This window comes from Camarhynchus parvulus, chromosome 15 (assembly GCF_901933205.1).
Source record: "Camarhynchus parvulus chromosome 15, STF_HiC, whole genome shotgun sequence".
In the NCBI taxonomy this organism is placed as follows: domain Eukaryota; kingdom Metazoa; phylum Chordata; class Aves; order Passeriformes; family Thraupidae; genus Camarhynchus; species Camarhynchus parvulus.
In genome coordinates, this window is record NC_044585.1 from 2,484,498 (window position 1) to 2,587,742 (window position 103,245).

A 103,245-nucleotide genomic window follows, 5' to 3' on the forward strand; every position below is an offset into this window, starting at 1 on the left:
CAGGATTTGAGGATGTGCAGCATTGAAACAAAGGTCAGACTTTGCCACGGTACATGTACATAATGCCCTGTGAGCCTCCTCTCTGATGGCACCCTGGCCAGTAGTGATTTGTACCTGCTGTGCATGACACACATGTGGATGTGAGCAACTCACTTAAAAAAAATCTGGCTGGGGAAACAAAATGTGGAGCAGGCCTTTGTTAATGCCAAAATATCATGATTTCCTGCTGTCTAAATGCCAGCTGTGTTAAGGCAGGTCAGCTGTAAAAGGCTGTCTCTGGCCATTAGTAGTTAATTTTGCTACTGTCCTTCACATCTTGGAAATGAGAGGAGCAGAATGGCCGGGGAGGTGAGTGAGTGCCTTGAGCACCATGTGCAGGGACCCGAGGGGGTACTTTGTGCATGGGATCGCTGCCAGCAGCATGCCCACAAGAGAAAGAGAGAGAGAGACTGCATCCCCCACAGGCTACCTGGTTGGATCTGTTTCTTTATCTTTGTAGCTGGGATGTGTTTCCTTGTCACAGAGCGCTAATGAGGATGAAAAGCTGCAGTGAGCATGAGTAACTGAGGACAGCTGGGCAGTACTGGGGAATTCCTGTGAAAATACGAGTGCAATGCCGTTTTTTTCAAACCTTTGCAGTAGCAGTGCAGGTGCTGCTGCCCCCTGGGCCTGTCGGTAGTGCTGGTTTGGCAGACTGCTCTGCGCTGGGGTAAAAGACTCGGCTTTGTGCCTAGGACGAGCCATCAATTACTCATCAGCCTTCTGTTGCAACAGGACTGCTCGCCCTTCTCCAGTGAATCATCCGGCGTGCAGAAGTACCTATCCTTTCTCTCTGATTAGAGACTGCGCTCGGCTTGTTCGGGAAGCCTTGGGAGATTTTGCCTGTAGGTGTGCTCTGGACTCTGCTCCCGCCCCCTCCCTCTGCAGCTCCCACTGCCTTGTTTTCTTCAGCTGTGGCATTTCAAGCCTGTATGAGCTCGATTGAAATGCTGGTTTTGCACGCGTGTGAGATAATGTAATGCCTCTGACAGCTTCAATAAAAGGAAATGAGACATGTGGAAGTCAGGCCATTAAGACTAATAAAATAAACTCAAAAGTGTAGGTTTCGTGCATCCTTCTCAAGCACAACGTGCTGTGCTTTAGTCATGTTACCTGGGGCCAGTTTGTACATGCATGACACGCTGTTGATTTCAGCATTCATTGTTCTCCACAGTGTGTTCAGCAAGCCTCAGGTTATCTGCTCACACTGCTAGATGTGACTCAGGCTCTTGCACCAATTCTTTGCAGCAAATTGTTTATTTTCTCTGTGTTTTTTGCTCCACTCCTGCAGAGAAGTTACATAAGGAGGAGGGCAAATGGACTATAAATGGGATCTAGGTAAATTTCCTATGGGAAAATCAAGATCTTGATTTATTTTGGTTTCTCCTACTGGTTTTTGCAGCCCTAAGCCTTGTCTGACACTGCTTCAATGCAGATGGGAATGGCAGAAAAATGCTTTCTTGCCGATGCTGCGGTTCTTGCCCAGGCAGCTGCAGGCTCGGCAGTTTCCCTGCGGCACAGCGAGCTCCCAGCTCTGCCCACAGCCCTGTGGGGACACGGCGAGCCCGCCCGGCCCGCAGGCTGTGCCCTCTGCGCTTGGACCTGCGCTGGCTCTGCAGAAACAACTTCCAGCTGCTTTCACTGAGAGCTTTTCTAATGTCCAGCTGCTGCAGGGACAAGGGTGTGCGGGCTTAGTGCGAACCAAGCCCTGGGACTGTGCCACTGCCCGAGCTCCGCCCCGGAGCGGGGCCAAGCCCTCACGCGTGTGGGGCAGGGCAGGGCCTGCCCGGCCCGCGGGGCTCCGAGCGGGCCAAGGAGGCTCCCGGTCTGCGGAGAGACCTGAGGAGATCCTGGGGAGCAGCGTTTCCATGCAGGGCTGGGGCTCTTTGAACACCTGGTGCTGGGCAGCCAGGCCGGGCAGGACTCCTGCTTGCTTTGGGCTGACCCCACTGCCGAGATGGGCTGTCTGTCGTGGCGCTCCTTGAGCCTCCCAGGAGACTGCGACCACATTTCCTTGGGCAGCCCAAGTACCGGCTCACTTTAAGGCGATCCAGGCAAGCAGCACAAACACCCACCCACCCCCCCCAGGAATAACAACATTCTTTCAAGTCAAATGGGTTTTTATTGCAGAGCTTAAAATCCACTTAATTCCCAAGCCCTAGGGTGGGATCCATGCGGAGCCTCTTAGCAGGGGGGAGCAGCATTTGGCTGGAGCAACAAGCAGTGCTGGGCACCTGCTGTGGGCGGCTGGGGCGGCTCCGGGCCTCGTCCCTGCTCCCAGAGCTGCCCACCATGCAGCTTCATGTTCCTGCCTGCCCTTGGCCTCCAGGTACTCACTGAGTGCCAAGAGCAAAGAGAGGGATAAAACTGTGCAGGGCAGGCTGGGGAATGAAGGCACCTCTCTGGATCCTGGTGGGGATGGGCTGCTCTGTGTCCCTCAGCTGCTCTGGGCACAGCTGCTCTCAGAGCCACGGCCTTGCTGCAGTGCAGTGGTTGTGAGGGAGGCCTGTCCTGCCTCCGGGCTCTATTCCCAGCCCTCTGCTGCTGGCCTGGCCCCCTGCTCCTCCAGGTAAGCTGCTTTTTACTGTCCTGCCTTGCAGAGTTGTAGTGAGCGAGAGCTAAATGTGCTTTCTGGACGTTATAACAGGAGGAACACAGGGACAGGTTTACAGGACGCAGAGAAGGGAGTAGGAAAGGTGTTTCTCCCCCACAGCACAAAACACGCACGTCCCAGGAAAAAAAAAAAAAACCAAAAAACCTGTGCCTGAGCAGAAGTGTCAGACAAAATTTTAACCAAGGGTGAAGCAAACCTTTGATGCAGGGTTGAGAAGAGGTGCTGCAGCTGTGCCAAGCAGTGTTGCTGTTCATCTTAGTTTAGTGTTATTCCTTTTTTGTTTTTCCAAGTTGTGTGAGTTTGTTTTATGACCTGAAGCACTTTGCTGTGGGGTGCTGGATTGCCTCTGACAATTCTCTAATATTCAATTTCTTTTCTTTGAACATGCAGGTGTACAACTACAGTGTTCCTGCCCAGACAGCATCCTGCTTGGTGAGTGTAATGGATAGATTTAATTTTAATCTCCCACAGTTCTTTGGGGACATGCTGAGATTTTTATTTCCTCCTCCTCTATTTTTACTGAAGAGGGTAAATTATGTGCCTCCATAAAGCAGAGCGGGCAGCCAGTGATACAGGATGGGCACTCCCGTCAGTCATGCACCAGCCATAAAGCACTGCTCACTTTCAGTATCTCTGCCTCTCGTTGTACAAGTATGACTGTACATGTAAAAACAGCAGCTGTTCACAGGAGAGACTTCCTGTGTGCTGGCACTGTCACTCCAGCTCCCATCTGTGGGGTCGCAAAGCTGGGGCGCCTGTGGTCTCTGTAACTGTAGGTGCTTGCCGGGAGATGGGGCATTAAGGGTGATCTGCGGGGAGTGCTGGTGCGGGGTAGCCAGGGATGAGTCAGGCGTGATTCCTGTCACACTGCGGGGTCTGTCCCCGTGCTGAACAGCCAGCCCTCTGCTCCCCCACAATCTGCTTTGGGCCCTGCTTCGCCATCTAGAAGGAGCTCAGTGGAGACAGAGCTCTCCAGAGCATCTCAGGCTCTGCCCAGCAGCATTCGGTGAGGGGGAAATGGGAATTGTTTCAGTAAGCTAAAGTCAGCCCTCCAGGGATAAAGGCAGTGAACTGGAGCAGTGGAGGGGATGTGATCAAACCCGCTCTTCACCCAAAGGATGTGCTGAGCATTGCGCTGACATAGGCTGAATGACACTGATGTGCTCCCTGTAGAGCCCCTGGGGACACGAGGGCATTTTGTAAATCCTGGATGAGAAAGCTCGGCCAGGAGAGCGGCGTTCTGCCCCCCCGGCTGGGTTGGAGCTGCCGCATGTTCCCTGTCCTGCCCGTATGGCTGTTAATGGCCTTGTCCTGCCTCCATCCTCAGGGAATAATTGCCTCACACTTGAGCAAATGTGCTCGGTGTTTGAAAGGAGTCTATCGATTTGTGCGTATTCCTGAAAGCCTCACAGGGCCCCGTTCCCTTTGAAGTGTAAAAGCATCTGTCTGTCTCTGCTTCTCGAGATTCTCCTGCTCCATTTGCATCTCCTCTCGGGCTGCCCAGGAATCCATCCCTGGCCCCATGCCGCGCTCCGGTTTTGGCTGCTGAGAGGGCTCCCTGCCACGGGAAGGTGGGACTTGGAGACAAAGGTGCAAAGCTTCAGTCTGGGGAGGGGGTTGAGCTCAGCTTGCAGCTGGGGGTGCTCAGCATGGAGCTGTTCCTGGAGGCCAGTTCCAGTAGACAGACTGGGAGTGTTCTTGTTGGGTACTTATCTGTGGTGGGTGTGTTAATTAGGAAGGAGAGGAAATAGCCTCTGGCTTCTCCCAGCCTTAGCACTTCACTTCCCGTGCCAGACAGCACTGGTTGGTAAGGAAGAGGTCAGAGCTGGACTGCCTTGGTTAATCCATCATGTGGGAGCTGAATTACACAGGAATGACCAGAACCCTTGATGGTTCTCTGATGTGCATCTGAGCAAATACCACTGAAATGTTGCCAGTCCCTGGTCTGTGTGTGGGAATTCAGCCTGTGATTGTCCCCATCCCACCTCCCCTGGACAATGGGACTGGCCCTGGATGAGCTGCTTGTCCCTCCCAGGGCATTTTCCTGTCGGCACAGCCTTACAGGGGTAACTGCATTCCTGGAGCAAGGACTCAGAGCTCTGGCACTCCTTCGTCATCGTCATCGCTGGGGTGGTGGTGGGAGCACAGAGCAGATAACTCCAGGCTGGAATTGCAGGGGCTGCTGTATCCACTGCCATCCAGCACCTCCCAGATGGTGCTCTGGGTTTCCTATTTCAAGGGGGCCCCAGCGGAGCAGCCGTGGCACCTCGCTGCTGGAGGCAGTAAATGGGCTCCCATCTGGTTTTAATGATCAGTAGCACTTTGGTGCTTGTTTATTCCCGTGTTTTATGCTTCAGCAATAAAATACTGCTTCAGTTTGTTCAATCCATCCTGGTGCTGGATGCAGATGAGTTCACAGGCTCTGACAAAGAGGTCCCAGCGGTATACAGGATGTTGTCTGTTTTGTTTTTTTTTTTTAGGCAACTGGGCAGAATCAGATGATGTAGTGGCTTTTGAAATACAAACATCAGTGGACAGAATAGAAGGCAGGGCACACAGCTCATCATGTCTAGCAAAGAAATCATGTCCTTAGATTGAAGAAGACTTGGTCCTGGAGCTGGAACTGTCTGCCCTTCTATCCTCCACAGGGCAGCACAGAGCTCTGGTGTGGAGACTGAATGAAGTTAGTCCCAACTTTAAACCAGATATTCAAGGAAATTTTAGTCCCAAAGTCTGCCTGTGTCAGTCACTGGGCTGCAGCATTGTGCTTTAGCCATCAGTGGCAGTGGAAGTAGCAGAAGCTCTGGCAGGGCCACATCCTGCCATGGGCACACACCAGCTCTGTGACAGGTTCCTGGTGCCACCATGCTCGGGGAGCTACGGTGGGCTGGGAGCTGTACAGAATTCTCTGGGGTCAATGCAGTCATCTATTACATTAATCTAAGAGGCAACTGTCTGTAAGGGGCTGTGGGGCTTACTTCCTGTGCCCAGCACACTCATGTGCCAGCAGCTCTGGTGCTGAGGGCATTGCCCTCTGAAGGGGCAGGCAGTAACCCCTGGCACATCTCTGGCACTCAGGATCTGGGATCCTGAATCAGTTCTGCAAAAGCCAGTTAAAGCTTTTCAGCATCTCTTGCCGGGGACACTAAGGCAAAGAGATTGAAGACAGTAAACCGCAGGGGAAGAAATGGGCTCTTTGTCTCTCTTCTGACTTTTATGGTGACCTGGAAACATTTCACTTTGCTATCTAACATTCATCTTCTACCCTAATGGTGGAGAAACATTCTTTATTTCCCAACTGTATGCTCCTTGGAGGATATTTAACTTACCTCTAAAGAGCATTGATTTTCTGCAGAGACCCTTTTTCCCAACTGTTTGTCAAGGCTTGGAGCTTTAGGTGGCAACTAAAGGGAAAAGGATTTTAACAAACTAATTAACCTCCCTCCAAGTCATTCAGGGTCTGTTCCCTTGGTGCCACTGGTGTTGCATTTGTGCTAATTTCCCCTGGAAGGTCTAATGTAGGGGGAGCGATTAAAGGAGGCTTTTCTCGGGCAGTTTTTACACAGCAGGAAGAGGGAAGGTGGCAGTGGCTGCTCTGTTTGGTTATTGCCGTCCCCAGGGTCATCCAGCCAGCCCCTGCTGGAGCCAGCCCCAGCTCCCTTCTCTAGGATTGAGACTGGCCAGGTCCCAGCAAGGCAAAGCTGTCCCTCAAACCTCACCGGGTACCCTCTGAAAAGGGGGTCTGGGTCACACCAAATGTGTCACCCCAGTTTCCCAAACAAGCATGGGCTGTCAGTCAGTGTAGAGGGAAGGATCTTCTGCAGAGCTGAGCTGGTTTTGCCATCACAGTGTCAGAAGGGCTCTCTGCTCCTCTGGCTTTCAACTGCAAATGAAGCAAATGGCAAAGCGCTGACAAAGGACCTCCCTGGCCTCTGCCCTGGCCCAGTGCTGGGTCCAGCGTCACGATCCTGGACACTGCTGATGGTGTCAGATCTCCTGGAGTCAGGGCAGGACTGTGTCATGGTGCCCTGGAAAAAGGAAACTGATTCTTATGGATGTTCCTAAGAGCCTTGTGCTGCTGGAATGAAGTGAGGCTCTGGGTGGCAGGAGACAAGCAGGTGTGGGGGCACCATGCTCATCCTCATCCTCCCAGGCTGAAAGTGGGGATGATGGGGAGAAATAAGGCTGGGATTCCTGGGATGTAGGGCTGGGACAGCTGTGAGCTGTGGCACGAACTCCTCCATGCAGACTATAAAGTACTTCACAGGCCTGTCCCAATTGCCTGGCCTATTAGTTTTATGGAGGGGCCTATTGTAAGGGTGCAGTTGGTCTCCTTTTGCCACAGTAATGAAAACATAACCACGGTGGGGAGAGAGAGACCCTGGCAGGGAGGCAGCGGGAAGCCTGGGAGTTGGGGTCACAACTCTGTGAGCTCCTGGGGTCCCCGGGTATCTGTCGGTGCCACCGTGGGTGCACTTCGGCAAGGAGAGAGAGCCTTTCCCCTTGGGCCAGCCGCGGGTTCCTCCGGGCACCCCCGAGCACAGGAGGCTGGAGCCGGGCATGCACAGGCAGGGGCACAGTGCCACCCAGTGACTGCGTGTGACCTGCGAGGGGACAGCTGGGGCAGCCTGCAGGGGGGCTGCTGCAAAGGTGCTGAGGCTTGGAAGCTGCAGCAAGGGTATCCCAGGGCAGTGTGGAGAACGGAAAGCCAAGAAACCATCTATGCTCTTGCTTTGTGGTTACAGAGCACAAAGGGTAAAGCTCTGGGGCTGTTGTGCTGTGTCTGGAGCCAGGGTTTTGCAGGATTTGCTCAGGTGCTGACAGGAGCCTGTGCTGGGCAAGTTGGGGCTGAAGCAGCTCACGTTTTAGGAGGGACCTGGCAGCAAAAACAGGGGAGGAGACAGTGGTTACCTGGGACGAGCTGCTCTCCATGGGGAGGATGTGTCTCTGCTTGAGAAGTGCAGGTGGCTCTGGAGCAGTTTGTCTGGTCCCAGAGAGACAAGGCTGTCCCAGGGGCTGCCTTGGAGCCCCTCTCCTCTGCCAGGAAGGGACCCCTTGTGTCTTGAACAGTAGGTGACAGCCACATGTGGTGGATTTGTGAGGTTCATGCAGGACCTTTCCTCCCTTCTGCCCAAACCCTGCCTATCTTCCTTGCTAGGTCAAGCCCTGTGTTTTGTGTTCCCAGGCTGTAACAATTATCAACAGGCAGCTTGAATGCTGGGGGAGAGGGAAAGGAGCCAGGTACAGCAGGGCATGGTGCTGGCATCTGCTGAGGTGGCTCCTGCAGGAAATCACTGCCCCAAGCAATGTCCTGATATATTTCCAGCAGGGACTGTCTCCTGGAGGAGGCACAGACTGTGCCTCTATTTTGGGTGATGACTGCAGAGCCCACAGAGCATTTGGCAGCAGGGAGGGGTGTTAAATCAGCCTGTCCTTCTCCAGGTACATCATCTCCACCCCCCTCCATTTTCCACAGCTGTTCAATGCAGTGCTGCCATGGGCTGCAGCATGGGCTGAAATCAGGGCACTGCAGTGAGGGAGGTGAGCCGTGCATGGCTGATGGATGCAAGTCCCACATCTTTACTGCCCTGTTAGGGACAGTGCACACTTTCTGTTCCTAGGCTGCTCTCCAATGTGTCTTTATTTTGTCTGTTTAAGTTTGCTGGTGTTGATCTCACAAACACCCTGTGGAGGTCTGGGGGCTTCTGCTGCTGTAAAAGCACAAAGCCTTGCTAGAAATCCAGCACCATGAGAGAGCTGTTCCCATCCCATCACCCACCTCTGCCTCGATCAGATGGTCACTAGTGATGGTGAGGGTGGGTGACCGAGCCTCATACAGGCAGGAGCTGCTACTGAGTGCTTTTAGTAACTTTTTGTCACTGCTGGGGTACATCCTGAAGTTAGGGATGGTTTTGGCCAGAGATTTCCAGTGGCGCTGCTTATCCTGCATGTGGTGGTCACACCTGTGTTAGTGCATTCAGCAGAATCCCAGACCTGAGTTAATTTTAGCCTTTCTGTTTCAGACTCCTGCTGATGTGTCTCGTGTCCAGGCCAAGGTGCTATTTCTTGCAAGGAAATGATCTTTGTTAATTTTAGATCTGGTTCTCCAAAGTGCCGAGTAGGCACAGCTATTCCAGGTAGTCGGGCACAGCAGGGGTGATTGATCTTTGTGGGATATGGCTCTTCTTCACACAACGGAGGCCAAGCCTGATGAATTACATTTCCTTTGTGCCCTGCAGAGCATGAGGCTGGTGCTCAGCAGGATTCCAGCCCAGAGCTGTGTATCCATCCTCACTGCAGAATCAGAGCCAGAGCATCAGCTGCAATACCTGGAAAGAGAAAAGCTCTTTCTCTTCAAGGTCAGTGGATTAATTGTATCACTGGTCACAAGAAGAGAGGGAAAGAAGAGATGGTCTAACATAACAGAAGTGGATTCAGCAGGTAGAAGTCCTCATGAGAGCCCCTGAACCACATAATCCAGATCAAAGTAGTAAAGTAACAGAATAAATTAAAACTGTGGAAATCGAGTCTAGAAATACAGGGGGTCATCACTTCCCAGTAATGAAAAATTGCCAAGTTTGATTTTTGTATTTTTTATGACAAGGATAGCAAGAGTGCCCTCTGAGGCCTGGCTGGGTTTGTCACTTCTGTCAGGAGCATCCCTGGGGGTCTCCAGCTTGGCTGCTGACTGCTGGTGGGCTGAACAGGAGTCGAATGCCAAGAGTTTCAAACCAGCTCCTGTTGTTCACTTATGTCAGTCCCTTCTGTCTGTTCAAAACAGCATCCTCTCCTTGGATTTGCCACTCCCCCCAAAATCAGTTGGATTTTGGGCATAGGGGCAGCCGGGGGAAGGCAAAGCAGCATGTCCAGCACTGCCCTTCTACCCCTGCTGCCCTCTGACAGCCCAGCGAGAGCTGCTCCTGCCTGAGGGTCTGGAGAGGATTCACTGGATGGCACAGACTGGGAATCAGTGCAGTGAAGGGGGATTAACCGTCCCTTGGATCCACACTTTCACTTCAGCTTTAGTGATACATTTCTAGACCAAATGCTGGTAATAGATTTCTCAGCACTGACTTTCAGCTGCCCTTGTTGGACCAGCCAGGACGTACAAAGCAGGAGCCAGTTCCCTGTGGATGGCCCAGATTTAGCTCTGATCCCAATTGTCTGGTGTGCCAGCAGCGGGTTAGGCTAATAACGCGTGCTGGGAGGGTTCTGGTTACAAAATGCCTGGAATGAAGCAAGCAGGTGCTGGGAAGGTTAACTGAGGGGAGCACTGCGTTAATTCCCCATCGCCTCTGGCTGCCCCGCCTGCCTCGGGAGCAGCGGGATGGATCTGCCGCAGGTGAGGCTGCACCGAGGGGCTGCCATCCCTTCGGTCACACCGCAGAGCAGGGGCAGCTCAGCTTTGGGCTCCCGAGGTTGTGGCAGTCTGGAGCAGGAGCCCCGTGAAGCAGACGGGGCTGAGTCACGGCGCTGGGCGCTGCGTTCCCGGGCTGGAACCTCCCGGGGAGGGCGGCACCTGGAGCGGTGCGTGGACAGCTTGACTCAGGGTGGGCACAGGGCACTCGGTGTCAGTGAGGCACAACAATCGGTGCCGCTGTGGCTCTCGGCAAGCTCTCAGGGCTTGCATTTCAGAGCAGGAGGCTCACTCGGGGGCAGCTGTGATGGTTTCTAGCCCTGCTGTCCCCCCTGGACACGCAGCCCTGCTGCAGCGGGGCTCAGCTGTTCTCACAGCCACCGCCGGTTTGCAGCTCGGGGGATGGAGAGCTCCTGAAATCAGAACTGCTTTACCTATCCCTGCTGAGCTGTGACTGGTGGTTCAACAGCTGCTACAGGAGCAGCTGACCTGTTCTCTAGAAAACAAGGCAGAGGGGATGATATGGGGGACCAAAATCAGTACAAATGCTCCAAGGTGAGTGTGGACCTCAGGAGCTTTTCATCTGTGCACACTCCACACTCTGGAGAAACATGTAGAAATGGAACTGTGTTCTGCTGTGGCTGCAGTTTATTTGGTGTATTTAGGTGTATTTCCTACTGGTGTAAGCTCCAACAGACACCTCTGGGTATGTCTAAAAGGGTGTTTGACATCACACCAGTTTAGAAATAAAACCTTTTAAATAAATCAGTGACAAACTGATGAACCCAGCTGATCCCAGCTTGCACTGAAAAATGGAGGCTTGTGCTGCCTGTTGTTGGATTGAAGTAACTGAACTAGTTCAGATTTGCACCTGTGGAAGCCTGAATGCAAGTAAGACAAATAAAGCCACCTTGAGTTACTGCTTGCTTCCTGTTCCTTCCTTTTACTTTTTGCCTTTTAGCCTGAAACAGGATTACCAAGCCCACTGAATGGATCTGACCTGTTCTTATCTTTAAAACACAACTGATTTTCTCCAAAACATAACTTACCAAATGTGACTATTTGATGATAAGACACTATGCAGAGTTGGCTATGAATGTTTATTAACATCACATGGAAATCTGTACTCCAGAGAAGACAAACACGAGGCTGTCACCATACCTACAGAGTCCAGGGAACCAATACAAGCTTTGTAGGCTTCTCCTTCGCAGCAGTTGCATGGTTGATGTTCTTCTTAAGTTTTCCTCCTCTACAGGATCAGCTCAAGTATCAACATCTTGTTAATGATTTAACTGAAAAAACCCTTTAAGTTTAGTTAAGTTACTATTGATCTGGACTGAAAAGGCAGAAGATGACCAGGATGTGGGTTCTGACTTCCAAACACAGATGGTTCTGATGTTCTGCACCAGCACCTCATGGCAGGGGCCAGAGCTGCAGTCCCTGCTCTCCAGCGCCTGCACAGGTTACACCTTAGTTACTCAACCAATAATAAGCGAAATTCAAACCATTGCATAAACCAGTCATTCTTACAAGCACAGTCCAGGGCATCACAGTAAACAAAGGTTATGGTTTCCAGAGACCCTTAAATGCCTGGGCCAAAGAGCACAATAAATACAGAGGTGGAGGAGCAGGAAGAGCACGGACGTGTCGGGCGCCGGGGTAGAGGAGGCAGTGGAAATCTGAATCACCAGAGATGCAGCTTTTTCATCTGAGCCTCCAGAGCCCAGCAGTACTGTCTGAGAAGAGGCACGAGGATGGAACAGGAGAGTTTCATTCAGCCTGGCAACAGCATTTTCTCCTGCTTAATTCTTCCTTTGATTCTGGAAAACTTCAGTTGGCAGGCTCTGTTCACCCACAGAACAGGCATTGCAAGGACAGAGTAAGGGCTTCGACACTCTGCTGCTATTGTCGAGGGTTTCAGACTAAAGACGACAAATAATACTGTAAGTTGAGGCAAGTTTTATTTAGACTGTACAAACAGGGCCTTGGGGAAAGAACACAGTGGCTTGATGTTGGGACCAGTTCTATGAATTAAGTGGAGTAAGAAATTAAAAAGGCACTAATCTTAAGAAAAGACACTCCGTATATTCTAAGAATATAATTCATTTAATACTGTTAATCTTATAGCACAAAAAATAAAACAAGCTATGATCCCCAAAATAAAATTTAAAAGCTTACACTTAATATTATTGCCTGAAGATCATGGTCTTTAAATTACATATTGTGTTTAAAAGTTTACACAGTGAAGACTGTCTCAAATACAAGGCCACCTTTCCCACTGCAATAATTGTATCCTTGTCCCAAAATACACTTTAACACAAATAAACAGAAAATGACAACTATACAGGAACGCTTTCACTGGTCCCAAAAGGCAGTCTTTTAGGCAGGTCTCACTTTCAAATGCAGGTATTGAGGAAAATGCTTGAAAACTGGACTAAAAAACAAAGGCAGCCCACTCATTCCCAGGATGTTAATACAATATAAAAAATTACTTTACAGGCACATGAAATGGCACAAAGAATGCTGTTTTTCCCTTTACAAAAATAATGCTCAGGCTCTTCAGAGCCTCAACCCAAACAGGATATTCCCTTTTGTTTATTCTTTCCCAATTTGTAAACAATCATGAATTAAATAAGCGCTTATCCAGTGATGGACACTGATTAAAACAGTTTTCATTTAAACTTTCAGACTGGTCAGAGGCTTCAATGTCTATATACACATGTACACAGCAGGAGGAAGCCAAGCCTTTCGTGATAGTTGACTACTGTGGCACCAGGTCATTACACCAGCTCCCAGTTCCAAAGCAAGGACAACTTTAATGGTGCATAGATTGAAGCCATCACTTGTAGGCTCACATGCTTCATATCAAGGTTACCTTACACGCCCAAGAACATTTACACTGATAAGATTATCACTCAGATTTAAGAGGTTTCATAAAACGACAGCACATGTGTAAGCAAGCGACAAGCAATTGAGATTGCAGAGTCCTTCAAAGAGAAACACACACTGATCCAATGCAGTCTTTATATGAAAATACTTGTCTCATAGTAAAATAGCCAAGACACATTTTGAAGCGAGGTTACAATCAGCTTAGGCTGGTCAGTATGCTACATTGAAACCACATTTTACATACCTGAACCACACCGCTGCTACTTGGAGAAACACTGTTCATTCATGACCTAAAACCAGGTTCACAGAAATTCAAGAATTCTTGTCTTTGCATCAGATACCACTACACACAAATTTTGCATAGTTTTGAAGGTAAAGTACTTTGCTTTTCTGCAGTATTGGAACATAATTAAACCTAAAACAATGTTTGTGTTCAAAGCGTGCACCTTACTCAATGAGGGGATGAGTCAAGATGTTTATTTCAGTGAAAAAAAATCAGGTTAAAAGTTCTGTTCAAGATCTCAAATCTCACAGTATTTATTTACCACGCAAAGGAAGAATTCTACAATCAGTCTTCTGAAGAGCTGCCTGTAACTAGGTCAGGCCTGAAATAAGATTTCTCTGCAGCAGACTGAGTTTAGTGCAGTTTGTATTCAGAAGATGACTTTCAGTAGTACAATCTGTGTAGTAAACAAGCAGGTATTGTTGGGGCACAGGACAAACATGACCTTCTTTAGTTAAGAGAACTGCATAGCTTTTCTTTGCAAGACAAAATGTCAATGCCTATTGTCAAGAATTACAGCACCAAACACTTCAGTCAATGCTACTCTACTTCACAGTTAATTTGGTAGTAAAATGCTCTACAAGAACTTCCAGACTGTCAGCCACTTGATCAATACTACAGAAAACAGTTAATAGATGAATGGAGAGACATTTTAAAACCTGGCATTTTGAATGTCTGCTTGTGAATGCCATTTCTGCAGTTCTTCAGTGCCTTCCAACGGAGGATCTCATGGCACTCCCACATGAACTACCAACAACATGCTTTTATTAGGATCAAGCAACACAAATCAACAAGAAAACATGCTGGAACTTAAGACAATGTTTATATCATTAGACATTTGTAAGATCTGATGACATTCTGCAGGTGTTTGAAGCTTCTCATTTTGCTACAAACAACAGCCTACCAAAGCTGAAAAATGGGAGCTGCTGTTTTCCTGCCAGCTTCCACACTGGACATCTGCCTTAACCAGGCTGTCTGAAAAGGGAGGTTTAGTAGCTGTATCTTTGCAGACATGTATTCTGTTAATTCAGTGTTCCATCATTTTGAAAAGAGCATTCCAGTTCACCTACAACACACATTTGAGGAAGGTGGCACAGGATTCCCCTGTGCCTACGCTTTCATATCCTGCACCAGGCTCAGGCCGAGCACCCAGCTGCAGAACAATCACAGCAGGAGAGCTTAGGAGGGAAAAAGCTACACAAAGAGGGAAGGAGCTACACTAGTAACAGACACCTCCTGACCTCCTCCAGCCCGAGCATTATCCCATAGGAACTCAGGCAGCTGACTCCAGTTGACCATTTTCTAGAGGATGCTGGGAGGGGAGGGACCTGGGTCATATATAAAACAGAGCCAATGACTTAGGAAGGGTAAAAGAAAGATGTCAGCATGCAGAGGAGTTGGGATATGAGCAAGGAAGAAAAAAGGAAGGGAAAAAGAAGATGAAAGCAGCTCTGGAAGAGAAGCACAGCAACACAGACACCCTGGTAAAAAGGTACTGTGTTTGAAAAGGAGCTTTTGATGAGCTGGGGCTGGTACAGCTAGGAAACTTTGGAGAGAGCAGGGAGTCTGCAGAGAAATGGATATAAAATGTCTTTAAATGTTTAAATAAGAGGATTTTATCAGTATTTACCAAGTTCTTCTGTCCCACTCCTAACTCTCCTCATGGCAATCTGATCTACCAAGTAACAGCTTGATGACAAGCACTTCTGTACTAGTAAAACTACACTTTCAACACTGCAGAAGAGCTGTTTGTAGACCAGGCCAACGTGTTTCCCCTTAAAGCTCACTTTCTACAGTTAGCGCTTGCAAAAATCAACAGAAACGCATTAAATATGTCAAAACCAAGTTACAAGTACAACCTCCTCCTGGGTTTCCTTATAAATAAATGCCTCAGCTTCAATGCAGCTGAATCAATGGTAATTTGCATGTAACACACACTGTTTCAGGAAGGTCAACAACAAGCTTAAGGGTTAACAGAAAAGAGCAGTGTCTAATACAACTGCTTAGAACACATAAGCTCCAATTATTGTCCTTTAAAGAAACCATCATTTTAAGTGTACTACCTTAGGACAGGTAATTCCAAAACTAAATCTTCTTCAGTTCTAAAATTGCATTTTTGTTGTTGCTTTTTGTTGGACAGTAATGCACAAAATTGCTTGTTTGATCTAAGATTAGGGCTCTTCCTACTGAGCAAACCAGAAAAAAGTCCATGGAAGTCTCAACAGGAAAGATTTTTTTTCCCATACTCTCTGCTGTATTCCGGTTCAGTCTTGTCCAGCTTAAGGCCCAAAAAAGTTTTAAAAGTGAAACAAAATTCTGGATGACGTAACTATGATCTGAAGGTCAGGCAGTGACTTCAGTTGTGTGTATTCCAAATGTACATTAAAAGAACTGTCAAACTGCAGCAAGCTGGAAAATGGGCAATGCTAGCAATGTGCCATTAAGTCATCATCCCACCTCAAAGAATGCTAATGGTAGCCAGGAGAATGAAGCAGCAGTGAGTGGGGCAGGGGAGTCACTCGTTCTCCTCGGGGTTCTGGGGGTCGAAGAGCTGCACGTGCGTGAACGGGAAGAGCCCTTTCCTCCCGTTGACTTCTCCTTCCCACTGCCCGTTTATGTTCATCCTCGTCACCTTCACAATATCTCCAACCTGCAGAGACAAAAACACCCTGATCATACATCCCTTCTCACCTCTGATACAAATCAAATGAAGACCACAAACAAGTCCATCACAGGAAAGAAATCTTGTCCTCTTCTTGGCAGAAGGATCAATTGAAAAGTTACTTTTACTGAATTACAATACCAGCACTTTGTTGCTAAACATAATAATGTTGTCTGTGCTCTTTCTGAGACTCTTAATTACATGTATATCTATAAAGATTACTGAACTACACCTCTTTTTATAGGAGAGCTTACAGCTTCATGCAACAGTATCTTTAGCTTAGATATAAATTCACATCAGTAAAGCTACCATCAGTGATGAGTCACAGCATCCTTTCAAAAGAGCACAGTACTGGGACTGGTTTTAGCAGCAGCTGACTTAAAAGAAATGTAGTTTTTCAAAGAAAGATTCCTAAGGCAAAAAAGCCATTACTTGAAGCTCTGATGATCACCATCTAAGAACCTTCTGTAATTTCTAAAATAATGGTACACTTCAAAAGTGGGGAAAAGCAATCTCAATTTTTATTATTTTTAGTAGAAGTAGGTGTAGATTCTAACTTTATTTGTGGTTTTCACATCTACTTCCTGTCAAAGCATTTGAAGCAGGAATGATGACATGTCAAGACTTTCCTACCATTACTATTCTCTTCCTATCTGGCAGTGGAAAATGAGAGAAGTCTAAGCTATGATCAAGCATGAAACAACAGCCCAAATGATGATAAATTATACTCTTACTGTTCAACAGCTGTATTTAATCTGGATCAGGACACTTTACAAAGTGAAATACCCAAACTGACAAGAAGCATTTAAGACAAGCTAAATACTCACTCTTCGGAGATGCTTCTGGAGAGCTGAGCACGTGGTCTGTTACAGCAGCTCTCTGACTTTCCCCCTCCCTTCCTGTTTACTTATTTGACTCTATGTGGTAACTACAGTAAATATTAGAAAAGTTGACATTAGCAGCTAGAAGCTAATTTCACAAAAAGCAGAACCAGCCAATGACTAATGCCCAACAGTTCCTAAGTTTCTTTCCCAAACTATGTCCAAACTCTTTGTAACTGAGCCTCAGTTTTCAAACTACTGCTGTGAAATTCAAAGGAAACAAACTTTAATCTTATTTAAGGAAAACACAGACATTGATACAGTATGTAAAGCAATTTGTCTACATTTTCTAAATAGTATTGAAATTCAGACCAGATGCAGAGAGGCCCTTGGCAACATCCTTAAACTTTTCAGGTGAGACCTGTATATTTTATGTTAAAGAAAAAGCCCTGAGTTTACAAAACAGTGTGCATGTCACTAGATGATCTGAAGCCCATTTAACCCAATTACCATAACAGGTATTTTGGAAGATCACACAGAAGTGAGAACCCTTAAGTGAAATTTAAGATACTTAATAAACTCATTGGCAGTCAGTCACTCAGTGTTATGTCTCTTAAAATAAAATTCGTTGAACTTTGAAACTATTCTCAGAGATTTAGGCCTTATGTGTTGCTCTGCCTTCCCTACTTTTTCTCCACTACTTTGGTTGTCTGTGTCCTGTCTGCTCCCCATATCTGAGACTGTCTCACTTGGAACAACTGTAATCTTGTGCTTTTGAGAGAGGAGAAAACTCTTTGAACTCCCTTAAGTTCTTAGGATATAACTGTGGCCATATTATTTCTGAAATGGACATTTTTATATATGCTGCCCCTAACCTCAAACATGAAGCCAGCGTACAGAATTGGGCAGTTAAACACTGCATGTACACACAGAATTCAGAATTTACCCAACTGCCTTTCATCTCTCAGGGCCTGCTGCAGCATGCTCTGATTGTACATTTGCTAAAAAGCACAATTTGTCAGACTCCTCACTCAAGAAGGCTTTAAATAGTAACAAGATGACCTAAACAGGAACCTAGCAAATGTTTCTTTAGGAAAATGCTGATAAGATCTATAAATACTCAGTGTTACATTTGCTACATTTAAATAACCCTTGAAGACAGATTCCAAATTCTAGACCCAACCTGAGGAAGATGCAGCCAATATCACAACAGTTTAAAGCTAATGAGTTGTGTTTCACTACACCATAAACCAAACCTACTCTCAAACCCTTAAATCTTAAAAATAATCTTTTGAATCAAAAATGTGGACCTGCATTTTCTGAGAGTCTGACAATGTCAATCTGTTCATGTCCTGTAGAGATCAATCCATTATTCATTCTGAAGCTCCAGAACAGATATTCTTCTGCTTGGTTCTGAAAGACTCACAGTGTGAATAGGTTTAGAAATCTTTGCTTCAGCTGAGTGAAAAGAATATTTAAAATATGTCTCCTATTGCATGGCAACAAACTGCCCTGTAGATTAAAGATGTAAAATGTGCTTTATGCTGCTGGGTGGGCAAAGCTGCTGCACACCAGCATCTGCCACTAAAGAGAGCTGGCTGACAAAAGCTGCTCAAAACATACTCCCATGTGCTGAGAGCCACTGGAATAGTAAATTAATTTGCAATAACTTTCTACTATTTTTGAGAGGGCTTTTTTTTAAATGAAAGCTGCTGAATATCCTCTTGTGCTATATTATTTTAAAAATGTAGTTTCCCTGAGAAGACTAAATTAAACAGCATGTTGAAATAAGATTTTTGGTGCAGGAACCTTGATTTCATGCTAGACTTACTAATGGATCTTACCTTATAGACCTTAATTTCAAAAATGTCTAGAAAAATCTAGTCAACTAGTCCCTCTATGTATTTTTCCCCCAAGTAAAAGCATTATTTCATAAATATTAAAAGCATTATTTCATAAATTTTAAAGCATGTTAATGCCATTAACATGGTCAGCTGAGGTGCAATCTTCCACTAGAATTATTTAACACATTATTTATTTTCAGAGAATGTTTTAAGCCAGTCAGAAGAATTGTCTTATGATTAGGCACAGGACAGAGTCAGGAGACCTGGTTCTATTCTCATCTCTGCCACAAACTTCCTGTATGACTCTGGACAGCTAATAGCCCTTATCTGCAGATGAGGAGAACACTTCCTTGGACTCAGCATCTCCCAGATCAGCTAATTCAGTTGGGAAGCACACCAGCATCACTGGAATGAAGTATCACTGCTGAAATGAGTAATACTTCTGAAATGCAGCCATTTGGTTACACCCAAGTGATAAAAATCAAAATGTCTTTTAGATAGCATCTTTCATTATGTCCTTGTTAGAGCATGAATTCAAAGCCCTGGGGAAACACAAGCTGTGGAACATGCCAGTCAGAAAGGTTACTTCATTACTCTAGACTCTTCCATACCTGCCTTCCATTTGATTCACACTCTGCAAAAGGTTTCCTGCAAGCCATTTTAGTCAACCAATTCAATGAGTTTTACAGATATTCCAACAATTCTGTGTTAATAATTCTATGGCTGATAAACTTCTGTAATCTAAGTTTAAGGTGATAAAAATGCATTAAAATTCTAAATCATCATTTTAGTCCACTGGGTCAGTGCTATAGAAAACACTGCTCTCTGGAATCTACAGGGTGTTAAACCTCAGTCATTATCCTAATTAGTGTCACAGCTCACCCTCTCTGGTAACACTAACATTCATACCAAAACAGTTCTTCAGGCCAGCTGCCTGTCTGGAGGAGAACAGACAAGGTCCAACCCAGAAAATACCTGATACTCACTGTCCCCAAAGGGGACACGAGAGGCAGAGTTCAGCCACTCTGCACACAGGACAAAAGGACACTGAAGGAAAGCACCAGGCTAAGAGCACAGCTTAATTACTTAATTATCCTTCACTTCTGATGTTCTGGGCCAGAACACAGTTGATGCCCACACTGGAGAATCAAACAGTTCAGAGGAAAAGCTTCATCCATTCTTGAGGCATGAAAGGAGCTTCAAGGGCAACACAGGAATGTGGAAGTGCTAGATGCAATTCATCTGGCCTCACCTAGGAACAGATTAAAACAAAGGAACTTTCCATTTCACTAAGAGCCTGGAAAACTGTCAGAGTAGGGGCTGCAGCATCAAAAAAGTGCTGCTTTTCATGACAGGTGGTAGCCTGTCTCCTTACAGTCACTGTCCTGACTGTACAGAATTTGGAGAGTTCACTTTCAGTTCAACCGTTATAGCAACTAAAGGTCCCTGCTCAAAAATTTACCCAAATATAGGATCAATACTTTGCTTAAAATCCAGACTTTGTGGGTTAGATGCATTTTAATGTGTAACACAGCTAGGCTAAGTTTCCTTGGCTTAAGAAAAACACAATGCTTGTTGTCTACTGAAAGAAGTAGCCTAATTTCCTAATTAAGAAAGTTCTACTGCTAGCACATTTTGGCCTACTTGTCTCAGCTCTCCTTTGAAGAGGGAAAAAGTTAACTGTAACCTAATTGTAACAAGCTCCAGAGAAATACTGTAAGTCAGTTATATAATTATGGTGGATGGATATTTATTTCACCGAAACATTGCAGGTTAACTCTGTACTAGCAAACACACACATGTGTGATTGCTACATCACAAAAAGGTAAACTACTTAACACTATAATCCTGGCACAAGGCTATAAAAAGCCAACACTAGTATAAAAACTTTTAAAAATACAGTGCAACTCTTGTTTAAAAAAAATACAAATCTTTGATTCAGTAACACTGTTAAGTCTAGAGATGAACTCTAGAACCACTGCTGCCTTCAAAATTAACTATGACACTGAATAGAGCATTTAAGAATCATTTTTTAAGCAAACCAGGTATAAATCTGGTGGCTGCTGTTGGTCTCCCATTGTCTGGCTCCCTACCCTATTTAATTCCATTTTATAAGTGAATATAGAATTTGTTGTTCATGTCCTGCTTGGAGCTTGTCAGTTTGAAACAAGGCTTCATGAGCACCCTATTTCTAATAGGCTGGCTATAGAATTACTACAAGTTTTTAAAGGCTGGGAAACTTTCAGGTAGACTTTGCTATTCTGGATCACAGTAATGGTGCCAAAGAGACAAATCCATCACCTTCTTAAAGTGTAAATCCTTTGAACATGGGATTGCCCTCCTGGTTTTCCCACAGTAACCAGCAGGATGGAAGAACAGCAGTGCATAACCCTGTGGTGCTGAGTTTTGGTCCCAAAAAGCACAGGACACTGTAACCCTGTCCTGCATACCCCTTCCTCTGCAGCACCAGAAAGGAAGGAAATCGTTTCTTGGCTAGAAATACACAAGTAAAGAAACAGACCTGGCTTCTCGGCTGTTGAGCTTTTCGGTTTGGGCTTGGGTTTGGTGGTTTCTATTTTTATTTTGCAGCTTGCTTGTTTAGTGGTTTGGGTGTTTTTAATGCAGAATTCATAATATCCTACCCATATTAGTAATGAAGTTAGTTGTAGTGAGAAGCTGCAAACTTCAATCTGTAGAATTTAATGTTCATTAAAAACATTAAATCTGAACTGCCAAAGTAACTTAACAGACGAGCATATGTAAATCTTAGAAATACATGTAATTTATTGTAGGCTTTACTAACTGTTCCCTGGTGCAGGGAGATGCCCAAAATTCCATGTACCACCAGCTGCAAGCTTTGAGGTAATGTCTATACTTACAATTACCATTTTAGCCTATAAACAGATTAATTTTTAATTTTAGAGAGTAACAGTGGAGTATATAACACAATAGGATCAAGTCAACACTTACACATTAGTAACTTCAACAACACCAATATTGTTACCCAGAGAGGCTGTGACAACAACATCCCTGGAAATGTCCAAGCCCACACTGGATGGGGCTTGGATCCACCTGGGATAGTGGGAGGTGTCCCTGCCCATGGCAGGGGTGAGATGAAATGAGCTCTAAGGTCCCATCCAACCCAAACCACTCTGTGATTCTATATAATGTTAAATAAACTTAGCCCAGCAAAAATAAATGCCCTATCAACTATCCTAGAGAAATAAAACTGTAGTTGCTCTTAAATTGTCACACTTTTAAATTCAGCAGTTGAATTCATCTTTATCCAACTATCAGATCTCATTTCAGATTTTCTGTAGAATAATCATTTGGTCACTTACATTTTCCATGTAAGAAATTAAAAAAAAAACCAAAAACAAAAATCAGCTTGCTTACAAACAAACTTCTCTGTAACAGGCTATAAATTCTTACCTTTTCTTAAAGAAAAATTCTGCCAGCTTTGTAAACAATCATGGTGTACAATGGAAATACTGCACTTGCAGGCAGGGAGCTTGTCCCATTTTCAAGCTGGACCAAGAAGAATGACACTGCTCCACTTAAAAGGAAGCTGAGCAGATTACTGTGCCATGGCTTTATTTACTCCAGATGCTGTTCTCTTCCTTTTTAGTCCTGTCTGTGTGCTGACCACACAAGGCTACAGCCAGCAAACAGATATTTTGCTTTCACGTTGCTTTATCAGTTGAAATGAGGTTGCACAATCAGTGATTACACTCACAAGGTGTTCTACCTGTAGCAGCTGAACAGCCACTTGGGGTACACCTATTCTGAGGGGGAGAACTGTCAAATAATATTTTTATCAAAGAACACCATTAACTTTCTTCCCCAAAACAGTCCCATAACCTGTTTTTTGTCTAACACTACTTTCAGTGGTCTTACAAAACAGAAGTTTCAAATGGTTCAGTTTATTTGGTAATGTGTAGAGCCCTCACAAGGCTGGGATTAAATATTTTATCAGGGCCCTGCAGGGGTTTGGCAAACTAAAGGAAAATAATGAAAAGAAGCTGAATTATTTTTTTCTTTAAGAATAGCCTATGTGACAAAAAAAAAATACTGCTATAATGAACCTATGCATGGATTGATATGGAGAAAGTGCAATCACTGATTTCAATGAAAATGTAGAGCAGTTCCCAGAATTCTGCTTCTGAAAGCCACAGTGTGCATGAGGTACACTAGCAAAGAAAACAGACTGCATGGGAACACAAAATATGCCAGTGCTGGGAGACCCAAAAACGTGAGGCACTGATTAGAGGATGAGAAGAATCTCTCAAACAAAACTTGAGTAATTTGAAGGTTCAAACCAAGTCAAGCCTTTTTGTTGGCCAGAGAATTAATCCTACTGGTGTCCTAGAGGAGCTAAACTGATGGGGTTAACTAGGTCACTTAAGGGGCAAGTCAGAAAAGTCTACATGTAAGGACCAACCTTCCAAATGGCTCTGCTCCCTGCAGCAGTGCAAGTTCCCTGAAGTAATTCCATGACACATTGACAGCATAACAAAATCAATCTCTTGCCTTGCTTTGCTTGCAGAAGCATGAGTAGTTTTGGCAGGAATTTTCTGTACAGTGCAGTTGGCAGTGAATTTACACTTTGTTCTATGATAATTTTCACACACTGTTCACAAATAACAAGCTGCTAGATTTCACAAGACAAAGAAATTCCAGTGATTCATATTTAACTTTTAACCCCACAAGAGTAACCTTAGAAGTCTTACAAATACAGGAGTAAAGCAATTAGGGTGAGCACTCTGAATAATGGGAAGTCACAAACACAACCTTCCAAATTACAGTCAAAAGTAGCAGCCATAGGTTACAGCTTTAACTTGCAAAGTAACTGAGCAAAAACAACAGGAAAAGTTCTAAAGTATTTTAAAAACCATTATTATTTTACTTGCTAAAATGTTGCTGCTTCCTATGCTTGTTTGCTTGCATTTGTGCCTGGAAGTATTGCAGCATGCTCAAATTTCACTTTTTCCAGGTGAGACATTTTTTTGAATTACAGGTTAATTAGCCTTCAGTATCATCTAAATGTAAAAGTATCAGTATTCTGGATGTAGCTTTGAAAAACAACTTCCAATCAATCATTTATTCCAGTTAAACTAGAAGTATGATATGAATTCTTTACTATTTACAGAATAGCACTCTAAAGTTTTACAAGATATCTCTAATAAAAATAAAATTTAAAATGCAATAGCAAGCACAAAAACTTGCAGCATTTTAGAGGTTACACTACACTCCTCACCCCCAGTTTAAGGTTCCTTAAATTCCACTTTTGAAAACCAAAGCAAAAGGGACTGGAATATGTCTGATATATTCTGCCCAGGTTTCAGCTCTGCACAAGATCTTCAAGTGCATCTCAGAGCTGAGGATCAGAAACACCAAGTGCATCAGCCAGCAACCTTTACCTTTCTCTGAGGGATGCCACTGTCAGTTCTTAGCCTGGAACTCTACAATGATGAAGGAAACATCTCTTTCCTTCCCCAGGATTAGGTGGAGAAGCAAAGCCATCCTCTCACTAGCACTTCTTCAGCATGGGTACACTCTTCAGCATGTTACCCTTGTAACATCTGCACAGTTGAACAAGCAAGCAGGGAGGCAAAACACGGGTCCTAAAGTTATTTACTAAGTTACTTTTCTCAAAGGAAGTGGTATAGATGAAGCAATCCTTGTGGATGTTTCTTCAGAATGTAACCTAACTTCTCAGTCCCTCGACATAAATAAGCAGACTCCACATGAAGTCATCATACCAATTTTTAGTTTCTTCTTTCACAAGGCAATTGAAAACTCTGAGACTGGAGGAAAAACTTACCTCTAATGCCAGCGCAGTCTTGTCATAAGCACAGGGAACTCTCTTTTGGACAGCTTTGGCATAGACTGGTCCATTCTGTGTGGATGGCAGAGGATTGATCACTGCTCCAGGTGTGCTGGATACTGAGGGCAGGGGAGTTGCGGTCTGAGGCTGAGCGTAAGCGTGGGCAGGTTCTGGGATCCCGTAACTGTTGGAATTCCTGTTCCCATGCTTCCCAACAGAAGGTCTGCCCAGCTTTTCTACATAAGGAACAGGAATCATCCCTATCCGACCCTCCTTGTTTCTGGCACTCCACCACTGTTCCTCTGGCTTCTCCACAATTGCCAGCAGCTCTCCCTTTTTAAATGGAAGATCCTCGGCGTCGTTGCCGTGGAAGTCATAGAGAGTCCGAACGTACTCCAGGTTTTCCTCTGCAGTGGACATGGCAGGGGCAGATCCAGATCCCATTGGGGGGCTTGGATACCTGAGGGTTTGGTAAAAGGAACAGCTATTGGTTTGTATTGCCAGTAACAAAGCTAAGTGCCAGGTCTGCAGTAGGAACATCAATAGAGAAGAGTTACTTGGATCTGTAACAAAATCATTGCCTTGGTAGCACTCTGAGGTATTTAATAACTCACACTTCTCAAATAATGACTTAAATACCCAAAGTAGCTTCCCCAGAAGCCAAATATAATCTATCATGGGATGCAGAGAACTGCGAGAAATAATGCAAAATCTTCATCCACCTGTTCTGGATTGTTGTGAAGATCTTAGAGTCAAATTAATTCTATAGCTTAAGTTATGAGAGTAATGATACAGAAAACCAAATTAAGACTGTTTGGGTGATTGAGGTGGAAAGGCAACACATAAAAGTGTAGCTGTGAATCTCTCCAAGAGTCCCCTGCCACCTCCAAAGTCATCCAAATAATTTTAATTTCAGCATCCACTCTAAAGAATTCAGTAAGTAAATGCTAGACTTGAAGCAGTGTAGGGGAAAAAGGGAACAAAAGTAAGATGGTATGACATCTTCATAAAGACTGTAAGAAATACTTGCATCCACTGATAAGAAGGAACTAAGGAAAAAAAAAAGCAACCCTTCTATAAATATTCCTTTGCCTATTAACCATATTATCTATAATTTATTTACATAATTGTTTATTACTATGTCCATCATTTGTCAAATACAGTCACTTTGTTGTCTGTGTTAATATATAAGATTGTCCATCAAATGAGAATGCTTTCACTATTTTCATCATAAATGTTATATATTTTATTCAGAGCAGCTGTCAAAAAGCCTCAGTGGATATAGGCCACAGCAGATACTTATTATCTAAGCTATGAGAGCAAGAATGCATGTCATTAGCCTACTTCAATTCTCTTCTGCTACTTGCAAAAGACGATGGAAGTCAAATCCCTGTGATTTTTGCAAGATATGCCAGAAGCCCTGAAGATAAAGATATTCCATCTTTCAGACACCCTGCTGCAGCCAGAGCAGGGAATCAGGAGCAATTGCTCTGCAGAAGGAAGGCTTCAGGAACATCAGCAAGGATGGTCAGAGCTCACTACCAGAGATGCAAAACAAACAGAAAGTTTAAAATGGTCCATTTAGAACTGTTTTAAAAGTTTAAGATGTCATCCCCAAGATCTAGAAGTACTGAAGAGCTCAATATAGAAACCACCTTTCAGACTGTACTTTGTGAAATTAAAAGAATGAACAGCTTTCAAAAGCACAAGCATCTGTGCCCAGGAAAATGCCAGAGAAATAAGAATTAGCATAACAGTTCTGAAGCACATACCCCTGTTCTAAATCCGGTCCATTAAAAATAAAAACCCCAAAAATCTGGGAATGCTACCTTACATCCTCCCCCTTGCAGCAGGAAGTCTCCTTTGCACAGCATTTAAAATCATCAACCACATAACTGATTTTTCCAAGAGTTTTAACAAAGTCATGCTAAGTAAAAACACCCAGTTGGATGCCATTTGTAGCTCTATAAAAAAGCTTAAAAAGTCAATTCACTGCAGGTTAGGTCCCATTTGTCTCTGTGCTGAGAGAACAATATGCAACCAAAACCTTGAAAATAAGATGGTACTAAAATGCTCACAGAACATATCACACAGGACTCCTCACAAATACCAAGTGTGCAAGTGCAATCAGCTCTAAGTTCTCAAGTGTTTTGAGAAAGCCAAGCCAATCATGGCCATAAATGATTAAGAACAAATTACTGCATCCAGAAGGGTTCAAGAGTACCCAGGCTGGAGAACAGAGGTAAGCATGAAGATTGCTTCAGCCTAGGACTTTTTTGCTTCCCAACTCCCCACAAGTTTAAGCATGCATGCAACACTGGGCAGCTCCATTCCTGCAATGGTGAAAAAGATTTTTTTTTCATCTACCCATCTCTGTAGCCACAATCAGTACCAAAAGGCTGCCAGCAGCTTGAAGGGTTGCTGAAGGTTGTGCTTTCTGTCACATCCTGCCCATCACTTGACAGCTTTCAGAATGACTTTTGAACACTTGAGTTTTTCAACTTGACAAGCTATTGTCAATATTTGACAAGTGACTGTCATTAAGCACTGGCCCATGCCAAGGTTCAATTGTGATTATAAACCTCAAAGTTATTCCTCCCTCTTATGAGCTTGCAAATCTGCAAAACATAATAAAATATTAAAATGCAGAATTCAGAAGTGAACCAATTTGGATTTATTTTTTTAATATGTCACTGGTTTTCTCTTATTTATTTTAATTTCATTCTATCCAGGAAGCCCAAAAGTTTTGACAAAAGATACTGAGAAAGGTTTTATTAATTAAAAGTAAGGAATATATTCTAGGGTTCTTCATAAGCAGTTCACTGATGCATGTTGCAGGTATGTCCCATGCTGGGACCAGGACAAAGAAGGAGCTCATAGCCAAGTCACATTTTCCCATTCTCCTAGAACAGCATTTGTCAGTGAAGTGTATGGTATATGCAGATATAGATGAACAGTGCCATAAGCAAACTGTGAGAAATAAGTGAAATAAGTGTTTTACTTTTTTTTGACACAGAAATGCCACTCTAGAAGTCTGGGAAATGCTGCCCTAGAATGTATTAATGCTGACTTAACAGGGTGAAGCAGTCTAATCACATAAAAGCCAGCTCTATTGTAATCAGTGTGGGTGCAGGGGTAGACAGCAAACTAAGCTCAGAGGCTGTACTTCCATCAGGGAGAGGACTGGTGAACCAGCTTCTCAACCATCCTTGGAACGGAGACAATGCTAGAAGAAAAGGGTAACACAAAAAGGGTGACGTGCGACCACACCCTCTCTCAAAGCAATTACAGCCCGTGCAGAGGTCCATGGTACCTTCACACACAAGGTCATCACAGGCACCGTGGATTATTTGACTGGAAGAGCAACACTTTTAATTGTCGGCGAGGTCCAGAGAGTTAAGAAGGCCCAGTGTTAGAAACGAATTTATTAGTATTTATTCATAGCATCTACATCCAGTGCCAGGCTCCCGGAGCTACTGGGCTGGACTGTGACACCTCTCCAGGTCGCACCTCCTGGCGCCACTCGGGCAGAGGTGGCGGAGGGTGTGGCGGGGGCGGGGGACACTCACCTGGGCGCGGGCTCGATGAGGGTGGTGGTGTCCAGGTAGTGGATCTTATAGAACTCCAGCAGGGCGGGCAGGTGCTCGAACTCCTGGTCGCCGATCTTAAAGCGGCGGTTGGGCAGGGAGTTGATGATGTAGTGGGAAACGCGGGAGTTCTCGGACACCGAGAGCACGTAGTCCCCCGGGCAGGTGGACGAGTCCCGCACCAGGAACATGCCGTGCCGCTGCCCCTGCAGCCGCGTCTGCGCCTCCGCCCGGGACACCGGGCCCACGTACCAGCTGGAGCGGTCCGACGAATCGAAGCGAGCGGCGGAGGACATGGCTCCGGGCGGGGAAGGGGAAGGAAACGGAGGAAGGAAGGTGAGGAGCCCGAAGGCCCAGGCGGAGGAAGAGACCCGGCGGAGGCCTGGGCAGAGAGGCCTGGGAGGTGGAGCGGGCTGGGGGCGAGGGGGAAGCGGCTCGTGCCTAGTCCGGGAGAAAGGAAACCCAGGGAAGGGGGGATCAGGGAGAAGGAAGCTCCGCGCCGCTGGAGGCGAAGGGCCGAGGAGCGGCTGGGGTGGGGCTGGCCAGACGCGGCGCGCAGGGCCCCCGAGTCTCCCTCAGCGGCGCGGTGTGCAGGGCATCCTTCCCGCCTCTCTCAGGCCTGCGGCGGGCCCGGCCAGGCGGGTGACGAAGAGCAGCGGCAGCTGACACGGCCAGGCGGCCCGAGAAGGCGGCGAGCGGAGCCGGCTCGGCTCGGGGCGGGACGGGGAGGCAGAAGCGCCGGGCGCCGCGTCCTCCCGCGGGTTCCTCCCCTCGCGAGCCGAGCTCCAAAATGGCGGCTGCGCCGGGCCGCGCGACCGCTCCGAGACACCGCCCCGCGCACGCGCCATGGCGGCGGCGGCAGCGCGGGGCCGCGCCCGCCTCAGGGGCCGGGCGGAGGCAGGCGGCGGGGCTGGGCCGGGGGTTCGTGCCCCGGTGCCCCTCCCGGGAGCCCGGGGGAGCGGGAGAGCCGCCCCTTCCCGTTTCTCCGCGCGAGTCACTCCGGCCGTCCCTGGCGCACCCCCGGTCGGTGCGGTGAGTGAGGCGGGGGTGACCGCGCGCCTGTAGCATTGAGGGAGCCCTGCCCTGTGAGGGGATGCGGCAGGCGCGCTCTGACACGGGTCACCCCCAGAAAATCCCCAGCCCTTGGCCTTAAGGTATCTGAGGGGGACCCTCCATCTTCTCCCCATCCCTCCTCGGTGCCGCCCAGCCCCGGGCTTTGCTCCCCGGTGCTGCCTCGGGCCGCTCTCACTGCTCCTGGATCTGAGGGGTGCCAGCACCCTGACCCCAGGCGGTTTGCAGACAGACACCACCTCCCCTGAGGTTTTGCTGGTTTTTACTAGTTAATTAATTTTCTTTTAAGGAACAAAACGGCCCGCTGTGATAATCATCTCTGATCTCGAGATAATTTCCTACGTGCTCTAAGGGGCCGTTTCCTGCCTCTTCATAGCCTTGTTCGCAGATAACGGGGTTAAAGCGCAGCGTGGCCCAGGCGGGAGGGAAGATGGTGTCGCAGCCGCTGGAGAGGAAGGAAGCCCCGGAAAGGACTCAGCAGGGCTCGGGGGCAGCGCTTGGCACACGGTGCGGATGAGCTGTTTGAATCTGAGAGGGAGGTTGGCGCCGGGAGCCCAGACAGGCACCGAGCTCTGACTCAGTGCCCGGGGCCTGTCCAGCCGCAGTGGGCAAGGGCGCAACACAATAACTGCACTGCTCCCCGGAGGTGTAGAAACCTCTGCAAATGGTGTGATTTTAGCTCAGTCTTGTGACTTCATTTAATTTGTGCTTTTGGTATTCGTTTTGCTTCAGGGCTGGCAACGTGAAATGAAGCAGCGCTTGAAAGAAAGAAAAAAAAAGCCAGTTCAAATGAGAAATAGATTTAAGATGTCTGTCTTGAAGCTCTTAACTGGACTGTTGTGCAGTGTTATTGCAGCTTTGCTGTCTCTCTTTCATGCTCTGCCTTTTCCAAAAGTTCAGTCATTACACAGTCATTTTTTTCCTCTTTGTTCCTCATCCTGCGTTGGCAGCCAGTGCCAGCTGAGGTGTCTGGATTGGAACATATGGGCTGTGTCTCTGCAGACATTTAGCAGAGTTCAAATCATCTAAAATGGAAGACTTCTCCAGTGTCATGTTGTAGACAAAACCATCCAGGAAAAGTCTCATCATTAAGATGAAAGGATCTTAAAGCAGCCCCTGAATCCATGTGCAGGTATCATTTTACCAGCCGCTGACATCCAGCCATCTCCTGGGTGGAAAACAACAGCTGTTAGTCATGTACAGCAGAACAGTGACCTAGAGATGAATAATTGCATCTGAAAAGTCACATCTATGCAAAAAAAATTTCATCCATTACTAGGAAATCTTACTTGTAGCTATACCTCTGATCCATTCCTCCTGGTTTAAGTGCTTGTATCTGCCAGTAAGAGTCAGTTTTAAACACCTGTAGACAGGCTACAATAGAAAATGAAGGTTATGATGTTTTCTTGTGTCATTTGAACAGATCTGGCTTGCTTTCTGTTTGACCATGGCCAAAATAAATATTAAAAGATAGCAATTGGACTTGCAATAATATGCTGAATAATGTTTAAAAATAATTACAAAAGCTGTAAGTTAGCAGCAGATTTACTAACTCATAGTATATAAAAAGGAAATAAAAATTCCTGCTGCTTCATTTGATTGAATTACAATTTTTGTTAAAATAAAAAACAATAATACATAGTGATTTTGCCTTCATTTTGTACAGATAATACTAGAATCTCAAAATAGTTGTAAGAAGTAAGTAGTATTAATTATAAACCAGTTTTTGTGCAGTACTGCATGGGGCTGGACTGCTGCTGAAGAACCAACACTTCCACCTTCCCATGCAGAGAGGATTCTAAGGCATGGAGAGGTTTTCAGTTTGAATGAACTTTCAAATTAGATGTTCTGAACTTGGATGTATGCAGGCTGTGTGCATCCTTCAAGTAATTCCCTCCTCAGTTCTAGCAACTGTGGTTAAACTGAACCAGATATTCTCGGTAAAAGATCCCACATTCTACATCTATATGAGAAAAAGGTGACTTGTTCATCATTAATGTTTTCTGCTAAGACTGGGCTCCAACTCCCTAGACTGCAGCCAATCATCTCAGGTGTATTACATCCCTACAAATGCATTTGGTTTAGGAAGAATGGATGCATGTCTGGTACCACTTTACCATTTTAGTACATATAAATACCTCTATGCTCTTTGACTTTACCTGTTGGCAGCTGAGCATGGCCAGTTTCAATGCAGTGGAGGAGGTGGGGAGCTGAAAAGTGCATCAGCTGCCCATGAAATAAACCTCAGTTGGCAGAATATTCCCTTGAGAAGGCCCTGCACCTCTTTCCCTGTGCCCAGCTGTTCCTTCTTCCTTTCACCAGAAGCTTTTGATCCCATCAGTTGGGCTGAGTGCCAAATAAATTGTACATGTGGCTCATCCCTAAGTAAGGAGAAGTAAATTTCTGTCAAGGGTACAGAATAAAAATCCTTATTTTGTTTCAAATCAAGTACTGGGTATGCTTCCAATGCAAAATTAACGACCCCAATTTAAACTAGGAGGAAAATGGGAAAGGCTATGTTGGATTTGGAAGTAGACAGCTGGAGAAGAAATACAGTAGTGAAAGCAGTTATGAAACAAAACTGAAGCAATCACAATCACTTCTGCAAATGTGGAAGCCTGAAATACTTCAGGATACAAGTCCACTAATTACAAATCTGGCAAATATGCCTGTACAGCTTTACCTCTGTGCTGGCAGGAAATAGGAAAATAGATCATCAAGGAAGCTAATTACTATTCTTCTGGACTTCCTAAAGTATCAGCAGTTTAAGTGTTGGTATTTTGATCACTCGGTTCGGGAAGAGCTGTTTGATTGTCCTCTCACAGACCAGAAATAACTTAAAGCTTTCTTAGTTCATTGTCCATCTGTCCACAATGTCTTGTTTTACACTGGCTCAGAGAGCTTACTGTAAAAAAAAAAAAGCCTTTTACTGTCAGATACAAGATTGACATATTTAGGACACCAGAGAATTTATAAAATAAAAAGAAATACAGAATCAGCTGGAAATCCCTATGAGTAAATGTTTTTCTTGAGGTAACAGAAAGCTTAAGTGGGCTCATGAAAGTTCAGTTCCTGAAAGGAAAACCAATCAATAATAATTACAGCTCTGTGTATCAACCTGTAATTTTTCCTGCAGAAAGCTGAAAAATCCTCCTGTCAAACCTGAAATCTTTCCTATTTTGTTTATATAGGTAATGGCAGTAAACAAGAAGTGCTTTATGTCTGCTGAGTAAGAGAAAATTGACATTTTTAAAGCAAAGCAATTTTATTATTATTTAGCCTGTGTGTGAGTTCGAAAAAAGGACATGCTGGCCTAAAATGAGCTACTGTTAAAAAATTATTAGGATGCTTTGAGCTAATCTCTGTGGTTTTTTACCTAAATGAAATATATGCAAGTACAATAATGCATACTTAACTTTCAGAAGTCACATTATGCTCAGATGTAAAGAAATTTTGGGGCTGAAAGCAAGAAGTTATATTTTTATCAAATATTACCTGCCCTTAGGGTTAGTTCATGTAACTTAGGGTTATTATACCAGTAAGTAAAAACAAGAGAAAAACAATGTAGTGCTAAGGTAGGTGATCATCTGCTATAATTTCCTTGCAATTGCATTCTGAGCCTTATATTCATTAGCTTTGCAGAGCATCCAACTGCAACATTTAGTGAATAATGCAATCACAAAATAGCACATGCTGATAAATGGAATAATGGATGGGCTCTCTAGAAATCAGTATTCACACACAGAAGGAGTGACAGGGTAGAAGGTGGAAACCCCTCTATCCTAAAGTTTTCTCAAGAAGTTGATTTGGCTCATTAATTAGTCATTAATGTCTTCTATTCTCCTCTGTAATCTAAGAATTAGCCTCTCAGGTTGGTTATTTGTAACAGTGAGTAATACCCTCTAGTGGTACACATAGGAAAAGGAGCTAGACAAAGAATTATTAATTCTTTTTTCATTGTTTTAGAGGCTAAGTAAGGTTTCATCTAAATAACAAAAGTAACCCTGTATCTTTGTATAACACAGGGCATCACTTGTCTGTCTAGAGGTGCTGGTTAAAATGGAAAATGGAAACCAATCACTTTAATAATTTGTTTGCAGAGGAAACAAATTGCCACCTGCAGTCTGGAAGGAATGGTTCTAGTGATACCCAGGTCAGAGAGGGATGTCCTTACATCTGCAGGCTACATTTAATTCCTACACATCACAAGTAACTCTGTAGGCAAAAAAGGAATATTTATCAGTCTCTAATATTGCAGTGTAACAAAGTCTGTATTTCCAGACCCTGTGTGCAGACCAGAGTTCACTATCAAAAAAGTATTTTCTGAAAAAGCTCCTAATCAGGGTTTCCTGCAGTTACCAGGTCTTTTATTTGCTAATTGGCAAAGGTTCAGAGATGGAGGTAAAAATTGACAGTGCTGAAGTCCAACAAATGTCCCTCTTACCAAGAAAAAGCTATTGAACTTATTTAAACAAATGTGCAAATACTCTTTGAGTCTTTTTCCAGCAGCCCAGTCTACTAAAGCAGAGTAATTGAGGTGTGTTTTGAAATCATCTTTGCTTCCATAACCAATCCCCCCAAGTAGGGGGAATGTGCAGGAACTTCCTGCATTTCTCTGAAGTGGCACATCCATGTGCAGTATTTGTCACAAGTGATGACACTTGCCTGGTCCCACGTCATCCTGATTGTCACTGGTTTTGCCTTTCTGCAAGCCTGTTATTGCTATAAGATTTAAAAGCTTTTGGGAGTTTTTCAGGATTTTCTGATGCACTGATTACCCCTCCTAGAGGAAGGATCTCATCGTGTTCAGTATGACACTGGTTCAGACTTTAAATCAGCTTCTAACCTAATGGTAAGCAAGATGGGAGTCAGGAACCAATTATTTTAAGGTCCCATGAAGGAAGGATTTACTGTGCCTTATCTTTCTCAGCTGTAGTTCCTGCATTAGTTCAGCTACTGCAGGGTCTTGGACCAGTGTAATCTTCCATACTTCTTGTTATCTCATTATTTTTTTCTTTTGCTATGGCAAACCAATCTCTGTTCTCTTTATTTTCTTGTAAAGCCTATAATAAAAGAATGAAAAATTTGCCCATCTCTCAGGCTGGAGTAACTTTGCCAATGCTGCTGTAGGATATAATGAAACTTTCAGCCACCACATCACTGTTAATAAAACGGAGACAGCAGTTAAAAAAGTTCTGACAAGAATTTATTAATTTATGGTTGAGAACAGTGAAATGTGTCTGACCATGAAATGATGAGATTGCCATATTCTGTACAGAGAGATTTTTCTAGAAATCTTCTTTCCACTGTGTTGACAGAACTTGCAGTATAGAAGTTCAGGAGTGGGTGTCAGTTCACAGACTCTCAGCCAGATACAAGGATGGCTGCATGCCCAGATGAGATGAAGGTTCAGACTTGCTACTCTTCCTGTTTCTGTATGTTCACTCTTGCTGAAAACCTAATCAAGCTGTCTGACACCTGGCACAGGAGGGCAGCACTAGGTGTTACCTTCCTGTATTAAGCTGGCTAGGAAGTTTTATTACCCAAAAGAAAAGGAAAAAAAAATCTCAAGAAGCTATTTTGAGCTAAAAGCTGGAAGGAAAGAAGCTAGCCAAGCTGAGCCTTCTGTGCTTTTTTTCTGTCCATGCTGAAGGCTGAGAAAAGCCTCCTTCAAAGTGCAAGAACCTCTATACAACTGGGGGGAAATGGCAGTTGTGTGGTTACTGTAAAAACGCTGCTTTCTGGCAGGTGGGCAGTACTGACTGGAAGTGCATTTTGTGCAGGACACTTGCAGATGGGTAGATACTGACTGTGAATGGCATTTTGTGCGAAACACTTATTTTTAAAACCTTTAAATACTTTTATGATATAAGAAAGACATATAAAATCTCTCAAGTACTTTCCCCAAGCCTTCATTTCTTTGTCCACTGGCAAAAAAAAAGGAAAAAAAAAATTAAAGTTTTCTAATCTTCACTTGAGTTGTCAAATTCCTCCCAGTCTGATACACTCATAACTTCTGGTGGAAAGTCAAGATGATGCTTCATTCGGTCTGCGTGCCATTCTGAGAGCCACTTCTCTGTTTCCATTAAAATAGCCCTGGGCAATGTGAGGACACAGGCAGCCATGCCAGAAATGTCATCCTCCAGCTGGGGTCCTTCCTCCCAACAGTCTCTCTCTGCATCATAAATGTGCACATAGTCCATGCGGATTCCCCTGTTGTGGGATCTGCCTCCCAAGACATAAATCCTGTTGTCTAAGACTGCAATGCCTGGCTCTCCATGTCCTGCAGGAAGTGGACAGACGTTTGTCCACTGATCAGTGCTTGGCTTATAGCAGGCAACCTGTAAAACAAAAAAAGAGAGAAGGCAAAACTGGACTTGTATCCTTGGCCATATTTTTATGCTTGGCCAATTCATCCTTGGCCATAAACTTGTAGTATGGCCATAAGGTAAACTATTTAGGAAGGAATATCATCAGTCTTTTGACAGTGTGTTGATAATGGAGACAGCATGTGACTATCTAATACAAGTACAGTGCTCAGCAGAAAATAGTGCACAGTTGCCACATAGCTTTGAAATCACAAGTTCTGACCCTGCTGCTGGAGTAACAGCTATATGTCATTCCAAAAATGTGTACAAAAGTGAAAGGGATGGGAGCACGTGCTAATATAAGCCCAGACATAATTCACCTGTTTGCATTAGAGAAAAAATGCTGGAACATACAAATATGACAAATCTGCTAAGCTGCCTCTGTGCCATATGTCAGGGAGTTTCAGATTTCATTGGGTACCTACTTGGCTAACTGCTTTCATTTGTAGGCACCTTCTTATCATTCAGACACACTCTTCAGCTAGATTTAATTCTGCCATCTCCACTGGCTCTACAAAAACAGTTACTTTTTGTGTCTTCCTTTCAAGTCTCTAGCAGTTCTAGAAGCTGGAATAAGGTTTTCTCCAGATGTCTTTTGCCATACTGTACATTTTAATTGCATTAGACAACTGCCATCCAACACACCCCCAGGTAGGGGGAATATGCAGGAACTTACATCCTTAACAGCTCTGCCCTGCAATTACACATTGGTAATTCAAAAGTTCTCCACTTATAAATAATGAATGTAAAGACAGCATAAAGCAAATTTAACTGATGTTTTGATATGCATGCCAATGAAGTTATCCATCAGAGATGTTTTAAAATTGGTAAGAATTCCAAGTGCTAGAGCTTTAGTGCTTTGTGGGTGAGACAAAGTGTTCAAGATGGACAACAGTAAATAAATCATTGCCGGTTCTGCAGGTGAGTGAGGGAGAGCTCATCTAGCTGAGCAGGCAGTTTCATTTGCATACTTAGTAAGAGAAAGACATTACATCTAAGTGCCATCATCCACAAGAAGCCAAGAAAAGACCCAGGTGCTGTTGTATTGCACTAACAGTTTATGTTATGTCACGTGGATTGTTATTCCCTTCTCCTATCACATGGTCTCTCCCTCGTCCACCCCTGTGCCCTGCACCCCGTGGTGGTCTGGCCCCTGGTTACCCCTCCTCAGTGGTATCCCATTGGCTGTGGTCCTCTTCCCCTGCCCCCATTCCCTCGGGTATAAAAGTGCCCTGCAAGAAGGGAACCCTCTCTTTTCTACCTGGGAGGTCACCAGAGTCTGAGATGTCCCTTCCCAAGCCAATAAACAGGACACTCGTCCCCACGTGGAGAAGAGCATTTCTGGTCTTTTGCTTTGTCCATGTAAGACCGTGTGGACCAGTGTGGGAACCCAGAACATCCCTCTGGCTGTCCAGGACGGCCAGGACCCCTGCCAGGGGGCTCAGAGACCCTGGCACAGAGCCCAAAACACCTGTGGGTTTGATTATGACCCGTGGAGCAAATTACCAACCTTAGATGAAGATCAGCAAGCCACAACAGTTAAAGTAGAATATTAGTGAAGTTATCACGGGGTGGAAAACTAGATTTTAGGGTTTTTGATATGGGGGTTCAGGAGGCAAGATGGAGGGAACTGGGTGTGTCCAGCCTTTCTCCTTCTTCTTCTTGGCCTCCATCTTCTGCTGTGATGCTGGCACTCACAGATTGGTTTAGAGTAGAAGCTCACTGTCTAACATAGGTGATTGGTACTGGGAAGTAATTGTAAACATTGTACTCGTAGTTTTTAGTTTAAAGACATAACACCGCCCTGGGAGCAGGCAGAGTGCCTGGAACTGTCCTGCTGGACCTCGGCAGGGAGGAGAAAATTTTTTATAGATAAGAAACAATAAACAACCTTGAGACTGAGAAATGAAGAGCTCCGATTCACTCTTCAAGCTCCGGGCTGGAAAAAGAGACTTTGAAAAATCTCGGGGTCGCAGCGACCCAGAAAGGCCCCGAGAGGCCGGGGTCCATAGCCAGCCAGAGTGGACTCAAACAACAGCCCAGAGACGTGGATCTTACGAGGTGTCAGCTGCTCTCACCTGGTGCACGTCCCTCCTGTAGCCGGAGTCGTTGTTGCTGCCCCCGATGACGTAGAGCTTGCCCAGCAGCGCGGCCATGCCGTGCCACGCGCGCCGCACGGGGCCGTCTGCCAGCACGTCCCAGCGGTCAGTCCTGGGGTCATAGCACTGCAGCTCCTTCAGGTAATCCTCTCCTCTCCTGCCACACGTGATGTACATCTTCCCATCCAGCGCCGCTCCCGCGTGGGCGTACACCTGCACAGCACAACCATGGCAAAGCAACAGCTTCAGGTCTGCATTTGTGTGTTTATCCCGGTTTGGAAGCAGGGAATAGACATGAAGGCAGTGATATTGGTCATGAGTTATGCAGGGATCAAAAGCAGAAAGGATTTTCTTATGGACAGTTCTTTTTAAGATATTATAATTGTGAATTTCTAAATGAAACACATTAGAATTTCTAAAAGTTCCAGAACTGCAGCATTCTCTGTCTTTATTGTTCCTTCATACTATAACTTTACTCCCTAATCTACTTGGAAGCCTTTTTATTGTCGATTTTTCTTATACAAGCAGTGTTATCAGGAATGCAAGTTATTCTATTTAGTAGCACTCAATTCAGGCTTTTTATATTTTCAGCAGTGACACACATTTATTACTTGTTTTATTAACAGTTTTAAGAATTAACACAATAAAGGTGCAGGCAAAATCAACAAGAAACAGGAAAAATAAGCATTTAACTGGGAAATGTAATTTACATATGCTATTACTTCATTTTCTTGTCATCCATTTATTGCATATACAGAGTTTACTGCTTCCCATCTGAATATCAGCAAATTAAAAGTTACACCTCAGAAAAACATCTAGCAAGCTTAAATCAGGAATAGGGGGACTGTGGTAGTGTGTGTGGCTAATGCACTCCTTACCTCCTTCTTCAGAGGTGTCACATATTCCCAAGTGTTGGTTTTAGGGTCATACCTCTCCACTTCCCTCAGGTCTTCATGGTAATCTCGGCCTGCGACGGCATAAATATAGTTGTCCACGACACAAACACTGAGGTCAGCGTGCTCTTGCTGCAGGGACTGGATCTGGAACCATCTGTTGTGTCGTGGGTCATACCTTGTAAAAGAATGGGATCAAAGAAAGTTATTCCTGCAGCTGCAGAATCACTGCAGGAATAGCAGACAGCTCTGTGGATGTGGGTTACTGCACTGGCTTCAGCTGAGATTGAGCTCATCTCTAAGTGATGTGAAATTTGGCCTTGTCAGCATTTTATTATTAGCAAAGTTGTTTTGTTCTATTTATAGAAGATGTAGTTTGGCTGACATAATCATGCTATCAAAGCCTAGATTTTCCATTATCTTGTACACTGCTGTCAGGTTACATATCACAATCTCTGTTTGCACAAAGCCATCCTACAAGGTAACACAGTCTAAAAATAGCACAAAGACTCAATCTAGATCTTCAAAAATACAAGAATGGCATAAATATGTGGTGGGTTCTTTGATTCTTTTCCCCAAATATCTGCTGCTCAAAGTGAGTCTCATGATTCACTTTCATGTCAAACTATCTCTCTCATCTGGAAATTTTAGTTACAGAGAAAACTGGCTGAGAATTGAAACTATTCATGCCATAAAATAAGAGCAACTCAGCTAATACTTGTAAAACTGAGCACAATATAAAGACAGAAGGGTTTATATCTGTTTTTGCTGTAATGTAATGGGCATGAAGGTCTAAACCTGCTCCTCTCTCCTGCTCTTCCCTGTCACACAGTAATATAAAAGGACTCTGGAATGCTGCTCTTGTGCACACAGATTTTTGAAAATCTGTTGGTAATAGCATTTTATTTAAAATCCTTTTGTATTGGGACAAAAACTGCACATAGAAGACTTCCAGACAATGCTAGTTAGAGAATATCTAGACAGCCTAGAGCTGAGACTCATTACTGCTTCCCACACCTTTAATACTTCCCTCCTCCAACAAGGCAGAAAGAAGCACAAGTAGTACTCTTGAGTGAGTAGCTGTTTCTACACTGTCAGGCTCAGCTCTGTCTCATAAGCACTGCTGGGAGCTTCCTGTTACTATGAAGCTCATTTCTTGTGTTTTCTTCCAGTGAGGCTCCTGCTCAGTTCCTGATCTTTTGGCTGGCAAATGTACTGACTGTCTATTGGCTTACTGACTCAGAAATGGGCAACAGGGTGGCAATAAAATTAATAGCAGGATTATCCTTATCTTACCTCCAACACCTTGACTCTGCTCGAAAACCACTTACATTGTTGTCTCCACCAATTAAATATACAAAATTATTGAGAACAGCAATCCCTTGGTTGGACATTCTGGGGGCCAGTGCAGCTGTAAAGTGCCTCCACTCCCCCAACAAGGGGTTCAGATACTTGGCTTGATCACTGAGGACAATGGATGGAGTAGAATGCATCCCTCCAAATCCCACTACACACTGGAACTCTGATCTCAGCTGTGTCTGGGAGCTCTGAAGCATTGGCTGAAGACATTCATTCTTGTGGTACATTAATGCATCTGCAACTGTATCTTTTAAAGGACATGGACTTAATTTGTCATGAAGTCTTTGCAGGATCTGGGGTTCCATCAGAGGAAAACGAACTGTCTCAAGTAGCTTAAGGGGCTCCATCAGGGAGACCTGATCTGTCTCCAGTTCCTCTGGAGAATAATGATAAAAAAGTGCTCCATCATAAACTTCAAACTCATAGTTAACCTCCAAACGGTTGCTGCTGAGAAGGGAGTAGACCTTCTGCAGGGGCAGCTGTCGGTACACCTGTGTCCTTGAGAAAGCTGTGAAGTTCTTCAGAATGTAGGAGTCCAGCTGCTCACTCAAATGCTTTAAGTCATAGTGGTCAGCTAGTCTGTACACATCAAGGATGTTCTCTTCATCTACCCAGGACATGAGGAAATCACAACAGAACTTAATGACTTCTGGAATCTGCAAGAGAGAGAGGTTTTCATTTCAGACACCACTTGCCCTACACTTGAGAGACAGGGGACTGAAGCCTGGGATGACTGTAAGGAAATTGTCCATGAAATGGCTGCTCTCCTCACAGTCTGAGCACCATGGTCACTTGTGCCTTATTCACCTTTCCCCAGAGAAACAGAACTCAGCATGGGTATGTGGATGAATATAACACAGCTCTCTTAGCCACGCTCTGCTGCAAGGGTAAGTGTGGCTTCAGAAGCAGCAGCAATGTGCCTTCCATTGGGACCCTGGGCACTGCCTGCTCTGCAGTCTGCCTGGGAACAGCCAGGCAAACAGACACAGGACATGGTGATTACAGTCACTCTGTGCTTGTTTTCCCAGAGCACTACAGACATGCTATATCAAAGATTGTATCTGTAACAAATATTTCATTCAAGAGCATAGGAAGCCATTGGAAAGGAAAATGAATATTTAGTATTGTCTTCTGAAAACAATTTGAAGTTGTATCTGGCAGGAGGAACAAAGAACTAATTGCTGTCCAGGAGCCCCTCTGCTAACAAAGTGTGTAAAACCAACCAAAGCAAGCACTCACAAAGTTTAGGATTTAGTACCAAAGCCTTGTGCAGCAGTTAGCTGCAGGGGAAATTAGAGAAAAAACCTTGTCTTAAAAGCACATGAAGCCTGCACTTAGTGCAAACCATGGTGGCAGGATTTCCTGTAGTGGTGGGGTCAGGAGAGGTCATGTGCCTGTGGACTCACCTTGAGCAGCACAATTTCTGAGCAGCAAACCCTATTCCTTACCGTAGGCCAGGGATATTCTATTTCAGGGAAGCTTTCACATACAGATCAGTGAAAATGAATGCTATATAAAATACTCCTCTATATGAAATGAGTAATGTTTTAATGAATTAAACCATTGGCACAAATGAGATGTGTAAGGACCCATTCATTGCTCCTATCCTTCCACAGTTAGTTCCAGTGGATACAGCATCCCAGAAATCCTTCTTATCATGCCCATGCTCCTGCTCATCTCTTAACCCTCTCTCTAACCAGATATCCATGTTTTCTGTCTCTTTCATTGTTGCTTTTTGTTTCTTGTTTCTTTTTTGTCGCATCTCCCAGTACCTCACCTGAAGCTGGCAGGCTGCAGCTAAGGTTTCCTGAACACTGTTCACACTGAGTTCCAGCTCAGAAGTGTAAATGAAGTTCAAGATTTTACACATTGCATTGTAGGAGATGCCATGAATATGAACTTCTTCTTGTTCCATCTCTCTCAATCCTCCTGCAAACATTCCTCTGCAAAACAGACAATGGCACATGCTATGGCAGATTTACATTAAAGCTATTTCCAGTTTGCTCATCTTATGTTGTCCTGGGAACACAAAAATATTTGGAAATACAAAAACAGAGCTAGACACTCTAATGTGATTACCTTTTCTCTAAGTTAAGAGTACAGGCCTTTAGGACCTAAGAAAGTAACACTTCATTGTGCAGGAAAACAGTAGGGGCAACCTAGAAGGTACAGTTCAGGTGAAGAACTTAAATACACACCCAGTACCTATGGGTAGTCAATGGTCAAAGGCAGATACTCTGGGTGTGGGGGAAGAGGAAACACAGAGGAACTCGGGACAGTGGGATTTTTTCCCAAGGTAGAGCAGTTCTTCCTTCAGTTAGAAATTTGTCTGGATTGACTTGGGTGTTTGCTGTATGAAAACAAAGGAACTGCTCATCAAATTGCCTGGGGACTGCCTGGTTTAATGGCCAGTGAGTCACCCTACAGGCACACAGCAGTGATCCAGCTCCAGTGAGTTTTTTTGTGTATTATAAAATGATCACCACCACAGGCAAAGTCTTACAATGCTAAGGATATGTTAAAAGCCACTTAGAGTGCACTTAAGCAGAAGACACCAGTTCAGATAGTCTCTCCTCTTTATAAACCTCCAAGTACCACAGTGAATTTAGTGGAGGTAAGCTCAGTGTGCAGGAACAAGAGCTTTATTTCTGCAGAGAAATAACAGAGAGGTGAATAAAGCCATAGTTAGTATTTTGAAACAGCCTGTCACTCTTGTGCTGAGAATGACACAGGAACAGGCGAGAGGCAGCATTGCAGAAAGAGCAAAGGAAGGCTAAATAATTACTTTATTACACTGTATTACATTATGTTACATTACATCTAAACTGAACCTGCCAAGCACTCAAATGCACAGAACCAGTCCTGACACACACACACACCTGGCCCTGATAGGCCAAGGAAAAAAACCACCATCACTGTGGGCAAACAATCTCCATATTGCATTCTACTATTGCACAACACAGGCACAGCAAATGAGATAAGAATTGTTTTGATCATTCTCTGATGTTCAGAGAAGGTGAATCCCAGAAATGTTCTTGGGAAGATTGCCTTGCTTTTCTCTGTGAGGAGAAACGTGGCTACAACAGCCTCAGCTCCATCTTAGAGGTCTGATTTTCCATTCAGAAGGAGTCTGCCCAGCCAGAAGCTATGGATGTCACAGCTGTGACTAACAGCCAGCTACGTGCCTGTTACTGTGATATTTTATGAAAAAGTCCTTCACCAGTATTTTTTCTCCTGAGAAGCTTCAACTTTTCCATGTTTTGCTACTTTGGAATGTGATTTGGAGAATTGTTTACCCAGCATGTGAATTGTTTTTACTTAATAACCAATCCCAGTCCAGCTGTGTCAAGACTCTCTAGTCAGTCACGAGTTTTTATTATTCATTATTTTCTAGCTGTCTCATGTCTCCTTTCTCTTTCTTTACTATAGTTTTAATATATCATTTTCTTTTAATATAATATCATAAAATAATAAATCAGCCTTCTGAGAACTTGGAGTCAATTCTCATCTCTCACCTCATCCTAAGACCCAGAACAACACCACAACATGTGCCTGTTGCGTGTCCCTCTAGGACACGAAATAAATCGACGCAGACTGTCACGGACATATTTAATGAAAAATCCTTTTGCTAGGATTTTTCTCCTGAGAAGCTGAGAGGCCTCAGAAACAAAATGTAAACAATAATTATCTGCTGCTGTGGAATGCAACAGGTGCATCTTTGATTGGTCTCATGTAGTTGTTTCTAATTAATGGCCAATCACAGCTGGCACGGACTGTCTGAGTCACGAGCTTTTGTTATCATTCCTTTCCTTTCCTTGCTAAACTTCTGATGAAATCCTTTCTTCTATTCTTTTAATAAGTTTTAATATATCATTTTCTTTTAATATAATATATATAATAAAATAATAAATCAACCTTCTGAAACATGAGTCAACATTCTGATCTCTTCCCTTGTCCTAAGGGAGATCAGCGCTGTGGCACTGCAAACACCACCACAGCGGACACTGGACTTTCTAAGGTAAAAAAGAGGGCATTTAATTTCTGACTCCAACATTTATTGATTTCCAAAAGTTTCTTGATTTCCAAAAGTGGATTGGAGGACAACAGTGCCACCTCTCCAATGACCCTGGACAAACCAAGTCTATCAAATTTCTCTTCCTCCATAAAAGAATGCAAACCAATAAGTTATTTACAGGAAGTGCGTGAGAAAGTTCGTTACAAGAATGTAAACATCAGAAAAACTTTAAGAATCGGGGCGACAGCAGTGTACCTGAAGTAGTCACAGGAGGCAGCCAGGAGGATGCGATGAGCCTCAATGGGTTTGTCCTCCACCACCAGCACCACATCGAAGAGGATGCTGCTGTCCCTGAGCGACACCAGCCCGCTGAGCAGCGCCTGCGAGTGCTCCGCGCTGCGGTACGTGCTGCTGCTGCGCTGCTGCACCGGGGGCTCCAGGGCACCTCTGTGGGCCTGAGTCAGCTCCTGCTCCTCAGCCATCCCAGGCACAAATGCTCAGCCACCAGCTGCAGCAGAATGAAATCTGTGAGGCAACAGAATCGGCAAAGGTTTGTGCTTTTTGCTTTACAAACTGTGCTCTGACCCTTGCCCGTCACAGAAAATAAAGCAACTCTTCAGGCAATGGAGAGACAGTTCTGTCCTGGACAAATTATTCCAAATTATACTGCAAGCACAGATGGACATCAGCACATCAAAGTGGTAGAATACAGTTTTCCAAAAACAGTATTCTGACTCCTGGGTTTTCAAACCAACATCAGAGTATATATCAGACAAGTACGTTTTTTATTAGCAAGAATTTCACTTCCAAATCCATGACCAAACCCTCTTGTTTCTTTTGTATTTTTGCATCATCTGCAACAAAAAATGGACCAAAATTTTGTCAAATTCCAAATGGTAATTTTGCCAAATTTCAAACTGGAATATTGCCAAATTCCAATTGCCTGGTATTCTCAAGTAGCTTTCCTGCAATATAAACTGCACCTTCCATCTTTCTCTTAATATTTTACCACAGAATCTCCTCTCTCCTCTCTCTCCCTGTGTTTGCTTTTTGCATTTTCTGTAGCTAAGCAGATTTCCAACCTTAATTGTGCAAAATACTGTACGAAACTGTAGGCTTCAAAGTGAGTTCCTTTATTTTGGCAATTTCAAGCTAGCATGCACAGCTACTTTCCACTTCCCTGTGACTCCCTGCAGAGAGGAGGTATTTCCTCCAGAATGGGCACTGTCCAAGGCTATCCTGTACCTTTTTCTGGGCTGCCACTGACACACTGGGAAGGTCCCCTATGGCACATTGGGAAACACCTGTAAAAAGCTGTCTGCAAGTGATTGTGTTTCATGTCTGTGGTTAAGCAATCAAAATCTCATGAGTCCTCTTCTACCATCCTGTAATTTACCCTGTCCATTGTCTTTGAAGAATGTCAGAAGTTGTAGCAGTCAGGGCTTATAGACTCTATCCAGTTGTCAGCACACATTAAAAAAACATCCCCCATTAGCAAAAGGAAGTAAGTGAGCTGATGTGGCTGCTCACACATTCAGAAGATCCTCTCTTCAGCAGCCTGGGAAATAGCTTAGTGCCACAAGGGATAATCACACGGGGTTAGCAGCAGTCAGGGAAGCAGAAGAGAACAAACCCAGCAAATCCAAAGAGTGAAGAAATGGAACCATTGTTCATTGTGCCAGCCATAGACAGTGAGGGCAGCACTGGAGATCTCAAAACACTGCAGGTATTCTGGTATGGCAGCGAGGAAGGAGCTGCCCAGATGACACCAAGAAATATGAGAATGTTTATTGTTCTGCCTGAGGAAGTTACCCTACACTGCCCAAAACAAAAGGTGAATGGGATGGAAAATACCCTGAGAAGGTGTATTAATGTTTATCTGCTCTTTGCCAGCAAAACCAAGACAGCAGCTCAGAAGAGCAGCTCTGACAAAACAGCCTTCTGGGGAGCACTCAGGTCGATTAGAGAGGGAAAACTATCCATCATCAGCTGCAGAGATGAGTAATGGCTTATTTTTCATGACAGGTTGATGCTTTTCCTAGAAATCAAATGAAAGCAGACAAAACATTAGTGCATCATTGCATTTGCTCCTGGGGAATACTAAGAGTGATGGGTTGAGGCAAGGGAAATAATGGAGTAAGAAAGGCAAGTGAAACAGGGAGTGTTACATGATGTTGATCAGAAATTTCCCATTTCACTACAAGGAAATAAATGCAGCAAAACCAAAGTAGGGTGACATATGGTCCAAATGAGGAACTGATTAAGATTAACTCTGTTAATGTGGTTTAATGTGGTTAAAGCTCCAAAACAGGTTACATCTTTTCCTCTCTTAAGAGAGCTGTATCAAAAGAAGTCTCTATGGAAGTAAAATCACTGTATCAAAAAGCAGAAGTAAAAGCAACAAATTAACTATGTTCTGAATCCAAGGACATTTCAGGATTAGGGGAAACACCATGAACTTTGATAGAATTTTATAATCTATTCTACACTGCAGTCATTGGTGGGAGAGAGGCCAAGGCAAGGTACGTGAGAGATAAAACTACACAGACCACTGAAGCCCTGTAATAAGTGTTAGAAAATAAATGTATTGTAGGAGAAACAGGTTACAGACAGAGATACATGCAGGGTAGAGTGGGAAACCCATATAATAATGCAAGCCTTTATTTATTTAATTTTATTTAACATGACTGTTGATAGTTACTGTTCAGAATATATTCTCTACCTGAATAATCTGAAAAAGTAACAGAAAGAGGATGAAGCTTTCAGCAAGTAAAGCCCCAGAAGAGATCTGATCTTACAAATGTGGTAACTGGAACCAGGAAGATTAAATGGTATTATGAAAGAGAGAAAATAGAAATACATTAAAAGGATAAATTATTTAGTGATTCTGTAGCCAGTATGAGCATTAGTATCTGAATAGCTCTCAGTGACAAGTGGGGACTGTCTTGCAGATCTGCAGGGAGTTTATCTCACACTTCGTTGGAGTAGATACAGACTCCAATTATGCCACAACCATCATCAAGAGCTGAACAAACCAGCTCTGCTGTGACCACCCAGTGTGGTCAAGAAGAGATGCTGGGAGTGCAGCTGAACCATCCTCCACAGCTGATTTTTGGCTGGTTAACAGCTGAACATACAGATTTTTTGCTGTGCTCTCCTTTCTGAATTCTGGCAGTCCTGACCTCCTGTTCCCAACTCCTGTCTCTGGGCTGTACCCAGCTGTCACTGGTGAGCTGGACTGTCCCTCAGGGTGCTCCCTCATGCTTGTACATCATCCTAAGGAACTGCTCCCAGCCTAAAAAATTAAAGGTGAACATTTGGAGTATTAATCTATAAAGTCTGACTGAGAGATGTGGTTAAGTCTTCCTTGAGCCAAAAGCCTCTTAACTCCTGCCCAGGTAGTTTCAGGAGCTGTTAGAAAAGAGGTGTGAGCCCAAGGAGGGCAGAGGACCAGGGGGTGGCTGTGGGGATGTGGCCAGCAGGATTCCCCCAGCTGAGTGTGCTCAGCTCTGCAACAGCTGCCCCAGGAGCAGCTGGGGTAGGCAGGAAGGTGCAAGAGCAGCTGCTGAGGCAGGGTTAGTGGGGTTGTCTTGTGGGCTTCTTTGAAAGAGAATTGGCATTTGGGTTTTCTGGATGAAATGCAGTGTGCTCGCTGAGTTGATTGATCGCTTTGTGTATTTCTTTGGGTATTGTTCTAAATGCTGATTACAAAATTGCTGAGGAGGGATGTTGCTGTTAGCACAGCACCCTGCCTCTCAAACTATGTGGTTTGACCAATGTGCTTTGTGCCTTTGTTGCTGTCTAAAAATCTATTTTGTCTAATCTTTATTTTAAAAAACCCAAAAACAACCCAAAGCTGCCTAAATGTAATGTAAGCAGGACAGTTCTGGACAGAGAGACAGAACAGGTTTGTTCCTCCATCCTGAGCTTCTCTACTCTCAGCTTCTTGCTCTGCTCTCTGATTTCTGTTATTGTGAAAACAGCTCTCTGACTGAGACAAGCTCTTAGAAATTTGAGTAATATGTTGTTTTCTTTCCCGTCCCTTCTTGAGAAAATTTCTCAGTGGTCAGCTGTTAGCAGGGGGCTTTAGTGGCTGAGTACTGCAGAATTAACCCTGCAGGTGGGAAATATGAGGAATTCTGTTCGAGTTCACTGGCTTCTTTAACAGTAGCAAAGATAAGAAGTATTGTCTCATGTGCTGTGGGATGTTGTCTGTAGAAACAGGGAAGTCCTTGTTCTGACCACTTTGAAATTGCAGAGAAAATCAGGCTAGACATTTTCTTTGCTGGCTGCACAATGTATATGAGCCTGCAGTTTTGTTAGTTTGTATTTGTATTTTAGAGGATGTGGGTTGATGTATTGATTAATTTTAAGGTATTACAACTGAGTTTCCAGCACATAAAGAAGAAAGCATATGGGATCAGTAAATGCATGTGTATGTCTGCAGGCAAGTGTAGAAAGATGCTGACTGTTTGGTCACTTTGAATCAAGGAGTTAAAAAAACTACAACATGCAAAAAAATCCCCCGTAAATGGAAAAACCCTCAGGGGTACCTAGAAACACAAGACTGCTCTTTTTCAGTGGACTGAAATCTTCTACATTCTGTGTCTGGATTCCATCTGGGAACCAAGAGAAGGCAGCCATGCCTGCAATGGAGGGGAGCATGAAAGAACTTCAGTACTTTCTTCTCTTTCCTGTATTATACACAAAGTTCACTGTATCACCAGTGGTCCCTGGTAACAAGCTATGGACACAGTGAAAGCTAAATGTCTCAGTGACCTGCAGATAGCTCTGTGGTTGTTTTGTATTCAAATTCTACAACATGCTTCTGCAGATTACTGGCATAGGAAAAGTAGAGGTCAGGCTTCTGATTATTCAACTGCAACAATTAATTAACTACCCATGAAAACCCTGTCATGGTAATTCTAAAAAATAAAATCCCCTCTCTGATCAACAACAGAATACTTGCTTTCATAATACAGGTATGTGGCTTATGACTGAGGAACTTGGCACTGGGACAGGAGGAATTTAGGGAATGCACTGTAGTTCGATCAATGGCAAAATGGTGAGAAACTGGTATGCTGGTTTGTTCTTGTGCTCACAAAAAATCCTTATCCTTTCAAGAACACCAGGTCTAGGAATGGAATAACTCAACTACAAGCAGAGGGGAAGGGAAAAGTTAAAGGGAAGGCAAGATAGATAAGGTGGAGAAGAATGCATTGTCACACATGGTGTTCCTGTGCTGCCATTCCAGCGAACTCAGCCTCTCCTGGTGAGGGATGCTGTGCTCTAACATGGTGTAGATCATTTGCAGTGCTGAAGCTGTTGGTGTGTGTGGTGTGATACACACCTAGCCAGGTATTCACCCCTTGTATGAGCAGCATCCAGCTCACAGAGATGCCCCTAATGTCAGCTGCACGTGTGGCTTTGGGGGTGTCTTTTTGTAAAGTTGTGCTGACAGCCTTGATTCTCTCCTGTAGAGAAATGAAGGATGCAGGAAGGATTAACCAAGTTAGTTTCTATGGAAACTCAAGACATTTTTGTATTCAGGAGCTCATGGCTGTCAGTTACATCACTACAAAGAGGTGTTTTACGCACATAGTGATATTTTCTTGTGCATCAGCTGTGCCCAAAATAAACTCAGGCTTGCTGGTGTCGGGTATCCAAATCTGTTTAGCTCACTGCCATATGGACAGGTGGCTCCAGCTTGGTGGGGGTCCCTTGCTTTCTTAGAAGTGTGGAATCATTTAGACTGAAAAAGAAACTTGGGAGGTCTCTTGTCCAATCTGCTCAAAGCAGGGAAACCTTCAAAATCAGGTCAGGATGTGGAGAGCCTTGTCTAGTCAAGTGCAAAATCTCCATCCTTGTCAGTAGTCAGAAAACTGATTGTTTAACCACCAGGTTTATTTTCTTCTTTAGCTGTGTAAATTTTTGTCTGCAATTTCTGACACTTGCCTCTCATCTCTGGCATGCACAAAGGAGAGTTTGGCTCTACACTGTCCTGTGCCCATTAGGTAGCTTAAAAAATGTCAAGTGGCTCTGCCCTGTAGCTCTTTTTGCCCTGTACTGAACAAAATCCAGTGTTCTTGCCTTGCAGGTTTTGTAAGTGCTCCTGCCCTGTATGGCTCCTCCACTGAATCTTCAGCTTTTCTTTCAGTGGAGCCCTCAAAACTGGGCACAGTATTCCAATTTTTTTGGGATTATGAGTGCTTAACAGAGTGGGAAATAATAATTCACATGACCTACTGGCTGTATTCTTGCTGACCCAGCCCAGAATGAAGCTGGACCCCACTGGAGAAATCACATTCATCTAGCTGCTCATGAGGACCCCCAGGGTCTCTCCTTCCAAAGCTGCCTTGCAGCCAGGCTTGTCTCCTGCCTGCTGTGATATCTGGAGTTCCTCTCACCCAGCATGACTTTGCTTTTGCTGTTAAAAGTGATGTAGTTCCTCTTGGTCCCTCCTTGCAGCCCATATTTATCAGAGCTTTTCCCTGGTACAGAACAGCCAGTCTGGTGTGCTGGTTGGGATCCAAACACATTAGGCACTTAAAAATTTTAATGCATTGGAAGAATTTGAAAATCTGTGCCCTAAGGCTGCCCACACCTTCATCTCTCCCTAGGGAGTAGCAAGGATTAGGATTTAAAGCAGGTTTCAAGCCTGACAAGACAAGCTGCAGGAGCAAAGTGCTGAGCCTAGGGGATCTGCAGGCAGGACCTGGCTGTGGAGCAGAGCTTTGACAGGGCAGAGAACACACAAACACACATCAGCACACTCAGGGAGTGAGCAGCAAGGGAGGCAGCTGGGTGCCTGCCAAAGTAGTTGGGAAAACAAATGTGATGCCACAAACAATGTAAAATGAAAAGCAAAACTATTGTTCATTCTGACCGGAGTGCAAATAGCAGAATAATTCACCGACTGTGTGATAATGTGTAATGGGCACTTGCTACAGAGAAGCCAACTGAGTTCATGTTATGTGTAGATAAAAAGCCAGTTTCAGGGTTTTTCAAGGAAAAGGGAAGGCAGAAGCTTTAATCAGTAATTCTTTCAGAATCCCTCTATGCATTCACAACTGTGCAAAAATAAATATTCTAAAAGACTCTACTTCAGGAACCTTCTACAAATACAAGGAACAACCCAGACACCTCCTTTTGACCAGGTCCCCAGAAAAAGAAAGAAAGGAGGATATCTGGTATTGTATTCTATTATATCTCAGCATTATTTTTGAGCACTCAAATGATGACATGCCTTTGCCTGGTCTGTACACACAGTCCTCCCTTACATCACTAATGGAAATAAGCAGAACACACTCTGAATTGACTTTCTGAGCCATTTTCAGTTTCTAGCATTAGTAGTATACTTGAAGAGTGGGAGGAAGCCAAAGGTGTGGCTTGGGAAACAGCTTTTGCAAATGATGCTGCCTCACAAATGCTGGCATTCATTCCTTTCAGCAAACACCTGGGGGGGTTTGCTTTTTTTTCCCCCCCAAACCCATTACAAGTTATTTCTAAGACATATCCACAATAAAGCACCTCACTTAAAATGTATATGACAACACCACCATGGAGTATATCTATATTTAAATAAATGGATATTTAAAAATATTTTTTCCTCCAGTGAATAATTTTTTTAAATTGAAATATTTTTTCCTCCCTGAAGATACAGATAAGGTAAAACACTCAAATTAGAAAGCCCATGTTCTTTAGGTTGTACTAACATAAAACACAAATTAGAAAGCTCATGTTAGGTTGTACTGACAACCTAAAGAACATGAGCTCTCTAATTTGAGGGTTTTATCTTATCTGTATCTTCAGTGTTGCAACTTACCCACATTCACAGAACTGTAATGTTTTCTGTTGTGCAATTTATATATTAGGCAATCTGCTCAAAGAATTTTGAGAAACTCAGGTAGCTGCCAAGATGGGAACCTGATTTACTGAATTACTTAGATCACATCATGACTTTTTAAGTATTCTAAAAAACAAGGAGGAAAAAAGTTAGAAAGTAATTATTTCTATGCCAAACACAACACTTAAGCGACCTGGAAGAGAGCAAGGGCCTCTTCCAGCATTTCCAGCTCCAGTTTCTCATGAACATGATTTTTTTCATATTATTCACCCCATGAATTTTGTCCTGGCAGGCGTCTGTGGGGTTCTGACCCATGGCTTAGGCATTTCTCAGCAGTGCCAGAGACCAAGCAGCGTTCCCTGCGGGGGAAGGTGACCTGGCACTGCTCACCCCTCCCTGAGGCAGCTGGCCCCGGCCCAGCCCTGAGGAGGAGGAGGAGGAGGAGGTCAAAGCCAGGTCGAGCCCAGTCACGGTTTTACTTTCTCCTACCGGGCTGCTATTGCCCTTGCCGGCTCTGACAGCCGCCGTGGCCGCCCCTCGGTGCGGGCAGCACTGCCGGTACCGGGGCCGGCCTCCCCCTGCTGGGGCTGGGGCTGCCGGGCCCGGGCGGGTCGCGCCGCCGGCTGCAGCCCCCGCCCCGGCAGCGGCTCCGGCCGTGGGGCTCCCTGCCGTGCCCCGGTGCCCGCGGAGAGCAGCCCTGAGGCGGGGGCCGCGGCCTCGGCCGGGGTCGGGCCGGGACACGCTCCCACCGCGGCCCCCGGGAGCGGCAGCGCCGGTGCCGCCGGCAGGGGAGCGGCCCGGCCGGGGCCCGCGCTCCCCCCGCCCCCGCCGCAGCACCTACCGAGAGCGGCGGCGGCGCCTCCGCCTTCATGTGCGACCCGGAACCCACCGGGCGAGGGAGGGGCGGCGGCGGCCGGAACCGGGGCGGGCGGCGTGGGCGGCCCCAGCACCGCCCGGGCAGGTGCCGCTGCTGTGCCCGGTGAGCGCCGGGCCGGTCACGGCCGCGGGGAACGCGGGGCTGCCGCGGCCGCCACCCTCGGGGCCAGCGCGGGGCGCGCCCGGGCCACCACCGCCGTGTAGTGCTCCTGCGCCGGACTACATTTCCCAGCGAGCCTCACACTGAGCAGGCAGATCCCGCGAGAGTTGGCGGGGCTCGCTCCGGGACTCCATTTCCCGCGATCCCTCGCGCGGCGGAAGCGGCGGCGCGGCAGTTCCGCGGCGGAGGCGCAGGGCAGCGGCGGAGGCGGCGGGACGCGCGCCCGGTGGCCGCCATGGACGTGACCGGGCCCGAGACTGACTGGCGCAGCACCAACTTCCGCCAGAAGCTCGTCAGCCAGATGTGAGTGAGAGCCGCGGGCTCGGTGATGCGTAGGCCGCGCTCGGCCCTCAGCTGCTGCCGCCCGCGGGGCCGGGTCCCGGTTCCGCCCGTGTCTCGCCCGTGCCCGCTGCTCTGCGGGGCTTTCCGGGCCTGCCCCGGCTGCCTGGGTTCGTGCCCGCTCCCCGGTGTTTCCTGTCCCAAGCCTGGCCCTCTCCTGAGGGGCCTCGTTGCCAGGATTTGCCCAGGGCCTGTGCGGGGTAACCGGGGCCGGTCTGTGACTTGATTTTCCCCATCCTCCTTCTCTTCCACTTTCCCCTTCCCCAGCAATACCGATTTCCTACCCCGCCTGCCACCGTCCGGTGTAGGGCTGTGATTTTGCCAGTTGAGAAATTTGGCATATTCAGCCCTATGGAAATCCCTGTTATGGGCTTGTGTCGGACGTGTGGGGGCAAATATGAAATAAAAATGCTGGTGGTTTAATGTGAAGTTCAACTTGTTGCCTTTTCAGTTTTCCTTGGTGCTCTGCAGGCTTTATCTGTATTTAAATGTTCTTCTACCCCATGCAAGGTGATGAGCACAGAAGTGCAAGCACAGTTCATTCTTTCTGAAGTAATGCTGGAGTGCTGATTCATATGTTTTGGAAAGCTTGATATTCCCTTGTTGATTTTAGCAATCAACACCTAAAACTGGGCTGGTTTTTTGTGACATAAGAGTAGTGTGAGTGTTTGTGGGTTTCCTACAGTTAGGGTGCTGTTCCAGAATTAAACTGTGGCAGTATTCATTGGAGGAGTGGGATGGTGTTTGTCTGTCAGAACCAGACAGACTTCCTTGGTGCTCACAGCGGATGTTTCACTTTCTAAACTTTCTGTAAAGTCATTCATCTTGTTAGATTCATCCCTTACTTCCTCTCTGTTCTGCTGCTTTGTCGAAACAAGCAAACAGAAGTGCCCTGAATGCTGTGCTTTGAGGAAATAAACGTGAGTAAGCACATGCAAACCCAACACAATCAAACTTGGATTTGTGTTTGCCCTGCCAACTGCAATGTGGTTTCTCTAAGCAGCAAACAGTGCTCAAAAATGTTTCAGTGGAAGTGCACAACAGGGGATTAAAAAATTACTGCTACTGACCAAAAACTCTCTAAGTTTAATACCAAATGAAGGGATGACAGTAATCCTAAACATTTAATACATGCCCTCTGTTTATTCTCTTTTACCCAAGTGCACAGATGTCCCTGTATGATTCATGTGCTTTTTATTAGATGTAGTGACAGCCTTTTTTTGTCACTTCCAGTTTTACAGGGTGGATCAGATATTTGCATTCATGGCCTTGTTTAAAAAGCAAGCAAAACTGTTACTGGGATCACTGGGATGAGTTGTTACAGTGACTGCAGCAGACTTTTTAAAGCAGATATTGTGTGTTAGATATCCAAAACAGCCTGGCCTGCCTCTGTGGGGCCCTTGGGATAAGAAGAATGAGAAATAAAATCAATGCACTTGCTAAAAACTGGAGCTCTCTATGCAACAAATTCCTGTTTCTTCCCAGCAGCTCCCAGCTTTGTCATTAGAGGCTGATGTAGGAGGTGGAAGAGGGAGGTAATTAAACATCTGGTGAATCACCTGAAAGTTTTTATGATCTGTGGGAAGGTTGTTCTGAGCAGTTTGGGAAATGCAGTCTTGCATGTGTGCACATCTTCCAGCTCATCCTGCCAGCAAGAGGTGACACTTGTCAAGATAAATGTTAACACTTGGTCTTGAACATTGAAAGCATGAAACAATCACATAGTTCATTTTGAATTACCTGAATAGTTTTTGAGTTTTGAGGCAGGCTCTTTAGAGCTGCTGGCTCTGGGTGTCTCCACTTGTTGCAATTCCACACGTGGGTTTTCATTCCAACACTGAATTGAAGTTTTCTGGGTTTTGGCTTTGTCTGTCAGGAGTGGTGTTGTGAGTGACCATTTCAGTGTGGGCAGTGAGTATCCTGAGGAATGTCTCAGTGCTCCAGGTGCATGATTTGGTTGTGGACATTTGGGAGAATGGTGCTTTGGATGTCCTGAGTCCAGTGCTGGGTGCTGTGGCACTGCAGGGCTGAGCAGAACTTCCATACTGGAGCACAACTGGGAAAGCCTGAGCTCCCGTGGCTGAGGCTGAGGAGCAGCTCTGGCTTCTCCCAGGGTGTTCCAGGAGTCAGCAGTGCTGTGGGAGTGTGGATAAATACTTCTGCTTGCAGGGCACCACTTTATTCTGGCCCTTACAAAGCTCCAGTACATTCTCCCTTCTAAAGGCCTTTCCTTCAAATGCCTTTAGGTGTTGGTATTGCCTGAAGGACAGGTCTGATCTGGGCTGTAAACTCAGACTCTGGTTGTCCCTGGTTCCTGCCCTGGGCTGCTTGGAGGCTGTGTGAGCAGGGAATTGTTCTCTAATGGTCCCTGGGATGGTTTGGGAGGTGCTGGCCCTGCATCTCCTTGTCCTGGTGTTCCACTGCAGCAGCTGATTCACACAGTCCTGCTGTGCTCTGCCCAGGGAGGGAGCTGGGGCGCTTCTGAAGGAAAACATGTTCTGCAAGATTTTTCTGTTAGACCAGCTAGCCTGAGTGAGAGCTTGCACATATTTGGGCTGGAAAGAAGCTTTGTCAGAGTGGAGGGGGAATTCCTGAAGCTGGTGTTGGTGCTGAATACTGCATCCTGTGAAACCACAGCTCTGAGTGTTCTGCATGAAATCAGATTTTTAGTGCACATCTGCACAATTACTAAGTGCTTACAAAGCAGATGGAGGTTGCATTGGTTGGTACCATCTCATTCCCAGAGTTTTGTACAGTTGGGAGTTCTGCAAGGAATGTGCTCTGTGCTAAAGCTATGACTCTTTTTTAGCTGACTTCCCATGTCTTTTAATGTAACTGTTTTTATGGTGATTGCAGTTAAATATGTGAACAAGGAACAAGTTGTGTGGTTTTGTTTCTTCCCAGTCTAAACCTTTATTGGAATGCTAACAGACAGCACATTTTCAGTAATGCAGATGTAGCCACAATAATACATTTTCCATGTTCTATAATGTCAGGAGGAAATGGTTCATATAAAAGCAGATCATTTCTTTTTTTCAGGTTCCTGATACCATATTGATCACTGTCTCTATCACATCCCCTAAGTGCTACTTACATGTTACTTTCTTTGCTTACCTCTGTGCAATCTTTGTCTTCTCTTTTTGTCTGCTCCATTTTCAGTGCTCTCAACATGAAAGGCATTCTCATTGTACCAGGACTGGAAAGTTGAGGAGGATTCAGGGTAGTGTGGATTTAGAGACAGCCTTCCCAAAAAAGAAAGTGTGAAAAAAAGGAGAATTGGGTACAGCTTCTTCCTCCACAGCAGAGCTCCTTTGCGAGCAGTTCATTTCAAGGCTTGTTTGCCCATGGAGGAATAGTTACTCTGCACTATGTTCAGATGCTGCTGCAGTTTAAGAAAGCTTCATACACAAACAGGATTGTTTTGGTGGCTGCCAGACCCCACAAACAGGTTCCCTTGCAATGTTCCACTGAGTTCTGTGGTAAAGGCTGCAGCAGTGCAGCTGAGGGTTTGCAGGTAAGGGTGTGAGTTGTGGCAGCCTAAGCTCCTGCATTTTAAGGCTGTAGCATCTGCTCTTCTCTTCTGAGACTGTCCAAAGTTTAATAAGATTTTCTTTTTTTTTTGTAAACCCATTTGATTTAATCTTCTTGCAATCTAAGTCTAATTTTCAAAGTTTGCTTTTGCCAAGGCATCCTGTTAGCAAATCTCTTATGTTAACCAGGTCCAAAGTCCATCACCTGTCTTGTGTCCCCCAACATTCCAGCAGTCATTGAGTTGATTCAGAAAGCTGAACCCGTTTACTTCTTGTGCAAGCACCATTCCTGCTGCATGGGAAGTCACAGAAATTCAGGGGAAATAAATCAGTAGTGGCTGAAACTTCCAGGGGTCACTGCCCTGACCTGCATTTAATGTAAGGTAGCTGCTGGTGCAAGGCAGTCACCAAGAAATAACTTTCTGATATGTTAATTATGAAGTGAAAGTATTTCCTGATCACTTGTTTGTGGAATTGAGACTGTAACTGCCAGGCTGCTTTAGGAAAGAACAGGTTTTGCAGGGAAGTTTCTGAGAATGACAGTGCCTAGGGGATTGAACAGGGCTTCTCCTGGCTCTAGTCCTTGTTTTGAGATGTCTTTCTTTGCATATTCCATAGTGGTTGCTGCTCTTTAATGTGCTGAGAATGTCCCTTCTTTTCATGTCCCCTCCCACCCTGCCCATGCTGCAGCTCTGTCCCCAACCCATGCTGCCCCTCGTTGTCCTCACTCACTGGTTAAGCCTCTGTACCTTTAAACAGCCTTTTTTTGTTTTATTCCTCCACCTTATGTTTAGAGAATTCTTTTGGAAAATCCTGATGTTGGGAAGCTCAGTCTCGTTGTTTGCCAAACATGGATTGCATTAATCCTGTCATTCAGTTTTTCTCAAATAAACAAGTGCTGGTATTTTGTCAAAATAATACATCAGGCAGTAAAATAATGATTTGTTTAGCAGTTGGTCTTGAATTTCTGCAAAGAATATTTGTGTTGCCTTTTAGAAATTAGTTGCCTTTTTTCCTCCATTATTTATTTGAAGAAACTTTATAGGGAGGCAGTTTTAAATAATATGTGGTGGTGATTTGGTTTGATTTGGGTTTTTTTTGTGGTGATATTCAAGTTTTGGTTTGTTTTTAATCTATAAAGGAGAGAGGGGTAAAAAGCTGTTTCACAGACCTTTCTAACTACAGGAAGTATTTGTAACACCCTCAATTAAAATCCAGCCTTGATTTTTTCCTTTTTTTTTTTTCAGTGATGAAGCCATGAGGAAAGCTGGTGTTGCCCATAACAAATCTAGCAAAGATATGGAGAGCCATGTGTTTATGAAGGCCAAAACAAGGGTAAAGCTCTATTTGCTTCCAGAAGTTATTGGGTGTCAAAAGAAGTTTGTAATGAATTACAGAAATAGAAAGCCAGTGCACTTAGGAATACAGATTTATGTGAAATTTTGATTTGTATGTGCTGCTGCTTTTACCTTGAGGGGAAGTGAGGAGTTCTGCATCCAACAGATGCATCAGGCTGGCCTCAGTGCCAGGAAGCTTTGCTGATGCTGCAGTGTTCATGCACATGTGGAACCACACTGTTCTTACCTGAATGTCTGTGTGTAGTGAATTACACAGAATTTCCTTTATCTGCAGTGTAGCACCATTCCAGTTTGGTGGTCAGAAAAAAATATCAATGAAAAGGCTCTGTCAAGAGTAACCCCAAGGCAAGAGCTGTGGTCTCTGTGAAAGCCTGGCTGTAATGTACAGTTCTGCACTCTTACCAAATCATCAACTTCTTCCCTGGAGCTGTGTTATGAGAAATTGGGTAGTGTTTTTGTCTCCAAACAAGTTCTGTGTTTGAAATAGAACTTTTCTTGGGGAAAATGTTACAATGCTGATGCCACAAATCTGCACCCACTGTTGGCATCCTCCTGAGGAGTTGTTTCATGGGCAGGAAGGTTTGTCTCAGCCTCTGCAACTTCCTACCAATTATGAAGTACACTAAGAAAATATTTCAGAGAATATTTGTCTTTTCACTTCTGACACTTCTGTCATGTTAGTTTTCCAAGTTATTAATTTACTTGTATTTGTAATATGAATTTAGCTTTAAAAAGAGTTACTGTAGTACAAATGTGACATAATTCAAGGAATTCAATAATTCAGTGTGCAAAGTAAGCAGGTTCTGTCCTTACAAAAATGGAATTATAGTGGATAAGAAGTGGAGAATGTATGTTGGTTTATAAGATTTGCATATTGTGGTGCTGTTAGTGTGGCTGTCAGGGAGGTTCTTTCCTGTGAATTTTGTGGTTTCTTGGTCTTCTTTTACCATCAACCACAATGACGTGTCAGTGAAAATATTCCTGGTTCATAAACAGACTGTTCTTGGAAGTGAACTGCTCTGCAAAGCCCACACACATTGTGGAGTAAAACCCAGTATGTTGAGGAAGAATACTGAAGAACCACAAAGTAATGGTTATTCTGTTTTCATTTCTTATGCTGAAATACTCATTTTTCACCTTTAGGAGGAGTATCTTTCTCTTGTGGCCAGGCTCATTATCCATTTCCGAGATATTCGTAAGTAATTTTTTACTTTTGGTTTTACTTTCTTCTCAGTTGTGGTTTCTCATTGAATCGTTATAAGAGAAAAGTAAATTTTAGGGCTTCTGTGTGTGATTTTGCATGTGATTCTTAAAAAGTTGCTTTAAAAATCTTCCTGTAGTATGCATGCCTAATTTATAAATCCTATTTCTTTTACACATCATCTATAATTGAAAAGTATTTGAGAAATTATTTAAACTTGCTACTTTTCCTCCTTCCTAATTTTTTCTGTATCTTTGCTTTCCTTCCATTTTTTATATAGCATTCTGATTACCAAATTGGTTTAGGTTAATGTATTTTATTAGAGCTACAGTAGATAGTGGGTTTTTAAAATTTATTTTAAAAATTATGTAGAAAGTATATCCAGAAGGTCAATGTGACAATATTAACAAAGATGATTCATCATTTTTTCTTTGCAGACAATAAGAAATCTCAAGCCTCAGTCAGTGGTAAGAGTTCCCTTTTTGTTGTTGTTTTCTTCCTTCCCATACTCTCAATTTCTAAATAGAACAGCTTAGACATCAGGCCTGTGGTTACTAAGAATAAAGCACCTGTGTATTGCCTCGCTGGGATATTAATGTATTAAATGCTGCTGGAGTAAAGGAAGGGGAGCAGGACAGGGTTGGGGTTGTTCAGTGCTGGGGGTGAGAGGCTTGGCCAGTGCTTTGGATGTAACACTGCAGGCTTGTTTGTGCCCCTGTGTGCACTTCTGTTAGCTCACAGCAGTAAGGGTCAGGAAAGCACCAGAGTGATAAATAATCTTGCTGAGCAGCCCAGGTTCCTGCCTGTTGGCTGCTGTGGCTCCTCAGGTGTTGCACCAGAGGTAGAAATATTTGTGGTGCCATTTGGTGAGCTTAGATCTGATCCTGGCTTCTGCCTGTGTGCTCATTCTCACTGCAGTGGATGTTAGGGACATCGTGTGGTGCTGTGCTTTTATCCCTCTGTAGGGCAAATGTGCAGTCTGGGGTTGATGAACATGCAGTCTGGCCTGCTGGAAATGATTTTATAAGTATTCTTAAGAAAGAGGTGGTGTGTGTTCTGTACCCAGTTCATATTGCTTCTGCACCCCGTGTTGTGTTTTGGCCTCTTGAATTGTCCTTCTCTCTTTAACTTCACTTTTCTGTGTGCCCAGGATTCAGATGATGCAAACTGTCTTGAAAGGCACTGAATTTATTCCATGCATAATAACAGTGATGTTAGAGGGAGAACTGTATAGCAAAGTCCATCCTCTGAGCATTGCTTCTTTGACTTGAGGAGGAAGATCCACAGTGGGACTCTCTTGGTTTTTGAAATTAAAAGCTTTATATCCTTATGGAGTTTTGTTGGCAGCTTGGTTTGACTTGTGTATCAAGTTGGAGATGGCTAATAAGTTCTTTTCTCTGAGGTATTTAAAATCTGTGTGGAACTTTACCACACTGGAGCAGTGTGGTGAAGTTAAAATCATCTCTCTGTCTTTACAGAGAGGCAGAGATGTGCCAGAAGCCTCACAGGCAGGGCAGTGAATCTCAGTTTGTCAGGATATTGGGTCTAGTCATGGTCTGAAGTTGTCAGATCAGAGAGTGGATGATGGAGAGCAGGGGATTGTGGAAAATTGCATGGCTGGCTGCATATCAGTGTGTTTCCTTTGCAGATCCAATGAATGCCCTGCAGAATCTAACTGGGGGTCCTGCAGCAGGGGCACCTGGCATGGGCATGGCTTCCCGAGCTCAGGGGGCACCAATGAGTGGCATGACAGGCCTTGGTCCAATGGCACAGCAGATGAGTCTCCCAGGGCAGCAGCAGCCTCCTGGCACCTCAGCAATGGCCCCTCATGGCATGCCTGGTGTCTCCACAGCTACTCAGCAGAGTAAGTGTTCACTGTGCTTCAGCCACTGCAGTTGTTGGATCAGCTTTGCAGTAATAAGGCTTTTCCCCAGGGAAAAGGTGCTGAGGAGATGTCATACTAAATGTCATACTAGATGTCATACTTCTGGCTAAATCAGCCAAGTGAACTCAGAAATAATTGATTTCAGATACTGCTACCTAATTGCATAAATGTCTTAGTATAGCCAATACAGCATAGTTGTTGTATGAGCAAATTCTTTCATCATGTCAGCTTCAGAACATTGTTTTCTTTCATCATGTCAGCTTCAGAACAATGTTTTTTTCAGAACATTGTTTTTGCCTGTGCAAACATGTACCCATGTTTTCCATGGTAAGATGCTTCCTGCTCATGACCTCAGTGCACATTTCTTCCTGCATATTTTTACTCTTTACTTACTATCAATGGAGGGAGAGTGAATTACAAGTTGGTAGTACAAAGTGTAATTAATCCTGCTGTAAATCCGTTTGAGGAAGAAAAGTGTATACTGCTAAGGAAGGACATTAACAAATCTCACATTATTTGGGTATCATATTTTAAGTACTGCCTATCTTCTCTTCAGCCCAGCTTCAGCTTCAGCAGATAGCCCAGCAGCAGCAGCAGCAGCAGCAGTTCCAGCAGCAGCAGGTGGCCCTGCAGCAGCAGCAGTTCCAGGCCCAGCAGTCAGCCATGCAGCAGCAGTTCCAGGTGCAGCAGCAGCAGGCAGCGGCGGCTGCGGTGGCGCAGCAGCAACAGCAGCAGCAGCAGCAGTTGCAGGCTGTGCAGCAGCAGCAGCAGCACATGCTGAAACTGCAGATGCAGCAGCAGCAAAACCAACAGCAGGTGATGACAAACAGCTCTGATGGCAAATGTGGTGATGGGTTTGCTGGTTTGAGAGGGAACCAATAGGAGATCCCAAGTCAGAGCTACAATTTAATGGGGAAATGAAAATAAAATGCAATAGTACAAAACCACTGACAGAGTCAGAAATGACCTGACACCCTTTTGTTCAGGGTGGTGGCACAGCCCCATCCCATGGGGGCTCAGCCCTCCTGCAGTGCCAGCTGTGCTGCTGCTGGAGCAGGGATCCTGCACAACGGGGGAGTTTTCCTCTGCAGCTCCAGGGCTGCTGCAGATGGGCCTGGGCTCCCTCTGGCAATGCAGGGCAGCAGAAAGCTGCTCCTCTGGCAATGCAGTGGGCAAAGGCTGCTGTGCTGCTCCAGGCTCAGATTGGATCCAGGTAGGAATGCTTGGCTCCTCCCCTGGGCGCAGCATCTCCCCATGGGATGCTGGAATTGGATCAGCCCTGCAGGGACACTCAGTGGCCATGGACAGAAGATATCCCCCTGGAAAGAGGGTGGGTCATGGAAGAGATAAAGAGCACTGCCCTACCTGGTTTTAACAGATGGTAATAGAATACAAACATTTGGTTACATCTTGCATTGTAACCTAAGACAATCAGTTACTTGTCAGGTGAGGTTTGGCTTGTGTAGCAGTATCAGCTCTGCCTGTTAGTAACACATTTCCACTTCAGGGTAGGGCTTCAGGTTAGATTGGCAAGTTAATTGACAGCAGTATGTTACATACTAGAGGAAAGGGTTTACCGATGTTTTGTTGCTTTCTTTTGTCATAGAAATAGGGAATTAAAATCTTTGTCTCTTTTTTTTATAATTGTCAGGATAGTCTTTCATTCTGACCGAGAGTGGGAAAGTGCAGCACTTAAATTACTCTAGCAATAGTGGCTATTCTGTCACTGTGTGAATGATGTGTTGCCACTTTAAAAAATATGTGTATATATACACATGTATATATATACATGTATATATCAATCATCCTTAAGTAAAAAAGCAGAGGAGGAAACTTCAGCACTCATATTCTTGTGCAGGTTTTGGTAAGGGGTGATTGCATTTGAAAAACTGTATCTGAGCCCATTTGTACAGGAGAAGCTGATGGACTTCACCTTTGCTTTTAAAAGTTACAGGAAAGCTTGTCATGTGGAAATATGGAAATACAGGCTATTTAACCATTGAGGGTTGAGATACACAAGGGATGAGTGGATAAAAAGGTTAGGCTTTTCTTTGGGCTTAAAACATCAATCTGATGTATTAGGATTCTGTTTACTTTGGTTTATGCTATAAAAGTAAGTCTGCTGTTGCATTGCTGGAAGCTTTAACATGCTGGCTTTTCCTGCTTTTCAGATGCAGCAGCAACAGCAGCAGCAGCAGCTGCAGAGGATTGCTCAAATGCAGCAGCTGCAGGCAGCACAGGTCATGCAGGCACAGCAGCAGCAGCAACAGCAGCAGCAGCTACCACAACAACAGATACAGCAGCAGCCACCTCAGCAAGTCATGCAACAGCAGATGCAACAGATGCAGCAGCAACAACAGCAGCAACAGCAGCAGCAGCAACAGCAGCAACAACAACAGGTTGCTCAGGCACAGCAGTCTCAGCTTCCACCACAGTCCCAGCCTCAGCCCCAGCCCATGGTGTCTCAGCCTCAGGCAATCTCAGGACAAATCCCCGGGCAGGTTATGCCTGTCACTCTCACACCACAGCAGTTAAAAGCCATGCAGGTAAGGGCTAGACCAGCTGATTGTTGATTTGTTATGTCCATCTAAAGAAATAAAACATATATCTGACTTTTGCTAATAATGAAGTAGGAAAACCATAACTTGTTTTGAGTACAGGGCGTTTAAAGGTTTGTATCTGGGCCTACCAGTAGAGAACAGTTTTATACCTAAGAGTAAGAGTTATGGAAATCTGTGAAAACCGTTCATGCAGCTGATATTTAAAAAATAATTTCTTGTCTCACTCTGGAATGGACAAGTGAAAAAACAAAAAAGAAACATACTCTGGTTAAAGAAAAATGACCTCCATGCAGTTTGCTTTTCCAGAACATGAGCAAGTACTTTGGAGTGTTCTAGACTGCAGCCAGTGTTTGCTCTCTGCCATGCTGGCTTTGGTTCTGCTGCCATGTTGGGAGATTTGGTCACAGTTCAATGTGCTGGTTGTTCCTGCCTTGAAGAGAAGGTGGGAAAGACAGTAGTTCTGCTCTGTTGAATCTTGCTGGGTCATCCTCTTAATGGTGCAGCTTTTTGAAGTGTTAGAGTCATTTTTATCTGGGCTGCATAGGTTACTGGTGAGCCACAGCTCAGACCTGTTTTTCTTTGGGCCTCACTGGGGAGGAATGGAGTGTCAGCCACACTTCAGAAATGGATGAGTTGATGTCTCAACTTTGTGCTCCTGCCAGCTGAGCTAGGAGTAGTTAAATGTCATCATTGTCACAGTGACAAATGTAATGAATTTATAAACATTTGCAATGCTGGTCATTGGTAGGCTTGCCAAAAATTTAAGTGCCTATTATTTTTATTTATAAGACCTGATAGTAGAAGTCAGAAGTGCAAGAAGTTGTTGAACTGGATGTGCAGTCTGTGGGAAAACTATTCTAAATGTTTTAAACATGGAAACTTCTTTTCAGAAAAAAAAATCAAAACCTTTGGTTGGTGAGGCTGGTGTTGTCTCCATACCCCTTTTAATGAGCATAGCCAATGCAGTTGAAACAGAAGTGTCATTCCCTGCTCAGGTATGTATGTTTACTTTGGGTTTTGTTCTCATCCCCCAGGTAAGAGCCCAGCTGGTGCAGCAGCAGCAGCAGCAGCAGGCAGCAGCAGCAGCAGTGCAGGCAGCTCAGGCCCAAGCTGCTCAGATGGGAGCCTCAGGGCAGGTAAGGGCCCAGGGCCACAGCTCCCAGCCTGTGCCAGGTGCATGCTAGAGATGAGCATGGAGTGGGGTTCCTGGTGGTTCCTGGTGAGGGGTCTGACATTGCTCATCCCCTCTGTGAAGGGGATGTGGTTCTTCTCTGCTGTTTCTCCTTTGCCTGGAGTCAGAGGCAGGATTTCATTGCCCACCTCTCTGTGCATGCTCTCTGTCCCCAGTAGGTTCGAGTGTTGCCTGTACTGACACAGGAATGCACATGAGTAAGGTGGTCTCCTGTGGGCACACTACAAGTCTGACTGTTGGTACCTGGAGTGTATCACCTCTTCTTTCATTAGACTCTCCTAGGTGACTGCTTTGTTGTGTAAACTGATTTCTGTACTGTGAATCTTTGCCTGCTATCTTTAATCACATGTGATTTACCTTCCATCTTCATGTATTGACTAGAAAAAAATAGTATAGATGATGAAATCTCTCTGCACTCCCCTTTTAGTCCTTTCATCTTTCATTTTCTTCTGAGTGAGATGGGCAGTAGATCTAGATGCTCTTGTTCTGGATGTGAATTGTGAAGAACAAATGGTGTGTGCCACAAGTGCAGAGTTACATGAAAAAAGGAAAAGTGCTGGGTGAAAGCTTGTTGTCTAACATGGTTTTTCTATCCTGCAATACACCTGCAGCCCCAGTGGTTGTTTCTTGATGTGTGTCTGGTATGAAGGAGACATGGGGAAAAAATGGGGAATGGCTTGAGCTGAACCTCTTATCCCATTTTCCACAAGAATATGGAAGTCTTTTGTGGCTTACCTGTGTAGTGTTTCATATTGAGGCATTTTACAGACAAGGGTAAGTACAAATATCACCACTCTGTAGATGAAGAGAGAGGCAGACAGATGAAATGAGGCTGGCTAGGACTAATGGCAGAATTCTTTTTGTATACCCAGCCATTCCATGTTTTTCAAGCACCATTTTCCATTCAGTGCACAAGTCATTTTATAGATTCAGTAAGAAGTTTTTTATGTGGACTGTGATTCTCCAGTGAACATCTCCCAGGCTTGTATCAGGGACAGTGTCTTGTCCCATGGTAACTCTCAGCTGGCCACATCCTTGTTGGTGTGGCCAAGTTCTGTTTCTGAGTTGCTCCTTTGGCTTGTGTCAGTGCAACACAGGATGTAAAAGCTGGGCAGTGGTAAGTACAGTTGGGACAGTGCTGGCAGCAATGCAGAATTCTCTTCCTACAGCTGAAATGTGAATTAAAACTTGTTTGTTTCTTAAACAATTTCCAGGTGGGAGCTGCAGGGACTTAGGTTGACTGGAAGGAGACACTGGCTTGTTTTTCTTGTTACTAACTTTAGTGGTGCTCTTTTCAGCTCTGAACAGATGGATTGTGTTTATGTAGAGTCAACTGAATTTTTGCCCCTTTAGTGACTTCTTGTGCCAGTGGCTTAACAGCACAGTGCATTTGAAAAGCTTTGGGTGATGACATGGTTGACAGCCAGTTTTGTATTGCAGCTTTATCCAGTCCTGTGTGGGGATTGCTCTTTATCTAGCACATGTGGAGTTTGGAATATTCCACACACAGGCTTTACTCCACTGATGTTCATGCCAGTGCAAGATGAGTCTGCTAAAATTCACCTACCACTATGAAGTCCAGTGACTAAATGGGTTTCTTGTACTTGTCTAAATATTTTCTGTATGTAATAGGTTTAAGATTGTGGCTGTATATAATATTACAATGCAGCTTCAGTGTTGAGAGTGTGTAAGGATTTCCTTTATTTTATAAGAAGTCTCTTTTTAAGGCTAGATTTTTGATTTCTATTTAGTACATTTTTCAGTAGCATCAGCATTCTGAATAAATCTGCCTTGATTTCTTTATTTGGTTCAGGGAAGCTTTTTTTAGAAACAAACCCTATCCTAATCTTTGCTTGTTACATTTAAACTTAGTCTTTAATGGCTTTCAAACTGGGAATTTTGCTTGCTATGGCTGCATTTTTCCTTTTCCATAAAGTTTCTGTAAATCCTTTTTACACAAAAGTAAAAGCAGTCCCAGGTTTAAATGTGGATTCATGTGAGAAATTCTTCTCTGAAGTTAAAAAGACCCCACACAGGTCAGTGTTACCCTGCTCCAGTGCTTGTGAGCCCAGGGGAGCTCACAGCAGTGATGTCCTGGCAACATGAGATCTACACAAAATACTTACAGCACCAAGGAAAAATATCTGTAATCAGCTGCAGTTAAGTATGAGTAAAGTTCAAGTTAAATATGAGTAGAACTTTACTCATATTTAACTTGAACTTAAGTTAAATATGAGTAAGGTTAAGTCACTGTTGTGGTGCAATTCCTTCAGGTGCTCAGAATGCAGAGTGGCTGATGCTGACTGAAAATCTGAGCTGCCTTTGCTGCAGGGGCACTGTAATACATGTGCTCACCAGAAGCTGTGTATTTATGGGCTGCTGAATGTTTGGATGTTAAATAAAAGAAAGTTGCAGGTTCTGGATTCTATTTGTTCTATTCCAATTAATTTTTATCACATAATGGGGTTTGTAGCTTACTCTGGAGGGAGATCCTCTTCTTGCTCTCTGATTTATCTCAATTTACAGGGTCTGGAATTTTACCTCTTAAGAAACAATTTCACTTGTGGAGGATGATATGTGTTCAGTTAAAATCTTTCTCAAAAGTACTTAAATATTTCTGGTTGTGGTCTTATTTTATGAGAAGAGTAACTCCTTTATGGACATATTGCTTTGGACCCCCCTTTCCTGACTCCTTTATCAAAGGGTCATGGGATTTGTAAATATAAATGAGCTGAAGAATGGGGGAAAATAGATTGCTTTTGTTAAGAGAGAGGAATTGGTGTCATTTTATATATATATTTCCTTTCCAGAGCACACATTTAAAAAAAAAATACAAAAAACTCTAACCCAAAACTGTAAGCTTGTGCACTCATTTGACCAACCACAATACTACAAACAGCTGAAAACCTTTGAATTGGAGTTTGTCATGCTGGTGCTCAGTGATTTGCCAGACACTTATCCTGTGAATATTCTAATTTCCTTTGCCTCAGTGGAAGTAGTGTAAATCTTCACTTTTTGGTGGTGTGGCTTCAGAAACACGGCCAAGATGGGACATGTGGGTCACCATAACATGCCTGGGATTGCACAGCTCCAGAGATCTGTGTGCATTCACCAGGGTCTGAGATGGGGTGATTGTGCCTGAAAGGATATTCCCCTCCCACCCCAGCAATTCCCCCTTTTTTTTTTGGTTTTGTTAGGGTTATGTTGCTTCACCAGCTCTCATGTTGACACTGTAGCTCTTCACTGCCCTCCCTGGCATCCCCCTGTGCTCTGTGGCACTGCTGGGTTGTTGTGTTTGCTCTGCAGCTGCTGCATGCTGTGTGTGCACGTGTGCATGTGTGTGTGTGGCTGAGGCACCCCCTTTGTTCCCCTTCTGAAATCCTGTCTCTGACCATCCCTCTTTGCCTGGATGGAAAGGGACTGCATTGCTCTGATGTTGTGAACTAACAGCTGTGCTGAATTTGACACTATTTTCTTTATCAGTTATTGCTTTCTTTTTTCAGTCTTGCTATGTTGTATTTAATTTTATTTATTTTTAACAATTGTAAGCACATGCATTCTTTGACTCTCTAGAGATGTGTTGCTGGCTGCTTCAGTCCATTTACATAAACACCCAGCAGGAGTGCCCCAAACCCTTTACAGGAATGAGACTGCATTATCTCTTAGGTCAGTTAGGATTGTGTAGGTTCCTTGGTAACATGTAAACCAGAAAAAAAAGGTAGCCCAGAGAACTTTACTGTGGATCTTTGAAGTCCCAAACAGAAGCTCTTCTACTGATAAGTGAATCTGCCAAAGCTACCTGAATACTACCTCAAATATATGCTGTATTTGTTGTAAATTCTCAGTATGTGGGGTAATATCAAGTAGCAGAGAGCTATACAGATACAAAAAATTAAATCTCTGCGACTCATGCAGGCTGAAAGGTACTTTTAGACACTGCAGAGCAGCATAGTCCTAATCCTATTTTAAAATAAAAATTTATTCTATTACTAACCTTTATCATTTACCCTAAATTATTGTACTTTAGGGTGTGCTGATTCTATACAGCTGGAGAATCAAAAAGCTTGAGGAAGATCATGGACTCAGAAAAATTTAGCACACCTTAGTGGTAGAAGAATATGTATATGTCAAAATGATGGTAATTAAAAAAATATACTTGACTTATTGTATGGGTTACAAAAGGAATGAAATAGATTTTTCAAAGCTGGAAGTCCTTTTAATTATCTCTGGCATTGTTATACTGGCATAGGTTGGGCTGGTGTGAAATTTGCTCACTGTGGGGCAGTGCCCTGGCAGCTGCTGCTGAACCGTCTGACAAAATGTCCTGTGACAGAGGGGACATGGCCAGCACTGCTGGACCCTTGGAGCCCACAGTGGGGAAAGCACATCAGAAACCTGTGACATTATAGAGCTTCTTAGGTGGAGAGTTCCTGACAGCAGAGAGCTTATTTCCAAAGATTGGAGAACTTCAAGATGTTTAAAAACTCAGAAAAGGCCCTTCATGGAAATGACAGGATACTCAACCCCTGACCCATGAATCAGGCTGTACATGGGCTCTGTCAGGACACCAGGAGCTGATGAGGTGCTCTCTGAAGATGGAGAGGAGGAGTACAAAAAGGAGTTGCATTTCCAGGCCAGCAGGTCAGGTTAACCTTTAGAGAACAGCTCACTAACCTTCCCTCCATGCTCCCCCTCCCCAGTTCCCCGAGGCTGCATGTGCTTCTCATCCTGCCAGTGCACTGCATTTCTTGTTTTGCGATTACTTTTGTCTGTTGTCCCTCTGTCCTCAAAGATGATCACCGCACCCCTGGCCCGAGGCGGGATGCAAATCAGACCACGGTTCCCGCCTGCCCCCGCGGTGCCGGCTCCACCTCCAAGCTCCGTGCCCTTGGGCGGACAGCCAATGCCACAGGTATTTACTGGGTCACAGCCATCGTGTGAGCCTCGGGCACAGCTGCCCTGCCCGGCTGCTGCCTCTAGGCAAGGGGAATGTGCACTTGTGCATCAAACTATGAACTTGCTGCTGGTACTCAGCGTGTCGGTGTGGTTTTTTATGGATCCTTTTTTATTTGAAGTACTAGGTTTTCTTGGGATATCAAATGAAGTGTTTTTAAAGTGGGGTAGATCTTTATTTTAACATTTAAAACTTTGCGTGTCGGGACCCAGGACGTTCCTCTGGCTGCCCTGGGTGGTTTGAGACCCTGGCAGGGGGCTCAGGGACCTTGGCACAGAGTCAGAAACACCTGTGCCTTCGATTTTAGCCCATGGAAACAATTACCAACTTTGTGTGAAGATCTACAAGCCACAAGAGTTTGAGTAGAATGATTGTTAATTTGTCACATGGTGAAAAATTAAAATTTTGGGGTTTTTAGCATGGGGGTTCAATAGGCAAGATGGAGGAATCTGGGTGTGTCCTGTCCTTCTTCTTCTTCTCCTTCTTCTTGTCCTCCATCTTCTGCTGGGATGGTGACACTTCTGGATTGGTTTAGAGTAGAGACAGACTGTCTAACATAGATGATAGGTATTGGGAAATTATTGTAAATAAAGTACACGTAGTTCTTAGTATAAAAAGCTAACACCACCCCAAGGGTGATCAGTGTGCCACAACCCAACCTGCTGGACAGATCTCAGCAGGTCAGAGAGAGAATGGAACAGATAAGAGAAAATAAATAACCTTGAAAGCCAGAGCTGAGGAATCTCAACTTCTTCGGTCATGGGGCTGGGAAAAGAGACTTTCTAACGCCTCAGGGGTCATTTCAACCACAGAAACCCAAGATTTGCTGTGTTGTGAATTGATTCAAGACTCAAATTATGGTCCACACTCCATGAGTGTGCATTTCTGGGTGCTGCAGGTCAGCAGTGCAGTGTCCCTGGCTGGGTTGTGCCCAGGACCTTGCTTGGCCTATGTTCATGCTCTGTACAGATGCTTCTTGTGGTATTAAACCTGGCTCGTTCCAGTTTGAGCAGCTTTGGCATGGTGTCAGGGACCCAGAAAGATTTGAGCTGTTCTTTCTTTCATGGCTGTGTAGGAGAAACTGCCAGGAGGATTCCACTTGCACCTGCATCAGAGAAGATGCTGTGTAGGCAGGCTGGCAGCTCCCATGCAGCTGCTGCTGCTGGGAAATGCACCAGGTCAGAGCACTTCATTTCTTCTCAGGAGTTTGCAAAGGCAGTGACAGTGACCAGAAAGATTCTGCAGTCCCAGGCAAACACATCTGTTTGCATTTCTGGTTGAAGATGGATGCTCATTTCAGTCCAGGACAGTGTGGATTTGTTAATTGACACAAACCCCAGCCATAGCTGTGGAGTCAGAGGGGAATTTCTGCTTTGGTCATTGTAGCAGTTAATATTGACTGAGATAATCATCTCCCATTTGAAATATCCACAATATTTGAGGCTTTCTCGTGGATATTTTAGTTTTGCTTCTATTTAATACTTGACTGATAGCAAAAGGCTTCTAGTTACAATATTATATCTAGTTACAAGTTATATCTAGTTACAAGACTTCCACCCACAATATTTGAGGCTTTCTCATGGATATCTAAGTATTAGTTTTGCTTCTGTTGAATACTTGAGTGATAGCAAAAGGCTTCTAGTTCAGGCATTCAGTGATGGGGTGATCTTTGGGCACTGCCACTGTCACTGAGCAGCTTTGCCTCCTGACACCAGTGAGCTGCTCAGCAGAAGTGCTCCCAGTAGCATGGCAGGGAGTGGGAAGGTGATGTAGAAGCTGAACAGCTGGTCAAAGCAGAAAAAGAAGAGAAATGTTTCATGAGCAGTGATTGTAGTGAAAATGGCTCTGAAGCAGGTGCTGGGGTGAGTGAGTGAGTCATGGTTACTGGTGGCTGAAACAGGTTTTGAAGCCTGACCTGCATATACCTGACAGCTCTGGATGAATCTGCATGAATCTCTAGTATTGTCTGCCAAAACATTTTGTTCAGGTTCTAGGTAGATTAGAAATTAGAAGTGTTGTCTTTTACATCTCTTAATCTTATAAAATGCTAAACTGCTGCTGTCTGCTGGGTAGAACTCCCTGGTCATCAGAGCCCTTGCAGCTGTTGACAGCAGGAGTGAAGGGCAGTAGCAGATATGTGCTTATTAATCACTCATTTAAGAGCATCAAAATCCATTTAGATGTGGTATCAAAATCCATTTAGATGTGGTGATAGGTAGTTCAGGGTGTATTTTCTCTTTAGAAAAGAATCTTGGTGTTGCACTGAAGGATGCTTTTCAGCAGAAGGACCAGATATGAAGTCAGTACCTTGTGGCTATTTATTTTTATGCCATATGACAGAACAGTCTGGCCTTTTTTATCACAGTACTCATTAGATTCTCCAGTGGGTTTATTTGTTTGGTTGGGGTTTTTTGCTTCTTACAGTCTTTTCAAACAATACAAAAAATTACTGATATGAGGTTTTATTCCACAATCACCTGGTGTTTTGATTTTCAACATTTGAGTCAGAACTGAGAGCCCTTCCCAGCCTTATCTCCTGAGTGCTGTTTTGTGCCTGAGACTCAGCAAACTGGAGATGGAGCTCACAGCTGGGTTTATCTTCCAGGACAGTGTGCTCTGAGCACCAAGCTTTGGTTTAGTGGATGTAAATGCAAACTTTCATCATGCAAGCCTAAGTACCTTATGGGCAAGACTTCAGAAAATGAGAGTGTGTGTCATGATCAGGTCACTGTAGAGGCACAGAGCAGATTCATGCTCATGGGCTGTAGTAGCTGTCCATGGACATGATTTTATGTGCAGAAATTCACATCCCTCAGTGAAAAAAGATGTACTTGGGTTTCCTTGTGTCTGCTGAAGATGCAGGGTGTACAAATGAGCAGTAACCATGGCCTTACTCTGGAGCTGAATGAATTCAATGGACTTAAAACACTGGAGGAGGTTTTTTTTTGTCTTTTGGGTTCATAGCTATTTTTGTAGTGTGTTTGTTTGTTTTTCTTTATTTTTTAAGCCTTCTTTTTACTCAGAGTCAGCTGCAAAGAGCATTCCCTAGGAGTTGAAATTTCATTAAATGGTTACAATCTTAATCTTTATCCTAAAAACAATGTAGAAACCTAAATCTGAATAATCTTTAAACCTGTTCTGAAATGATGTAGCAAATGAACTGCTGTCAAAGAAAACCAAGTCAGTAAGTTCAGAACTGCACACTTCTGAATGCATGTTTTTGAAAATGTCACAATTTTGGTTACTGTTAGGCATTGGCCTTACTGTTCTGAAATGAAGGTGGCAGAGAGCAAACCTGGAAAGGAGGAAATCTGTTTGCCTGTGCAAGTATTTGGATGAGGAGGAGTAGTGCAAAAATTTCAATTCATCCAGTGCTTATGTGCACAGTAAATGCTGCATATCCTTTTCTTCACTTTTCTGCAGCATTTGTAAATTAATGTAAATAATATCCTTGGTGCTGAATTACACATAGCAACTTAAATCTGGCAGAAAACCTAATGAGATATTTCTCCTTCCTTCCTTCCCAAAACACAAGGATTTAAGTGTTCAGAATTCCTTTTTGTAACCAACTTGGGACACTTAACAGGGGCCTGATTTTCAGGAAGAGATGAACCACTCCAAGTGGTGTTAGTCTGACTTGATGAGAAATGGGTGCAGTATCCACATGGGTAAGTTCTAAATCACTTGCTGTCTGATAGCACATTAAATAGACTTGTGAAGGATCAGGGAATGCTCTTTGCAGTGTCCATCCTTCTTTCCACACATGCAGGAGGCAAACTGTGCCTTTCAACCTCAGAAAGGCTTTTCCAGCTGTTGAGGAGAGATGTGCTGGTAAAGAATCCACCTCCTTTGGAAAACAGAAGCCCAGGCTCTGTGGTTGTTGATTATGGAGAAAAGGAAGATATTTAATTTCAGCCTCACTTGTTCCATGTATTAACTTTGTGTGAGAGGTTGCAGAGGTACTGGGGTGATTGAAGATTGAAAAAAAATCACAGTATGTCAGGCTGCAGTTGGTTTTGAACTATTCTGTAATGGGTGATAAACTGGTATCTTCACAAGGAGTAGCTTTGCACTAAGCTGGGGATTGTTTGTGCCTTTTTGGGGGGGAATTTGACCTTTTGCATGGCTGCAGTGTGAGGTACCAAGCACAGCAGTTCCTGTTGCACTCAGTGTGTCCATGCAGCAGACAATGCAGTATTTTTCAGTGTGCTAAATATCATGTCCTCTGCATACAGCTGGGTTATTAGATGGATATTTAACGAGAGAGTGAAGGGCAACACCAATTTGCAGTGCCTGTGATGTGCCTGAGACTTGTGGATTTACTGGAACCTTCCCTTAAAAATGGTTTAGACTGAGGGAAGGAGTTGTTAATTCAAAGATGTTCATCAGTGATTTACAGAATGGACACATGGGTTAATGAGCCACAGTCTATGGCCTCTGCAGGCTAATTCCATTTATCTTTGTATGTCCTTATTTATAGCCTCAAGTCTAAGAACTCTCTGCATGTTCCTTACACAAATGTGATCACTCAGTATCTGCATTACTGTCCCATGCCTCTGCCATTGCACAGGTTTTCTTGTTTGGTTTTAAGTGATTAAGGGGAAAAATGTGAATTAGAACAAATGTGAGCAGTTGCTCAAATTTTAGTGTTCATCTGGCTCTGGCACTGTAGAGTGTACAGAATAAACTTGGTTGTTTGGTGCTGTTCTGGAATGCTCTTACTTGCCTTTTTGTCCTTTAGGCACACCTCATCATTCCCCAAAGGTCAGAAAGGTACTTCTTTTTTTTCACCCAGCTGTTCAGTTTGGAGTTTCTATCTCTACCCAGATTTTCAGAACTCAATATTTAAGATGCTGGTGATTTGGCTTACCTAATTTTTTTTCTTCCTAAAGAAAACCAGTTGGGAAGCTGCAGCTGAGTCTGACAGACCTTTGAAGACTGTAATTAAAATGTCTAAATAAGGAGGGGTTTTTGACTCTTAATTATCAAATGGGAAATGTCTTTTCTTCCTGCTCTTCTTTAGTTCTAATAAAGTACAGGTTTTTCACATTGCATTTCTGACATTTTAATTGCAACATGATGGTTTGGGCAGTGAAAAATAATTATTATGCTGTTAATTCAAGTTATGTGCAGCTTTAATGGTCATTTCTACTGAAGCTGATAAGATTTACTGCCCTGAGAGCTTCAAGAGTGATCCAGGTGGGAGTGTCCTTGTGGGGGAGAAAGGAAACTAATGCTTTCATTTCTTGTAGGCCTGAGGAACACTTCTCTCCACAGGTCAAGCCTTTTAGTTAGGTTCCCCTGCTCTGCTCCCCTTTGTTGTTATTGATGGTGTCTTTTCCCACCCTGCAGGTCAGCCAGAGCAACATCACCATGATGTCATCCCCATCTCCTGTGCAGCAGGCTCAGACTCCCCAGTCCATGCCTCCACCACCACAGCCCCAGCCTTCCCCTCAGCCAGGCCAGCCAACTTCTCAGCCAAACTCAAATGTCAGGTGAGCCCCACTGCAACTTCTGAGCACTTCTGGTAATGCCACAGGTGGAGGTTTTCAGAAACATTCAATAACCTTACTCTGCTTCCACTGAAGAGGATGAATGTTAATGCCAGCTCCACTGGGAGCACAGGTGAGACTGTGCTGAGTCCCCTCTGAAAAGTCACATTTCACATAAAGAATCTGTGTATGAAATCTCACCAGGGCAGAACTATAGACTGCCATAATGATGCTTACTAAAATCTTATCTGCTTACAGGCTGAGGGTCCTTCCTTATCAGGTTCTGGCAGGGTTTTTTTTAATTATTTTTATTTTTAATATTAATATTATTTGTTTTTATTTTTTATTATTTTATGTTTATTTTCCAGCTCTGGCCCTGCTCCATCACCCAGCAGTTTTCTCCCCAGTCCCTCTCCACAGCCATCACAGAGCCCAGCAGCTGCACGAACTCCTCAGAACTTCAGTGTCCCATCCCCAGGTCCTCTCAACACTCCAGGTAAATGATCTGAGAGCTGTGCTGCACACCAGGGGTTGGGCTGTGTTTTGGGAACTGTGATCATTCCTGTTCTTTCTGGCACAGTGTGAACTTCCAAGAGCTCTAGGTAGCAGCTGGCATTGCAGGTAGTGAACAGGTCACCCACACCACATAACACAACTGCTTGGATTCCCAAATCAAAATCAACTGAAACCTCTTTTCTCATCACTGAACTATCTAATGGGTTTTTCTTACTTCCCCAGTCTTTGAAAAGAAGAATGATAATGTAATGGAGCAAGTTTATAGAGGCATAATGATTCCTTAGTTCCAGCAGGAGGGAACCCTTAGTGGCACTGTGCAGGTGTAAAGGACATAACCACTTCATCCCAGGCAGCAGTTAATGCCAGGCAGGAGGCTGCTTTGCTCCAGAACACCTTCCCAGGTGTACTCTGGCACTTGGCACTTCCCTCCCAGCCAGAATAAGCAGTTTGTCACCTCTGTTCATAGTATCACAGACTGGCTCCTTCTCCTACCACTGTTGTGTGCTTTGCAGATAGGAGAGGACCCACTTAACAAAAACTGCTGTGAATTCATTTTGTTTATTTTGTGTTTAAAGCATTAGAGTGAAGGCAAAATAAAGACCTAGAAAATGGGTATGTGGAACTTTGGAACTTTGCACGAAAGCATGTATTAAGTGGGAATTGCTGTTCTGCCCATAGAACATGTTATTTCCATACAAAAACTAGAGGGTTGGGCAAGCACTTAAACTATGGAGGGCATCCAGTTGTGGAGTTGGATATTTGACATGAGCTACCCTTTGAGAGTGCCACATTTCAGATCAAGATTAATTAAGAATAATGCTCTGCAGTATCTTTTATCATCCTGTGACATGCAGTCTTCCTTTTTGCCAGGAAATCCAAATTCTGTCATGAGTCCAGCCAGTTCTGGTCAGTCAGAGGAGCAACAGTACCTGGAAAAACTCAAACAACTTTCAAAATACATTGAGCCACTCCGGAGGATGATCAATAAAATAGATAAAAATGAAGGTGAGGTTTCCTGAATTTGGCCATGCATTTACCTGTGACAGCTCTCTTATCTGCTGGAAGAAGCAATACTTTGTCTTTTGTGGAGACTTCTTTTCCAGGGATTAAAAATGTCAGAGCTGTTCTTTCTTGCTTCTAACTAAAGACTTTAGTGTGAGGAATGGGCAAAACTCTTATCCTTAAATTCTCATCAGTTTTTTTTTACTTCTGATGGTTTTGAAACATGTAGAGTTCATGCTTTGGATATCCTTAGGATTAGATGAAAGATCTTTAATCCTCACTACTTTCTTTAGTATTGGCTCATGTTTTCATTTTGACTGTATCTCTGTCTGCAAGAATGGAAGCTTTTCTTGTAGTCAGTGTTTGTTTCTCACACTGTTTCAGACAGGAAGAAGGACCTGAGTAAAATGAAGAGTCTCTTGGATATCCTGACAGACCCTTCTAAGCGGTAACTTTTCCTGTCTCTGGGGCTGTCTCCAGCTGAGGTGCCTGTTTGGTGGTGTTTTGGTGGCTAATGTGGATGAAATTTCTCCCACAGGTGCCCCCTGAAGACGCTGCAGAAATGTGAAATTGCTCTGGAGAAGCTGAAAAATGATATGGCTGTGGTATGTAATGCTTTGTGCCAGCAGAGATAAGCAACTCATTCCAAAAGGTCTTAAGACTTGACAGGATCATTTTTACCGTTTTTATTACTCATGGTGTTAAAACTTCAAGTGAGGTTGGACAAAATAAGAAAAAAGTGGGCAAGCATTTACTTCATGTAAGTCACCTGTGTGTATCTTTTAACTGAATTTCAATTTTTTGTGCTTTGTGCCAAGACTTGAATTTGGACTGTGGCTAATTTCAGGACAGCCTTCCTAAACTAAAACTGAGGGGTTTTTTTTGGTTTTTTTTGCTTTACTTCCTCTCTTAATGTTACTATGTACAGTTTTGAGAATCATTTGCATGGGAAGTTTACTGCTGTAAAATTTTTCAGACTCAACAGTAAATATTTCTATTTTTGGTGATGATTAAAACTTCTGTTGTGTTTCAGCCAACTCCACCACCTCCCCCAGTGCCCCCCACCAAGCAGCAGTACCTGTGCCAGCCCCTCCTGGATGCTGTTCTGGCCAACATCCGTTCCCCAGTGTTCAACCACTCCCTGTACCGCACCTTCATGCCGGCCATGACGGCCATCCACGGGCAGCCCATCACGTACGTACCCAGCTGCTCCGAGTGTCAGGAGAAATCCCTCTGCAGGAATCATTCAAACAACAGATGGGTTTATGGATTCCTTTTTTGGAATGTTTAATGAGTCCTTTTGTGGGCTGTGTTGTTGTACACAGGGCCCCTGTTGCTTCCCCTCGGAAGCGGAAATATGAAGAGGATGAAAGACAGACCATCCCAAATGTCCTACAAGGAGAAGTTGCAAGATTAAATCCTAAATTCCTGGTGAACCTGGACCCTTCACACTGCAGTAATAATGGCACAGTTCATCTCATATGCAAGCTAGGTAAGAAGAAAGCTGATTCCTTTCCAGTCTGGTTCCTCCTTGGCGTTCACAGGCTAGAAATCAAGCTCAGTTATGCACTACAAGCCTCCTGTCTGGCAAGAAATTCTGCTCTGATGGAAGTGTGTTTGCCTTTCAGATGACAAGAATCTTCCAAATGTCCCACCACTCCAGCTCAGTGTTCCAGCAGACTATCCAGATCAGAGCCCTCTGTGGATAAAGAACCCCAGGCAGTATGGTATGACATTTGTTGGGCACGTGTATGTGCCAGTAGTGGGGAAGTGTGAACACTTCTTTTATTTTAGTGTTTTACTGTGATTTTTATAACAACCTCCTTTATCTGTTACCTCCTTTTCCTCCAGCAGCCAATCCCTTTTTGCAGTCAGTGTACAGATACATGACTTCCAAACTCTTGCAGCTGCCAGACAAGCATTCAGTCACAGCTCTCCTGAACACCTGGGCACAGAGCATCCGTCAGGCCTGTCTCTCTGCTGCATAACAGCTCCTGCAGCATGCAGCCAGGAAGGAACCCTCAACAGCTGGCCAGGATCTTCCACATGCCACTGCAAAACCACAGCATGGGGAGGTTACTTCAGAAGAAAGAAGCCTTATGTTGTTTTGTTCCTAGGTTGGCAGGTTCAGTAGACAACCTGATGTTAGACTTAGCTTTCATGCTTTCTATCTTCTGCCTCTGTGGACTTCTGCCAGCATTTTCAGATATACAAAATGTGTATATATGGTTCTCAAGACTGTATTTAGGATGAGTTTTTTATTGTCTTCTTAGAGAAGAAATTATTTGTGGACTTCCATCAGGGAGTCTGGTATAAGAGGGGGTAGGGAAAAATGTCCTAATTTGCTTCAGAATTTGCTCAGTGCCAGTATTTCTTCCACACTGTATGTTTTGTGACCTGACACTGCCCCAGAAATAAATGAGCTGCAACTCAAATGTGCTTGCAAACTTGCCAGTGGGTGCAAGAAATCTTTGTGACTATTAGCTTTGCCAGAGATGGGATAAATTACACCTTTTTAAGGCATCCCTCAAATATGTGAGATAAATCTGCGTAATTATACTTGGGGGTGGGAAGGTGAACCAAACAGAGCAAAAAAGGTTTCATTTTATAAAACCTTTTGTAGCTTATTTTAAATGCAACTTTGTATAAATGGTTTTTGGTTAGCATGGACCAGGTTTCTCACCCCAGCTGAGTAAGGTTGATGAGAAATAAGAGATCCTGATGTGCACACTGAGTTCCTCTGTACATTCACTAAATGTGTACATAAAGATGGGGGGGAACCAACAGTATAAAGGCCAAGTAACACAGATCACTCCAGCAGGTTTGTAGCTACATCTCTTATTTTCAGAGTCCTTCTGAGGCACCTGGCTTCCAGTGGGAGTTAATGCAGTGCACTGAAAGTGTTTCTATACTACATCAGTTTGTTTAAACAAAAAAGGCAAAAAACAACCTCTCAGGAGTAGAACTGATGATTAATCCATTGTGCCTTCAACAGTGATGGGCACTCAGATCAGTCAGCAGCTTGCCTTAGTGTTGGCACTTTGGATGAAAACATTTACCACAAGTAACTCTAATTTACTGCATTTTTCATACTTCCCCATGTGTCTAAGTTGCTCCTTCTTGAGTTCCTGAGGTGCAGGAGAATTGCAGATATCAGATGTTCCAATTAGATCTTGCCCCATCTCTCTGTATGGTGCAGCAAACCTTAAAGAGTAGCTGGGCTCTCTTACAGTAGTGTCAAGAGATTGCTGTGACCTCTGTAAATCCATGTGGTGTCATCAGTTTTAGGATGTTTTTAAATGTGGGTCCTTAGTAAGCACTGACTGAGGCAGCAGAATGCTGTCAGTATTTTGTACATGAGCTAATGCATTATCTGTTTGTTTCTACTGTAATAAATTTATTATTATTCCTGTGTTGGATGCTAACATTGTACTGCTCCTCCCCTGCCAGGGTACCATGGGATGAGGGTTTCTGTGTTCTGTGGGAAGTGAAAACTCACAGGCTGTGAAGGTTAGGGGACAAAATCACAAATGGCTCTGTGTCTCATGCACCACATCCTGGCCTCAGTGAACTGGAAGAACTGGTCAAGAGGTCAGTGATGGGATGCACCTGTGGCATGACTGCAGTTTTATAAACTCATTCTTCTCCCCTCAAAAAAAAAACCCAAACAACATATTCACTCGAGGCTACAGGAAGACTTTTATAAAAATAAAATTTACATTGATTATCTCTACAAGGCCATGTCAATGTTTATAAAACTCCATTAACTTTAGCATTAAAAATATTTTAGGAAGAGCTGATATAATTAAAACATTTTAGTCATGGAATCTTAGGCTCATCCTTAAAACATTTATTTCTAGAAGCCAGGAAGAGGAAACTAGTGTTCATGTGGTTTCCATGCTTCGAAGAAAAAAGTCATTATTACAGCATAAAGAAAATATCCAGTTAGGATAATGAATGTGCAGCCAACTGGCCCAACATAAAACCAGGATGCAAGGAAGTAGATCATCAGCAAAGAGATCAGAGTCCTGTAGCTGGCCAGAAACCTCAGGCTGATCCTGGGTCCCCAGTTCTGGCTCGTTCTGCCCCTCACCACGGGGCTGTACCTGATTTTCTGTATGAGCTGGGGGTTGGTCAGGTGATAGCGACACAGTCTGCCAACAAAATCATCCCTGGAGCAAAGCACTTCCATCTGATCTGCAAACTGACAGAAGAGGCATTTAAAAGTTAGTGTCCTCCTGCAAATGCTGTCATAAAGTAACTTATTTTATGATTTTCTTCATAGAGAGAGTGAGGGTTATAGGGATCAAACTGCACTTGTAAACAGCAGAAATGGCTTAGGTGTGAAAACACAAGGCAAGTCTGCACTAAGAAAAGAATTTGCTTTTCCTGTTTAGAAGCATTCACTCTGCATGTTACTCCCCTGTTCATCAACCATGTGTCCCTTAATAAATGACAGTGCAATGCTTTGTGTAGGAAAAGCAGAATGACAGGTAGAGAAGCAGGCTAATACTACTGGAAAATACCCATCTAGACCACAGTGAAGAAGATGGAGTAAGAACAAACCACGTGTCCCACAGGTACAGCTGGGGCAGAACAGGAATGTGCAGGGGGAAGCCCAGGAGGAGGAGGAGGAGGAGGAAGAGGGGCAGTGCTGTGCTCACCCTCTCGTTGAGCGCCGAGGACAGGCGGAACAGGAGCCGCACCAGAGCCGCGTTCTCGTAGCTGCGGATGGGCTGGAGCTCAGTGTCCCCCTGGTACTGCAGCTCGAACCTTCTTAAGCCATTTATGATCTAGAAATGGGAAAAGAAACACCTCATCTTGCAGCTCCCACCTGAAACAGCTTTTGACTGGCACCTCTCTTACCCCCAGGTAAGTTGCATTTCTCTTGTTTTGTCAAGAACAGCCCCAGCAGTGATAAGGAACTGTTTTTCTCTCACCTGGTACCTGCCAAGGGGTGTGAGGATGAGGCCATTCTCACTGGCAATGCAGTCTGGAAGTTGTTTTTTTCCATTCTCATCTTGAGCTGTCCCACACTTCATCATCATCTGGGTCAGCTGGGCTTCACTCAGCTATGCAAGAATAAATAACACAGTTCTAAAGCAGGTGATTGATCCAACCCCTATTGAATTTATTTGTCACTTCAAAAACTCATTAGCCTTGGAAGTCTTTGACAGCCAATTCAGATACCAAGAACTGCTTAAGAGCACCTCAGTTAGACATTAAAATGAGATAAACCTCTCCAGATTTGCTTGGTCTTGTCCAATTCTAGATTGGTGCTCTGGTTTCTATCTCCCTTAGCTCCCAAGGAGTATCAAAGAGCTGTCTCCTGGGGCACTTCTGTACAAGGGAGTGTGGCTGCAGAGAAATTAATCTGTTATTTTTAAGTTTAACAGTTCATCCATAGCTGCAGTTGTATTTTTATAGCTCTACATTTAGAAGATACAGGACTTGGCCTGTTTGGAAACAAGAGGACAGCCTTGGTATAAACAGGTTTGGTACAAATTATACAGTCCAAAAGAGTCATCACTTAAACAAAGTAGGTTTGATACTTAAAAATTCATAACACCTAATTCCATCTACATTGAAAATGGGTTTTGAAGCAGGCAAAGTTGAGAAGATGTTAGAATTTACTAGCAAGGTCTCTGGACAGCTTTGTGACCCCACACAGTATAAGAGACACAGATGTACATTTGACGAATCCTGACTCTTGTTCTTGCTGCCAAGTTCTTAGAAAGATGCCACTTACCTTAAAGATCTGGCACAAATATTCCAGTGCCTTCTCTAAATATTCATCTGTTTTTTTGATGCTGTCCTGCCCAATTTCATCAAGGTCATTGCCTGTGTAGGAACCATTTGCCTCAGATGGTGTGAATCTAAACCACGAGAAGAAGGACTGGCTGGCCATGGTCTCTGCAGAATGGTCTGATATGGACTTTGCTGTCTGCTGTGCCTGACAAATTAACTGGGCCAGTTTTAACACCTAAAACAGAAAACAAAAATTGTGTGGGACAAAGATAAAGGAGTACTAAGCATCAATACATGGATAAAACTGTGCCTTGATAGCTGCAAGTGAGAGCAATCCCAGCAAACTCACTCCCTTAGTGCACACGGATTTGTGCTGACTGTTAGCTGGATTTCCAATAGGGCAGAGGCAGTTCTGTTGGAGCATTTAAGAAACCTCAGAGCTGCTTAGGTTCTTCAGCTGCTTTTTTAATTTTTCCTACTGCCTTTCTCTGAGTTGCTGGTAGGTACTGGTGACCCAGAAGATGACAAGTAAGCATGTTTGAGAGGAAACACCATATAGTGCTCCAAGGCATTGGAGCGTACATTAACTTAATATTTATCAAAGAGAATTATTTGGACATTGGAGGCATACATTAACTTATTATTTATCAGTAAGTTAATGTATTAACTTATTGAAGAGAAGCAGATTTTTACAGCTGTGCTGGACTGAGACCCCTCAGAGTCCAAAAGTCCAAAAACAAACTAAATTATTCAGTAATTGAATTCAGTGTGTGAAGTTTTCTACTTTTAACTTCTGGTATGGATGCTCAGCACAGAGGAACATCTGTCACAAGAGAAAGACAGGTGCAAAGGAGCTTGTTGCTTACCAAATTCCTGACTTCTGTGCCAAACATCTGTTTATACTGGAAGTCCTGTCCTTCCAGGCTGTAAACATGACTCTTCACCTTAAATGAGGCATCTGTAACAGCTGGAGACCGTGATGACAAAAAACTCCCACCAAGAGTGGGGCTCATAAAAAGTCGGTGTTGACGGTGGGGAATCACAAGTTCTGGCTCCAGGAATAACTGTTCTCCTGGAATTTGAAAAAAGAACTGAAGATGGTTACATAACACTGGTCTTGCTGGGGAAGGAGGCCTTAATTAGTGTTCATTATTTACTTCTCTCTGCCCAGAGCAGGAAATGTCAGCATGCATTTAATGCAGATCATACAAAGCAGCATTTTAAATTTGTAACATTTTTCAACAAAAGACAGTGGAAAAACATACTTCAGACATTGATACTTGTCAAATCTCACCACTCCCAAATTCACTATATCCTAATTATCCTGAAATGCATGCATGACTCTTTTACTAAGTATAAAAACTTTCAGAGATATATAAAGTTTAAATCCTGAAGTACATAATGAAGTAATACAAGAGTAAGAAAAACTGAAAATTGTAATTGGGTTCTTCATCCTTTAAAGAAAAATTGTGAAATGCAATCTATGGTGATTAGAAGAGAACTATAGAATTACTAAACCAATTGACAAATATTAGGGAAGACAGACTTTTGAATGGCAAAACAGCATGAAAAATGGGAGAGAAGTGCACCTCAGTGCTAATGAGATGAGATGTAACTATTGTGAAGAAAGATTGAGACAGGACAACACAAGATGTCAAAATATCCTTTTACCTTTGAGGATCATTTCAGCTAGATTGGGCTGAGCAAAGACCTTAGCTACTCGGAACACCATGAAGGCATTTTTTGGACTGACCAAGTCTGTCCGAAGAGCTCTGTTGAGAAATCCCACAAACAGCTTGGTGTACATGAGCAGGTTCTCTTGAATGAAGGCAGCCCTGTCAAAGTGAGTACAGGATTTGTGAGTACAGCTATTTGAAGAAGTGTTATTTTGTCTACAACCAAAAAAGCCACTAAGGGAATGTTTTATACTGTCTCTGGAAAGATGGTCAATTTACACTGAGACAAAAGAATACTCTCAAAACAAAAACTAGTGTTCTAAGAAATCATTCTCTAGTCTTATATAGGAATTTAACTCAGGTTGGTGCCTAGCTCCTGAAATCCTGCTGTTTTGCTCAGGATCTCCTAGAGGTTTGGCTCAGATCAGTCCCAGCTGCTCCCCTCCTCACCATTTCTCTGAGACACTGCGAGGCAAAGGCTCTGTGCTCTGTGGGGGCTTCTCGGGCGCGTACCTCCAGGGCTGCAGGTAACTCAGCCACATCTCAAGAACCTGGGCAAAGTCACACATAAACCCACATGAGTGCCAGGACTTTATTGGAAAGGAAGGTAGGAAGAGTTTTTTGTTAATTTTTTATTTGTTATAGGAAGAATTCTACTGGTCTAGAAAAGAGAGATGTAAAGACCAAGAAACAGCTGCTGAAGAGCAATAACTAATAACTTAGTTATTAGTTAATAAATAATAGTTCTAGTAACTTAGTTAATAGTTCTAGTAACTAATAGCTAATTCTGTTTAGTACAGACTAAGTGGAGAAGCAAGTACATACTGCTCTGAAGGAGGCATCCAGAGGCCAGTGGCCAAAACAGTGCTGCAAAAAGATATAAAGCTTCTCCTGGACAAACCGAGGAATCACAACCCTGCAAAGAGATTCAAAGACAGTCATGTGTATAAACTGGCAGCAAATTTTAAAAACTAAACACCCAACCCTACCAACCAACAACCCAACACACTTTCAAAAATGCAAATAACGAAAGAACTGAGCAAAATTTGCTCTTTTTTACCTGAAACTACTTCAAGCCATTGAACTTCAACTCAAATTATTAAATAATACTAAACTAACTTTGGCCAGAATCTTCTGGTAGCATTTTATTTTCTCTATAGACTGGTGCAATAGCTGCTGCTGAAGATGCCCTCCCTCAGAGGATGTGAGAAACATAATCCATTAGCTCTCATATACTTTTATTAATGTACTTCTGTATTTAGCATCAAAACAGCCTAATTCAACCTCTCAAGGGAAGCTGAGATTTTTCACGGACAAAGCTCAGCTTTTCAGTTCTGTACATTCATAGACATGCTCATGTACCAACCTTTTAAACTCCTCCAGTGGGCTGGCTGTGTGGGAGTGGGCTGAAGGGGAGAGAGGCTCTGGTTTCAGGCTGTTGCTGAAAGCATGCAGATGTTTCACAAGCAGTCTTACCACTAGCACGTGCTCCTCAGTGGGCTTGAATGACTCCTAGATTCAAAGCAAAAGAGAGGCACCTAATGAGTGTCATTTGCTATATGTCCAGGGAATTCAGGAAAATTATACTCTCAGATCAAAATACAGGAAATGCTCTTTTCCTTCTAGGTTCTTCACCATAGTTTGGTGCCACCTGATTTTGGACAGGTTTGCTCCCCAGGACAAGCTGCATCAATCTTCTGCCATCAGTTCACTACGAAACAGCAGCAAATTTGGATTGTAAGGAAAGTTCTCTACAGTACTCTAATGCACTGAATTTTGGGCTAGCTTTAAAGAACAGAATAACTTGTAGATTTTGACTTACCCTTTCCTGAAAAAAGAATATTCAGCCTTTCATTACGGCTACAAGTTCCTTGCTGCAGAAGCACAGCAGGTCCTTTGCTTATACTCATGGCTGGCTGTACTGAGTTCTCCTTCCTATGCTGGTATCATCGGCCTTACAGGAGAGAACAATCCTAGACAGTTACAGTAAGAACAGGAACTGGTTTGAGTCCTGTGAGATCCTGTTGGTTCCAACACCCTCGGGGGGAGAACAGCCTGGGTGGGAGCAGCACCAGGAGTGATGGTGAGCCACAGTGATGTTACTCATGAGAAGGGAGTGTGTGACAGAGCAGGGAGGCGCACGAGGCACAGAAGTGCTGCTTCAAAGCACAAACTCCTTTGCTACTAAGAGTAGTGAACTAATACCAATCCACCACTGAAGGCAGATTTTGAGGTTTGTATTCTGCTCCACAAAAGTTGAGAAGAATAATGTACATGAAATGTAAGTTACAGCTGCAAATATAATGGAAAGTGCTGGAAAGGTGTACTGGATTAGCTGCAAGAAGTTTCCAGTGCTTGAGACAGGGAGGGAGTGTCTGTGTCTGTGTTTATGTCCTTTCTCAGCAATGCCTGAGGCACAGCAGATGCCTTTTTACACTCTCTGAGACTCTGAATACCCTGTGACATTCACTCCAGGCTCCATGACAGACACAGCCCTGCAGTGCAGCCAGGCCTGGGACTCTCCTAAGGGGGGGTTAAACCTTTACCAGTTCTAATGAAGGCTGGGCTTGTTTTTGACAGCTCTAACTTGTATCAGCACATTTTCCACAGTCCTGATGAGTTTATGCAAGAAGGTAGAACTCCAAGAACTTGTGTGGTCCTTGGAGTTTTGGACCAGGATCTCCACAGCAATTAGAGAGGCTGAGTACTCTGCTACAGGCCTTGAAAGGTGCAATTTTAAAAACCCCAAGCCCCTCCAAAGGTACCTTTGGAATTTACAAAACCACCCTATTTCAATACATCATTTTGGGAGATGTTAGTTGTTTCTCCACATAGCAGTTCTTACATTTCCTCTTAGCCTGGATCACCACCATTGTGAATATCACTGGTTTAAAAACTACTTTTCCCCACAAGTGTTTTTGTTGTCAAACCTTTTTGCACAGTATGGATGTGTGCCACTGTTAATTCTTAATACAGTAATTAAATTAATATAACAGTAAAAAAGATTTAAAGTAGTACTTTCTATGTTCCTTTCTAAACAGCACCTTGACATATCATAGCACTTAATTAAAACAAAATAAAACAAAAAAAGGATTGAAGAGCAGGGAAATGCCATGTAGCGCTAAAGAGCTTTACAGTACATAAGCTCAACCCTCCCCATTCCCAAAATGAAGACCCAATGAATAAAGGGCTGAAGTAGGAAAAGAGGAATCAGCAATCTGTTCCAACAGGAATGTTTTTGCATGCACATTTCCTGAACAATCTGCAAATGTACCACTTGTGCTTTTGCAAAAGTGGACAGTCAAATTGACATTGCCACCACAAATTTAGTATTATCCAATGACATTTCCTTGGCTAAAAACCCCCAGATGTTACCTACCTTAATCTGGGTGACAGCCATGCAAATTCTGATCTTTTCTTCCACGCAAGGTTTGCTTAAATGACTACTGAGTGAGGCAGAAATCTGCCATTGGTGGAGACAGCTTTGGTGCCAAAAAACAGCATAGCTGGTAAGTCTTACATTGCAAGAATGCATCTCTAAAAATACAGTTTCCAATCAGTCCTCATAACATGCTAGAGTTTAATTCTTTTCTCCATCACCTTTGCTAACATCTCTCAGTATCTGTCTCACTGAACAATTTGGTGAATTTCAATGCAATGTTCTCAAATTATAAAACCACACCTTGGCAGAAGGAGCTGCTGTACAGCCAGCACCAATACACTTGGCAGATTATATGATGGAACAAGATTCTTAAAAAGGAAACCAAATGAAAAGATGGTAATACTTGGTATGCGTGGAGGGCCTGGTAGCTGGATTGGGCAGGACTACCGTGGTGTTTACTGGAGATACTGAGTCGGTAGTGGAGAACCTCCAGCTGAGACAACAGAAACAAAAAGGAAGGGGGGAGGGAAAAAAGGAGAGAAGAGAGCAAGAGAAAAAAAAAGTGAGAATGAGCCCAAGGAAGAACGGTGGGGGGAAAAATGAACATCACAAATACAGTCAGGGACAACATATCACAATAACAACTGCAGCCACAGTATCCTCTTTTTTCTGGTGTTCAGTAGATTGATTCCATAGTATTTCTTATCCACTTGGAAATACAACTGGGAGCAGGTGTCAAAAAATTGGCTGTTCTCTTTGCTGAGCTCAGAGCAAGGACTAGTGGGGGATATGGAGCTTTTGCCAAATAAATTCCCCATTTCACAAGTGAATTGAACTGCAGCAACAAGGATTTACACACTGTTTGTTAAAAATGGAGTAAGAGAGCAATATTCTGCAAGCCTTTTTACATTGGTTTTGAAAACTTTGTCATTTCTTCCTGCTCTGCTGGAGAAGCACAGTTGGTATGTAGAAGAAGCTCAAATTGGACTTTCCTGTCCAGAGAAATCCTGTGTCTTCTCTCTACTTAAAGGCTTTTTGAGAAGGCTGCAGTTCTTGTGAATTTCCTCAAACAAGGATATTACTTTTGCTGTGAGGGAAACATTACAAATCTAAAAAGGCAAAGACATACCTAGCACAAGTATGCTGATGCAAAAGGCACCTTGCCATAACACTGAAGTCTCTGCAAGCCTCAGCCAGATCCCTTTTTGAAGGAACAATCTGATCAGTATTTTCTGACTATGACAGTGAAGAGGATACTGTAGCAACAGCGACACACATGTATGAAATTAATGAAAAAACATAAAACAAAAAATGTACACTACACAGACCCCAATGACTGTTGTCAGGCATCTAAACTAACTCTCCAGATCACACCTCTGCTGTCTTTAAACAGCCTCTACCCCATCTCCTCTGCTGTCAGTTTGGCAGCTTTTGGTTCCACACCCTTGGAGTGGCAGGATTGTTCCTGCAGGCTCCCCAAGAGCTTGGGCAGATTGTCTGCTTTCCCCTGCCACAGGAACCTGCAACCCCCTGGATTTTCATGGGTGTTCCACATGCAGTGCTGGGGGCTGAACACCTGGCATTGGAAGGTCAGGAAGCATTACATAAAGTTTGATCAAACTACTTCTTTTAAGTGTTTCTTGTGGTAACAGCAGAAGGGAATAGGAAAAAAGCTGCTGCACACTTGGACTCTAGATCATCAGAGAGAGAAAAAACAAACAGACAAAAGAATTGGAAAATAGTTGAATTAAAAGGGAAAACAATGACAGCATAGCAAATAGCATCAACCTCAGGTTCACAGCAGACCCAAGAAGAATTCAAAGCTGTTATGTGTATCTTCTCAAAAGAAACTGTTTACTATTCATTCCCATTCCACTGCCTTCTACTTATAAAGGGAAGTCTGTGATGACATTACCAAGGCTTAAGGAAAAATCTATGACTCTCCTTCTCAAGAAAGTTACTTATCTGAGATCTGTTTGGCCCATGAAAGCAAACAAATCTGGCTGCTGGACAGAGTGAGCAAGTTCTGCAGAACCTCACCCCACCTTCCAAAACAGAACTGCAGCCATTTCATATCAGTGATGGCCAAACAGCTCTAGATCCAGCACTGAATGTCACTAATTGCTCTCCCTCCCAAACACACAGAAGGCTAAATGCAAACAAGTGAACCTGCAGAATTATCAATCATTTTAAGAATAAGGTATAGGGCCATCTTGGGTTTCCAGTCAAAGTCTTTAATGCTTGTGTTAAAACAGAACTTCCACTTCTGGATGTTCTACTTCCTCATCTGAGGAACTACAAGGCAGACTGCTCTCCCTCAGCCCACCCAATCTACAAAGTTCAGTTTAAGCATCACAGGCTAATGAACAGTCCTGCCCCAACTGATCTGGAACCTTTCCTCAGTCCTGCAGGAGAGATCCTTCATCCATTCATGTATCTCATGGGGAATTCCAGTCCCCCATTCCACTGCTCCACCCCCCAAAGAGGAAGACTTCCTATTTTACATGTTCATGATTACTTCCCATCAAAAATGACACTAGAATACCATTAGGGAGTTATGGCCTCAGGCTGTGGCTCAACACACCTTGTGGAGGATCCTGAAGTGCTGATTTCAGAGAACTGTAAGCTCTACCTAGGCCCTACTCCACCATAACGTGCAGAGTCATTGTCTGCAACTGCTGCTCCCTAGTGCTAGAAGAAAGCATCTGAAATACAGAGGGTGAACAGAGGAGAGAAGTTTAAAGCAATCATCATTTCTGGCCTAAGCACAGCGCTTGATGCACAGAGACTGGACAGACAGACAGACCAAAGGTACTTCAAGCAAAGCCTTTCCATCACAGGTGCACAGCCATGCTGCTGGGAGTCCCAAGTGGAGACTTTGCAACATTAGTGAGTTTGCATTTTGACCTCAACTTTGAGAATAAAAGACAAAACCCATCACATTTCAGCTCTCCAATGTTTTTCCCTAGCAAAATATAAATATGTTTTATTTCATATCCTGTGGAGTGAAGGATTAGAATTTTTCAGTCAACTCCCATATTGCACTTCCACACAGGAATAAACCCTGAGTAGCTTTTATTATTTCTCTCCCCTTCTATGAAAGTCCCACTGTGACCCAGAGGGAATTCAGAGGATCAATATTTTCTCCTTCAAATTCCCTTTACATTTATAATGCCTTCAATCTTAGCCTCCCCAACACTTACTTACTTCTTACATGCAGTAGTTTGTTACTGAACAGGCCACCACAAACTGCTTACAACAGTGGATTATCTGAGCAAGAGCTTGTCAGATAATCCAAATTCTGCAGCTACAGAACTGCTTCTGACACCATTATGGTGAAAAGCATATTTTGGAACATGAAACAATAAAAATAGCAGTTTAGAAAGACTTTTTAAAATTTGGATTTAGGCTAAAAATGGTTATGGATGTTAGAAATTACTAATTGGTATTTCAGTAACAGTTGCTATCTCTGCTGGAAATCAATTTTGGCTATTTTTAGCAGTCATGTTGCCCCAGTGGGATTTAACACAATGCTTTTATAGTGGCATCTTCTCAATCATTAGTACTTTGATATCGATGTTCAGATTGTTGTGACCATCCCACAAACTCATCTTGAACAAAAAAAAAAGAAACAAAAACCAGAACAAAACTAACACAACTTCTGCAATGAAGGCAAATCTGGATGACACACTTATTCACAACATTCTTTGTAACTGGATTATCAACTCTGGCACACTTATGTAGATACTCTGGTAAGTTATTTCTTTCCTTTGGACCAATACACAAAAATAAATTGTGCACAGAACAGGAGATTTACCCCAAGGTAAGAGCTCAACCACCAGGTGATGTTCATGAGTGCAGTACACACTATTACCTTGACATGAGGGGACTGCATTTTCTGATACATTTCCAGTGAGTAATGATGAAGCCACATTTCAACAAAGATCTGCAAAATAAGTATTTTATCAGCTAGGGAAAGAGAAGTAATCCCACACTGTCAGTCAGAAGACAACATAAGGAAGACCACAGTATATAAGTTGAAAACTAAGCTGTACTGGTAAATAGGCAGCACCTATTCAAGATGTTCCAGGTTATGTCAGTGGCTGAGATGACAAACTCTTAGCACCTGGCCAGGCATCAATTTGTCAGCCCAGCAACATGACAGGAACTTGTTTCAGAACAACTGCTAAATCCAGCTTTTCCTTCCCTTGATAATGAACAAAACCAACTTGGCTGTGTTTAACCTTTGCTTTTGCATAGAGCATAGAATTGGTGTAAGATTTTAAAAAGAAAATCAGATGCAGAAACATTTCCAGAAAAAATACTCAAATGCCCGAGATCAGTTGTTAGATCCTTAGTCTAAGAAAAGGTATTAAGTGCCTTTCCAAGCTACAACTTAACAGCCTCACAGTGGTTCCTTGTTGCATTAACAGGAAGCAACAGCTGCACTGCTCAATTCCAAAACCAAGCCAAAGCAAACTGGCCTATCTGCCTCTGCTTTAACAAGAAGAGATCCCTCAGTGAGCAGGGCATTTCCTTCCTTAAATGCCAGGTACCTGAAGCAGTGTTTCTGATCTCCAGATCTCCTGGGAGGCTGGGTCAGCGTTCACAGAGGGCTGGTGGGCAATGTGCCTCTTCAGCAGGCTGGTGTGGTGCATGCCATAGGAGGAGAAAGGCACTGCTGGGGACCTGGAGGACAAATGCATGGAATGACACAAGTCAGGAGGGCTTGGTGCAGCACAGGGGGATGGAGGGATGTATCATTGCTCTTAATCAGTATTTCATACACTTTGAAACAGTCTTTCAAACTGCATAATTGATTACACATTTCAAACTTCTGCAACTTCCTTTAATTACTAATCACTTCAACTATAACCAAACACTGCACCACTGCTCCCATGTAATAAGTCCACACAGATCAAGTGTGGAGGTGTTTTCTGTTGTTTGATTTTGTTTCAACAAGCCATATTTTGCCTGCACTGTTCCCACAATTTGCCCGACACTGGAGCCATTACCTGGGAGTAGGGGAAGGGATGGCTCCCCCAGGGTTTGAGGAAGGTGGGGGAAGGACACTTCCTTCTGTGGGCAGGAAACACTTGAGGTACGTGTCCACCAGGATGAAATAAGCACTGTTGGAAGGGCTGACATGATGGGTCACAGGTGAGTTCTGCAAGAGACACACAGATGTATCTGGGGTTAAACTGCTTTAAACCAGTGCTGGGTGTGATGTCAGACCCCCTCAGCATAAAAAAGCAGAAGCCCAGTGTTAGATAGGGTGAACTGGCAGCAAAGACCCCTGGGAGCAAAGGAAAATGAGCTGTGAGAGAAGAGCTGCTGCAGCAATGACAGCAAGAAGAGAGGCAACAACAGGCAGAGGAACCAAACAACCACAGCCCACAGCACCAAGCTGTGGTTCTGACTGTAGAGAAACCCTCACTGGGTACAGGGGAAGAGAAACCATTTGGAACCCACTGCCTGCTCCTTGCTGCCATGACTGCTTACTGGTGAATCCAAGGTGGGGATTTTGTTTATTATCCTGTCTTGGATCACCAAGTGAACCAAAGCAATAACAAATTCCAACAGAACAGATGGAACTGTTGTTAATTTAGCTACACAGCACCCCAGCAGGCTCTCAGAGTATTATGGAGAAAGGCCAATACTATTTTAAGGGAAAAAATGTGAAAGGTACTTACCTTCTGTGTAATCAAACTGATTGCAAAGTAAAACATGTAATATTCAAATGGATCTGGAAGAAGAGAGTTAAGGATCACATAATAAAAAGCTGTTGGATATTGGGAGATGCTGAATAGACACAACATTTGTACTTTGTCAATGCTAATGTACCTTGCTAGAGCTTTTGAGCAAATTCAGCCTTGGCTTCTTGCTCTCCAGCTGCCTGAAACATTGGTGATTGAGGTGTTCTCTGTGTGACAAAGTGTTCTGTGCTACTCTTGGCACATCTGACTACTTCAAACTGAAACCAGCTCAGCTACAGCTACACTGCTTCCAAAAGTACTCCAGCTGCAAAGTGAACGTGCCCTTTCCTACCATATTGCATAAACTACAAGCAGTTACAAAAACAAAAATTGTGAAATACAGGCTCTGCTGAGAAACACTGGGAATTTTGTTGTTGACTTCATTAAGGCCAGAAATTCCTCCAAGAAGGGGTTATAAGAGGACACGTTTATCTTAAATTGTAATCTAAACATTTCTAATCAGCCCAAACTCTTCAGCGTGACCATGATTTACCCCACATAGATAAGAAATGTTTAACAGAAACACTCATGATCTCTCAGTCTTAGATATTTTTAAAAAAATTGGACACTCAACAATTAAAAGGATACTAAGAGCCAAATTCAAACCTAAACCACCAGATGAAGGAAACTGGACTTTGTTGTGGTATAAAGAGCACTCTGGTAGAACTTGCTCTTGTATTGAAGCCTTCACAGGGCCCTGAAAGACAGAGTAATGAAATATTAATCATTTCATTACAGAGCAATGGAATATTAATCTGGCTACTCAGCATATTGCAAAATATGTTTTCAGACAGTGAGATTGTGCATTCCAGCACTCTGGGGTGATCTCTACATTCAGCTCAGTGATTTTATTGCATTGCAGGGGTTCTGTGTCCAAATGCAGCGTCTTTAGAGAACTCTCAGCTTTCTCTCTGAAAATGAGTATTCAGTATTTTTTAAATTTAAATTCAGTATTTTCTTAAAAAGCCTTTACAGCAACTTTCCCAGTTGGAGTGGGAGCAGCAGAGTATTGGTGTTTGGCTGCTGGTTTTGTCCAGGTAACTGAGCTGTGGACCAGCAATTACCATATATTTAAATGAGGTCTCCTTTTGTCAAAGCCTGTAGGACTATCTGAACCCATTTCTAGACAGCAGGTAGGTGGCAGCAATAGAAGAAACACAGCAAAACAACCCTGCAGATGAACACTTTTGCTGGAAATGTGACACTTCACATCCAGGAGAGCAGACTTCAAACACACAGGCAGGGAAGGCACTGCTCTGTGATAAACTCAGAAAACTACTTTCAATCCTGCAACTACCAATAACCACACAACTCTCTCTGGGGACAGAGTAAGAATGACAGTGCAGCTTTCCTGGCTGAACACACACATCCAGCTGCTGAGAACAACAACCTCCTGGAGATTTTATGGCTGGGAACTCTCCTCCTCCACTCAAGAGCCATTTCAAGAAATGGGTCTGCTCCTAACCTGGAGCACTGAGGCTACACCTTGGCCTACACTGAAATGTAGGTACAAAGTGCATCCAAAGTTCCAACAGCTGCCACAACAACTACATTCCCTTCTTACAAACTATTCAGTTACTCACTGGAAGATATGAGACTGGGAAATCATATCTGTACTCTTCTGCTTGGAGTTTGTAAACCAGCTTCATCATTGGGCCACTGCAAACAAGCATCAGAAAGTGAATCTCATGGTAAAAATCCCTCTGCTGTCTCACTTCTGTGAGCTTAGCTTTGCACAATGGAAAAAGGCCAAACACTGGTCATTTGTTCACCAATCCATTTCCTAATCTGTGCTGAAGTGCATGAGCTCACCTGGGATCCAGGAAATCCAAAGCCACAGAATATTCATTAGGGTTTGTTCTTCCCTGCAGGCAGCGGAGGTTCCAGCCCACGATGATGCCATCCAGGCTGCCAAAAATGCTCTCCACCAGCCACGGGAAGATGCCATGTAGTTCCTGCAGGGAAAACAGACACAAAGAAATGTCAGCCATTTATTTATGTCTGTTTCTGGGTTATCACAGGGCAGATCATCCATTCAAAACATTGCACTATAACATGGCAATCGTGGCAAAGCTATCCTGATTTCTGATCCTACTGAAGTTACAACAATGCTCATCAGCACCACTTGCAGTTATTTGCCACATTTTATAAACAAGTTTTCTTTGTAAACTGAGGCTGAAAGGAATTAATGAAGGGCGGTGAAATGAAACAACCCCTTAATGACTAGAAAAGGTTCTTAATTCTTGGCAACATTGCATTCCCACTGTTTCACTGGAGGTCCCCAAAACCCAGAATCACAGAATCAGTTAGATGGAAAAGAGCTGAGACCATCGAGTCCATCCTGTGACCAGACACCACCGAGTCAACCAGACCGTGGCACTGAGTGCCAATTCCCTGAGCACCTCCCTGGGCAGCCCGTTCCAGTCAGATTGTCTTGATAAGACAAAGAGGAACAATCTAATCAGTAATACAAAAACCAGTTTCCCTGAATCACGCCAAGGAGGGAGGTTCCGGAGAGGCAGAGGCTGCTCACCTTGGCAGGCAGCTCCTCGATGACCGTCTCCAGATCGCGGCACCTCTGCGCGAACGGTTTGTTGACACAATCCGCCTTCAGCGTGGCCTGGTACAAACCACAAGGGAAATGCGATCACGGCTGCCGGGCAGGGCAGGACAGCACAGCACCTACCGCGGCCATGACCGCCACAATCCCCCCTCAGCATTCCCTCAGGGCAGCACTCACCGCGGCCATGACCGCCACAATCCCCCCTCAGCATTCCCCTCAGGACAGCACTCACCGCGGCCATGACCGCCACAATCCCCCCTCAGCATTCCCTCAGGACAGCACTCACCGCGGCCATGACCGCCACAATCCCCCCCTCAGCATTCCCTCAGGACAGCACTCACCGCGGCCATGACCGCCACAATCCCCCCTCAGCATTCCCTCAGGACAGCACTCACCGCGGCCATGACCGCCACAATCCCCCCTCAGCATTCCCGCCACACCCGGGGCTGCAGCGGCCGGGACAGCAGCACCGTGCACCGAGACACCGCTGAGTGCCCGCCCGGCCCGGCCCGTTCCCGGTGCATTCCCCCGGCAGGAGGAGGAGGCCGTGTCCCCGCACCCACCAGCAGGAAGCTGGGCTGCTGCAGGTGCGGCCCGGCCATGCCGCCGCTCCGCTCCGCTCTACTCCCGTCCCGGGCCTCAGCGCGGACCCCGCTCACTCCCCGCGCCCGCGCGGCCCTTGCGCGTCACGGCCCGCGCGGATGACGTCACGGCGGCGTTGCCATGGAGACGGCCCGCGCTGAGGGCGGGCAGGGCCGCGGCCACGGCAGGGCCGGGGAATGACCCGAGCTGGGAGCGCCGCTCAGGGATCACCGAGGGCACCCAGCAATCCCACCCTGTGCCTGCCTGCCTGCCTGAGGGCCTTATCCAAACACTCCTTGAACTATGCCAGGTTTGCCCTGGGGAGCCTCTTCCAGTGCTCAGCCACCCTCTGGATAAGAACCTTTTCCCGGTATCCAGCCTAAACCCAGACTCAGCTTTGTGCCATTTCCTCGAGTTCTGTCCCTGGTCACCAGAGATGAGATCAGTGCCTGCCCCTGTAATGCCCCTGTGAAGGTGTTTGTGAAAAACGCTAATCACGTTTTTAAAATTTTAAAAGTTTAATAGTAATAAAATGGTTATAAAGATAGTGATACAATTAGAGTAATAATAATTTGGACAATTTGAATTAGGACAATATGAGACAATAGAGACAAAGAGTTATGGATTTTCTGGGCAAAATAAGCCTGAAAAAGGACACCTGTTAACAAAGCATTAACCCTTAAAAGCAATAGCCTGTTGCATATTCGTACACCTCATACGTGATGCATAAATTCCATTCAAACACAGGATTCTGTCTGGTTATTGTTAACTTCTCCTCTGAATCTTAACACCGCCTTAGAGGCAGGAAACAATTAATTTCTTCTGATAATGGAGCAATAAATTCTTTTTCTCTGAAAGATTCAGGTGTCTTGTGGCTGCTATCTCACTGCGAGTCCTTTCTTTTAAAAAAAGTATCCTGCATACCATAGTTTCTATTTTAACATTTTTTATAACCTAAAACTATATTTAACACACTACTTAAGAGAATTAATACAGCATTACTTTCTAACGCAACACATACAATATTCATTTTAATATTTGCGAAAAGCCAATCATAAAATAGGCATTTTTCACGCGTGTCCTGGTGGCATTGCTGCCGTGTCCTACCCGTCCCTTTGCAGACATAGACTGGCTGTGAGGGAACGCTGCTCCTCCCGGGGTCTGTCCGTCCTCCAGGTGGGGATAACGAGCTGCTTCTGCTCCAGAACAAGCTGCTGGGACTTGATGGCAAGGATTCTGCCCTGTGTTTACTTGGCTGTGAAAGTTGTATGTGTCAGGAATTAAGGAAACGTAGAGCTTGTGGTGTTTTCAGTGGGTGATGATAGTAAAACAGGGAATCTCCGATGTGGGGAATGATTGGTATCTGATTCTATTGATTCAGAAGGCTGAACAATTGCTTCATTAAACTATACTATACTATATTAAAGAGATGTTATACTACAAAGAATACTAAACAATACTAAAAGATATTAAAGAAAACTCGTGACTGTCTCCAGATGGCCAGGACACAGCTTTGAGTGATTGGCCAAGGAAACAAAACAATCCTCAGCAGAATCCAACTGACAAATCCCTTTAGGTAAACAATCTTCCTAGCACATTCTACATGTGCAAAACAACAGGAGCAGCAGGTAGAGATAAGAATTGTTTTTCTCTTCTTCTCTCTGTGCTTCTCCAGGAAAAAACCCTGAGAGAGAATTATGTCTCTCATTTCAGAGAATGTGAATGCCACAGATGATAGGATTGGAGAAAGAATGCAAGAGGAAATAAAGGATTGGGTGAAAATGTGGAAACACAGCACTGGAGGTGAGGTCAGTGATGCCTGTTCAAACAGACAGCTGCATGGGAGAAATGTATCCAATTATTTGAAGCACTAATGGGACTGCTGAGAGCTGTGGAAGGACAGTTTGGTGTGCTCTGGAGCCTGCTGAAATCGATGCTCTGGGTTCATTATCCCTCTTCCACAGAGCATTTTCACATGTATATATCAAGACTGCAGATGTATTTTCCCCCCATTTTGCAGATGCAAAGACCAAAGTCCAGAAAAGTCACCTTACCTAGGTTTCCTCTGATATGCCACTTATCTAGGTTTCCTTTTTCCCTTCCTCCCAGATTTTAGCTACCTTGAAGCCACAGCAACAAGAAAGGCTTTTTTCTGTTGTTGGTATGTTTTTCCTGAGAGAAGTATCCCTGAGGGAGTTGGAGGCTGAGCTGGTTTCTACAAGTATGGATTCTGTGGTTTTGGGCTCGTTTTATATTTTTATCATTCATTGTCAGAGGTTTCTGACAGGCAAAGTGACTAACCAGCCATACCAAGAGCTCTCCTGGGTAGCCTCGCATTTTGTCACCTTGGTGTAATCACTAGAGCATCAATCAAACTGTACAGAGGTAATTGGGTTAATGTAATTGTCATAAAGATGAATAACTCAATTTGTGCATAGAATATTTGAGCTAATGCAACACCCAGTTGCCAGAAAATCCATGAAGAAAAGAGAGTTTCTAAATCTTGCAGTGCCAGCTTGCACTGTTGCTGATGCTCAGGTTAAACATTTGGGACAAGAACCAGACTGTGTGGTTCTGGTGCTCACAGTGCTGGCTCTGGAGCTCACACAGCCTTTTTTTCTGAAAGCAGTACTAAAAACCTTTGAATTAATCCATATGGGGCACCCACTGCACCATCCACAGGCATTGATGGGAAGTTTGGGTTCAGGAGTGTTATATCAAGGCTTTAGGAGGTGACTTTTCCCCTTCAAAATGAAGCGTTTGTAGTGAGTGATGCCATCTTTTATAGAGCTGGTGGACATCAGAGGGAGAAACAGGAGCTTTGGGACACTCCAGCTTCTCTTGAAGTCTGACTCAGGTGCAGCAAACAAGTCCAAGCTGGGAATGTGTGACTGTAACTGTAACCTGATTTTGCTGATTAATGAAAGGAAAAGGCAAATTAGAAATAATCTAATTTAGAGAAGTAGCACAGGCATCAGATAACATAATCAGACCTTGTTGCTTTTGCAGGATTAATTTAGTCTCTTCCTGTAAGTACAGGTTAGAGTGTTCTAACTGTGGAGATCTGTCAAATGTTTTCTTTTGGCTGGAGAGTTGTTTGGGTGTTGATATGTCAGGGATGGGTAAAATGATTAGAAAATATCCAGTCTGTTCAGCTGTGATGGGAACAAAACCAGACTACCAGTTAATGAGAAACCATCTGGAACAGGGCCTGGATTCATATAGGTGGGGAGAAAAGGGGAATTTTCAGAACTGTCATTATGTTTCTAGCCCAATCAAAGTAACTTCTGCCTCCAAAGCTGTTCAGTTCATGCAGACATCAACTTTATGCTGTCCCTGATGTGCACAGGCCTGCTAAGGCTGTCAGTCAGAGTTCCACATGGCTGGAGATGAGACTTCATGTGTAGTCTGGGAAAACATTAACTCACCCAGTGCCTGTGATGGCTTCTCCTGTGAAGGAAATGTTAGCAGCATTGAACCACTGCAGGATGAGGCATCCCCATCTCCACCCAGTTTGAATGTGTGCAGCTCTTTGGGCATCCATTGTCATTTTTCCTAATGATTTCTACAAATTTGTTGTATTTTTGCCTGGTTTCTGCAGGCAGAAATTGCTTAAGATATTGCATGACAGCATGGTATCAGGAGTTCCAGCTCCAGCTTGCCTCCCACAGTCTTGAGAGCACCTTAAGAATAGTCTGATTTAATAAGCAGTGTATTTTGTGACTGTTTATGGGTACTTGGAGTTTTGAAATTTTGGCAGTCCCATTTTGAAGATTTTATTCTCCATATGAAGCGCTAGAAATTTGGTTTTCATTAAAATTGGATTTCTTGCATAATCACATGAATCCAGGAGCTTGAGGCATAAGTAATCTCAGTATTTCAACACTTGGGATAAAATATGAGTTCTGGTGGCAGAGTGTGTGAACATAATGCATTATGCAGGGGGATAAAGCAACTCTTGGATCAAGAGTCTGAGGAAGCTGCATATGGTGACCATTACTGAGTTTTGCTTTTTTATTATAGAGGTTGAGGTCTGGGATTGAGCTTTGAAAAGTAAAGCCACACTTAAGGTTCCATTTTCCATTCTAGTTGCTGGTGGTCCATGATCTGTTTTTAAGTAAGATTGGCCTGGGCAAGAAAACTCTTTGTGCCATTTGTGAGAAGCTTTTCCTGTTGATTTTGAAGGAAATAGTGCTTCAAGCTGATAACTGCTTTCATGTCCAGAAGTTTCCCTGTTTCTTAAACAAGATCTTGTGCAGTAAGATAAGCATGAATTGCTCAGCTTTAACTAACACTTGAAGCACGCAGTAGGAGCTCTGCTTGCTATTTTTACTTTGCCAAATTGATGTTCCTGTTTCTCAGTTCCCCAGGTTTCTGCAAAGTGCCACTGACAGCAAAGTCACCTTCTCCTGATGGGCTGCAGTTCTGCCCCTGGGGCTGTAGAACAGGGCACTGTGCAGGAGGGGCTGCACCTGCATCCTGCCCTGGGTGTGCACAGTGCTACCCACAGCCTGAGGGGAGGAGTGGGCTCCTGATTAAATGTTCTTCTGCCTCTGGAATTTGCTACAGAGCCCTGAATCAGCCTCTAAATCCTGTGCATTTCCAGCTGTGCAATCTGGGCCTTCCAGAGAGAATCTTTATTTGTCAGGTAATTGCTGTTCTCACTTAGAACACAGACCTCTTTGTGTTCTGACACATTTCCAAGTGTTTTCCCAACTGCAGGATATCCACCAGTGTGGTGGAGAAGCATCTGTCCAGCTGCAGAGGGGCAGTGACAGTCCTTGCTCCACAGTGCTGGGTACCTGTGAGCATGGTCACTCTTTCTGTGTCCCTGAGAGGCAGCTTCTCCAGCTACAAGATTTGTGTTAGGTGAATATTCCCAAGGAACCTGCTGAGCCATCACCATGGCAAGATGTCCTTGGATTAGTTTGGCATCCAGGTCCTTTTACAACCCCTGTACTCAAAAAAACCCAAGTAAACTCTAAGCTGCTTAATAAAATGAAATATAATAAAGAAGAAATAATAGCCTTAGGAAGGGAGGCAGTTCAGAGCTATAATATGAATGGAATAAGCTGTAGCTGGTTGGTTTTGTAACTGATACAATATTTCATGTTATTTTTATCCTTCCAGTTAAAACCAGATACTGCCATCCTTAAAGAGCATGGAATCAATTTAATGATACCTTTAATAATCTTTGCTTTCCTTTTGATAGCCATATTTTGGAAGCAGAATGTCTCTCCCACTAATGGCTGTCTGCCAACTGGCTTTCATCTTTATCCTTTCTGATTCTGCAGCCTTCTACCCATGTGAATAATTTGCTCTCAGATCATGTTGTTTTTAGCTCCTGGCAGTCAAGAAGAGAGAAATCAATGTAGATTTCTGGGGTGAGTGACCAGGAGGTGAAACTTGAAAGCCTTGAATATTGGCTGCTTCAGCCTGACAAGCATAATGAAGTGTGCATGAATGGGGAACTGCATGGAGCCATGGAGGAGGATCAGCACAGGACCTCAGAAAAGACTATAGAAAAGAACAAATACATAAGATCTCCTGAGGCAGAAAGTAGGGACTAATGTAAGAAACTTTTGTGGATACTGAACAACTTCTGGTGTAGATTCACCTTTCAAATCTTTTACTCACATTTATTGTCCCCTTTCTTTTTTAATTTGGCTTAACAATGTGGGAGGCCACAGGTTTTCATGAAGATGCTTACAGACATGGTATTGACTTTTGTATTTAGTCAAACACACTTTTAAATATATTTTGGATTTACATGACTTTTAACTTCTCAGAAGCTGGCACTTTCTTGTTCCTTGAAGATGGAAGGTGGATTTGTTTCCTTGCAGTACAAGAGCTGAAATTGCTTTTCTAATGTAACACCATTTTGAATGTAACAGATATGCCATGAATCATTATTTGCTTCTTTAATTTTATTTCTCATTCCAAGTGGCCAATTCTGTAACCAAACTTGTCATGATAAAATGGCCCAGTGATACAGGAGATGGAATTAAGTGTGGAATCAAGAGTTTCTGCTTTGGATGCTGAGCCAAGCGTTCAAGAGCGTTTGAAATGTTGAAATGAAAGAAACTGTCTTGAACAGCCTGTTCTTATCCTGAACCAGATTTCTTGGTGTATTTACAGCAGTACTGAACAGAACTGAGAAATGGGCCCAGAATTAAAATTTGGGACCCAGCAGGACAGGCCCTATTGCTTTTCTCCCTGGGGTTTTAGAGCCAACCTAAAACAAACTGTGTGCAGGGGCTCCAGGCTCATGGCTGCTATGTGTGATAGCAGGACACAGAGCAGATAGATTACCAACCAACAATTCATCCTATGCATGTGAAATTCTCAGTTGCCAGATTTCCTGGGTTGAAGTTTATTTTGTATCATGAGACTGGATTTAAAATAAACCCTACAGTAGTACATAAGGGCTTACAGGAATACCATAAAAAACAGAACATCACATTGTTCTGTTCTCCAAAATAATAAAACTTTATAATCTTGCTTCTAAATATGAAATATTGAATAGTGAATGTCACAGTAGGTGCCTGTAAATCATGCAAGTTTGGAGAGTAAGTAAAACATTTGACTGAGGGGAAATATAAATTTTTATTGCTGCCGTGTGGGAAATGAATGTGATTTGTAGGATTGCTGTTGGTTAAAATGAAATACAGTTTATTGCACAAAGAGGAAGGGATTCAGACAAGTGCCATGTGTGGGGTTATTTCTGTTGTGCTGTATAAGTATATGGCTTAACTATCAACAGCTCCTGTTCTAGGGAGCTCAGAGACTGACTGAGAGTAGGAATCGTGCCTGGGCTGGGCTGTCATTCGAGGATAGAGTTCAGATTGTGTGGCAGGTAGCTTATGCCTCCATATCCTGTTCCTATGTCCTTCAAGTT

General features: G+C 44.0%; 4 protein-coding genes across 6 annotated transcripts; 1 reads left to right on the forward strand and 3 right to left on the reverse strand.

Moving 5' to 3' along the window:
• Positions 1 to 12,097: 12,097 nt before the first annotated feature.
• CRKL (CRK like proto-oncogene, adaptor protein) lies at positions 12,098 to 28,731 on the reverse strand. The gene is made up of 3 exons (XM_030958829.1): positions 27,906 to 28,731; positions 24,334 to 24,796; positions 12,098 to 15,832 (listed from the first exon to the last, which is right to left on the reverse strand). Exons 1-3 carry the CDS (start codon positions 28,217 to 28,219, stop codon positions 15,698 to 15,700), a joined length of 912 nt encoding a protein of 303 aa, XP_030814689.1. The 5' UTR covers positions 28,220 to 28,731; the 3' UTR covers positions 12,098 to 15,697.
• Positions 28,732 to 34,171: 5,440 nt separating this feature from the next.
• On the reverse strand, positions 34,172 to 52,583 carry KLHL22 (kelch like family member 22). Of its 2 annotated transcripts, none has more exons than XM_030959141.1 (7): positions 52,416 to 52,583; positions 43,984 to 44,236; positions 41,491 to 41,656; positions 39,651 to 40,369; positions 38,340 to 38,532; positions 37,441 to 37,674; positions 34,172 to 35,335 (listed from the first exon to the last, which is right to left on the reverse strand). In XM_030959141.1, the coding sequence occupies exons 2-7, from the start codon at positions 44,208 to 44,210 to the stop codon at positions 34,958 to 34,960; spliced, it is 1,917 nt and encodes a 638-aa protein (XP_030815001.1). In that variant the 5' UTR covers positions 44,211 to 44,236; positions 52,416 to 52,583; the 3' UTR covers positions 34,172 to 34,957. The 2 variants fall into 2 exon arrangements, with proteins under 2 accessions (XP_030815001.1, XP_030815002.1); XM_030959142.1 differs by having other exon boundaries at positions 43,984 to 44,253.
• Positions 52,584 to 52,750: 167 nt separating this feature from the next.
• Positions 52,751 to 80,054, forward strand: MED15 (mediator complex subunit 15). The gene is made up of 18 exons (XM_030959063.1): positions 52,751 to 52,913; positions 57,727 to 57,814; positions 58,981 to 59,032; positions 59,476 to 59,505; positions 60,687 to 60,902; positions 61,480 to 61,739; positions 63,101 to 63,469; positions 64,519 to 64,620; positions 69,469 to 69,588; positions 74,983 to 75,125; positions 75,491 to 75,618; positions 76,509 to 76,643; positions 77,025 to 77,088; positions 77,179 to 77,245; positions 77,674 to 77,834; positions 77,966 to 78,132; positions 78,269 to 78,367; positions 78,492 to 80,054. Exons 1-18 carry the CDS (start codon positions 52,846 to 52,848, stop codon positions 78,626 to 78,628), a joined length of 2,406 nt encoding a protein of 801 aa, XP_030814923.1. The 5' UTR covers positions 52,751 to 52,845; the 3' UTR covers positions 78,629 to 80,054.
• Positions 80,055 to 80,328: 274 nt separating this feature from the next.
• On the reverse strand, positions 80,329 to 96,448 carry SMPD4 (sphingomyelin phosphodiesterase 4). 2 transcript variants are annotated; one of them, XM_030959146.1, is made up of 19 exons: positions 96,329 to 96,448; positions 95,736 to 95,822; positions 95,015 to 95,157; positions 94,786 to 94,861; positions 93,791 to 93,899; positions 93,140 to 93,192; positions 92,462 to 92,613; positions 92,003 to 92,135; positions 91,321 to 91,392; positions 87,850 to 87,939; positions 85,431 to 85,576; positions 84,890 to 84,980; positions 84,515 to 84,615; positions 84,060 to 84,223; positions 83,255 to 83,460; positions 82,390 to 82,623; positions 81,581 to 81,712; positions 81,305 to 81,433; positions 80,329 to 80,844 (listed from the first exon to the last, which is right to left on the reverse strand). In XM_030959146.1, exons 1-19 carry the CDS (start codon positions 96,365 to 96,367, stop codon positions 80,518 to 80,520), a joined length of 2,484 nt encoding a protein of 827 aa, XP_030815006.1. In that variant the 5' UTR covers positions 96,368 to 96,448; the 3' UTR covers positions 80,329 to 80,517. The 2 variants fall into 2 exon arrangements, with proteins under 2 accessions (XP_030815006.1, XP_030815007.1); XM_030959147.1 differs by lacking the exon at positions 87,850 to 87,939.
• Between the last annotated feature and the right edge of the window lie 6,797 nt (positions 96,449 to 103,245).

What these genes read in the sequence shown, in the direction of transcription:
- KLHL22 (XM_030959141.1), bottom strand. Translation starts at nt 44,210, where the DNA reads ATGGCTGAGGAGCAGGAGCTGACTCAGGCCCACAGAGGTGCCCTGGAG. An exon ending in GCCTCCTGTGACTACTTCAG is followed by an intron (nt 41,657 to 43,983) that starts GTACACTGCTGT and finishes TCTGTTTTGCAG; the next exon opens with AGGAATGTTTGCAGGAGGAT. An exon ending in ACAGGAGGGACGTGCACCAG is followed by an intron (nt 35,336 to 37,440) that starts GTGAGAGCAGCT and finishes TTTGTTTTACAG; the next exon opens with GTTGCCTGCTATAAGCCAAG.
- SMPD4 (XM_030959146.1), bottom strand. Translation starts at nt 96,367, where the DNA reads ATGGCCGGGCCGCACCTGCAGCAGCCCAGCTTCCTGCTG. An exon ending in TCCCAGTCTCATATCTTCCA is followed by an intron (nt 93,900 to 94,785) that starts GTGAGTAACTGA and finishes TCTGTCTTTCAG; the next exon opens with GGCCCTGTGAAGGCTTCAAT. An exon ending in TGGATGCCTCCTTCAGAGCA is followed by an intron (nt 84,616 to 84,889) that starts GTATGTACTTGC and finishes GACTTTGCCCAG; the next exon opens with GTTCTTGAGATGTGGCTGAG.
- CRKL (XM_030958829.1), bottom strand. Translation starts at nt 28,219, where the DNA reads ATGTCCTCCGCCGCTCGCTTCGATTCGTCGGACCGCTCCAGCTGGTAC. An exon ending in CTCATCGAGCCCGCGCCCAG is followed by an intron (nt 24,797 to 27,905) that starts GTGAGTGTCCCC and finishes CCAAACCCTCAG; the next exon opens with GTATCCAAGCCCCCCAATGG. An exon ending in AGACTGCGCTGGCATTAGAG is followed by an intron (nt 15,833 to 24,333) that starts GTAAGTTTTTCC and finishes TTGTCTCTGCAG; the next exon opens with GTTGGAGATATTGTGAAGGT.
- MED15 (XM_030959063.1), top strand. Translation starts at nt 52,846, where the DNA reads ATGGACGTGACCGGGCCCGAGACTGACTGGCGCAGCACCAACTTCCGC. An exon ending in AGCAGTTAAAAGCCATGCAG is followed by an intron (nt 63,470 to 64,518) that starts GTAAGGGCTAGA and finishes CTCATCCCCCAG; the next exon opens with GTAAGAGCCCAGCTGGTGCA. An exon ending in AGGTCCTCTCAACACTCCAG is followed by an intron (nt 75,619 to 76,508) that starts GTAAATGATCTG and finishes CCTTTTTGCCAG; the next exon opens with GAAATCCAAATTCTGTCATG.